The 144,179-nt window shown below is 45.6% G+C and overlaps 2 protein-coding genes across 2 annotated transcripts in view; both read left to right on the top strand.

Annotated features, from left to right (window-relative positions):
• The window catches only part of LOC141258117 (alkaline phosphatase, tissue-nonspecific isozyme-like), a 26,625-nt gene extending 24,564 nt beyond the window's left edge, over positions 1-2,061 (top strand). The window contains exons 9-10 of the mRNA XM_073673123.1: positions 478-594; positions 1,774-2,061. Of these exons, the coding sequence (XP_073529224.1) occupies positions 478-594; positions 1,774-1,985 (329 nt within the window). The 3' untranslated portion in view covers positions 1,986-2,061. The remainder of the gene's footprint in view (positions 1-477; positions 595-1,773) is intronic.
• Positions 2,062-37,727: 35,666 nt separating this feature from the next.
• Positions 37,728-137,682, top strand: LOC141258116 (alkaline phosphatase-like). The gene is made up of 11 exons (XM_073673122.1): positions 37,728-37,903; positions 54,658-54,774; positions 55,133-55,248; positions 83,774-83,948; positions 84,290-84,462; positions 84,679-84,813; positions 105,694-105,763; positions 106,025-106,159; positions 110,250-110,441; positions 137,034-137,150; positions 137,272-137,682. The coding sequence occupies exons 1-11, from the start codon at positions 37,813-37,815 to the stop codon at positions 137,526-137,528; spliced, it is 1,578 nt and encodes a 525-aa protein (XP_073529223.1). The 5' UTR covers positions 37,728-37,812; the 3' UTR covers positions 137,529-137,682.
• The last annotated feature ends 6,497 nt before the right edge of the window (positions 137,683-144,179 follow it).

Raw genomic sequence — 144,179 nt, 5'->3', positions numbered from 1 at the left:
TTCTGTTGACGGATTGGTAGGATTGGACTTGGGGAGGTTCAGTATCCTATGGGCAAATAAAAATTAATCTAGGACAACTTGTTTAAAGCAGTTATCTCAAGTTTGGAAGTTATCCCATCCCATCACAGTGGGTTTGACCACTGGGACTCAAAACAATCCCATAAACCATGGCTCTGAAGAGCCCTGTGTGAATGGAGCAGAGGTCAAAACACTCCATTCACAGGTGGCTGTTCAAACAACTCCTATAAGTGATAGGTGGGGGGCATGACTAAGTAAACCAAAATTCACTGAACCTTGCATTGTACCTTGATGGATGGGGAAAGTGTTATAATATGTGGGCCAGTGTTGAATACAACCCTGTATCATCTAACTTGTCTGAAGGGAAACTAATGAAGCATTTATAAAGAATGTTCATCCACGTTATTTTCAGGCACCACATTGTCAAACAGATTATTCCTTTATTTGTAATTTTTGTAGGTTTGGCACCAAATAAAGCCAGTGACATTAAACCTTTCACTAGCCTTTTGTATGGAAATGGACTTGGATTTAAGCTCACTAATGGAGTACGGGAGGACATCACAAACATTGATACAGGTATTAACCAGCATGCTATATTGCCCCTGACGGGAATATTTCTTCATTTCTCAAGAGATGTAATTAAGCAGGCATAGACAATGAATGGAGATGAAATGCAATGCTTGTGATAGTAGATCTTTATTTTAATACATTTAGAGTTTATTTGTTCTCTATAACAAATTGTGTTTTTTTCTTTCTTTTACCTCTTTCTCTTTCCACAATTTGGGATGTTGTTGTCACCATAAGGTTGTGTGCCCACGATGCGTTTTTTAAGCTTTTCCGCAGCTGCAATTCTGCGGTGGAAACGCTTAAAAACCCTTGGTAGAAGGCCTGCAATGTTCCCCATTGATAATCCGCATGTGCTGTGCACATGCTGCGGAAATTTCCGCTGCGGATTATCATTGCGGAAAAATCCGCAGCACTACCAATTATTTTGCGTAATTGCGACGTTTTCGCCGCCATTGACTTGCATTGAATCGTATAATATCCGCATCACTACATGTGCACATGCGGATATTAAGCGATTCAATGTGCGGATGGTACCCAGGTCTGGAGAAGAAGAGACTCTCCTCCAGACCATAGTACCTGTAAAAAAAAAGAATTTAAAATAAAAAAATATACATTATACTCACCTTCTGTTGGCCCCCCGGTCTCCTCAGTGATGCGTCCTGGCTGCCCGACGGCTCGTGATGGTCTAAAAGGACCTTCCATGACGTAATTTAGTCATGTGACAAGTCACGTAACCGCTGATGTCGCATGACTAAATGACGTCATGGAAGGTCCTTTTAGACCAACCCGAGCCGCCCAACACACCGGACGCACCGGAGAAGGAGACCGGGGGCCATCAGAAAGTGAGTATAATGTTTATTTTTTATTTTTTACCATTCTTTTTAACTATTAACTTGGTCACACTATATAAATCCATGCCGGTTGCATGGATTTATATAGTGTGACCAAGTTGTCAAGCACTTTCCAAGTGATGCTAAAATGGCTTGGAAAAGCGCTTGACAACCCGCATGCGCAAATCCATGTGAAAAACGTGGGACATACGCTTGTCCCTGACAGGAAAAACATGTACAATCAGCATGCGTTTTTTTCTGCCAGGGAGATGCAGAAATGCTCAGGAAAAAATCCGGAGCATTTCTGCATCATGGGCACATAGCCTAACTGAAACTTTGTCTTACTTGTTTTCAACAGAAGCCAATAATTACAGACAGCAGGCTGCTGTGCCACTCGTGTCAGAGACTCATGGAGGAGAGGACGTGGCAATCATGGCTAAAGGCCCATTTGCCCATCTTTTTCATGGCATCCATGAACAGAGTTACATTGCCCACGCCATGGCCTATGCAGGCTGTCTGGAACCGTATACAGACTGTGAACAATTAAAGGCAAAATTGCCCACTGAATAACTTCCGCAGCAACTGATTATATTGCTGTTCTAATAATGGTAGTAGGAATAAATAGGAATAAAGCATTTGTGATCTTTAGATATATATTACCTGTTTGTAATTTTGGTGATCATGATTTTTTTATTCAATTTCTTACTCAATAAAACTATTTCATTGTAAATGTTAGTCGGTGTCAATATGCATTTTATTAACAGTCTAAATAGTAAGGATAGTTATTATGTTTATGATCCTGTGACATTGGTTAAGCCAATTATTATGAAAATTACTTTACTTGGAAATTACATTTTGAAAGTTTCTTTATAATAGTCTTAAAAGTTCATGCATTAAGAATGTAACAGTTTTCAATGTACTCCATGACTTGAAAAACATTATTCCAGCTGTATCCAGTAAGGGGCAGGAGAGTTCTTCTTACCTTCTTCGGGTGCTGAAGTTTTGTAAGACCATTAGAAAATTAAGTGGCACATACATAAAGGAGGATTTACTGGGCAATATTTTTACTCTGTCATTTTTTATAACTTAAAAATTAAATTTTTTATATTATTAGGTGATTATTATTTATTTTCAATATTTTTTTTTTTTTAGAAAAATCCTTTGAATAGAGATGAAAGAACCCGAACTTAAACGTTCGGGGTTCATACCGGACAGTTAGTGTCCAGTGCTAATCGCCGAACACGAACTTCTCCTTGAAGTCCGCGGCAATGTTCGGAGTTACGGGGGAAGTCTATTGCAGAGAGAAAGAGAGATAGAAAAAGGGAGAGAGGGAGAAAGAGAGAGAGACCTGTACAGAAATTCTGGCATTCAATCAAAGAAAAAACGGGTTACACGCCTTCTGAGGTGGTGTAAAGGTACTTTATTACCAGTAAATCATCACTGTTCTTTTCTGCATTATGTTAACAGGTACAAGCGATAAATTGAAAAAATAATCAGAAATTGTCATGATTTGTATATTCAGCATCTCTTTGCCGGTACCAGATACAGTATGTTGGCAAAAGCGTAAATTTAGGCTTGTTTTGCAACTCTTTGTACTGATTATTAAGGAATTTTACACATTTTTGTAGTAAAAATAATTTTGTTTACCTCTTTCTGTTGCATTACATTTATTGTTATTAGCATGCAGGGTAATTACCTTTTAAAGGGCAGGGACACACTGTGGTATAACTCACACTGCATGGACTGGCCAGCACCTCTCCTGACCTGAACATGACAGCATGATGGATTTCTATGCAGTTGTCAAGGTCAGCTCAGGAGAGGTGACGGGCCAGTACCAGGTTTATGATGCGATCCTCACACGAGAAATACGGCAGTGTGTCTCTGCCCAAAGGAAGCGGTCTCCTCCGAAACAGCAGACACAATTTGGTGTGAAACATACAGACTATTAATGTGGACTTCTAATAATCATAAGGAAATCATATTTTCATGTTTCATATGAGTCAGAGTCCTTATTGGAATAACAATATGAAATAAATTAAGATGCATATAAGGACAAAACATTAAAAAACACGTATTAAGAATTTACATTTATGAGGTTAAATTACCAGTAATCATTACATATTCATTATTTTACAAGTTCAGTGCTTTAGAATCCTAGAAATCCGAAACAAAGTTACATAAAACAAAGAAACAAACAAACTATATGACTACCCTATTTTCAGGGGGTTTTAAGCATACATGATATCAAACTAACGCAAAAGGGAATGTGTCATGAAATATTTTTTTTAAATGTTTGTAATCTTTTAAAAAGCTTCTTTAGAAGTGTATAAAATTAACTAGTGTAGAACCTGTTTTTCATTACTTTTTACTAAGCCACTAGGGTTTGCCATTTTAATTTGCTAGTGTTTAAGTGTCCGTTTACAAAACTTTACCCAGATCAACCGGTGGCACTAAACAACCACTGAATCGGTAAACTCTAATTTAATAGCCTGTTTACGATGAAGCGCACTGAGTAATCTGTAACAGACCGTTCCGTGCTTATAGGCTGCCACTGTTCTAGAAAGTGTAAATCCTGTTTACACAGGCCGATGCACTAATGAGAACGATGATCTTTTGCACTTTGCTAGAGATCATGGCAGATCGGCAGCCTGTTTACACTAAAATCTTATTGTGAAAGAAGTGTTCTTAAGAACCCTTGTTCACGATTATATTTCAGTGTAAATGTAGCTTGTCTGATCATGACACTTTCAGCCAGCAAATACAGCAGCCACAGAGGTTAGCAGACTGTGGACGGACACCGACCACATCTCATGTACTGTGGCCTCTTCAGCTGTGAACTAGCTACTGTTACTCACTGTGATCAGACCAGAGCTGTCAAATAATTACCAGCTACACAGCTCAAGTCACAGTAATTACTGGGGAGCGTTCTCCGGGTCCTGGCACCAGGGTTGTGGCGGTGACTTAACCCAGTGGTGAGTAAACATCACGGAATGCAGACACCGCTGCAGTACTGGTGCCCTCACCTGATGAACGCTTAGGCTGTGTGCACACGATGCGTTTTTAATGCGTTTCCGCAGTGTTTTTGCAGCTGCGGAAACGCATTAAAAACGCATTAAAAATGCATGGTAGAAGGGCAGCAATGTTCCCCAATGATAATCCGCATGTGCTGTGCACATGCTGCGGAAATTTCCGCTGCGGATTATCATTGCGGAAAAAAACGCAGCACTACCAATTTTTTGCGGAAGTGCTGCGTCTTCGCCGCCATTGACTTGCATTAGACCGCATGGATTACGCATCACTGTATATGTAGATGCGTAATCCAAGCGTTCTAATGTGCGGATGGTACCCGGCTGTGGAGGAGAGGAGAGTCTCCTCCACACCCAGGTACCATTAAAAAATCTGTAAAAAAAGAATAAAATAAAAAATAAATGTATACTTACCTTCTGTCGGCCTGCGCACCACTCCTGCTTGGTTCCCGGCACTTTACAGTGAGTTGAAGGACCTGCGCTGACGTCAGAGTCATGTGACGGGTCACGTGACGCTGACGTCGGCAGGTCTTTCAATTCACTGTTGCCGGCAAGGGAGAATGGAGTGAGCGGGACACCGGGGGCCATCGGAGGGTAAGTATACATTTATTTTTTTATTTTTACCACTCTCTCGGGTCACACTATATAAATCCATGCTGTTTGGATGGATTTATATAGTGTGACCTAGTTGTCACAAGCACTTTCCAAGTGATGCTAATCGCTTGGAAAGCGCTTGTCAATCCGCATGCGGAAATGTCAGTGGGTAACCGCTCCATTTCCGCATGTCCCTGGCAGGAAAACGCATGTACAATCCGCATGTACAATCCGCATGCGTTTTTTTCTGCCCGGGAGATGCAGAAACGCTCAGGAAAAAATTCTGAGCATTTCTGCATCGTGGGCACATAGCCTAATAGGTAATTACAATGCAGCCCCAATAATATGACTGCTCTGATCTATGTAAAGAACGGTGAGCAGTTAATGTTCAATCTTCGTCTCAGTTAGCAGTAAAGCCAGAATTGGTGCTGCTAGCTGTCCTCGCTGCACTGTCAATATGTCAGTATCACATAGCACTCACAAATAAACAAAATGGCACCAAATTTTATCCTCCCCTTGATGCGCCCCCTGGGCTGTGGGGTACTCGGTGCCGGGCCGGTCGTTGCTAGGGGTGATGTCACAGTGGCGGTGACCCGGTCCGTGACCCAGGGTGGTCAGTAAAAAGGGGGATTTTATAGTTTTTATGTACAAAGTTTGTGACGCCACCTGTGGCATGCGGCTAAAGGGAGCCGCCGCTGCGGAGCAGGTCCTCTGGAGCTGATGTTAGTGCAGCAAAGCTGGTGTGGCTCTCCACAGGTAGAGCTTAGCTCCAGGGCAGTGTAGATGTTATAGGTTGTGCTGGGCGTTGTAGTGCAGGGGTGTTAGCGCAGATAATAATCACAGAGACAGTGGGGTGCAGTCTTCCGAGTTTACTCACAGTTGTTAAGTTCCTCAGGTTACAGGTTCCGGACTACAACCTCGCACGTCGTGCTGCGTTCACCAGGCAAGGGTTCAGCAATCCCTCAGGTAATTCAAGAGGGCCTGACAGGACCCCTCTCTATGTGCCTTCCTCAGTCGTCTTCCTGCGCTGGCTCTTGCCCTCCTGCCCTGCGCCTCACAATCAGTGTCCCAATCCGGTAGCCTCGGGTCTTGTCGGGCGACCTGCAGTCCCCTGGACCCTATGTGGCCACCTTTTCGGCGATATAATTGTGGTTGTGGCCACTGCACCTTGCAAGTACAGCAGCCTCCGGTTACTAGCTGAGCCTTGTAGTTCTCCACTAGTTTAGGGGCCGGTCCCCTCTGCGGCTTGATCCCTCCACCGCCTGGCAGATTCAGGCGTATGGGTGGCTTCCAGCACTTCCCGTACCCCTGGGATCCCTTCTGTTCCTGGAGCCTTTCTCCTGCTCCCTCTCCTCTCTCAGTCCTGGGCCTCTCGGGCTAGGCCCGCCTCCCGAGCAGAGCTCCTGCAGAGCCTCTGCTCCTTTCACTTCTCCTCCTCTGACTGATCTGACTGAGCTCACTTCCCAAGATGGTTCCCCCTTTTATATCACTCCCTCACAAGTGCTCCCCTGATCTACATCCTCCACCCACACCCACTACATGGTTCCCCCTCACTAGGTTCCCCTCCACTCCAGCCAGGGACCAGGGACGGTGCTCTCCCGTAGGAGCAATCTCGCCTTGCCCTACTGAAGTGGATGTGTTGGATGCAGGTGTTAGGGTCCCGGGCTGCACTCTATCCTTACCTGAGAGTGGGATACCACACCTCTGGGTGAGATGCAGTACCTCTGTGGCGACTGAATCCACAGGGGCGCCACATACCCTTATTTTGCAAATACCCAGAAGTAGAGAAGTGACATCAGACACAGGCGAGCAGATCCTGCCCACATTGCCTGCTGATATAAGGTGTGTTAGCATTGGTGTTTAAAAGTTGAAAACTTTAAATGTTTTAAATCATTTTTCATGTTATTCCATTAAACTGGAATTTAAATATTAATACTTTACATTTTTTCAATTGTTGAAATTTTTTTATTATGAGTTTATGACACATTTCCTTTAAAGAGTGAAAAATTGTATTATGCTTATAGTGTTTAAACATAAAGTGATGGATGATGGCCAATAATTTAACTTGATACTAATTTACACATTCTATTGTGTATCATTTGTATATAATATTACTAAAAATAATATTCCCAAAAAGATCAATTTAATGAAAACTATTTAAAAGCAATTTACTGTATTTGAGTAAAAAAAAACATGAAAGAGGCTTTTACAATACTTATAGGCTACAAAATAGTCTCCGCTGTGTGTACTCTATATATCTCCTTGCGTCCTAAGTAGACAGATAGTAAAGAATATCTATTACTGACATTACTCTTTGTTTACCAAAGATGGAGGAATCCTTGAAATGTGTTTTAAATAATTATTTGGTTCCAAAAACAGAAATTTCAAAATGAAGAACGGGGCACAACATAATGTATTATTACTGCTATTTTGGAGGAATTGAAAAATAGATTGGAAGGTGATCACCTGCAAACGTTGTTGTGGGGTAGGCACATCTCTGAACATTTACAAAGAACCAGATGAATTCTGCTTCACCCGCATGAATCCGAAAAGGCAACTCAAAGATAAATAAAGGCTACAGAAAATATGCAGTTGTTTTTAGGGAGCTGTTTTAGTTTTAGAAAAAGTTGGGCCCTGGGCAAAAGTTAAATGGGGCCCAAAATGCTAATATATTGCACCATCACACAGAAACATTTAGGCTGCATTGACAAGAGCTGAAGTCAGGCTGTTAAACAATCGCGATAGACAATATTCAAGTCGTTTGGCGCTCATTTACTGGCCTCTTTACACAGGCTGATGAAGAATGATGGAGAGAGAACATTCACTAATACAGTCATGGCCGAAAGTGTTGGCACCTATGAAATTGTTCCCAAAAATGAAATATTTAGTCCAGAAAATTATTGTAATTACACATGATTTGTTATATACATGTTTATTTCCTTTGTGTGTATTGGAACAACACAAAACAAACAGAGTAAAAACGGAAAATTGGAAATAATTTCACACAAAACCCCAAAAATGGGCCAGACATAATTATTGGGACCTTTCCAAAATTAACAATCTCAAAGTTACAAGTCCATCTCCAGAGATCTTGATGTTCCAATGTCCAGGTTGCACAACATAATCAAGAACTTTATAACCTATGGCACTAAGCAAATGTGTCCGTAGTCACATTGCAAATACAACAACACCCCCAAATGGGTGTGTCAAAATAGACATTCCACATGAACAGTGTAGAGGGTTCTATACATAGAGCAGCATAAATCATAAGAAAAAAGTGCACTGCATGTTGTGCATTATATCACTGCTTTAGGGGAACAGGTCGTCATGCTGAGTGCCCGCATCCCTGGCTGTATCTTTCAGGATCGGCACTCAGGCCATGTGGTCCGATTAGCACTCACGTGATGGCGTGGGCGGTGCTTGTCGGGTCACGTGATTGGACCGCCCTCTCTGATGCAGTCGGCGTGACGGTCGCCACATGTGATCGCTGTTGGGACACACCTCTCGGGGATTCTATTAGCCTGATAAACAGGTAGTATGAATAAATTATAGGGAATGGGAATGCTTTGTGGTGCCATTGGGACACTACCTTGGGAGGCATTAATGATAATGAATATGCTACACATGGTCCACCCACTGCATCAATCTGAGTCGCAATGCATTACACACTTAGTTTTCATGTGTGTGTATAGCATCTGATTGGTGAATCTAGGATATAAATGGTTGCTCTCACTAGTGTGTTGCCACCCCCAGAAGAAGGCAGACGCCGAAACGTATGTTGGGGTTTTTCCTGGGTCTGGCACAACAATCTTACACAGGTATTGTGCTATACTATCTTACTCTGATATATCTACATTTTATCATGTGATTAAATCTATGAATGGCAATTCTGTGTGACGAGAAGTTATAAATCAGGTATTTCAATAGCTAACATGTTTATATTTACTTGTTGAAAAATTCCTGTATATGGGGTTGTGGTGCCACCTAGTGGTTTACAACTATTTTTATATGTTTTTAATCAGTTTTGTGATTTTTTTATTTTTCTATAAAAAATGTATATTATTTTTCACCAATGTGGTTCGCAAGACATAATACACATTACAATACAATGCGATTGGTGTCTTCAGGGGTAGGAACGTGACAGTCCAGTCCACACCCCTTAGAACTGTATGCAAGGCATCATGAAATCTGAAGATTACCAAAGGATTTTGAGTTGCAATGTAGTGATTAGTGTCAGAAAGCTGGGTTTGCGTCCTAGGTTATGGTTCTTCCAGCACGACAATGACCCCAAACATACTTCAAGAAGCACCCAAAAATGGATGGAAACAAAGCGCGGGAAAGTTCTGAAGTGGCCAGCACTGAGTCGGTTCTAAATCCCATTGAATGCCTGTGGAGAGATCTTAAAATTGTTGTTGGGAGAAGACACCTGTAACATACTTGGCGACGTCCTTGCATAGTGGTCCATCTCCCACTGTGCAGGAGCGCGCACTTGATCTCCAGTCCAGACTGCCATTCTGGCTTTTTTCCATACTGTCTGCTTTGCTCTGCTCTGGCTGCTTAGGGCGACGCCCGCTGAACTTCCTGTTTCTTGTAGCTGCTGCAGACACACCCCTAATGCGTCCTCAGCCTATTGCTGTCTGTCATCTGGTGTTTAAATCAGCTCCTCCTTGGAATCCATGCCTGAGCATCTTGTTCTGTCAGTTGGCTTCTGGTCGCTGACATGCCAGGTCCTGTCTATGCTTCCTGCCTATCGGTATCAGTTCCCGTGTGTGAACTGTGTCCTGTCTGTGCACTCTAGCCTGTTGTCTGTCCGCCTTCCTGGAGGCTGTATTTCCAGACCAGTCTGAACACGCTCTTAGCCTGTTCGTCTTGCCCTCTGGGGGCCGCATACCCAGACTCGCTCCTGTATTTGTTGCAGTACAGTTCCTGTCTGAACTGTCTCCTAACCTGCTTCCTGTTTCTTTCTATGTCTGTACCTTCCCTTTCTCCTGCTTTGTCTGCACCTGCACCTACTCCTTCTCGTTGTCGCTGTACTTCCGTTTGTGAGTTGGAGTCCTCTCGCTACTTCTTTGCAAGTATCTAGTGTGTATCTGGTTCTGCCTTTCTTTCTGTTCCGTGTGAACAGAGCCCTATCCCTTTTGCTTTGTCTTTGTTTACCCCTTCGGCGATTTATCTTAGCCCTGTCCACCGCGTCTGCGGTTTCGCTCTGCTCAGACTTGTCCACCGCGTCTGCGGTTTCGCTCTGCACAGCCCTGTCCACCGCGTCTGCGGTTTCGCTCTGCTCAGCCTTGTCCACCGCGTCTGCGGTTTCTCTCTGCTCAGCCTTGTCCACCGCGTCTGCGGTTTCGCTCTGCTCAGCTTTGTCTACCGCGTCTGTGGTTTCGCTTTGCTCAGTCTTGTCTACCCCGTCTGCGGTTTCGCTCTGCTCAGCCTTGTCTACCGCGTCTGCGGTTTCGCTCTGCTCAGCCTTGTCTACCGCGTCTGCAGTTTCGCTCTGCTCAGCCTTGTCTACCGCGTCTGCGGTTTCGCTCTGCTCAGCCTTGTCTACCGCGTCTGCTGTTCTGCTCTGCTCAGGTTTGTCTACCGCGTCTGCGGTTTCGCTCTGCTCAGCCTTGTCTACCGCGTCTGCGGTTCTGCTCTGCTCAGCCTTGTCTACCGCGTCTGCGGTTTCGCTCTGCTCAGCCTTGTCTACCGCGTCTGCGGTTTCGCTCTGCTCAGCCTTGTCTACCGCGTCTGCGGTTTCGCTCTGCTCAGCCTTGTCTACCGCGTCTGCTGTTATGCTCTGCTCAGCCTTGCTACCGCGTCTGCGGTTTCGCTCTGCTCAGCCTTGTCTACCGCGTCTGCGGTTTCGCTCTGCTCAGCCTTGTCTACCGCGTCTGCGGTTTCGCTCTGCTCAGCCTTGTCTACCGCGTCTGCTGTTCTGCTCTGCTCAGCCTTGTCTACCGCGTCTGCGGTTTCGCTCTGCTCAGCCTTGTCTACCGCGTCTGCGGTTTCGCTCTGCTCAGCCTTGTCTACCGCGTCTGCGGTTTCGCTCTGCTCAGCCTTGTCTACCGCGTCTGCTGTTCTGCTCTGCTCAGCCTTGTCTACCGCGTCTGCGGTTTCGCTCTGCTCAGCCTTGTCTACCGCGTCTGCGGTTTCGCTCTGCTCAGCCTTGTCTACCGCGTCTGCGGTTCTCCTCTGCTCAGCCTTGTCTACTGCGTCTGCGGTTTTGCTCTGCTCAGCTTTGTCCACCGCGTCTGCGGTTTTGCTCTGCTTAGTCCTGTCTACCACGTCTGCAGTTTCGCTCTGCTCTGCCTTGTCTACCGCACCTGCGGTTTCACTTTACTCTGTTTGATTACCGCATCTGCGGCTCTGAACTCGTCTCCCAGTCTGTATTGGACCCTACCCAGCCTGTGCTCTAGCCTGTCTGTTCCTATATTCCCCGGTGTGGGTCAACAGCCGTGTCCGGAGTCTGACCTGGAGTAGACCCTGGTCCCTCTGCTCGGTTCCTCCCTGGTGCACTGGCGTCGTATGCAGCCGTGCGACCTTGGTCGGATCGAGCAGATACTTAGTTACGCCCCTCCAGGCACTCTCCGGTTCATGGCACAGTGGAACCACTAAACACGCACACGCCAGTCAGTCCGGGTGTGTGCATTACAACACCCTTCAAATATGAGAGACCTCGAGCAGTTTGCAAAAGAAGAGTGGTCCAAAATTCCAGTTGAGAGTTGTAAGAAGCTTCTTGATGGTTATAGGAAGTGATTGATTTCAATTATTTATTCCAAAGGGTGTGCAACCAAATATTAAGCTGAGACTGACAACAATTTTGTCCAGCCTTTTGGGGTTTTGTGTGAAATTATATCCAAATTGCCTTTTATTCTCTCTTTTTTTGTGTTGTTCTGATACACACAAAGGAAATAAACATGTGTATAACAAAACATGTGCAATTGCAATAACTTACTGAGAGAAATACTTCATTTTTTCGAACATTTTCAAGGGTGCTTACACTTTTGGCCATGACTGTATATAAATCTGTCCACATACAGTATCATGTTATTAACAGCACATCTCCAGCTTTCACTGGGCGAAGTGCTGCTGAGAACAATGAATTTTGCATACAGACACATGTACACAGAGCACATACATACAGATACATGTATACACAGAGCACATACATACAGACACATGTATACACAGAGCACATATATACAAACATATATATTCAAACCAAACAGGAAAATGAGAAGTGATTCCCGGGCACTGCCACAGAGTGAAGACAAGGCTGTATGTTCTCTGGTTCTTTATTTATACAACACAATGTCTTCACTCTGTGGCAGTGCTCTGCTCAGCCTTGTCTACCGCGTCTGCGGTTTCGCTCTGCTCAGCCTTGTCTACAGCGTCTGCGGTTTCGCTCTGCTCAGCCTTGTCTACCGCGTCTGCGGTTCTGCTCTGCTCAGCCTTGTCTACTGCGTCTGCGGTTTCGCTCTGCTCAGCCTTGTCTACCGCGTCTGCGGTTCTGCTCTGCTCAGCCTTGTCTACCGCGTCTGCGGTTTTGCTCTGCTCAGCTTTGTCCACCGCGTCTGTGGTTTCGCTCTGCTTAGCCCTGTCTACCACGTCTGCGGTTTCGCTCTGCTCAGCCTTGTCTACCGCACCTGCGGTTTCGCTTTACTCTGTTTGATTACCGCATCTGCGGCTCTGAACTCGTCTCCCAGTCTGTACTGGACCCAACCCAGCCTGCGCTCTAGCCCGCCTGTTCCTGTATTCCCCGGTGTGGGTCAACAGCCGTGTCTGGAGTCTGACCTGGAGTAGACCCTGGTCCCTCTGCTCGGTTCCTCCCTGGTGCACTGGCGTCGTATGCAGCCGTGCGACCTTGGTCGGATCGAGCAGATACTTAGTTACGCCCCTCCAGGCACTCTCCGGTTCATGGCACAGTGGAACCACTAAGCACGCACACGCCAGTCAGTCCGGGTGTGTGCATTACAACACCCTTCAAATATGAGAGACCTCGAGCAGTTTGCAAAAGAAGAGTGGTCCAAAATTCCAGTTGAGAGTTGTAAGAAGCTTCTTGATGGTTATAGGAAGTGATTGATTGCAGTTATTTATTCCAAAGGGTGTGCAACCAAATATTAAGCTGAGACTGACAACAATTTTGTCCAGCCTTTTGGGGTTTTGTGTGAAATTATGTCCAATTTGCCTTTTATTCTCTCTTGTTTTGTGTTGTTCTGATACACACAAAGGAAATAAACATGTGTATAACAAAACATGTGCAATTGCAATAATTTTCTGAGAGAAATACTTCATTTTTTGGAACATTTTCAAGGGTGCCTACACTTTTGGCCATGACTGTATATAAATCTGTCCACATACAGTATCATGTTATTAACAGCACATCTCCATCTTTCACTGCTGAGAACAATGAATTTTGCATACAGACACATGTACACAGAGCACATACATACAGACACATGTATACACAGAGCACATACATACAGACACATGTATACACAGAGCACATATATACAAACACATATATTCAAACCAAACAGGAAAACGAGAAGTGATTCCCGGGCGCTGCCACAGAGTGAAGACAAGGCTGTATGTTCTCTGGTTCTTTATTTATACAACACAATGTCTTCACTCTGTGGCAGTGCCTGGGATTCACCGCTCTTTTTCCTCTTAGTTTGAATATGTTTCTTCCCACCAGTGTTTGGGTCAGCGGACGGAGCAGCAGCCCTTCATTCCTACAAGTACGGAATCTAAAGGATCTAAAAGAGCCAGCACTTTTTGGTGAGGGGAGCCAGGCGATCCAGATAGCCAAGAAGAGCCAGACTGCCCATCACCAAGTCACTCAGACTATAGAGGATTTACCAGTCTGTCTCCTCTCTTCAGTTCTTCAGGACTTCCGAAGGGTACAAGACCTTTAGTGACATCATGGAGTGGGGGTCTGCGCACTTGCCCAGAGTTCACCCTCTACTTCATAATGCTGGTCCTGAATGTAGGCATGGAAAATGAGAGGTGGGTACAAGGATAATAAATTGGTCATTTTATTGGAGACGTGTTTCGAAATCGATCTGATTTCTTCCTTGGCTACATACAAAAAGAGGCTGGTCACGTGATTTAAATGCCACATAATAATGACATCATCATTACTTGATTGTGATACACAAAGGCACTGGGAGCACTGCACATTTAATTCCAAATAAAAAATATTAACAAAATATAAATTTTAAAACTGAATTTGAAGAAAAAGGAATAATAGGCTGTTCGAAAAAATATCAGTGTCTGCATTTTCATTTACAATCTTGAATATTTACAGTATAAACTGAAATTTGTTTACAGACTTAGCGTTTACTTACGCCCAATATTACATCAATTAGCTCAAGCTCCGCCCATGGCTAGGACTAATGGTGGGCTTCAGTAAAATTGCGCCAGGGGCAATGAGCAATTTACGCATGCACAGCTGCCAGCGCCATTTTCCTGAAGACTTCTAAGAGCTCAATCTGTGCAAGTGCGGCGCTCGTGGCTAGGATGGCGCAGGTGCAAAAGTTTAAATAAGGAAAAAGAAGAGACACCCAGACACAGCAGAGAGGACTGAACAAAGCTGAAGACCCTACCCACAAGCCCATCCCAATGCACGAAGATAAGAATACAAGGAAACTTCAAACACAGATTAAAGAACATCTACAAAATGGATTTCTTCACCTGAGGCATAATTTTAATCAGTATGACAGCGCCAATATAGCCCTGTCTGTACTTTACTTCGTAAAATGCTGCTGACAGGTTCCCTTTAAGCCCTTCAGGAGCTAAAGCATCATGGAACATTATTCAGATCCATATCAGAGTTTGACAGTGCCCTGAAAACAACCACATTTTTTCCCATGGTCTCTATGTAATAACAGAAACTTGGATTGGTGCAAATATAAGTTTCCCTTACAAGAAGGCACAAGAACCACTGTGGCCATTTTAAATGGCATAAGTGGACTGTTCACAGTCTCTTAAAGGGAATCTGTCAGCCGGTTTTTACTATGTAATTTTAGAGCACCATAATGTAGGAGCAGAAACTTTTTCTATATAATCAGTGCTTTATTAGCAGGAGATTATCACTAAAGGACATGCTGCCTTGTGCATCATATTCCAACCATGCCCCCAGTACTGATTAGCAGCTTTTTTTCACTATACAATGTACACAGAAAGATGTGGTAGAAGGCAGGTTTACATACACAGCTCAAAAACTAAGCTCTGCTAACTCTGCAACAGAGAAAACTGTATTTCTATCTTAACTGCTGCATCCAGTAAACTGAGTGATACATCGTCGGATCAGGATCTCTGTCCCTACCTCATGGTTCTGTCAGATTACTCAGCAAAAACCCACTGACAGATTCCTTTTAATAGGACCAAAGCTTAATGGTTATTCTCACATTGGTGGGCACAGTCTCTTGAACAGAGAAGTAACAGTGGGTATAAGGTACAAAGTTTCCCCTTATGGTGAGCGCCAAGTTAGTGTAGGGAGACCTATATGCCATGTAATGCTCCCTTGGGAATTTAAAATATGCAAATAGCCTCTTCAGAGAGGAGGAAGACAGGATCTCTAGTGCCACCTATTCGAACTATCAATCCTAAAAGTCATATGACTCGCCCAGGGGGATATGGGGAACTCGGTACCCGGGCCTGTACCTTCTTGGGATGTCACAGCGGTCGGCTCCCGGGCCCGTACCCTGGGGTCACTCTTAAAAAGGGGTTTGTTACTTGATGGGATGAATAACAGTTTTGTCTCGTGACGCCACCTGTGGTTCCCGGTAATGGGTACCGGCGCTGCTGCAGACCTCTGGGGCAGATGTTAGGGCCGCTGGGTTGGTGCGGCTCTCCACAGGCAGAGCACAGCTCCAGGGCAATGTAGGTGCAGATGGTGATGCTGGGCGTTGTAGTGCAGGAGCGATAGCGTGGTAGAAATAACTGACAGAAACAGTAGGGTGCAGTCATTCGAGTTTACTCACAGTTATTCAGGATTCCTCAGGTAGCACTATACAGCTGACAGTCTCCCACGTCACGCTGCTTTCACCAGGCAGGGGTTCAGCACTCCCTCAAGTATCTCAAGAGCACTTAATGGGACCCCTCTCTGTATGTTCCTTTCTTAGCCGACTTCCCGCGCTGGGTTTCTCCCTCCTGCCCTGCGCCCTGCCACACAAAATCCCGATCGGGTACCTTGAGATCCCTCTGGGCAACTTGGAGTTCTCAGACCTTGCTTGGTGCCATTTTCGGCTGCTTAGGTGCAGAGGTGGCAACTGCACCTTGAAAGTGCAGAAGCCTCCGGTTTTCTAGCTGAGACCTAAAGTAACTCGGCTAGTCCAGGGACCGGTTCCCTTCTTGCGGCCTGATCCCTCTACCGCCTGGCAGATTCGGGCGTACGGGTGCCGTCCTGCACTCACCGTACCCCCTGGGATCCCTTCTGTTACTGGAGCCTTCCTCCCTTGCTCCCACTCCTCTCTCAGTCTTGGGCATGACAGGCCGAGCCTGCCTCCCGAGCAGAGCTCCTGAAGAGCCTCTGCTCCCTTCGTCCTCACACTCTCTCTCCCTCCGTACAACTCCTTAAAAGATGGCTTCCCAATATATATCTTCTTCAAGTGCTCCCCTGTTCTGCGTCCTCCATCCACACCCACTACATGGTTCCCCCTCACTTTGGTTCCCCCCACTCCAGCCAGGGACGGGGCAGCAGAATACCGTGCATAATGCCCTTCCAGCCGGCCTGGAGTAGTGTAGTGTTTAGTGCAGGTGTTAGGGTCCAGGGCAGTACTCCATCCTTACCTGGGAGAAGGAGATGCCACACCTCTGGGTGAGGTGCAGTACCTCTGTGGCGACTGAAACCTCAGGGGCGCCACACATACACCACCCATTAAAGGGATTTTTTTGTCCTAATTCATGTGTCAAGGCCTTTTAAAAGATTGTTATTGACTTTTAGAATTGAAAGTTCCAATAGGTGGCACTAGAGTTCCTGTCTAGTGACAGGATAGCTGGAACAACAATACAGAAGTGCCACACACAATATCAGTAAATGAAACCAGAGAAAATAGGGCATTTGATGTAATCACTAGATAAAACACATAGGCAATAAAGAAACTAATGATCAATTTTATTCTAAAACACATACAGGATCAAACATTTAACCCCCACATTGGTGCTGAACATGTGAAGAGGGCTCAGGTGCTGATCTCTGGCATCTGAATCCAACATGAGTGGCCGGATCTGAGTTATGATTACTGCTGTTAACAATTTACATGCCTCATCAATCTCTAAATACTCACCTGTGGGCATGCATTGGCTACTATTGGTACACTGCAAAGCAATTGTGGGATACTGATAGTTTACCATAGCCGCTGGTCAGTACCCCCATAGCTGCCATCTTGGTACTTCTGCCACACTCTGAACTTAATAGGAGACCAGAATTTACACTATATACTGCAATACTGTGGTACTGCAGCATATAGAACAAGCAATGAAATTATGGCAGGTTCAATTTCCTTAAAAAAATAAAGTAAAAATGTAATTTAAAAAAAAATAAGAAATAAATATACAGTATTTGATATCACCGCATCAGTTTTTCAAAATCTAAAATTAATTAACCCACGAGGTAAACACGGTAAGGAGAAAAAAATGGAAATACCAGAATTAAGATTTTTTGGTTACCACACCTTCCTTAAAAAGTGCAATAAAGCTAACAAAACATCATATGTTCACCAAAATGGCATAAAGGAAAACTCAGTTCATTGTGTGAAAAAAAGCCCTCAGACCGCTCCATCACTGGAAAAACTAAAAACATTACAGGCATCAGAACATGCTGACACAAACCACATTTTTATATATACTGCAGATATTGTTTCTATTTCTGTATTTGGTACACGTTTGTTATTGTTGCTGTTGTTGTACTGTTCTGAAGAATCATGCAAACAAAACCATCAAACAAAACCCAAAAAACAATGGTGGAATTGTATTCTTTCACCGTTTTATCCCACTAGGAATTTTTTTCTTATTTTTAATTACATTGTATGGTAAAATGAATGGAGTCAGTCAAAACTATAACTCACCATGCAAAAAAACAAGCATTTATATGTTTATGTTATTGGAATAGTATAAAAAGGATTGCTCATGGGAAAAGGAGGAAAAAAACACAAAAATCATATCACCTATCACCTAGTCCTTAAGGAGATAAAAACAATTAATAAAAGCGTAAACAGGGCTTGAAAATAATCACAGGTCTGCACCCTGAAAAGTGCTAGACCTCAGAAAGCCTCCCACCACACATACACACAACAATATAAAGCAAACGCTAGAACATGACTTTAACTTTATTTTTCGTCCTCCTTATCGCTAAATCCTCTTGCACTTTGCCTTATCTGCAGGAGAAGAATCTCAACAGACACTGATCATATACCTGTAATTTCCTGGTGTGGTGACCTGTGTCCGCAGTCCCATGATAATGGCCTTGGCGTTGACTGACCTTTTCTATTGCATCCTTGTTGGAGTGTATATAATGCTCCTGACAAGGTGTAGCCCCTGAGACTACCTTTATAGAGTCTCTTAGACTCTCTTGACCTATTCACTAGTGACACCTTAGAATGATTCTATTTCAGGACATGAATTCCTCTCATTTCTACTGTATCTCTCAGGAGTAAGACGGCCTCCACTCCTTTTTAGAATATGTCTCAAAAAAATCTGCTAAGGATCTGCTACAAAATCTGCATTTGTTACATGAAAATACTGTGGCAGATTTTTGTCGGATTTCACCCTATGCCAGGCCTTCACAACACATAGCTCGCGGGCCACTTGCAGCCTGCCAAATGGTTTGCTGTGGCCTGGGGAGCTATCCTGGAGACTCCGCTCCCTCCTTCCTAGATTGAAATTTATTAGCGTCTTGGAGACACGAATACATCTGTACACTTGGGAGTCGGGACTAGGGCAGAGGAATGCCGTCAGCCCCAGCCCTGATGTGCAATATCGTGATGAGGTCAAGTCGGGTCTTGGTAATTGCTCCATGAAGGAGCCTGAGTTGAAATGTCTAATTATTTCAGATGAGGGGGCAAAGGGGAGGGCAGGATTGGGATTAATGCCAAGGCACATTATGGTGGAGAGGACAGGGGAATGGTTAAAGGGGCCATAGCATAGCAAGGGGCAGTGAGGTGGGGGATTTTATGCAAAGGGGCACTGTGGGGGGAGATATTATGGAGAGTTTCAGTGTTGGGGGGTATGTTGTGGAGTGGGGCACTGTAGGTGGGGGGATATTATGGAGAGAGGCACTGTAGAGGTATATGTTCTGAAGAGGTGCACTGTGGGGGAATGGTAATATTATGGAGTGCCTAAGTGTGTGTGGGGGGGTATTTATGTAAAGGGCCACTGTGAGAGATATTATGGAGAGGCTCAGTGTAGGAGGTATATTATGGAGTGAGGAACTGTGTGTGTGGGGGGTGCTGCATTAATGTACTAACAATGGTTCTGTAATAGTAAAAGTGGGAGGCGCTAACAGCTAATCACTAGCAAAGCGGCGAATTAGTGGACAGGGAACCACAAATGTCCAAGTGACGGTTTAGGTAGGAATAAATATGTGAATTCGCGCTGGTGGTAGTGGGTCTGGATAAGGAAAACAAAGGTGGATGAAAATGCTTTAGGCATTTATTACGTCGATATAAAATTCATAGGAATGAGGAGAAGATTGTAAAACGGTGATAAATATCACCAGGTTTAGTACACAAATTATTTAAAATAGATATAGGGAGTATACAAATACACCAAGCTACTTGGATAAAAACATAAAAATTAAATTAGATTAATATTTGGAATTCGTATTCCCTCTCAGAGGCGAAGGATTGGTGTTGGAAGAGGTCACTTGGGCTTGTTGTAGAGCACTTGTAGGATGTGGATAGGGACTCTCGTAGTCCTATGGTAGAAGAATGAGAGAACGTATTAGGTGAATGGGTGGTGTTATCCGTTAATTATCCCACTAAGTCAATCGGTTGAACGATTACCTGCTATTGGTATGACAATCAGCAGGTGGTAGAGGGTATGGAGGGTGTCCTGTATGGTTGATCCCAGAGATGGGTCTAGGAGGGATAGAGCTAAAGAAGATGGCAAATTAGAAAAATGGATGATACTCGGTTACCTGATAAGTGTAGTAGATGTACCTACGGAGGTTAAGTCGAGGTGGGATCGTTGTTGCAGGTGTGGTTGAACCTTCTTGGCTAGCGGTGCTAGTAGGATAGGAATAATTGTTTCCCTAGATGTTCTGGAGAGAGAGTAGGTAATATGTAAGGATTATTAGTACGCAAATGCTTCCTAGATTTAAAGAGAGGAGGTACCTTTAATCTCCAAAAAATATATATATATCCCGGAGAGGCTTCGGGATAGTCTGGATTATAATAGTGCTATCCCCTTAGGTAGTTTCAGTCACTGGCTTCGGCTGCACCAAGAGGCTCCAGATGGGCCGGAATGGTCAGTGTCTAGTAAATTACCATATGACGGGAAGCTCTGGTTCTAAAAATGAGTGGATAATATTAGTACCAGGCTTACTAGTTTTATCAATTTAACAGTTGGTGTTTGATCCCATTATAATTATTTACCTGCTAAGTAACTGGTATAGAGTGTTGAGACTGGTCTGAACGATGTCTCAAATTGGTCGAGATTTCGTAAAATGTCAGCCTTAAGAAGGTATAATACGGGGTTAAGGCTGCATCAGGAGGCTCTGGCTGAGCTTGAGACGGTCGACGTCTAATGGACTAGTTGGGATGAACAGTTTGTGGTTAATAGTGTCAACAGGTAGGTCAGTAGTCACTAGACACTGACCATTCCGGCCCATCTGGAGCCTCTTGGTGCAGCCGAAGCCAGTGACTGAAACTACCTAAGGGGATAACACTATTATAATCCAGACTATCCCGAAGCCTCTCCGGGATATATATATATTTTTTGGAGATTAAAGGTACCTCCTCTCTTTAAATCTAGGAAGCATTTGCGTACTAATAATCCTAACATATTACCTACTCTCTCTCCAGAACATCTGGGGAAGCCATTATTCCTATCCTACTAGCACCGCTAGCCAAGAAGGTTCAACCACACCTGCAACAACGATTCCACCTCGACTTAACCTCCGTAGGTACATCTACTACACTTATCAGGTAACCGAGTATCATCCATTTTTCTAATTTGCCATCTTCTTTAGCTCTATCCCTCCTAGACCCATCTCTGGGATCAACCCTACAGGACACCCTCCATACCCTCTACCACCTGCTGATTGTCATACCAATAGCAGGTAATCGTTCAACCGATTGACTTAGTGGGATAATTAACGGATAACACCACCCATTCACCTAATACGTTCTCTCATTCTTCTACCATAGGACTACGAGAGTCCCTATCCACATCCTACAAGTGCTCTACAACAAGCCCAAGTGACCTCTTCCAACACCAATCCTTCGCCTCTGAGAGGGAATACGAATTCCAAATATTAATCTAATATAATTTTTATGTTTTTATCTAAGTAGCTTGGTGTATTTGTATACTCCCTATATCTATTTTAAATAATTTGTGTACTAAACCTGGTGATATTTATCACCGTTTTACAATCTTCTCCTCATTCCTATGTATTTTATATCGACGTAATAAAAGCCTAAAGCATTTTCATCCACCTTTGTTTTCCTTATCCAGACCCACTACCACCAGCGCGAATTCACATATTTATTCCTACCTAACAATGGTTCTGGCACTGCATTCAGGTACTGACAGTGTTTTTTGTGCTGCATTCAGGTACTAATGGTGTTTCTGGCCCTGCAGTCATGTATTGGCGGTGGTTTTGATGCTGTGTTCATGCACTGACGGCGATTCTGGTCCTGCATTCATGTGCTGACGGTGGTTTCAGCACTGTGTTCATGTACTGACGGTGGTTCTGGCGCTGCATTCATATACTGACAGTGGTTCTGTCACTGTATTCATATACTGATGGTGGTTCTGGCACTGCAATCCTGTACTGATGGTAGTTCTGACACCACACTCATGTTCTGAAGGTGGTTCTGATGTTCTACTCATGTGGCAATCCATAACACCATAAATTAAATTTGTGTGATCAAATAACTAAAAATTGGCATATGCATATGTATTCATATGTATTCATCCCTTTTGCTATGAAGCCCCTAAAAATTTCAGATGCAAGCAATTACCTTCATAAGTCACATGCTTAGTGAAAGGAAGTCCACCTGTGTGCAATCTAAGTGTCACATGGTCTGTCAGTATATACACACCTTTTCTGAAGGGCCACAGAGGCTGCAACATCATTAAGCAAGAGGCACCACTAACCAAACAACACCAAGGAGATCTCCAAACAAGTCAGGGACAAAGTTGTTGAGCAGTACAAGTCAGGGTTGGGTTATAGAAAAAATCCCAATCTCTGATGATCCCCTGGAGCACCATCATTCAATTATTTATCCATAGAGTATTAAGTGCTCTGTGATACATTTTGGTGTTATATAACACTCCCATAAAGCATTGAAACATTTTTCTGAGTTTAATTACTCACCCATAGAGTATTGTGTGCTTTGTGGTAGATTTCAGTGTTATATAACACTCCAAAAAAGCATTGAAATTTTTTTCTGTATTCAATTACTCATCCATATACTATTACGTTCTCTGTGGTACATTTCTGTGTTATATAACAGTCCAAAAAAGTGTTGAAAAATATTTCTGGTTTCAATTAGTCATCCATAGAGTATTACGTGCTTTCTGTTACATTTCGTTGTTATATAACAATCCAAAAAAGCGTTAAAAATATTTCTGGATTGAATTAGTCATTCATAGAGTATTAAGCGCTTTCTGTTACATTTTGGAGTTATATAACACTCCAAAAAAATGTTGCAAAATATTTCTGATTCAATTAGTCATCCGTAGAGTATTACGTGCTTTCTGTTACATTTCGGTGGTATATAACAATCCAAAAAAGCGTTGAAAATGTTTTCTGAATTCAATTACTCACCCATAGAGTATTAAGTGCTTTGTGGTACATTTCGGTGTTAAGTAACACTTCAAAAAAACGTTGAAATTTTTTTCTGGATTCAATTGGTCATCCATAGAGTATTACATGCTTTCTGTTACATTTCGGTGTTATGTAACACTGTGTTACATTACTGTATAACACTGTGTTATATTACGGTGGTATGAAACGCCAAAAAAACAGTTTGACTGCTGCAGGTGACCAATTTTTTATTATTACTAAAAATATACTTGGTTTCAAGAGACCTAGCATTTAGAAAATGATTAAGGTGTGCGGTAAGGGACGGGAAGTGTAAGTGCTGATGATGGTGCATGCAGATGCCGAGGACGTGGGCAGGGGTGACTACACCTGTTGCTGGAGCACAAGAAACATGCCCATCCACGACACATACCTTCCTGTCCCACTTTGTAGGGAGGTACAGTACACCACTTCTGAAGCCAGAGCAGTGCGAACAGGTGGTCGGTTGGATAGTAGATAATGCTTCCAGTATGCTTGCCACCACCTCCTTTCTCCCAGCATATTGAGTCCCATGGGCCCCTTCCTCATGCCCCTTGAGGAAGTAACTATCGTGAAACGTGTGTTGGGGAGTCTGGGCTAGTGTGCTGCCAACACAGGAACAATGGGTAACTACTTTCTTATATGTTGACATTTTTTCATGTCTCCTTTTAATTTCTCTATGCTTGTGTGTCGCTATACAGCACCAATGAAACTGATTCATACTACTTAGGGTGCTGTGCGCGCCACATTCTGACTGCAAGTTGTGGGGAAAGAGATCAATTCTAGGGTTTATCCTACAACCCAGGTCACTTGTACCTTTATTTCATAATCATCTTCCCTTAAATTGAGCATTCAAGCAAAGCTTACTACCAATATGCTCTGCTGTTGTAACCAGTTGATAACAGAATATTTGGTTTACCAAGGAATTTTTTGAGCATAATAGGAGCTTAACTTTTTTATAAGTGGAGCCTATGTTGTTTCTACTTTCCCATTTTTCTCTTATAGTCAGGCAGTACCCCTAACTCTAGCTCTAATACTGGTTAGTATACTGGATTCTTCAGTGTACCTCTATAAATTGCATGATATCTGTTTTTAAAGAATTGTTTAATAAAATTAAAATATAAAATTTTTATTAAGTAGCATGGACTTTGTGTTCTCTGTATTTTTCATATTTGATTGAGTTGCTACATATTTTGTGTGGGCATAACTAATGATATTAGTATATATAAGCTATGATGTTCTGCTGGAGCTTTTTCTATTTATTATAAAGGTGATACTGCAACTACTGTATATACATTATATAGGTGATACTACGGCTATACACATCAGTCGCAGTACCACTTATATATTGCATATATAGCAGTCAAAGTATCACCTATATAATGTATATAGATTGCTATATAAACATTATGTATGTGATACTGTGACTGCTGTATATACATTATATAGGTGATACTAAGACTTGAGTATACAATATATAGATGATACTGTGATTGCTGTGTATAATTGCAGTATCATGTATGTAACATATACACAGCAGTATCATATATAATGTATATACAGCAGTCACAGTATCACTTATATAATGTATATAGATTGCGGGATATACAATACATAGGTGACACTGCAACTTCTGTACATAATCACAGTATCATCTACATAATATATATATGACTCGCCCCCAGGGGCCGGTGGCAGATCACTGGGGTTATCACGGTGGCTGGCCCAGGGCGGTCAGTGCACAAAAAGGGGATACCGATTATTAGGTAATGTTCAAAGAGTTTGTGACGCCACCTGTGGTGTCTGGTGAGGATCACCAGCGCTGCAACAGTCCTCTGAGGCAGATATCAGGGCAGCTAAAGATGGTACGGCTCCCCACAGGTGGAGCGGGCCTCAGGGCAGTGTAAAAATAGATGGAAGGTGCGCTGGGCGCTGTAGTGCGGTGAGGATCAATGGCGCCGGTGAAGAAACAGACAGAGGCTGTTCGATGCAGTCGTCCAAGGTTTTACTTACAGTTCTTAGGCAATTCACAAGTGCACTTTACAGGTGAAAGCCTCACTCCTCGCGCTGCGTTCACCAGGCAGGGGTTCAATCCTTCTTCAAGCAGCTTAGGAATGCCTGGCGGAACCCCACTTTCATATGTACCTACTTTGACCGTCTTCACACTTGGTCCTTCTCACCGCTGCCCTACGCTGCCCACTCTCAATCCCGCTCGGGTATGCTGAAGTCCTTCCTGTACGTCGGATCCGGGACCAACCTGACCCCCTGGAGATTAGAATGAAGCAACCGATCCATCCTGACACCTGGCAGGGGCGGGGTGTACAGGTGCCGTCCTGCACGCGCCGTACCCCCTGGGATCCTCTTGTAGAACGAAGCCTACTCCCTGCTGCCCTCCGGGGCCTCTATCCTGGGCCCTAACTTGTGGAGCCGAGCTCCTAAAGAGCCTCTGCTCCCTGACTGCTCTCCAACTACTGAACTGCACTGGCCTAAAATGGCTTCCCTTTTTATATCTACTGTATAAGTGCTTCCTGTATCTGCTTCCTCCACCCACACCCACTATTGGTTCCCCCTACCTTTGGGTTCCCCCCTACTCCAGCCAGGGACAGGGCTCAGCAGAAAACTACATTGCATCTTGCCCCTCCTGCTGGCCTGGAGCAGTGTGATGTTGGATGCGGGTGTTTTGGGGTTCCGTGCAGCACTCCCTCCTTACCTGAGTGAAGGGAGGCACCACACCTCTGAGTGAGGTGCAATAACTCTGTGGTGACTGAACCCTCAGGGGCGCCACATATACAGCAGTCACAGTATCACCTATATTACATATATATATATATATATATATATATATATATATATATATATATACACTGCTCAAAAAAATAAAGGGAACACTTAAACAACAGAATATAACTCCAAGTAAATCAAACTTCTGTGAAATCAAACTGTCCACTTAGGAAGCAACACTGATTGACAATCAATTTCACATGCTGTTGTGCAAATGGAAAACACAATAGATGGAAATTATTGGCACTTATCAAGACACCCTTAATAAAGGAGTGGTTCTGCAGTTGGGGACCACAGACCACATCTCAGTACCAATGGTTTCTGGCTGATGTTTTGGTCACTTTTGAATGTTGGTTGTGCTTTCACACTCGTGGTAGCATGAGACGGACTCTACAACCCACGGAAGTTGCTCAGGTAGTGCAGCTCATCCAGGATGGCATATCAATGCGAGCTGTGGCAAGAAGGTTTGCTGTGTCTGTCAGTGCAGTGTCCAGAGGCTGGAGGCGCTACCAGGAGACAGGACAGTACACCAGGAGATGTGGAGGGGGCCATAGGAGGGCAACAACCCAGCAGCAGGACCGCTACATGTGCAAGGAGGAACAGGAGGAGCACTGCCAGAGCCCTGCAAAATGACCTCCAGCAGGCCACAAATGTGCATGTGTCTGCACAAACGGTTAGAAACCGACTCAATGAGGGTGGTATGAGGGCCTGACGTCCACAGATGGGGGTTGTGCTCACAGCCCAACACCGTGCAGGACGGTTTGCATTTGACACAGAACACCAGGATGGCAAAGTCGCCACTGGCGCCCTGGGCTCTTCACAGATGAAAGCAGGTTCACACTAAGCACATGTGACAGACGTGACAGAGTCTGGAGACGCCGTGGAGAGCGATCTGCAGCCTGCAACATCCTTCAGCATCACCGGTTTGGCAGTGGGTCAGTAATGGTGTGGGGTGGCATTTCTTTGGAGGTCCGCACAGCCCTCTATGTGCTCGCCAGAGGTAGCCTGACTGCCATTAGGTACCGAGATGAGATCCTCAGACCCCTTGTGAGACCATATGCTGGTGTGGTTGGCCCTGGGTTCCTCCTAATGCAGGACAATGCCAGACCTCATGTGGCTGGAGTGTGTCAGCAGTCCTGCAAGATGAAGGCATTGAAGCTATGGACTGGCCCACCCGTTCCCCAGACCTGAATCCGATTGAGCACATCTGGGACATCATGTCTCGCTCCATTCACCAACGTCACGTTGCACCACAGACTGTCCAGGAGTTGGTGGATGCTTTAGTCCAGGTCTGGGAGGAGATCCCACAGGAGACCATACAGGTATGTGGAGGTCACACACAATACTGAGCCTCATTTTGACTTATTTTAAGGACATTACATCAAAGTTGGATCAGCCTGAAGTGTGTTTTTCCACTTTAATTTTGGGGGTGACTCCAAATCCAGGCCTCTATTGGTTAATAAATTAGATTTCCATTGATGATTTTTGTGTGATTTTGTTGTCAGCACATTCAACTTTGTACAGAACAAAGTATTCAATGACAATATTTCATTCATTCAGATCAAGGATGTGTTATTTGAGTGTTCCCTTTATTTTTTTGAGCAGTGTATATATATATATATATATATATATATATATATATATATATATATATACAGTCGCTAACCAACAAGAGGCCATCAGCTAACGCGCATGTTGCTGGCGTATGATGTCACTGCCATTCACTGGCGCGTCTTTGCCTCAAATAAATGAGGAAGAGGACGCCTCTGGACCGCGACTAGGTAAGGAGAAACTTTTTTTTATATGGGGTCTGGATGGGAGATCATATAGGGTCTGGAGATAGGATGGAAACACATGGGGTATGGATGGGAAATCATATGGGGTCTGGGGGCATGATGGAGACACATGGAGCCTGGTTGGGAGTTCATATGGGGTCCGGGGTCAGGATGGAGACACATGGGCCCAAAATGGGAGATCATATGTTCCCTGGGGGCAGGATGGAGACACATGGGGCCAAGATGGGAGATCATATGGGGCCTGGGGACAAGATGGAGACACATGGGGCCAGGATGTGAGATCATATGGGGTCTGGGGGCAGGATGGAGACACATGGAGCCAGTATAGGAGATCATACTGGGCCTGGGGGCAGGATGGAGACACATGGGGACAGGATGAGAGATCATATAAAGCCTCAGGAGTGGATGGAAACACATGGGGCCAGGTTGTGAGATCATATGGGGCCTGGGGGCAGGATGGAGACACATGGGGACAGGATGTAAGATCATATGGGGCCTGGGGGCAGGATGGAGACACATGGGGCCAAAATGGGAGATCAAATGGGCCCTGGGGGCAGGGTGGAGACACATGGGGCCAAGATGGGAGATCATATGGGGCCTGGGGGAAGGGTGGAGACACATGGGGCAAGGATGTGAGATCATATGGGGCCTGGGGGCAGGATGGAGACACACGGGGCCAGGATTGGAGATCATATTTGGACTGGGGCCAGGATGGAGACATGTGGGGCCAGGATGTGAGATCATATGGTGCCTGGGGGCAGGATGGAGATACGTGGGGTCAAAATGGGAGATCATGTGGGCCCTGGGGGCAAAATAGAGACACATGAGGTCAAGATATGAGATCATATGGGGCCTGGGGGCAGGATGGAGACACATGGGGCCAGGATCTGAGAACATATGGGGACTAGGGGCAGGATGGAGACCAATGGGGCCAGGATAGGAGATCATATTGGGCTTGGGGGCAGGAGGGCGACACATAAGGACAGGATGAGAGATCATATAAAGCCTCAGGACTGGATGGAAACACATGGGGACAGGATGGGAGATCATATGGAGCCTGAGGGCAGGATGGAGACACATGGGGCCAGGATATGAGATCATATGGGGCCTGGGGGCAGGATGGAGACACATGGGGGCAGGATAAGAGATCACATGGGGCCTCAGGGCTGGATAGAAACACATGGGGCCAGGATGGGAGATCAAATGGGCCCTGGGGGTAGGATTGAGACACATGGGGCCAAGATGGGAGATCATATGGGGCTTGGGGGCACGATGGAGACTCATGGGGCCAGGATGTGAGATCATATGAGGCCTGGGGGAAGCATGAAGACATATGGGGCCAGGATAGGAGATCATATTGGGCCTGGGGGCAGGATGGAGACACATGGGAACAGATGAGAAATCATATGGGGCCTCAGGGCTGGATGGAAACACATGGGGCCAGGATGGGAGATCATATGGGACCAAGGGGCAGGATGGAGACACATGGGGCCAGGATTGGAGAACATATGGGGCCTGGGGGCAGGATGGAGACACATGGGGCCAGGATGGGAGTTCATATGGGGCCTTGGGGTAGGATGGAGACACATGGGGCCAGGATGGGAGAACATGTGGGGTAGGATGGAAACACATGGGGTCAGGATAGGAGGACATATGGGGCCAGGATGGGAGGACATATGGGGGCATGATGGAGACACATGGGGGCCAGTAATGAAATACATGGGGGCCAGGAATGATACACATGGGGGTCAGGAATGAGACACATGGGGGCCAGAAATGAGACACATGGGGGCCAGCATGGGAGACGTTATTACAGGAAGGGGCCAGTATGTGGGACATTATTACTGTAGGGGGTAATTAAGAGATATTATTACTGCTGTGATGTATTTTATTTTTGAGGATATTGTTTTCAGTGGGGGGTCATGTTACTGTGCAGGGTCGGCACTATGTCATTTTTTTTTCTTCATCTGGAGTAGTGTGTTATTCTCTGCAGATATGAGTCCTGGCTGCAAGCAGTGATGGCGATCTGCGCTGGATGAAGAAGAATAGCGAAGATGAGTATTTTCAACTAGAGACATCACTGGTGAGTCACTGTGTTACCTGTACACTGACACTATACCCTGTATACTATGTAAAGAACTCCTGTGTATAATGGCACTCATGGTAATATTAGTATTGTGTTTTTTATATTAATGATCAGTATTGTAGTATTCGGTTACTATGTGGTGGTAATATGTGGTCTGGTCATGGTGTGGTGATATTTGTCCCCTGTATGTGGTATTATTCAGTCAATATGTGGTGGTAATATGTGATCTGGTCATGGTGTGGCAGTATTTCTTACTTGTATGTGGTATTATTCAGTCACTATGTGGTGGTAATATGTGGTCTACTCATTGTGTGATGGTATTTGTCCTCTATGTGGTATTATTCGGTCACTATGTGGTGATAATATGTCGTCTGGTCATAGTGTGGTGGTATTTGTTCCCTGTATGTGGTATTATTGGTCATTTTAAATAATGCATTCATTCCCTTAAAGAAAAATAAGTAAAAATATACCTAAAAAGAGTATTGTGTATTTTAAGAAACGTTTAATAGGTTAGAGTAGAGACGGGCCCTGCCAAAAGAGTCTACCTTGTTGTGGTGGCAGGCTTAAAAAATCTTTTGGCCAAAACAAAATCTGCTGGCTATGTATATGATATTTTGTTCGAAGGGAACAGTTAATGTGTGATTAGTGAGGAGGTATTGCAGAGTTTTTACAAGAGAGGGGGGTTGTACTGTGTAAGGTTCGAGGGGTGGAGGTGGAGCTGGGGTGGAGCCTGGGCAGAGTCTCAAGGGGGCTGAAAAATTTTGCCAGTATGGGACCCTGAAATTCCTGGTGGCAGCCCTGACCCACATCATGCAGCACTGCTCACTGATCAGACCTTAGGTGTGCTTTCTACACACACTGGGTCCTATATGACGTTCTGACAGGAAAGTTTCTCTGTCCCTTCATCTTAGCCCCTCCCACTCTGGGCTAGTCCCAAACTTAACTCCAACTCTCCTTACTTTCGGGCAGCACACAATACCAACATCATTAATGCACATCACAATTCACATTACACAATACAACATTACACTTGTTCTTCAAGGAGTCCGAATTTCCATCTCTTTACATATGTTCTACAAAATTTAAACCTATTTAGCCTTTTTTGCCAAGTGAAAATGAAAACTTGTTGCCAATGTTGTTAATAATTTTCATGAAGACTGCTGCTGAGCATAAATTTGGAACCCAGTACTATGCAGATGGATCCTCTTGAATTATTATGGCTTCATATAAAATTGACTGAACTTTGTGATGAACTTGTGTAGGCTGGAAAGAAAATTAATAGTTATGTGGCCTGAGTCGGGAGATAGCTGACTTATAATGATTACACGCACTAAACCATTACATCATTGTTATAAGCATGATTAAAGAACAACAACCTTTAAACCAAGATGCTCTCATACAGCATATCTTAGAAGATAAAGGTACAAACTATCTAAGGCATAGACATTACTATTAAGCTGGCCATACATATATAACTGATAGCTGAGCGCTCATTCGTCCGTCAGCTATCTCTCCCGACTCACCCATATACTTGAGCATTTGGCTTGGCAGATGGGCAATAATGTGGTTTCAAAGGAATGAGAAGAGAAAGCCGCTGCCAAACAACTCTGTTGAAACAGGTACATGCAAAATACAATCTTAACATTCAATCTCACAATTGAATTCAGATGTAAGACGCTTGCTTTCCATTAAATTTTTCTACATTGGAACACTATTTTATAAAGAGCAGAAGTAATGCATACGGTTAAATAATAGGATCTTGACAGACATCTTTAAAAGGAGGAACAAGACAATGATATCTTCTGTCGACCCTGTTGTTCATTCTGGTAATTGAATCCTTGGCAGAAATGATTTGTAAAGATTGAAAAATCAGAGGTTTTTGAATGGTTGTCACTTTGTGAAACATATGTCACACGGAGATGATATTACAGTATATTATTTTTAGGAAAAATAGGTTCCCGTACTAGGACACGGGAGATTTGCTTATGGTTAGATGAATTTTCTGAGATAAAATTTAAACTGTTTTTCCAATATTGTGAGGTATCCCTTATCCATGTGATACAGTATAACTTGCTAATTGCTGGAGGTCCAGCCACTAAGAATGGAGGCATCACGACCTGAAGAACAAGAACACGGCTTTGCAGAGCCCTGTCTTGAGTGGAGTGGTGGTGTGCATGCTTGACCTTCGCTCTATTCATTGTCTCTGGAACTAGTGAGGAAAACAGAGTATAGTGCTTTGCTATTTCCATCAGTCCAAAAAAAAACAATGAATAGAGTCCTGTTTTTGTGGTTTCAGATCCCCATTCTTAGGATAGCTGGGAGTTTCATAGGTTAGATTCCCAGTGATTAGCAAGTTACACTCTACCTCATGAATATGGGGAGATTTGTGATGTCTGTGAAAAAATCTTCAATAGATCAATATTATTGCCCTTTGACTGGTCATCTTGGGGGGTTCAGCCTGCAAGCTAACTGAACATATTCCAGATTTTAATAGCCAAGATGTAAAGATGTCAAATAGTAAAGATGGTCACAGGAACTTAGATCCTTTAAGTACCAGAAAATTAGGTTTTCATGAATACTAGGATGTTTTGCTATAATACATCACTAAATATCTCATTAAGGAACTGCTGGAAAACAGCCAATGCTTTGTATAATTATAAAGGCATAACTAGATATTTATAGTGACCATCACAGCTGTTGAATGCTCTCTTCTATTCCTCCCATTTTTTAATGCGGATTAGTTTATAAACTACATGCGGATTGAATCTATTGAAAATATTAGCACCTTCAATTCTGGCAAATAATTCTGAGATGAGGGTCAATTAATAGAGGTCTTTCAGCTTGATTTTATTTAGACCACTATAAGTTTATAAACAGTCTCAGAGACTTGTCTGTTTTCTTTTTAAAGAAAAAGCCTGCACCAACCAGAGATGAAAATTTTCAGATGAACCAACTTCCATATTCTCTTTAATGTAAGCAGACATTACCTCATGAGGTAGATATACAGGATAAACTCTCCTTATGGGTGGTTCTGTACCTGGAAGAAGGGAAGTGGCGCAGTCAAACAGCCAATGTGGAGGTAGTTTCTTGACTCTCTGCTTAAAGAAAACATCTGCAAAATCCTGGTTGAGGGCTGGAAAATTGGAGGCAATAGAGACAGAGCATAGTTTCAGAGAAGGTGGTTGAGATACAGCTTTGAGGCAATTTTGACAAGATGACGCTTACTGGGTGATCTGGTTGAATGAGCCATTGATGACCAGGGCATGTAGCCTTGGCCATGGATGTCCCAAAAGCACCAGTGAGTTTGAAAAATTAAACATATACACTACCGTTCAAAAGTTTGGGGTCATTTAGAAATGTCATTATTTTTGAAAGAAAAGCACATTTTTTTTCAATGAAGCTAACATTAAATGAATCAGAAATACACTCTATACATTATTAAAATGACTATTCTAGCTGCAAACGTCTTGTTTTTAATGCAATATCTATATAGGTGTATAGAGGCCCATTTCCAAGAACCACCACTCCAGTGTTTTAATGGTACATTGTGTTTGCTAACTGTGTAAGAAGGCTAATAGATGTTTAGAAAACCCTTGCACAAGTATGTTAGCCCAGCTGAAAATGGTTTGGCTGATTTGAGAAGCTATAAAATTGACCTTTCTTTGAGCTAGTTGAGAATCTGGAGCATAACATTTGTTTGTTCTATGAAACTCTTAAAATGGCCAGAAAAAGAGAACTTTCATGTGAAAGTTGACAGTCTATTCTTGTTCTTAGAAATGAAGGCTATTCCATGCGAGAATTTGCCAAGAAACTGAAGATTTCCTACAATAGTGTGTACTACTCCCTTCAGTGGCTCTGACCAGAGTAGAAAGAGAAGTGGGAGGCCCCGCTGCACAACTGAGCAACAAGACAAATACATTAGAGTCTTTAGTTTGAGAAATCAATGCACACACACTCACAGCTCCTCAACTGGCAGATCATTAAATAGTACACGCAAAACCCCAGTGTCAACGTCTACAGTGAAGAGGCGACTCCGGGATGTTGGCCTTCAGGGCAAAGTGGCAAAGAAAAAGCCATATCTGAGACTGGCTAACAAAAGGAAAAGATTAATATGGGCAAAATAACACAGACATTGGACAGAGGAAGATTGGAAAAAAGTTTTATGGACAGACGAATCAAAGTTTGAGGTATTTGGATCACACAGAAGAACATTTGTGAGACGCAGAACAACTGAAAAGATGCTGGAAGAGTGCCTGACGCCATCTGTCAAGCATGTTGGAGGTAATGTGATGGTCTGGGGTTGCTTTGGTGCTGGTAAAGTGGGAGATTTGTACAAGGTAAATGGGATTTTGAATAAGGAAGGCTATCACTCTATTTTGCAACGCCATGCCATACCCTGTGGACAGCCCTTGATTAGAGCAAATTTCATCCTACAACAGGACAATGACCCAAAGCACACCTCCAAATTATGCATGAACTATTTAGGGAAGAAGCAGGCAGCTGGTATTCTATTTCTAATGGAGTGGCCAGCGCAGACACCAGATGTCAACCCCATTGAGCTGTTGTGGGAGGAGCTTGACCGTATGGTACGCAAAAAGTGCCCATCAAGCCAATCCAACTTGTGGGAGGGGCTTCAGAAAGCATGGGGTGAAATTTCTCAAGATTACCTCAGCAAATTAACAGCTAGAATGCCAAAGGTCTGCAATGCTGTAATTGCTGCAAAGGGAGCATTCTTTGACGAAAGCAAAGTTTGAAGGAGAAAATTATTCTTTCTAACAAAAATCATTATTTCTAACCTTATCAATGTCTGGACTATATTTTCTAATCATTTTGCAACTCATTTGATAAATAAAAGTATGAGTATTCACGGAAAACACAAAATTGTCTGGGTGACCCCAAACTTTTGAACGGTAGTGTATGTGACTCGCCCCCTGAGCCGAGGGGCACCCGGAACCGGGCTTCTGGGGGGGGTTGTAGTATCCGTGGCGGTGACCCGGTCCCGTGGCTCAGGGTGGTCAGGCCAATGGCAGTATTTTGTGGAAGTTTTAGATTAGTTGTCCGACTACGCCACCCGTGGATTGCGGTCAGTGCGGACCTCCGCTGCAAGGCAGACCGCTGGGGCTGATGGGGTATGCAGCTGAGGTAGTGTGACTCCCCACGGGAGGAGTGCAGCCCCAGGGCAGAGAATGTGGATGATGGGGGTGATGGTGCGGGCGTCCCAGTACTAATAGTGCTGACGCGATGAGAAAGCACAGAGACAAGGTGTTGCAGTTCAAATGCTTTACTCACAGTTCTCATCCAGGTCAGTTGTGCGCAGGTAGGACCGCCCGAGCCGTGCTGCGTCCACCAGGCAAGGGGCTCGGTCAACCCCCAGGTAATTCCGGAGTGTGGCCCAGGACTCCCTTCTAATCCTTTCTCTGGCCTTGCCCCACCAGTGACACTACTTTTGTCCAGCTGCCTCGGGCCTTCTCTTGGGAGGGCTTCGTGCTCACTGCCCTGGCCCTACGTGGTATGCCTTTCTAGTAGGTGTAGTGAGGGGTCGCACCAAGATATGATCACAACCGCCGGTCCTTGGCTGAGGATTAGTCGCCTCCACCAACTTGGGATCCGGTACCCTGTTCTGCCAACCCGTCACCCGCAATCTCCTGGGCCTTTGGGGTTCCTTCTGCCTTTGTGTCTCTGGGCCTCTCTTGGTGTTCTGTTTCTTTCTTTCTTTCCTTTCTGTTCCCTTCTGTTCCCGTTCCTTGCTGTTACTGTCCTTCTCCTCTGGCTCTGGCCTTCACTCCAGGCCTGCCTCGTGGAGCTGGGCCCTGGCTGAGCCACAGCTCCCTGTCAGCCCTCCTGGCTGAACTGTACTGAACTCACTTCTTCTACTCTACTCTGCACACAGAACTAAGATGGTGCCCACCTTATATACCTCCCTCTCTGTGTATGTGCCCAGGTGACTTGCAACCAATGGGCTCCTACCTATGCCCAGAAACCCTCCCCTTCTGCTCCTACATCACTGGGTGTGCTTCCCCCTCCCCACTCCAGCCAGGGACAGATGCTGTCGTGCCTGCACTTCTGTCTCGTGGGAGCACCGTTGACCTGTCCCCCGGAAATGGGGTGTGTGTGATACATGCAGCTTACCGAGCCCTGTTCCACACTCCCTCCTTACCCGGGAGTGGAATACCACACCTCTGGTTGAGGTGCAATACCCCTGTAGCGGCCGAACCCTCGGGGCGCTACATATGTCCTTAATGTTTAGTTCTCCAACATGAAGAGTCACCCTCTCAGTCCGGAATTGGATACAACCACCAGATATTGTGAAGTCATTTGAGGAGATGAGCTTCAGAAATGCCCGCAAAGAAACAAAAGGAATTTTTAGCCTTTTGGCCAAAGAGAAGTTTATAAAATTATTTACAGCTTCGTAATTGATGAAAGCTTGTCCTGTGAACTTAGAAGAACTGAAGAAAATAGACATAGGCAAGACCAGTTTGCCTTTAGAGACAGATAGATAATGCCTGTAAAGCGATGTGGATTTAATGGCGCTATATACAGTAAGTGAGTAAAATAAATGAATAAATAAATAGAGTTAACCCCTAGGTGATCTTTCCTCCTTTGCGTAGGGTCTGAAGTTTCCCTGTTTGGCCTTGAGTCTGGAACAGTTTATGAATAATCCCATTTTTCACAATATAGACAAAGTCCTTCTCTATCATGATCACATTTTTTGGCATACACCAACTTCTTCCTGATAAATTGATATGGAATGTCAAGCTCTGGAATGTAGGACAAGCTAGTCTTTAGCCTTTTCCACTGACTGCTCTTTTAAGCATGAATCCATTAAGGTGGTAAGAGAAATCAAATTTTCAAGGAAAAATTAAAAATCCCTATCTGTAAATTTGTCTTAGATCTGACTAGATATTCTAGTGTAGAAGATATCCAGAAAGTATTTGGATTTCCATCACAACTGGAATGCGCAGGCAAATGTGGAGATGTTCCTTAAACTGTTCCTAAAACAGATTTAGGCTGTTGCAGGTATTTAGGAACCAGAGGTGTAACCACAGGAGTTTGAGACAGTGAGTCCATGCTCGCTGAGAGGACATGGATAGCCTGGAGAACCTCCCAGTGGCTCACATCAAGTTGCATAACCAATCCAGGTCATGCTAGGCAGGTGTTTCTGAATGGCACTTGGAAAAGTGAGGACCAGGTCACCAAGCATACAAGCGCAGGAGTGAACACCAGAACATACAAAGCCAGAAGTGACACACACAGGAAATGAAAATGCATAGTCAGTCTAGGATTTGCAGAAGCAGCGTTTCTGAAATGAACAAGTCCAAAAAAAAGTTATGCTCACGGCAGATGAAGGGTTAATCAGCAAATGGATAGCCACTAGCAGCTGAGATGAACAAACAAACTTGTCTATAGAGAAGATACAGGCTGATGCAGGAACATTAGACTGTGTGAATAAAGCCAGAGAGCCTATACTTACAGCAGGTGATGGGTAAATTGCAGGTCTGAGCCATGAAGAAAATGCAGATTGTAGAATCAAACAGGAGTTTGACGACATGATACTAGAGTTAAACGGTGGGATAAACTCAAGGTAGAAACTGATTGGACACAAGGTTTACTAAATTCTCAGACACACATTGGTGTCAAAGTCGGCAATAAAATTTGTCCTGAAACTTGTAAATGGGTGACGGCCATAGGGGAAGGGAGCAGATCCTAGCTCTGGAGTCGAGATAGGTATGTAACAGTATTATAAACCTAGTAATAAATTCCCTTTAATACATTGTTCTGTATCGCAATAACAGGTTTTTAGCTATGCTACGCTGCTCCAGTGTCAAGAATTTTTTTAATAACTGATGTTGTCTTCACTACTATTAGGTACACTCCTGAGGTCATCACCTAGAATATACGCAAGTTGACATATGAGTCTATTACATGGTTGTGGGTTTGAGTATAAAAATGTGGACCCTGGCTTGGGAGGAGTTAGAGAGAAAGACATCTCCACACTCATATAAGTATATGTGTATATTACTGTTCAAAGGTTAAAGTGAGTGTCTCTGCAGTAATGGCCTAAGGCATATATAGTGATATAATGTCAGTCTAGAACACAGAGCCATAAGGTAAAGCGATGATGGGAACCCATGCAGTCATCTACACTCTTTGGGTCCTGGGTTATTTTAGTGTCCAGTTCTGCAATGGAGCAGCGGTCGCTTCCATCGGTAAGATAATCTTTTTTTGTTGTTTCAGGGTGCAAACAGACTAAATTACTAGTTTTAACTACCCTTCATCCCTACTCTACTCTAAGTTGAACATATGTAACGTATTAAACATTTCAGATGTTGTTTCTTACCAAATATTGAAATAATTCCTTAAAGTACTGTATAAATAGCTATGACAAAACCACCAGTTCTCATGATAGAATACTCTCATCACTCTCATAAATTTTAATTACTTATTTTTGTTCTGACTATTTATCAATTAGAATTCAGAAATCATATCAAGTAGTAAAATAAATCAATAACATTATTAGTAAGAAGTTCTATTGTACTGTTCACATACATGCTGTTGGCCTATATACTCTACTAGTCTGGCCATACACATCAGATAGCTATCTCTTCTTACTACCTCATACATACGAGCACTCAGAATTGTCGCATGGCGTTCAGGTGTTTTCAGTGGGAAAAGGAAAAAGAGAAAAGAGCAAAACGGAGAGGTAACTGGCAGAAGCAGCTTATCTCCACTCAAACAAAAGGATTGGGCATTGAACTTTCAACTTTCTGTCCTCTGACATCTGTTGAGAGAGAGCGGGGAGCCTCCTTTGCATATCAGATGGTTGGCTGGTACCAATAAAATCAACAGGTTCAGGCATCTTTCATCTAATGTCTACAGGGTGCTTTAACTTATGTGTTCAGGCTAGTGCTATTATAAATGAAAAATTGCTTGCTAGCAAACCTCATGTTGATCTCTTGGCTTAAAAGTTTAACATCACTATATATGGGAACTGTGCCTTTAACCCCTTCACGACTATTGGAATTTTCCATTTTTGCGTTTTCATTTTTTGCTCCGCTTCTTCCCAGAGCCATAACTTTTTTATTTTTCTGTCAATATAGCCGTATGAGGGCTTATGTTTTGTGGGACGAGTTGTACCTTTCAACAGTACCATTGATATTACCATATAGTGTACTGGAAAACTGGAGAAAAATTCCAAGTGCGGTGAAATTGCAAAAAAAAGTGCAATTCCAAAATTTTTAATTTACCAAGTTCACTAAATGCTAAAACTGACCTGCCATTATGATTCCCCAGGTCATTACAAGTTCACAGATACCAAACATTTATAGTTTTTTTTTTTATTTAAGTGGTAAAAAAAAATCCAAAGTTTGTAAAAAAAAAAAATAAAAATGGTGCCATTTTTCAGGACCCGTAGCGTCACCATTTTTCGCGATCTAAAGCTTGGTGAGGGATTATTATTTGTGAGCCGAGCTGACGTTTTTATTGATACTATTTTAGGAAAGATACAATGTTTTAATCACCTGTTACTGCAATGTTGTGGTGACAAAAAAAACAAATTCTGGAGTTTTGATTTTTCTTTCTAGTTACGCACTTTACTGATTGAATTAATTGTCTTTAGATTTTGATAGATCGGGCGTTTATGAACATAGCAAATACCAAATATGTGTAATTTTTTTTATTGTTTTATTTTTAATGGGGCAAAAGGGGGTGATTTGAACTTTTATATTTTTTCATGTTTTTTAAAACATTTTTTTTCTACTTTGTACTTGCTTCAATAGTCTCCATAGGAGACTTGAAGCTGAGATCGTCGTATGATCGCTTGTGCTACACATGGCAGGGCTCCAGCCCTGCTATGTGTAGCAAATATCATCATCTCCTATAAGAGATCTGCAATGACAAGCACAGTGGTTTTCTGAAGACCCCCAGTTGTCATGCCAATCCATCATCACCCCGCGATCATTTAACATGGGAGCCGATGGGCGGAGTTTGTGATGCGCTTCCTGTTAGCGTGAGCTAATTGCCTCTGTCAGAGATTCACAGCAGCATTTAACATGTTAACAGCCACGGGTGGATCAGGATTGCATCTGCGGCTGTTAGGGGCACATGACCGCTGATCAAATCAGCTATCATGTGCTAGAAAATATGCGGGCTCAGCCCCAGAGCCCGTACCAAAATGCCATAGGTTGTGAAGGGGTTAAACAATATTGTAAACTTGGAGTTTTATAAACCATATTAGATTAGATTAATTACCACATACACAAGGCGGATGTTGATGGGGCCAAAATCAAACTTTTCTCAGAATCATAATCAAACATTACCCAAACCTGCGTCTCTAAAGACAATACCAATAAATTGTGCATTCTCTATAAGGTCCATTCTCTCTAGAATTTACCATTTTTAATAGTTTTTATTTTACATTTTTAAAATTAACAAAATAAAAAACATACATACTATAGATAGTCAGTACCTGAAAAGGCTTAAGACATAACACCAGAAATAAATGATCACACTGTCCAAACAGTGCAACAGTGCATAACATAACATTGTACAGCTATTATACAGTAATTCTTTATGTACTGTAGGTCTACCTAAAATTACACTCACATACTCACATAATTAATGCTTTTAGAATTAGATTCCTAAAACCAATAACGAACCAATGGCTGCATGAGCACTAAGCCACAGGTCTCAAATTTGGGGAATCTGTCAGGAGCTACCCTATATGAATAAGGTAGTTTATAGATTGGTAGAGCAACCTAATGATTAAGTTATCTTGGGAAGCTTCCAACTGAATGTACATTTCCTAGTGTAGAACAGTAAAAATGTATAAACGAAAACTCCACCCTATTCTGTATTCCACCCTCTTTATTGAGAACAGATACCCAGTGTCGTAGAGAAAAAAATATAAAATCCATACAGACATCTCTGGAGAGGGGTCATATCACCCTCACATTTAACATATGGGATTAATTATAACTGGGGAAGTGATAAAGAGCTGCCACTTTAACTTCCATTTAAGCAGGGCCTCCTGCAGTGAACAGGTAATTACAGCAGCGATCTTCTCTGAGAGTTAGTCACAAAGTCTAGGATTCATATACACAGGATTCTATTCAAAGGAATCAGCTTCCCATGTTCAAAGGATTGTCTCAGACTATCAGGGGTGTGTCAGAAGTGACATACAGTCGCCCTGCAGTGGGTCGCAGTAGATCTCTACATTTGGCATTGCAGACACCTTCTTAGAGGCTGTCTCTAGGATCCAGCGACTACCTTCCTCTGGCTAATTAACCCTGGCTAACCCTGCCTGGAAACTAATTTTCCCTTGCCTGGGTGTATAAATACTTGCTGTGTTCCAGAGGGAGGTGCCGGCGATATTCATTACTCCTTGTGAAGGCTTTAGCAAGAGCAGTACTTCTTCCTTTCTGGAGCTTGAGGACGTGTGCACATTTGTCTGGAGTCATCTAAAGCTAAGTAATTTCCCCCTGTTTGTCCTCCCTTGTTGTCTTTAGTGTTCAGTGGGGATCGACTAGTGTTCATCTCCTCCCTTTCCTAGCCTTAGCGATATGTCAGGGAAAGGCAGTTCAAGGCACGCGTGCGGCGATTGGTGAAGAGCCAATATAGGGTCATTAGGGGAGACAGGGTGACACTAGACCAGCCTAGGACGTCTCCACTTCCCCCTTTCCCTAGAGTCTGGGCTCCCTTTCCCTCTTCCCTTTGTGTTGCACTAATGACGAGCCCCCTGGGCCATGGGGTCCTTTGTAGCCGGGCCGGTCGTTTCTAGAGGAGATGTCACAGTGGCGGTGACCCGGTCCGTGACCCAGGGCGGTCAATAAAAGGGGATTTTATAGTTTTTATGTTTAATGTTCATGACGTCACCTGTGGTATGCGGCTAAAGGGAGCTGCCGCTGCGGAGCAGGTCCTCTGGAGCTGTTGGTAATGCAGCAGAGTAGGTTCAGCTCTCCACAGGTAGAGCTAAGATCCAGAGCATTGCTGTGGTGATTATAGATGAGGTAGATGTTGTGGTGCAGTGTGGTGCAGGGGATGATGGCACAGCAATAATTCACAGAGACAGTGGGGTTCAGTCCTCAGGGTTTACTCACGATCACGTTGCTCCTGGTCACAACTGCAGATTATAACCACTCATGGCGTCATGCGTTCACCACGGGAGGGGTTCAGCAATCCCTCAGGTAATACAAGAGCACTTAATGGGACCCCTTTCTGTGTGCCTTTCTCAGTCATCTTCCTGCGCTGGCTCTCACCCTCCTGCCCTACGCCTCACAGTGTCCCAAGCCGGTAACCTCAGATCTTGGCGGGCAACCTGGAGTTCCCTGGATCCTATGTGGCCACCTTTTTGGCAATTAATTGTGGCTGTGGCAACTATACCCTAGAAATGTAGAAGCCTCCGGTTTTTAGCTGAATATTGCAATTCCCACTAGTTAGGGGCCGGTCCCCTCTGCGGCTTGATCCCTCCACGTCCTGGTAGATTCGGGCGTATGGGTGGCCTCCAGCACTTTCCGTACCCCTAGGATCCCCTCTTTCCTTCTTGGAGCCTTCTTTCCTGCTCCTCTCCTCTCTTCAGTCAGTCTCACCTCCTGGGCCTCTCTAACTCAGGCCCGCTCCTCCTGAGCAGAGCTCCTACAGAGCTCCTGCTCCCACTACTTCTCCTCTCAGACTGTTCTGTCCTTTCAAGATGGTTCCCTTTTTTATACTACTCCTGAAGTGCTCCCCTAAACTACTTCCTCCACCCACACCCACTACATGGTTCCCCCTCTCTTGGTTCCCCCCATTCCAGCCAGGGACAGGGCTCAGCAGTGAGCATGGTGCGTCTTGCCCTGCCTGCTGGTCTGGAGTGGTGTAGTGTTGGATGCAGGTGTTTGGGACCCGGGCAGTACTCCATCCTTACCTGAGAGTGGGATACCACACCTCTGGGTGAGATGCAGTACCTCTGTGGCAACTGAACCCGCAGGGGCACCACATACCCCCCTGGTAAAACAGCACATCCGCGGGCTGGAACAAAGTAAAAACAAAGTATTTTAAAGACATGCAAATTTTTAGAATGCATTCACATAGAAGAATACCATACAACTTTTTCTTCCCTTTATGGGAGGCACATTTTCTTGAACGTTACAGGTTTCTTATTAGCTTACAAACATTATAAAACCTTCTTCCAATAAAACATTTTCCATATAAAGCATTTTTAATAGACTACAGTGAAATCTATTATCTATCTATTATCTATTATTATTATGGGTGTCCATTTCACTGAATAAGGTGCAATCTGATGAACATGAGGGACCCGTCTGAAAACCCTCAACGTAGGCCCTGGGCGTGGCTGCAGGGCATAGGTGATCCAGCTGTTGGACCATGTCTTCGGCCACGCCAAACAGGTTTTTGTTCAGTGGTCTTTTTTAATATAAATCCAATAAGAGGCACTTTAATAAGTGCAAACTATATACAGTTTAAACGTTTTTGGCTGCTCACAATCCTCAGCCTGTCAGTTCTTATACCCTCACCGGCAGGGGTGGATTAAGAGTAGCAAGGGCCCCGGGCAGTTTAGAAGGCGCGGGATGTCATCCAAGTGCAGTCCGATGAACACTCACAGAGACTATGGAGAAGATGGAGAAATTAAGTTCTCCATCTTCTCCATATCTGTGCTGCGAGAGAATCGGATCACACTCAGTTGAAGCTCTGACAGAGTTTGAGCCGAGTGTCATTAGCATAATTGGCCCTATTCTCTTGCATGAGAGAATATATGGCTTAGTGAGTGGACCCTAAAACTGAATAGTAGTGACGGACAGGCACCTCACAAGCGGGATCCATGTAGCTCTCAGATGTCATGTAGGTAGGGCTTCATTCCATGGGGTAGGGCTTAATTTCAAGGTATATAAAAAAATGGACTTCAAATAAAAATTAAATGAACACAAAAAGCACTAATTGAATTATTTTTTTCGTATTTATGTTTGCAGCCCCTTTAAAAACCCTTTGAGGACCAAGGCACATATATGTCCCATAGTTTTAAACTGGAAAAAAATTTGATTGAATAAAATTTAAGGTCCTCGAAGGTTTAAGAAGGTCATAAATTCATATGAATACTTGCTCATACAATTGCACATTTCAAAAGATGAAGAAGAACAGAATCAAAAATATGACATTAAGTGGAGCACTTACAGGTATTCAAGGTGAAAGAGACCAGCAAAGGCATTGTCTCGAATGACAGTAAATGAGTTAGAATTCAGCAAGCTGAAAATGAGGACAGCAGGTTAGAAGCGAACCAGACTTTATGGTGCTCAGAATTAGTCAAGCAGAATTTATTGACTGCTCTTGCAAAGCACTGAGACTCCCGCTGTGTATAGATGGCGCCGTGCGGCCTCCCGCTGTGTATAGATGGCACCGTATAGATGGCTACATGTGGCCTCCTGCTGAGTATACGTGTATAGATGGCTACGTGCGGCCTCCTGCTGAGTATACGTGTATAGATGGCTATGTGCGGCCTCCTGCTGAGTATACGTGTATAGATGGCTACGTGCGGCCTCCTGCTGAGTATAGATGCCGCACGGCGCTCCCCCCAGAGACAGCAGGAGGCCACACAGCGCCATCTATACTCAGCGGGAGGCCGCACGTAGCCATCTATACACAGCAGGAGGCCGCACGGCGACATCTATACTCAGCGGGGGGCCGCATGTAGCCATCTATACACAGCGGGGGGGCGCACGTAGCCATCTATACACAGCGGGGGGCCGCACATAGCCATCTATACACAGCGGGGGGCCGCACGTAGCCATCTATACACAGCGGGAGGCCGCACGGCGCCCCCCCTCAGAGACATCAGGAGGCCGCATGACGCCAACTATACTCAGCAGGGGGCCGCATGCAGTCATGCACACACACAAACATATACAGACACGCATAAACACATTTGAAACACAAAAATACATACAGACATCACACAATGACATCTGCCCACACACACACACACAAACAGACAGACATCACACACACACACACACCTGCCCACACACACACACCTGCCCACACACACACACCTGCCCACACACACACCTGCCCACACACACACACACACCTGCCCCCACACACACACACCTGCCCACACACACATGCCCACACACACATCTGTGTGTGTGTATGTATAGTGTGTGTGTGTATAATGTGTGTGTATGTATAGTGTGTGTGTATGTATAGTGTGTGTGTGTGTATAATTTGTGTGTGTGTATTTTTTTTTTAAGTTAAAAACAAGTAAAATGCATGTGGCATCAATATCAAGACTCCAGATATAAGGGCCTATTCACACTGAATTTTGCAATGCATTCATCTCCTCTTTCCAGGCTTCTATCTAAATCCCTGAAAAATGGCATTCAGATGTGCCTTGACATAGCCATTGATTTGAACAAAGGCAAACCGAGGCTAAAGTCTGAATCTTTAGGCTCCATTTGCTGTGCTTTCAGATGTCTCATTTCAGACAGCACAATCCTGAATTTCAGGGATTCAGTTGTAAGCCTTGTGTAAAGACTTGAATGCAGCGCTGAATGTAGTGTGAATAGGTCCTTACATCCTACACCACCTCAGGGGATTGTTGTTATGGAGTATTGCCCCTGGGTGGCCGCAGTTATGACCACCACCAGGGCTCGCGGTCACCCACCCTAGCTTTGGTATTCTGGGGAGCTGGTATAATGAATATCTGAGAAGAGCCCTAGAGAAGCAAGAACACTGGACAACCAAGAGGTAGTGGCCTCAAGTCAGGTGCAGTGTTCAACAGGGCAAGACTTTCTAACCTGCCCACACACACACACACACACACACACACACACACACACATACACACATCTGCCCACACACACACACACACCTGCCCCCCCACACACACACCTGCCCACACACACACAAACCAGCCCACACACACACACACCTGCCCACACACACACACACACACACCAGCCCACACACACACACACACCAGCCCCCACACACACACACCAGCCCCCCCCCACACACACACCTGCCCACACACACACACACACACACACCAGCCCACACACACACACACCTGCCCACACACACACACACCTGCCCACACACACACACCTGCCCACACACACACACACCTGCCCACACACACCTGCCCACACACACACACACCTGCCCCCCCCACACACACCTGCCCACACACACACACACCTGCCCACACACACCTGCCCCCACACACACACCTGCCCACACACACACACACACCTGCCCACACACACACACACACACACACCTGTCCACACAGACAGACACACACACACACCTGCCCACACAGACACCTGCCCACACAGACACACACACACACATACACACACACATACATACACACTCACCATCCCCCGGCTCCATTCCTCCTGCCTGCTCTCTCTCTTCTCCGTTGCAACAGTGCAGGCCGGGGCGCACTGCGTGATGTCAGAGCTAGGAGACACGGCCGCGCACAGGGCCGTGTCTCCTAGCAGTGACGCGGCCGGGCCAGCACAGGGAAGTTAACTGCTGCAGTGCTGGCCCGGCCGATGAAGAAGTAGCGGCGGCCGCTACTGGGGGAGCGGTCCGGGCCCCCCCCTCCCGCCACTGCTACCGGTATGTGCCGCGGCGGCCCGCACATATAATGAGGGCAATCCGGCATTAGACACCCCGCCCGGAGCCGCGGGCCCCCTACAGGCTCGGGGCCCCGGGCGGTCGCCCGGATTGCCCTCATTATAATCCGCCTATGCTCACCGGGTAACTAAATGAACACACGCCAAACTTTTGCAGTTCACTTTAAAACACAACATTCCTACTTTTTACCCTTCCAGGTAACTATATACAGTATAGTTCCACATAAATTACTTAGTAGTGGTGTTCCCTCCTGGGAGACACCTGTCTGCTGTAGGCTGGCCCAGCCGGGTCGTAAGCCTCTGACTGCAGGGGCATGCCCTTCTCCACCACCCTGTATACATTCAGGGCATACCAGCCCCACTCTCCTCTGTGGCGGGTATAGGTGACCCGGTCACCGGGGTACAGATCCCGCTCCGGATGTCCCTGTTGGAGATGGGACTCCACGTCCCGCCGGTTGACAAAAAGGTTGGTGCCAAGCTGTGACTCGCGGATGAACTCCCATCCTCCATCTAAGTCGAACTTGACCCCCACTCCTTCGGCACGTGGTTCGGGTGTGGCCGGCTTTGCCTTGCGGGCCCGGGCCTTCTCCTCCATGTTACCGGCCTCCATTCTCTCCCAGCGTTCCCGTCTGATGCGCTGCTCCTTCTCTAGCTGCAGGAGCTCCCGCCAGCAATGCTCTTCTCGGCGTGCAGCATCCTTACGGGTCTCCCGGGGAAAACCCATGAGGCCCCCCCCCCCGGGTTATCCCACAGGAATTGGTCTCCTTCCCCATGGGCGACTGAGGACACAGGAGCGGGCAGCAACAGAAGGCTCTGGTCTTCCACCTCCGCAGACCAGTCCCAGGCCGTGCGTCTGTACACCCATTCAGGTGTAGGGGCAGGTGGCCTTAGCAGGGGGCCTAGGAGTGGGTCTGCATCACCAGCGCCTGGGGTATATGGTTCCGGTCCCAGGAGCAGATCTGGGGCATGAGTGCCCGGGGACGGAGATTCCTGCAGGGGGACCAGGGATGGAGCAGCGCCAGCCGCGTCCGGGACAGGGACTTCACTCCTACCTGCTCCCATGACTGCTTCAGCTCGGCCTGACACCTCCCGGTCCTTATGCAGCTCCGCTGGGGCCGGGGCACTACTGGTCACTTGCAGCGCCGACTGCTGTCGTGTCATCATCTTCTCCACAAGTTCCGCTCTCCAGGCAGCAATTGCAGCTTGCTGGGCCTCCTCCATACTTCTGCCCAGTTCCTGCACCTCATTTTGGAGGAGTCCAGTATCCTCCAGGGACAGTTTCATCAGGATCCCCTCCAGGGTGAGCGGTGATGTGCTCCCTTGCAGGTCACAAGACGGAGCTTCAGGCTGACATCTCTCCATCTTGCCTGACAGGTGCGGTCTGTCTAGACTGCTGGAGACTCCCCCCTGTCTCCCAGGTTTCTTCTCTCCTCTCCCCTTTCTGGGGCGGTCCCATGACTGCTTGCTGTTGGCCACACCCGGAGGTGGCTTCCCCAGACTGATGGACAGATCCAGGTATATGGCCAGAGGCGCATGGGGCGGGTTGCGCTTTTGATGCCATTCTGGGACTCGGCCCACGTTGGGAGGTTCCTTGTTGTCCTTGATAATGCACATAATGGCCCCCGTTCTTCTGGGGCGGGCGCCACATTTAGTATAGAACACAGTCTCTAGGCGCACAATACCTGGTGATAACGGGTGGGTTCATATCCTGTTTGTGACGCCAAGTATGACGCGCCCCCTGGGCCGTGGAGTACTCGGTAGCCGGGCCAGTCGATGCTGGGGGATGTCACAGTGGCCGTGACCCGGTCCGTGACCCAGGGCGGTCAATAAAAAGGGGTTGTTGAGAAAAGGGGAATTAAAGTTTTATATAAATGTTCGTGACGCCACCTGTGGTATGCGGCTATATGGAACCGCCGCGCAGATCCTCTGGAGCTGATGATGACGCAGCAGAGGTGGTTCAGCTCTCCACAGGCAGAGCTTAGCTCCAGGGCAGGAAATGGTAACATTATAGATGTTGCTGAACAGTGTAGGGCAGGGTATGGCGCAGTTAATAATCAGTCCACAGCTTAATGGCTGTTTCCTCTTATCTTTACTTGCGGTGGTTAGGCAGACCGGGGCACGGGTACTAGCTGATAGTAGAGGTCCAGGCGGCCTGGAAGCAAATGGGAATCCACCTCACCAGGTGAAGTTGGAGGCCTTCTTTTTGTGCTAATCTCTTTGGCCCTGCTGATTATAGCTGTGCTGTGGCCCTCGTCCCTGAGTAAAACGTCTTTGTGCTCACCCATATGGCAGGCAGCTCGGGCCTTCCTGGAGCGTCGCTCCCACGTGACGGTGCTGGGCCCTATGTGCTGCTGAGCCTCCAGGAGTCTGATGGAGCCAGGAGACCTGCAGTCTCCTGCCCTCCGGTTTCTGCTGCTGGGCCTTCAGTGCCCCACAATCTCGGACCCCGGTGTCCGGTTCTTCTATGCTCCTCTCTGGGGTGAGCTGCCGTGCAGCTCCACTCCCCAGGTCTTTCCTCTTCGCTGTCCTGTCTTCAACTCCTCTCACTAACTAACCCCACCTCCAGATCCCAGTTGCTAAGGGGAGGAACTCCCCTTGCTGGTCTGGAGCCAGGAAAGTGTTGCATGCTAGTATACCTGACTAGGGGACCCCTGCTTGCTTCCAGGCATGGCATCACCTCTTGTGAGAGAGGCAATGCCACTGAGGCAACCGGACTCCTGGGGTGCCACTCTAAGTCTTACCCACACCTTGCCTGACATTATCGCCGTCCAAGCACATTTTGAAAAGGTAAAAAAAAAACGTTTTTTTTCTGTGTGTTTTTGGGCGTGGACCTTTTTTTTTTCCCTTTCTCCCTTGGTATGGGTTCAGTTGCAGAGCTCGAAGAGCAGCTGCACAGGCTGTCTCTGGAGGTGAATGACCTCCGCTATGAGGTTCAGCAGCAGCATCAGTGGCTACAGGTTGTTAATGTGGGGGTCTCTGCAGGTAGGCCTGTCCAGCCTGAACCCAAGGTTTCCCTCCTGGACAGGTTTTCAGGAGATAGAGACAAGGGGAGGCCTGCAAACTGTATTTTAAACTTCGTCCTTACTCTTCCAGAAATGAGGAGCAACGGGTTGGAATTGTGATCTCTCTACTGCAGGGAGATCCTCAGTCATGGGCGTTTTCTTTACTGCAGGACTTGGTTTGTCTCCAGTCTGTGGAGGGATTTTTCGGGGCACTGATCCTCATCTACAATGACCCTGACCGAGTCTAGGCTATGTCGCCTTCAGCAGGGGAATCAGTCAGTGGAGACATACAGTTCGGAATTCCGTAGATGGGCAACGGATTTCAAATGGAATGACTCAGCTCTTAGAAGTCAATTTTGTGAGGGGCTTACTGAAAGGTTGAAAGATGCCTTGGCAGCATATGAAACCCCTCAGTCCTTGGAGGCTGCCATGTCGCTGGCCATACGTCTTGATAGACGCTTACAGGATATATGGGTGAGCCCACCTTCTCTGGGGCCTTCTTGTCGGGGTTGTGTACCTCTGCTGGGGGAGCAGTTTGACCGTGAACCAGTACTGGGGGAGGTGTAGGATCCCATGCAGTCAGGGGGTGTCTCTGCAACATACATTTCCCAGGAGATTAGCAAGAAAAAAAATTTTTTTTTGTGGGAAAAAGGGACATTTTGTTGGGACCTGGCCTTTAATTCCTAAACAAAAGGAGACTAGATTAACTCTTGGTAGTCTGGAGTTGGATAAACAAGGGGTGCATTTGTTGACAACCTGCAGTTCCCACTTTGTCCTGACAGCAGAGGTAGTGCTAGAGAGCAAAACCGAGAACATTTCTGTGTTTGTTGACAGTGGAGCCGGATTCAGCATGTTGATGCTGAGTTTGTGAAAACTCATGGTCTTGCTTGCTGTACTTTAGATAAACCTATTTCCATTTTCGCCATCGACTCGGCACCACTGCATTTACTCAGATTGTACATAATGTAAAACTAAGGGTGGGGTCAGTTCATTGTGAAATAATGCCTTGCTATGTTCTGGACAATCTTCCCACGCTGATTGTTTTGGGCATTCCTTGGCTTGTTAAACATAATCCGTTGGTGGAATGGCAAGCAGGGTTGATTATTGAATGGGGAGATTACTGCCATGAGAACTGTTTAGATATTTCCCTTGCTACTGTGTCTACGGAAATATTACCTGCTTTTCTGTCTGGTTTTGAGGACATTTTTTCTGAGAGGTGGTGTCAGGATTTGCCTCCCCATCATGCTTATGACTGTCCTATTAACCTGACTCCCAGAGTTAAACTACCCAAGTCCAGACTGTATAATCTTTCTGGCCCTGAAAGACAAGCCATAAAGGATTTCATTGCAGAAAGTCTGGATAAGGGACATATAAGACCCTCATCTTTGCCCGTGGCAGTAGGCTTGTTCTTTGTGAAGAAAAAAGATGGCTGTCTACGTCCCTGTTTAGATTTCCAGGAATTAAATCAAATTACCATCCGTGATCCATACCCTCTTCCTCTGATTCCTGATTTGTTCAGCCAGGTTGTAGGAGCTAAGGTATTCTTCAAGTTGGATTTAAGGGGAGCCTACAATCTGGTTAGAATCTGAGAAGGGGATGAATGGAAAACAGCGTTCAATACCCCAGAAGGACATTTTGAGAGTCTGGTTATGCCTTTTGGTTTGACCAATGCACCTGCGGTATTCCAGCATTTCATAAATGATATTTTCCATAATTTCGTGGGGAGGTTTGTGGTGGTCTATCTGAACGATATTTTCCTTTACTCATCTGATTTTGAGACACATCAGGGGCATGTTAAGCAGGTGCTCCAAATATTAAGGGATAACAAACTTTATGTCAAACTGGAAAAATGTGTTTTTGCAGTTCAGGAGGTGCAGATTTTGGGGTACTTGTTGTCATCTTTGGGTTTTTGGATGGATCCGGAGAAGATCCGTGCAGTCCTTGATTGGGAACTTCCCGAGAACCTGAAGGCTCTACAACGATTTCTGGGCTTTACTCATTTTTACCGGAAATTCATCCAAAATTACTTTGTAATTGTGAGACCCATTACTGACATGACTAAGAAGGGGTCTGATTTTTCCAAATGGTCGGATGCCTTCCTCCAGGCTTTTTCTTCCTTAAAGAATCATTTTGCCACTGCACCTATACTCAGTCAACCCTTTATTGTGGAGATTGATGCGTCGGATGTCGGGGTTGGAGCTGTGTTGTGTCAGGGTCTGCCCCCTGGTAAATGGCGTCCATGCGCCTTCTTTTCTAATAAATTGTTTTCGGCTGAGAGAAATTATGACGTGGGTAATAGGGAACTTTTGGCGATCAAATTGGCGTTCGAAGAATGGCAACATTGGTTGGAGGGGGCTGTCAATCCTATTACTGTTATTACTCACCATAAGAACCTGTCATATCTCCAGTCAGCTAAACGTCTGAACCCTATGTAAGCCAGATGGTCCCTGTTTTTTACTAGATTCAATTTTGTTGTCAATTTTCGTCCAGGGGTCAAAAATGTCAAGGGTGATGCTTTGTCCCGGAGCCTCCCTGGGGGTGGTAACTATGAGAACCCTGCCCCGATATTACAGAAAGGGGTAGTCATTTCAATACTGTACCCTGAACTGGAGGGTGAGGTGTTGGAGGCTCAGGGGGACACCCCGGCCTCTTGCCCTTTAGGAAGATTATTTGTACCATCTGATCTGTGCCGCAAAGTAATTAAGGAACATCATAACTCTGTGCTTACTGGGCATCCAGGTGGTAAAGCAACCGCAGACCTCCTCTCTCGTCATTTTTGGTGGCCGCATTGCCTGCACTTCCAAATGCCAAGACACTTGCTCGGGTGTTTATAAATGAGATTGTGAAGCTTCACGGGTTTCCCTCTGATGTGGTGTCAAATTGGGGGACCCAGTTTGTTTCCAAGTTCTGGAAGGCATTCTGTTCTCGACTAGGGGCCCAGCTGTCCTTTTCCACTGCCTTCCACCCTCAGTCAAATGGACAGACCGGGCATGACAATCAGAATTTGGAGACCTATCTCAGGTGTTTCGTCTCCAAAAATCAGGAGGATTGGGCATCCTACTTACCGCTGGCAGAATTTGCCATTAATAATCATCGTCAAGAATCCACTGACAGGTCACCGTTCTTCGGTGCATATGGTTATCACCCACAGTTTGGTACCTTTAGTGGGGGAGGAGCTTCAGGAGTTTCTGAGGAGGAACGGTTTGCTTCGTTGCTCTCCTCAGTATGGCAGGGTGTTCTGAGTAATTTAAAGATCATGGGAGACAGGTATAAACGTATGTTAATTGCCACAGGGAAGTTTGAACGAGCATCACATGCTTGAAACAAAGTTGTTTATCCACAATTTTGGAAAAGTGGCAACAATTTTGTCTGACCCATTTGTGGAGTTTTGTGTGAAATAGCTTCCAATTTGCCTTTTTTTCTCATGGTTTTTGTGTTTTTCCAATACACACAAAGGAAATAAACATGTGTAATTGCAATAATTTTCGGGGACAAATACTTCATCTTCTGGAACAATTATAAGGGTGCCAACACTTTCGGCCATGACTGTATACCATACGCTCACTATGAGTTTCCCAATAACTGGACTAGTGGTGGAAGAAGACACGGCATAGTCAATCATCTGTCAGTCCATTGCATAATTGGCCTGACGATTGGAGGCAGAAAAGTTGCCTCTCCCTGACAAACTGGTGGCAGCGGTGGGATCTAAGTTATCTCTCCGGTGTTATCCCTGACACCCAAAAGTCTCAATTTTGAATTCAAGAAATGGTGGACATTTTAACATTAGGGTCAAATAATAGGTCAATTCAAAAAGATTTCAAATTGGCTACTCTGCCCTCTGTTACATCTAGTACATGTATTACTAGCGAGCTTTCTCATTTGTACCAGCTCCTCAGGGGTAAGTACACCATGTAAGCATGTCATCTGTATGAGCTCATCGTTAGGACTGATTACAGAGGTCTCCCACACAGTGGCAAATTCTTCCACGTGGTTATCATTCAACTCAAAAAAAGTCCTCCCTCCAGCATTCAAACACTTTTCATTTTGCCAATCGGAGGCTCGCTTGAATAGTTTTGTAAAAGAAGGAACTATTTTTTGAAGTTGCCCAGATCTAGTCACTGGTTCCAGGTAACCACATATCCACATATCAGGGTCCCTCCCCAATTGCTCTATACAGGCATGTTATAATTGGAAATATAGCAATTTTGAAAAAGCAGGTCTAGAATAGCCTAAATTCCAGTGGCAGGGCTGTAAAGGTTTTGCAATGACCTTCTTAGTATAATTGTAAAAGATACTTAATAGCCTTTTAGGGCCAAACCTCAAAGTCAGGGACATGTAGCAATTCCTCAAAATAGGGTTCCTCTACACTATATATGGAGACCATTCCTCATGATTTCCCTTCTCCTTTTATACAACCACAAAGGAGTTCCAAGCTGCTACTTAAAGAAGTGGTCCACAACTTTTTAAGATTCCCCCAATGTATTAACGCTATCCTTTGCCGCTTACAGGCATCACTTGACCCCCCGCTGATGTCACGTCAAGTGACGCGGTCCATGTGGTGGATGCTGGGCTGTGGGTGGGGTCACACCCAGCATCCACCGCGCGCTTTCCCACCCCGCCCACAGCCCAGCATCCACAGTGGAACGCAGAAGAGAGAGACCCCCTGCTGCATCCGGAACATGACGTGACATCAGCGGATGCCAGAGACGGCTGCAGCCAGGGGTCACGTGATGCCTGTCAGCGGCCAAGGATAGCGCCGCTCACAGGCAATAAAGACACAGCAAGGTAATTACAAAAGTCTTATAATCACAGGGTTAATACATTGGGGGAATCTTAAAAAGTACTGGACAACTCCTTTAAGCTGCCATATTAGAAGAATTTACATATTTGCTGACACTTTGAAGGAGAAATTGTTACAAGCTTCAAGTTACGCCAATGAGTAGTGATGACTGTTACTCTAGAGTTTTGAATATCAACTTATTGCACATGCTATTCCTGTGATACTCCTAAATACATTTATCCATTAAGAATCGTTTTCAGCTGTCAAACTGAGAATTTTTTAGGATCTGGAATATGAAAGAGAGCTACACCTTACGTAACTCTTTTCCATTACTGGGATTAAATTAAAACCTGTCTAGAAACAATACAGATACAATTTTTTTCACAAGGGTGAAGACAAAAATCTCCAAACCTCTAAAATTGCTTATGCTGCTCATATGAATGTTTGTTTAGCATGGAGCCCATAATTATTAATAATGACATTGGCATGACTATTGAATTAACACAATTTTGGAACCTTGCATAATTTTATTTTTTTGCATTCAGAGCAAGAAAAGACTCCTAAGTTCTGGAATGATCAGGCTTTCCAGACACTGAAAAGAGCTATGGACTTGAAACCCATCAACCACAGAGCCAAAAATCTAATCATGTTCCTTGGAGATGGTGAGCATCTTTATCGATAATATGTGTAACATAATAAAAACATTGAAATTGTTAGTTCACATAGTGATACTGCAAATGCGTTAGATAATTGTGTTCATACTGTATCATATGGCATATGGTACTCAAACTATGCCACAGGCTTTAATTCTACAATGGACACCTGTGATCCTTGTGACCTCTTGGTGGACCCTGCATTTCCCTGATTACTACTCAGGTGGATGTACATCTCCATTCATCACAACAAATATAAATGTGATTTACTTTATTGATTATACTTCTTTACCATCCATACTACTTCTTTTACTAACTATACTAGTCTTTACCTTTATAATGATCATTTACTGCTGTTTCGTTCCAGGAATGGGAGTAACCACAATATCTGCAGCACGTATATACCAAGGGCAGCTAAAAAATCAAACTGGAGAAGAAAATATATTAGAGATGGAATCATTTCCCTATGTTGCGCTTTCCAAGGTAGTGTAGACCTTTGTTCCCACTCAATAATGATTTGTATGTATCAAGATTAAGACAAATCAATACATCACATTTTTTTCCTGAAAATCTTGGACAAGAAGGGGTTTCCAGTGGATTCTAGCAAATTTACCCACTAGCTATATCCTACGGAGAAATGGCAGGAAAATGGGAAGTAACTTAAAATACCTTTCCATGCTACCACATGTGTAAAAAACGGATTGATAGAAACAGATTGATAGAAACCTGGAGAGAATTTCTTTCTACCAACATTAATATTACTGAATAACCGAATTCTAAAAAATAATAATAGGCACTAGCATGGGCGTACCCACTGTGGGGCAGGGGGGGGGCAGCTGCCCCCCCTAGAAGCAGGGACGCATGCCGCACACCAGGGCTGGCGTCAGCACCTGGCGTACCCTGAGCAGGCGGGGGGGCCCTCACCATCGGACACCCCGCGCGCTATGGGACCCGTGAGCAGAGGAGAGCGGTGTCAGCGCCCTCTCTCCCCCCCGCTTGCTCAGGGCCCCGGCACCCGGCACAATACTTACCCCTCCCCGTGCCTCCGCAGCAGCTCCTGCATCCTCCGTGGCTGCTACATTGTGACGTCTCAGGTCAGAGGGCGCGGTGACGTCTTTACACTGTGCTCTCTCCTGTGCCGTCACAGTGCAGAGCGGGAAGACGCCGGCGACGCTGGAGTCCGGAGCAGTGGCAGCAGGTGAGAAGTGAGGTGAGTATTTGATTTTTTTTTTTTATTCTATGGAGGCCTGTGGCAGTATAAGGGAGGGGGGTGAGGTGGGGGTATGTGACATCCTGCATGGGGCATTATATGGGTGTGTGTGACATCCTGCATGGGGCATTATATGGGGGCCAGTATTCCGTATAGAGCGTTATATGGGGGCTAGTATCCTGTATGGAGTGTTATATGGGGGCCAGTATTCTGTAGGGAGCGTTATATGGGGGGCCAGTATTCTGCATGGAGCATTTTATGGGGGCCAGTATTCTGTATGGAGCATTATGTGGGGGCCAGTATCCTGTATGAAACGTTATATGGGGGCCAGTATTCTGTATGGAGCGTTATATGGGGGCCAGTATTCTGTATGGAGCGTTATATGGGGACCAGTATTCCATATGGAGCGTTATATGGGGGCTAGTATCCTGTTTGGAGTGTTATATGGGGGCCAGTATTCTGTAGGGAGCGTTATATGGGGGGCCAGTATTCTGTATGGAGCATTTTATGGGGGCCAGTATTCTGTATGGAGCATTATATGGGGGCCAGTATCCTGTATGGAACGTTATATGTGGGCCAGTATTCTGTATGGAGCGTTATATGGGGGCCAGTATTCTGTATGGAGCGTTATATGGGAGCCAGTATTCTGTATGGAGCGTTATATGGGGGCTAGTATTCTGTATTGAGCGTTATATGGGGGCCAGTATCCTGTATGGATCGTTATATGGGGACCAGTATCCTGTATGGAGCATTTTATGGGGGCCAGTATCCTGTATGGAGCGTTATATGGGGACCAGTATCCTGTATGGAGCATTTTATGGGGGCCAGTAATGGGGGCCAGTATACTGTGTGGAGCGATTCGCTGGTTTCTGAGCTATTGTGGAATTTACTATAGATATCACTTATGTAATGTAAGAAGTGAAATCTTTGCATTGTACTATATATATATATTTCTCTTTGGTATCTGTGACCATGGCTGCCCCCCCTAGAAGCAGGGATGCATGCCGCACACCAGGGCTGGCGTCAGCACCTGGCGTACCCTGAGCAGGCGGGGGGGCCCCTCACCATCGGGCACCCCGCGCGCTATGGGACCCGTGAGCAGAGGAGAGCGGTGTCAGTGCCCTCTCTCCCCCCCGCTTGCTCAGGGCCCCGGCACCCGGCACAATACTTACCCCTCCCCGTGCCTCCGCAGCAGCTCCTGCATCCTCCGTGGCTGCTACATTGTGACGTCTCAGGTCAGAGGGCGCGGTGACGTCTTTACACTGTGCTCTCTCCTGTGCCGTCACAGTGCAGAGCGGGAAGACGCCGGCGACGCTGGAGTCCGGAGCAGTGGCAGCAGGTGAGAAGTGAGGTGAGTATTTGATTTTTTTTTTTTATTCTATGGAGGCCTGTGGCAGTATAAGGGAGGGGGGTGAGGTGGGGGTATGTGACATCCTGCATGGGGCATTATATGGGTGTGTGTGACATCCTGCATGGGGCATTATATGGGGGCCAGTATTCCGTATAGAGCGTTATATGGGGGCTAGTATCCTGTATGGAGTGTTATATGGGGGCCAGTATTCTGTAGGGAGCGTTATATGGGGGGCCAGTATTCTGCATGGAGCATTTTATGGGGGCCAGTATTCTGTATGGAGCATTATGTGGGGGCCAGTATCCTGTATGAAACGTTATATGGGGGCCAGTATTCTGTATGGAGCGTTATATGGGGGCCAGTATTCTGTATGGAGCGTTATATGGGGACCAGTATTCCATATGGAGCGTTATATGGGGGCTAGTATCCTGTTTGGAGTGTTATATGGGGGCCAGTATTCTGTAGGGAGCGTTATATGGGGGGCCAGTATTCTGTATGGAGCATTTTATGGGGGCCAGTATTCTGTATGGAGCATTATATGGGGGCCAGTATCCTGTATGGAACGTTATATGTGGGCCAGTATTCTGTATGGAGCGTTATATGGGGGCCAGTATTCTGTATGGAGCGTTATATGGGAGCCAGTATTCTGTATGGAGCGTTATATGGGGGCTAGTATTCTGTATTGAGCGTTATATGGGGGCCAGTATCCTGTATGGATCGTTATATGGGGACCAGTATCCTGTATGGAGCATTTTATGGGGGCCAGTATCCTGTATGGAGCGTTATATGGGGACCAGTATCCTGTATGGAGCATTTTATGGGGGCCAGTAATGGGGGCCAGTATACTGTGTGGAGCGATTCGCTGGTTTCTGAGCTATTGTGGAATTTACTATAGATATCACTTATGTAATGTAAGAAGTGAAATCTTTGCATTGTACTATATATATATATTTCTCTTTGGTATCTGTGACCATGGCTGCCCCCCCTAGAAGCAGGGATGCATGCCGCACACCAGGGCTGGCGTCAGCACCTGGCGTACCCTGAGCAGGCGGGGGGGCCCCTCACCATCGGGCACCCCGCGCGCTATGGGACCCGTGAGCAGAGGAGAGCGGTGTCAGTGCCCTCTCTCCCCCCCGCTTGCTCAGGGCCCCGGCACCCGGCACAATACTTACCCCTCCCCGTGCCTCCGCAGCAGCTCCTGCATCCTCCGTGGCTGCTACATTGTGACGTCTCAGGTCAGAGGGCGCGGTGACGTCTTTACACTGTGCTCTCTCCTGTGCCGTCACAGTGCAGAGCGGGAAGACGCCGGCGACGCTGGAGTCCGGAGCAGTGGCAGCAGGTGAGAAGTGAGGTGAGTATTTGATTTTTTTTTTTATTCTATGGAGGCCTGTGGCAGTATAAGGGAGGGGGGTGAGGTGGGGGTGTGTGACATCCTGCATGGGGCATTATATGGGGGTGTGTGACATCCTGCATGGGGCATTATATGGGGGCCAGTATTCCGTATAGAGCGTTATATGGGGGCTAGTATCCTGTATGGAGTGTTATATGGGGGCCAGTATTCTGTAGGGAGCGTTATATGGGGGGCCAGTATTCTGTATGGAGCATTTTATGGGGGCCAGTATTCTGTATGGAGCATTATGTGGGGGCCAGTATCCTGTATGAAACGTTATATGGGGGCCAGTATTCTGTATGGAGCGTTATATGGGGGCCAGTATTCTGTACGGAGCGTTATATGGGGACCAGTATCCTGTATGGAGCGTTATATGGGAGCCAGTATTCTGTATGGAGCGTTATATGGGGGCTAGTATTCTGTATTGAGCGTTATATGGGGGCCAGTATCCTGTATGGATCGTTATATGGGGACCAGTATCCTGTATGGAGCATTTTATGGGGGCCAGTATCCTGTATGGAGCGTTATATGGGGACCAGTATCCTGTATGGAGCATTTTATGGGGGCCAGTAATGGGGGCCAGTATACTGTGTGGAGCGATTCGCTGGTTTCTGAGCTATTGTGGAATTTACTATAGATATCACTTATGTAATGTAAGAAGTGAAATCTTTGCATTGTACTATATATATATATTTCTCTTTGGTATCTGTGACCATGGCTGCCCCCCCTAGAAGCAGGGACGCATGCCGCACACCAGGGCTGGCGTCAGCACCTGGCGTACCCTGAGCAGGCGGGGGGGCCCCTCACCATCGGGCACCCCGCGCGCTATGGGACCCATGAGCAGAGGAGAGCGGTGTCAGCGCCCTCTCTCCCCCCCCGCTTGCTCAGGGCCCCGGCACCCGGCACAATACTTACCCCTCCCCATGCCTCCGCAGCAGCTCCTGCATCCTCCGTGGCTGCTACATTGTGACGTCTCAGGTCAGAGGGCGCGGTGACGTCTTTACACTGTGCTCTCTCCTGTGCCGTCACAGTGCAGAGCGGGAAGACGCCGGCGACGCTGGAGTCCGGAGCAGTGGCAGCAGGTGAGAAGTGAGGTGAGTATTTGATTTTTTTTTTTTATTCTATGGAGGCCTGTGGCAGTATAAGGGAGGGGGGTGAGGTGGGGGTGTGTGACATCCTGCATGGGGCATTATATGGGGGTGTGTGACATCCTGCATGGGGCATTATATGGGGGCCAGTATTCCGTATAGAGCGTTATATGGGGGCTAGTATCCTGTATGGAGTGTTATATGGGGGCCAGTATTCTGTAGGGAGCGTTATATGGGGGGCCAGTATTCTGTATGGAGCATTTTATGGGGGCCAGTATTCTGTATGGAGCATTATGTGGGGGCCAGTATCCTGTATGAAACGTTATATGGGGGCCAGTATTCTGTATGGAGCGTTATATGGGGGCCAGTATTCTGTATGGAGCGTTATATGGGGACCAGTATTCTGTATGGAGCGTTATATGGGGGCTAGTATCCTGTTTGGAGTGTTATATGGGGGCCAGTATTCTGTAGGGAGCGTTATATGGGGGGCCAGTATTCTGTATGGAGCATTTTATGGGGGCCAGTATTCTGTATGGAGCATTATATGGGGGCCAGTATCCTGTATGGAACGTTATATGTGGGCCAGTATTCTGTATGGAGCGTTATATGGGGGCCAGTATTCTGTATGGAGCGTTATATGGGGACCAGTATCCTGTATGGAGCGTTATATGGGAGCCAGTATTCTGTATGGAGCGTTATATGGGGGCCAGTATTCTGTATTGAGCGTTATATGGGGGCCAGTATCCTGTATGGATCGTTATATGGGGACCAGTATCCTGTATGGAGCATTTTATGGGGGCCAGTATCCTGTATGGAGCGTTATATGGGGACCAGTATCCTGTATGGAGCATTTTATGGGGGCCAGTAATGGGGGCCAGTATACTGTGTGGAGCGATTCGCTGGTTTCTGAGCTATTGTGGAATTTACTATAGATATCACTTATGTAATGTAAGAAGTGAAATCTTTGCATTGTACTATATATATATATTTCTCTTTGGTATCTGTGACCATGGCTTGCCCCCCCTAGTTTTGATCCTGGGTACGCCCATGGGCACTAGTTGATTAATAAATTTTGATCATCTTTGTGATCCTAAGGAATAGGTTGTTTCTGTTTTAGAATTATTTGTGCCCAGTGCTTGATGACCCAAGTGAGGGTTAGAGGATATGATGAAGTATTAGATTTGTGGCAGAAAAAAGGTACCGTATTTTTCGGATTATAAGACAAACCGGACCATAAGACGCACCTAGGTTTTAGAGGAGGAAAATACGAAAAAAATATTCAAGCAAAAAATGTGGTCATGATGCCCTGTTATAGGGGAGGGAGTCTGCTTCTTACACTGATATTGGGGTAATGTCCCCCAATTCTGTTAATATCCTCCATCCTCGTATGTATGGCCCCTCCTTCCTGGTATACGTGGCCCTCATCCCCATCCTGGAATGCATGGCACCCCTTGATCCCCCATCCTGGTATTCATGGCACCCCTTTGATCTACCATCCTGGTATGCATGGCACCCCCTGATCCCCATCCTAGTTTTCATGGCACCCCTTGATCATCCATCCTGGTATGCATGGCACCCCTTGATCCCCCATCCTGGTATGCATGGCACCCCTTGATCACCCATCCTGGTATGCATGGCACCCCTTGATCCCCCATTCTGGTATGTATGGCACCCCTTGAGCCCCCATCCTGGTATGCTTGGCACCCCTTGAGCCTCCATCCTGGTATGCTTGGCACCCCTTGATCACTCATCCTGGTATGCATGGCACCCCTTGAGCCCCCATCCAGGTATGCTTGGCACCCCTTGAGCCCCCATCCTGGTATGCATAGCACCCCTTGATCACCCATCCTGGTCTGCATGGCACCCCTTGAGCCCCCATCCTGGTATGCTTGGCACCCCTTGAGCCCCCATCCTGGTATGCTTGGCACCCCTTGAGCCCCCATCCTGGTATGATTGGCATCCCTTGAGCCCCCATCCTGCTGCCCACAAAAAAAATAAACAATCACACTCACCTCCTCTCTCCTCCAGGGCTGTCCCGCTCTGCTGCTGACACTCTCACTGTGTGAGCCACGCATGGCAGGGCGCGCATGGCGTCCCTGCCATGCGCCCTCACACAGTGAGAGCGCGCACAATGTACCGCAGCGAGGCTCCTGCTGCCGCTCTGCGGTCAGTGAGCCTGCTATTAAAGACCATGGATATTCACTACAACCCATGGGAGTGGGTTGTAGTGAATATTCATGAGCTTTAATAGCAGGCACACAGACCGCAGTGCGCAGCAGGAGCCGCGCTGCGGTACAGTGTGCCGGCTATTAAGGAAAATGAAAATTCCCTGCTCCCCACGCCCATGGGTGTGGGGAGCAGGGAATATTCATTTTCTTTAGTAGCAGGCACAGCGCAGGCTGCAGCAGTAGGCTGCTGCCTCCTGTGCCCTGCTGATCCCCCAATGCTGCTCCCCCAGACCTCCTACCACGCAGAGCCACAGTATATACAGGGAGATAGTATTCAGACTATAAGACGCACCCCCTACTTTCATCCAAAATTTTGGAGAAAAAAAGTGCGTCTTTTAGTCCGAAAAATACGGTAATTAGCAAATAACTCACCATGTATTTAAAGTCATTTTTATGGTTGTAGCCTCAGAAATAAAAAAACAGGAAGCAATTATTATTAAGCTAGAAATATTCTTTCCCTTTCAACCTCGAAATGAACTTTAATGTAATTTTCACTATGGTCATGTTTGCTTTGGCCACTTAATAACATAGAGATTCGATATATGTAAAACAGAGATCTGCTTCTCTTTAATTTATTTGCTCTGTGATTTGACTTTTTTGTAAAGCTTGTAATTGTAAAATATTTCTAGACTTTATTCTATGTCTCCAAAATAATATACCCACTATCAAGATGATCAGCAAAGTAAAATGATCATCGTCGCCAATGTCATAGGTTCTTCATCCAACTTTCGAGAAGACCAAATCTTATTACTGTTTTAGCTGTTTATACAGCATTTAATTCTAAAAAGGTTTGTCCATACTTTACTGTGTATATTCAGGTTCATATAGGAGGAGCTGGGCACTAAAGTATTTTTTCCATTTAGTATAGCAAATGGTTATATGTCCTGGAGTTCTGAATATCAGCTTATCTTATAACTTCAAGTTAAAGGGAAGCTATCATTAGAAAATTATCCATTGTTTAAATCAGGTTTTTATATTACATTTATTTTTTTTTAATTGGCAATGCTTTTTTTTTCATATCATGAACTTTACTAAAAAAATAATATCTTGCAGTTTTCACACTGGTCAATGGGGCTTTTTAGACACGAACTTCCTGTCCTGTTAGGAAGAGTTTATAGGTTTTTTTTATCAGTAAAGGCAGAATTACAATGACAGTTAAAGGGAACCTGTTAGCTGATACATGGTTACCAATCCGTGGGCAGCATGCATCAACCACTGGCTGTATGATCACAACCATGTATGTTTGACTCTGAAATGTTGCGGCGTTCCAGAGAAAAGGATATATTTTAGCCAAAACACTCTATTGACTAGTCGTACCGGTGGGTCCCCGCGGCTTCTCCCCACCCTCTGACAGTGACTGACAAGGCTCTGCCTACGTGTGCGTGTCAGTCACTGTCAACGGATGGGGAGAACCCGCTAGGGACCCGACTGTACGACTAGTCAACAGTAAGGCTCGATCCCTGGCGGCTATTAAATGTATGTTTTTCTCTGAAACGCCGCAGTGTTTAAGAGTCAAACATACATGGCTGGAACACTACAGCTAGTGGCTGATACATACTGTCCACGGTTTGGGCAGCATGTATCAGCTGACAGGTTCCCTTTAACACCTCTATACAAAGCTGATAATACAGGAACTGCCAATCACAATAGGCGAGGTGACACCTGGTTTTGCTTCCCCTCCTTTCACAATGACCTTTACACACTTTCATTACACCCTTCAATAAAAAAGATTGAGGGATAAGACAATTGTGGCTATGTACATAAATATATTGTTTCCTGAACAACAAGTTAGAAATTAAAAAGCCGCAGTGTCACAGGTGTGTCAGGTGTTGCTCTGCATCTGGCTGTAGAAGGTCACTGCTTTCGGTATTGCAGACGCCTTCTTGATCATCTCTTCTCTGTAGTATAGTTATACCCTTCTCCCTTTAGTACCCAGCAGCGACCTCCACCTTCTGCTGCTGATTGACACACCTTTGGTAGTTAAAAACTCTCAGTTTCTCCAGAGAGTCGCCGGTGATAGTTCTATGTACCTATGTTCAGGCTTAGAGTACTAGTAGTTGGCTAGTTTCTTCTTTGGTACCCTTGGAGGACAGTTGGCATTATCTCTCTGGTGTCTGCTCAAGCTAAGTGTATCCCCTTTGTTTGTTTACCTTGTTGTCTTTAGTTTGTAGTGGGGCCTGGCTAGTGCTCACCCCGTCCTCTCCCTATCTAGGGCCTAGCTCTAGGGACATTCAGGGATTAGGTTCCTGCTTGGTGATGGGGCGGAATCTATATAGGGACAATAGTTTAGTTGTTGGGCTCCCTTCCCCCTCTTCCCGTCATTGTACATTTATGCCTTCCCTCACCTTGCGTGACACCTAGTGCGCTGAATAAAATTTGCAAGATTTTTTTTATTCAGAATGTGGATGTTTGTATGTAAAAAAAAAGGAAATTAAACTATTCTGCCCCATCTTATCGACTCACTGAGGGGATCTACAATTACATTTATTTTGTCAATTCCGGCCCTAAAAAGCAAAATATCAAGGTATTATAAGTTTCTTAATAAACCAATAGACCATGTCACACAATTAGCATCACCAAATGGTCAAGGGATGTTCCAGAACTTACTATACCAACCTTAATTACAGCGATTGACTACAGTCATAGGTTACTTCCTTCAGTGTGATATATAAAGAAATGCTTCTCAATCTCTGTCATTGAGCCTACGTTACCCCTATAATAGGGCATAGGATGGGTATTTCATATTCAAGTTTAATGCCAGCGAGGCTGACATGTACCACTACATGTGCAATGCCCACAAATACAGTCCTTTTGGACAAAAATCCATGCTTTTGTATCCAATCAGTTGACCAATTTCACCCCCTTTACTCTTATCTGGGCCATTTTCAGAAATTCAGTTGCAGAAATTTATTGATGTAATCCTGGCATAAGAAAACTTTTACACAAAGTAGCAGCAGCAGGGTCCAAAACAATTATTCACACATGATTATGGAAAAACTTGCCTTTTTGATGAAGATGGATTGGGTGGAGGTGTCTATTTAAAAAGAACATAGAGTTCAAGATTTCTTCGACAAATTATTTTTATTGAGATTTTACAACATTCTTAATATTGAGAGGGATACAAGGGAAGAGGGGGGGTTAATGGGGGGTGATAAAACAGGGAGAAAGGTAGGAGAAAATAGGTGGGGAATAAACCAAACAGTGCAAATAAGTCACTAAGAAGTAATACTTGAATAATGAAAAAGTAAACAATGCTTTCAAGTACTATAATCATTACATGAATATTGTTAAAGTATTTCTATAGAAAACAAAACCATACATAGTTTAATCTAAGAACTCTAAAGTTTCTGGCTTTACTGTTTACCATAAAATGACAGCAATGACTTTGAAGGAAACTCTTTGTTCCAGAGATCCCATCTATTGCAGTATTGTTGCAGAGTATTATTTCTTACCTCGTACGCAAGTTCAAATGAGTTATGAGTTGTAACTTTATCAATTATTTCTTCAATAAATGGGATATTGGAAGATTTCCAGTTAGATGCTAGTAGGTTCATTGTTACTAAAAAGAGATGTAGAATAATAGATCTGAATTTAGGTGGAAGATTCTCTATATCCAATGATAGTAATTAGTGTTGAGCGAACATGCTCGACACTGCTCGGTACTCGCCCGAGCATCACGCTACTCGGGATGTTCGGCGAGCACCGAGCATTTCCGGGTTACTCGGGCGGGAGCTCGGGTCTCCGCCCTGCATGTTTGGCGCTCTTTACAGAGCCAATGAACATGCAGGGATTGCCAGCCAGTCACTGTAATGCTGCAGCCATGTTGGTTGTGGGCATTACAGTGATTGGCTGGCCGCACAGCGTCACCTCGAGTATTTAAAACCGGGCGCCGCCATCTTGGACACAGTCGCTCCGGATTAGACAGTGTAGACAGTGTAGGGACAGCGCTGCTGATTTAGGGAGAGATATAAACTGCGAAATAGTTAGTGTAGGGTCTGTAAAGGCTGCCAGAACAAACAAACAGTCCTTTTCAGGACTAATATCCATCCCAGATACCAGGCAGGCAGGCTGTATAGGAGACACAGTGGTTATACCAGCAAACGCTGCATTACAGTCCTGTGTGCTCCTGTTGCTGAAATTGCTGGACTTAGCACCAGGTGTCGGGGGCCAGGAAAAATCCTTTTTTTTTCATCTAAATCCTCCTTTTTTTTCCTCCTTCACACTGCACAAATACCCGTCTTATTAACCTTTTGGTGTGTCCTCCCCCCCCAAAAAAAGCGTGTCTCTGATTTTTCAGACACAAATATAACTGTTGAAAATAGTCTGGTGTAGGCTAGAGAAACAGAAGTGTTGTTTTGCACTTCCACGGTTCAAACCTCTGTATTATCCATTTTGGGACATTTGTATCTAAAAAAAAAACCAGTTTGAGTGTGTCGCTCACTGTTCAGCCGCAAATCTATATATTTAAAAAAGTCTGGTATACCCCAGTAAACAATAACTGTGATTTTGCCATCCCATGGTAAAAAATCTCTATTATTCAGGTTTTGGTATATTTTCCGTAAAGAAAAACAGTAGTGTCTCCTGACTGTTGTGACACAAAAATATATCTGTTGAAAATAGTCTTGTGTAGGCCCGACATCCCAGTGTGGTTTCGCAGTTCCACGGGTCAAATCACTGTACTATCCAGTTTTGGGCCTTTGGTATCTAAAAAAAGCAGTTTGAGTGTGTCGCTCACTGTTCAGCCGCAAATATCTCTATTTAAAAAAATGTGGTATACCCCAGTAAACAATAACTGTGGTTTTGCCATCCCACGGTAAAAAATCTCTATTATTCAGGTTTTGGTATATTTTCCGTAAAGAAAAACAGTAGTGTCTCCTAACTGTTGTGACACAAAAATATATCTGTTGAAAATAGTCTTGTGTAGGCCCGACATCCCAGTGTGGTTTCGCAGTTCCACGGGTCAAATCGCTGTACTATCCAGTTTTGGGCCTTTGGTATCTAAAAAAAAAGCAGTTTGAGTGTGTCGCTCACTGTTCAGCCGCAAATATCTCTATTTAAAAAAGTGTGGTATACCCCAGTAAACAATAACTGTGGTTTTGCCATCCCACGGTAAAAAATCTCTATTATTCAGCTTTTGGTAGTTTTTTCGGTAAAGAAAAACAGTAGTGTCTCCTGACTGTTGTGACACAAAAATATATCTGTTGAAAATAGTCTTGTGTAGGCCCGACATCCCAGTGTGGTTTCGCAGTTCCACGGGTCAAATCGCTGTACTATCCAGTTTTGGGCTTTTGGTATCTAAAAAAAAAGCAGTTTGAGTGTGTCGCTCACTGTTCAGCCGCAAATATCTCTATTTAAAAAAGTGTGGTATACCCCAGTAAACAATAACTGTGGTTTTCCTCTTCCACGGTTCTAATCTACTCTTTATTACCCTTTTTCCATTGATAGTGCAAGTGTAAGCTATTTTACTTCATTTACAATGGGCAAGGCGCGTGGCAAGGGACGTGGAACTGGATGTTCTGGTGATGGTTCGTGCAGAGGACGGGGCCGTGGCCAAGGTGAAAATGTGCCACAACCAACAGCCACATCTTCTCGCTCCCACTTCTTGACTGAATTACTAGGGAAGCACAGAACAACACCAGTATTGAGAACTGATCAGTGTGAACAGGTTATTAATTGGATAGCAGATAATACTTCCAGTTACCTGGGCACCACCACCTCCGGTCTGTCTTCCACACGGTCAACTCTTAGTAGCCGTGAGTCTCGACCGCATACTCCTCCTCACCCTGATGCTCCTTCCTCCCACCATGCCGAGTGTCGTCAGACAGCAAGTGATCCCACACTTGGACACTCTGAAGAGCTGTTCACTGGACCATTTCCATATTTGGGCCCCTCACCTGATACGCTTGAAGTAGTGGAAGAGGAGATCCCATGTTGCGATGCCCAAATATTTGAACAGCCACGGCCACAGGAAGTCGACGTTGGCAATCTGTCACAAGAGGTGGACGATGACGAGACACAATTGCCAGGAAGTGAGGAGGAGGATCGTGGTGCGCAAGTGGAAGAGGAGGAGGTGGTGGATGATCTAGTAACTGACCCAACGTGGAAGGAGGACATGCAGAGTGAGGCCAGCAGCACACAGGGGGAGGGAGGCAGAGTTCCCCAACAGGCAGGAAGAAGCAATGTGGTGGCCGCAGACAGAAGGCAGGCAACCGTTCCCCGTAACACCAACACGAGGGACGTTGCCAGTACAAGCGGTAGGTCTTCCAGAGTCTGGAATTTTTTTAAAGACTCTGCTGATAACCCCAAAAAGGCCATATGTTCCACCTGCAGGGGTGACAAAACTACCAGCCTGACCACCACCAGCATGATCAGGCACATGGCAGCGAAGCACCCAACTTTGTGGGGCGAAACCCAGGGTCCACGACCAGGGTCAGCGGGTGTCACCACTGCTTCTTCCACTGTTGTGCGTGCAATAGAACCCCCTGTTGTGTGTGCAAGGCAATCCCCTGTCCATACTGCATGTAAAGATGCCCCCTCCTCTCAGTCTTCACTTGTTATGGCAGTTTCTCAAGAAACAGCATCAACGTCCACGTCCACGTCCCACCGCAGCGTTCAATTGTCCATATCCCAGACCTTTGAACGAAAGCGGAAATTCGCAGCTAACGCCCCACAGGCCACAGTCCTAAATTCGCACATTTCACGACTGCTTGCATTGGAAATGCTGCCTTTTAGGCTGGTGGAGACGGAATCCTCCCGCAATCTTATGGCGGTGGCCGTCCCTCGGTACTTGGTCCCCAGCCGACACTATTTTGCCCGGTGTGCCATCCCCGCACTACACAAGCACGTGTCCCAAAGCATCTGTCGTGCCCTCAACAACGCAGTTACTGGGAGAGTCCACCTGACAACGGACACGTGGACAAGTGCTTGTGGCCAGGGACGGTACATCTCTCAGACGGCACACTGGGTAAACATAGTGGAAGCCGGGACCCAGTCGGACCTTGGTGACGGAACACATCCTCCCCACACCGAGGATTGCGGGTCCTATGTCAGTCAGAGTTGCCCCCACAGTGTACAGCTCCTGCGCATCCTCCTCCTCCTCCTCATGTTCAGCCTCCATCTCAGATATCACCACATCAGTTACAAGCTGGAAGCATTGCAGTACTGCCTCCGCCAAGCGGCAACAGGCTGTGCTGAAACTCATAAGCTTAGGTGATAAACCTCACACTGCTTGTGAGTTGTGGACAGCTGTGAAAGAGCAGGCAGACCTGTGGCTGAGACCGCTGAACCTACATCCCGGCATGGTCGTGTGTGACAATGGCCATAACCTGGTGGCGGCTCTGAGGCGAGGTGAGATCACACACGTACTATGCCTGGCTCATGTGCTTAACCTCGTGGTTCAGCGGTTTCTTAAATCGTACCCCGAGTTGCCAGATCTGCTCGTGAAAGTGCGCCGCCTGTCAGCTCATTTTCGCAAGTCGGCTACAGCTTCTGCCACCCTTGCTGTGTTGCAGCAGCGTTTGCAGCTTCCGGCACACCGACTGGTGTGTGATGTCCCCACACGTTGGAACTCTACCCTCCACATGTTGCAAAGGATTTGTGAGCAGAAGAGAGCAGTTGTGGAGTACCAGCTGCAACAAGGCCATCGATATTCAGGTCAGACTCCACACATAAGACCTCAGGAGTGGACCTGGATGTCTGACATATGTACCATCCTGACAAACTTTGAGGAGGCCACCAAGATGGTGAGTGGCGATGACGCCATCATTAGTGTCAGCATCCCACTTGTCTGTCTTTTGCAACGCTCTCTGCAGAGAATTAAAGAGGAGGCATTGCAGCCAGAGTATGATGAGATGGATCAAGAAGCCGTAGCGGGCGATTACACACAGCACAGCCTCATCTCATCCCAACATGCATTGGGGGACAATGAGGGAGAGGAGGAGGAGGAGGAGGAGGAGGAAGAACAGGAGCTGCTATCATGCGTTGTAGACGGTAGTACCTGTACAAGTGTCATACCGTCGGTTCAGTGTGGGTGGCCTGAGGACAGGGGGGAGGAGGAAGAGGAGGAGGAGGAGGAGAGCATGGTCAGTCGTCATCTTGGTGAGGACACGGAAATCTTGCCCGTTACCAGTCTGGCACACATGGCTGACTTTATGTTACGCTGCCTAAACCGTGACCCTCGCGTTGTCAAAATGTTGGGTGACAGTCATTACTGGTTGGTGACACTTGTAGACCCCCGCTACAAGGAGAACTTTCACTCTCTTACTCCTGAGGTGGAAAGGTCTACAAAAATGGGGCAGTACCAGAAGGCCCTTGCTGCAGAACTCTTAAAAAAATTCCCATCTGAACACGCTAGCGGCAGAGGTCACAGTTCGTTGCCCAACCAAGGCGTACAGGTGAGAGAGATGCAACTCCAATCCAGCAGAGGCAGGGGAACACTATCAAAGTTCTGGGACAGTTTTCTGACACCCGCCCAGCTTACAGGCCCTGAGGCGCGGGGTACTCTCACAAGGAGTGGAAAGTTCCAAAAGATGGTGAGGGAGTACCTTGCCGACTGTACCAGCGTCCTCCGTGATTCCTCTGTGCCTTTTAATTATTGGGTATCCAAGCTGGACACTTGGAATGAACTCGCTCTGTACGCCTTGGAGGTCCTGGCCTGCCCTGCCGCTAGCGTGTTATCGGAGCGTGTTTTTAGTGCCGCTGGGGGAATTATAACTGATAAGCGCACTCGCCTGTCAACTGACAATGCTGACAAGCTGACCCTTATCAAAATGAACAAGGGCTGGATTGGGCCAGACTTCTCATCACCACCAAATGACAGCAGAGTAACATAAAGTCAAATCCACTGTGTTATTTCGGGAGGTGTATTCACATGCACTGCTTCACACCCACACATGGGTATACGCTTCCTCGTTTCGGCTGTTTTATCTTCTTCTCCTTATCCTCAGCCTCCACCACCACTATACCACCAGGGTGCCAGCATTGCAAGTTCCTCCGTCCTTATTTTTGGCAGCTTTTGCTTGGAAAGCATAAGCAAATACTATGGGAGACCCACTCCCCAATAATGGGACTTATGTTTGTAATATGCTGTACAGCATGGCTCTTGTAAGGGGATTGCAAGTTGCTCCGTCCTAATTTTTGGCAGCTTTTGCTTGCAAGGCATAAGCAAATACTATGGGAGACCCACTCCCCAATAATGGGACTTATGTTTGTAATATGCTGTACTGCATGTGACGCGCCCCCTGGGCCGTGTGTACACGTGTGTGGGATACGCGGTGCCGGGTCTCTGGGGTCTGTAGTCTCCGTGGCGGTGACCCGGTCCCGTGGCTCAGGCAGGTCAAACCAGTGGCAGTCTTTCTTAGGTTTTGAGGTTAATTGTCCGACTGCGCCACCCGTGGATTGCGGTCAGGGAGTACCACCGCTGCGAGGCAGACCGCTGAGGCTGGTGTTGTGTGCGCAGCAGAGAATGGGATAACTCCCCACGGGTGGAGTATAGCCTCAAGGCAGTGAGTGTGGATGATGGGGGTGATGGTGCACGAGCGCAGCAGGAATGACTCAGAGTCTTTGCAGTACAGTTCAGGGTCTTTACTGATGATTATAAGGTAGACCCTCCCGGGAGTACTGGCTAGCATAAGAGGCCTGGTCAGTCTGTGAGCAAGCAGGAGTTCCCCTGGCCAGGTGGAGTTGTAGGCCTCCCCGTCTGTCTGCACTCTTCCTGACTACCTTGCTGTAAGCGGGTAGAAGTAGCCCACGTCCCTGAGTGTACCGTGTAGTGCTCACCAGTATGGCTGATGACTTGGGGCCTTCTGTTAGCCTCCGCTCCACGACGGCGGTGCTGGTCCCTTGCTTGTGACTGAGCCTCCGGGCTTCTATGGCCAGAGGACCTGAAATCCCCTGCCGGCTGGTTTCTGCTTCTGGATATATAAGTCCTCACAGCCTCGGACTCCTGTGTCCGGTTCCTATTGTCTTCTGCCAGGGCGAGCTCTGCTCAGCTTCCAGCCCCTGGTCTTTAGCTCCTAGCTGCTACAGAGCTTCTTGCTTTTACTTTCCCTTGCTCTCACTCTGACTCTGACTGTTCTCTGTTCTCTGACTCACTCAACCCCGCCCCAGATCCAGTTTATAAGGGCAGAATTCTCCCCTCCCAGGACTGGGGCAGGAGGATGTTGCATGTTTAAGGGATCCTGACCAGGAAACCTCCCACTTGCTCTCCGACGTAATATCTCTATTACTGTGGTGACCAGACCCCTGGGGTGCCACACATGGCTCTTGTAAGGGGCATTGCAGTTCCTCATAATTTTTGGAAAGCCTTCCATTCACTGCTTAGGCCAACAGTGCACAGGAGACCCAGTTGCTATAAATGGAAAAAAAGGTTTAGTTAACGCCCTCTGACCTCCATGTCATTTCCAAGGGCATTGGAGTGCCTCAAAATTTTTGGTAGGCATTGCACTCACTGTATGCCCTATAACTGTGTAGCCGAACCGCTCCTTTTGTTACAGAAACATATCCTACAAGACATATCTGGTTGACAGGCCTGATATTGATGTGAATGGTCCCTGTTCCTCCTGCTCTTTCTCCTTTGCCACTACCTCATCCATCATTTATCACCTGAAGCTTTGTTTTAACAGGAGTCATAGAACTTGGATAGCAGCAGGAAAACATCCAGCAATCCTCGAAGGAGGTAGGATATGCGCCAAAATGCTGACCACCTCAGGCCTAGCCGCTACTACATACATGCGCTTGCATTACAACAAAACAAAGGAGATGCTAACTTCTATCATCCTCATCATGCTCCACACCTTGGCACTCTCAACTCCCCTGATGGAGAATCCAGGGCCCACCGGAGGAGTCTGATAGTCTGGTGGGCTCGGCCAATGCTGCCCTAAAGCAGGCCAGGCTAAGAAAAGTGTGGGAAAGGTTACCGGGACAAATAGGGGTGGCTGGGGACCGACTATGGACACCCGGCCACCCCCTGGAGGCTGGGGAGCAAGCGGGGACACCCGGCCACCAGGCGGCTGGGGACTGAGTATGGATACCAGGCCGCCGACACAGCTATGGCGTGGTGGCCAGATTCCGCCTCCACATGCCTAAAAGGCCCAATTTCAAGTGCAAGCAAGCAAGCAGTATGGTATTGTAGCCTGGGGGTGGGTGGGTGGCAGGCTGCATACTTGCGCTTGCATTGCAAGGAATGGGAGAGGTACAATTGAACACTGCCCTGGGACAAGGACTTGAATGGGGATAGTTGCAAGTCTGCAACGACAGGTGCAAGGTGGGAGGCATCTTCGCATGTACCATGAACAGGGGTTTGGCATGCACACACTACAGCGGAATAGGCTCTCCTTCCCACTAAATGCACTGGGGAGGGCACAGGTAATGGTTTGGTATATGCGCTTAATCTTATGTATAAGGCACACCAGGACAAATAGGGGCGGCTGGGGACTGAGTATGGATACCTCGTTGCCGAAGCAGCCATAAGGTAGTGGCCAGCTTCGGCCTCCTCCAAACTAAAAGGCCCCATTTCAAGTGCAAGCTAGCAGTATGGAATTGCAGTCTGGGGGTGGGTGGGTGGCAGGCTGCACACTTACACTTGCATTAAAAGAAAACATAGCAGATGCTAACTTCTGTCATCATCATCATGCTCCTCACCTTGGCACTCTCAACTCCACCGATGGAGAAGTCAGGGCCCACCGGAGGAGTCTGGTTCTCTGGTGGGCTCGTCCAATGCTGCCTAAAGCAGGCCGGGCTAAGAAAAGTGTGTGGGGGGATGTTCCAAGGAGAAATAGGGGCGGCTGGGGACCGTTTATGGACACCCGGCTGCCCCCAGGCGGCTGGGGACCGTGTGTGGACACCCGGCCGTGGGGCGGCTGGGGACCGAGTATGGACACCCAGCCACCGAGCGGCTGGGGACTGAGTATGGATTCCAGGCCGCCAACACAGCCATGACGTGGTGGCCAGATTCCGCCTCCACATGCCTAAAAGTCCCAATTTCAAGTTCAAGCAAGCAAGCAGTATGGTATTGCAGCCTGGGGGTGGGTGGGTGGCAGGCTGCATACTTGCGTTTGTATTGCAAGGAATGGGGGAGGTACAATTGAACACTGCCCTGGGACTAGAGCTTGCATGGGGATAGTTGCAAGTCTGCATCTTCTGATGCGGCAAGGATCACTTATGATGGGCACACTTTTATACAGTGACCTGGGAGTCAGAGATGCTTCCAGGGGTCTTCCCCATGCTGTTCCCATGTCTTTTTAGCACTGTATGCATGTGTCACACAGCACATGGCCAGATAAGGTTGTAAAATGTTAAAATGACATTTCCCGGTGAATGCATTTGTCATAGTTGAAAGCAATACAAAAGTGCAAAAATGCCTAAAAAATGCTACTTGTGAACATAGCCGAAGGTGTGGAGGAGTATTTTTGTTTTTGGTCATTTATTTTAACTTATACACAAGTCTTCAAGTCTTTTCCCTGGAAAGGATGTTCCTTAACATATTTCACAGGAAAAAAGTTTCACTTTCGTTTTTGAACGTTTTATTGTGAGCCCGTAAAAGTGGCTTAATACCTCTGACCACGTTGTTGACAGCAGTGACCTGGGGGTCAGAAATGCTTCCTGGGGCGACCCCCATGCTGTCCCCATGTCATTTGAGCACTGTCACTATCGTTTTGGGCACTTGTTAGGCTTTTAAAAGACTGCCGGGGGTGCCACCGCAAAAATGCTCGAGTCTCCCATAGACTAACATTGGGCTCGTTGCTCGGGTCGAGCACCCGAGTATCACGGCGAGCTCGGCCCGAGCTTCGAGCACCCGAGCATTTTAGTGCTCGCTCAACACTAATAGTAATGCAAGATGAGGTTCCATTGGTATATCCGTGTCTGTTATTTTTTTTAAAAGTGTAAAAACTTCCTCCCAAAGTTTTTTAATTTTGGGGCAGTCCCAAAATATATGATGTATACTTGCTATCATCCCACATTCTCTCCAACACAGCTTGTAATTTGCAAATGCTAAATGTAGTCTAGAAGGTGTGTAGTATCATTTGGTTATAAGTTTGAAGAATGACTCCTGCAATGAGGCATTAATGGTTGAAGAATATGTAAGTTCAATAGCTTTTTGCCATTTTTCATCAGAAAATTGAGCATTTAATTCCCTTTCCCATTTTGGGGCATTAGGAGGTATTGAGAAAAATAGAGTCTAGATTTCTTATTGAATACATTTCTCTGGTTTTCCATAGGTTAGCTTGTATTGGATTTCGTATAAGAAATAGTATGTCTTTTGGAAGCACCAATGGAAATTGAATGTGTTTCCTCATGTATTTCCTTAATTCGAGAGATATGTAAAATTCCTCTACTGGTAATTTGAAGTTCCATTTTAGTGCTTGGAAATTTATGAAAGAATTGGGCTTATTTTCTTTTATTAAGCATGAAAGGTTGTTTATTCTCAATTTCTACCATTTTTTATAAGGAAGCTGGGGATAAAAATTTGAAGAATAGAGATTGCTAAATTTTTAAGAGGTATCTCGGTAAGAGATGCTTTAGATTTGTTGAGAAGACTTCTCCACGTTGTTATTGTGGATGCTATTAGGGGATGTGATGGAAGACTAAGTTTAAGGTTGAGTAGATAGGCTAGTATTAGTGCCGACAATGGTACCTCATAAGTGGAGGATTCTATTTCAAGCCAATTAAGTTTTTTGGTTTGTAAAAACCAGTGTCTACTTTGCATAGCCAAATTGGATATATGGTATGCGATAAGGTTGGGTAGGCCTATTCCACCCCTTTTTCTGTGCTTAGTTTGATTTGTGTTGAAATTCTGGCTGGTTTATGATTCTAGACGAGTCCCATTAATTGCATTTGTAGGCTGTTTAACCAGCTATCTCCAAAAAGTAGGGGGATAGTTCTAAAAGTATACTGTAATTTTGGAACTATGCACATCTTGTATAGAATTATCTTACCCAACCATGAGGATTCATTCTTTTCAATATTTATTATATTATCTTGTATTTCTTTGAATATGTTAGTTAAATTAGCCTCTATTATATTGGATCTTGGGTTAGTTATTTTAATCCCTAAATATGTAATAGAATTATTTCCCCAGGAGTAGGGAAATTCTGTTTAATTGCTTTAATTAACTCTAAATCTAAATTAAAACTCAATTTTTTTTCTTTTTTAAAGTTAATTTTATAGTAGGACACCTGTGGAAAGATATTTGTTATCTTGGTTAGTTCTCTTAAGGAGCTTAAAGGGTCTTCTAAGGTAAAAATTGTGTCATCGGTGAAAATGTTAATTTTATATTGTCTGTTATTGGTAGAGATTCCCTTAATTAAAGAATTAGATCTAACAAATTCTGCTAGGGGTCCCATTGTTAGGGAAAATAATAAAGGTGATAGTGGGCATCCCTGCCTAGTGCCATTAGATATTTCAAAGTTCTTTGAAAGACAGTTGCTCACCAAAATGTTAACTGAAGGAAAGGTATAAAGGGCTTGAATAGCTTTGAAAATATGACCTACAAACCCAAATTTATTTAAAGTGGAAAATGTGAAGCCCCAGTGGATGCAGTCGAACGCCTTTTCGGCATCCATTGAAATGATTACAAATGGTATTTTATTTCTTTCTATGATGGAAATCAAATTGAGTAACTTCCTTGTTCCATCTGACGCTTGTCTCCCCTGGTCAAAGCCTACTTGATCAGAATGCACCAAGTCAGTCGTGGATAACCTGTGATAACCTTTGAGCAATGAGTTTGGCATACAATTTAATATCAGTGTTTAAAAAAGTTATTGGTCTGTAATTGGTTAAAATAGAGGGATCTGTACCTTGTTTGGAATTACAGTGATTGTAGGTTGCAATAATTCTTTGGGGAAAGTAACTTCCTTTGCTGAGTAGTTAAACATATTAAATAAGGGTATACCTAAGAGTTCATTGTATTTTCTATAATATTCATTTATAATTCCATTTGGGCCCAATTTGTTTTCTTTTAGTTTACTAATAACGAAAATGAATTTAACTTCATCAAAAGAAAATGAAGTATTTAAAGTTGCTGTTTGCTCCTCCCATAGCTTATGGAGTTCTATGTTATTGAGAAACTGGTTAATTTTATGTTTGTTGGGTTGGGGTGTATTCTTATAATCTTTAAGATTATATAATTTTGAGTAAAAGGAATCAAATGCATCTGAAATGTCTTGTGGATGCAAAAGGGAAAGTTCGTCCATTTTAATTAATGACACTTGTTTTGTTCCTCTTGGTTTTAATTTTATTGGACATTAATTTGGACATCTTCTTGTATGAAAAGTAATGATCTGCTTTAAGGGATTGGAGCAGTTTATCATAATCATTCATTAATAGTAATTTCAGTTCTGCTCTTAGTTTAAGGATAGCTAGGTGTGTTTGTGTAGAGGGATTGTTTTGTTACTCTAGTTCTTCTGTTTTAATTTTTTGAATAACCAATTTTACATTCTCTTCAGTTTTTCTCCTGTGTTGGCAGTTTAATTGGATTAATACCCCCCTAATGACTGCTTTGTGTGTGCTTCATATTGCAACTGGAGACAAATCTTGTGAAGAATTCTCTTTAAAATAATATTTAATAGCTTTATCTATTTTTTTTATAATAAGGAATTTTAAGGAAAAGAGAATTACATCTCCAGAATCTCAAGTTGTTAATGCAGCCTGAAAGGATACAGGTGCATGATCTGACGATGATTTATTGACAATGGAAAAACTTTTAAATTTATGTAATGAATGAATAGTTGTCAGTATTAGATCAATTCTAGTAAATATTTGGTGTCTGTCCGAGTAATATGTGTACTCTCTAGAGGAGGCGTTAACACATCTAAACATGTCATAGAGATCTTGACTATTTAACCAAGTTTTCAGAGTGAAATTTTTTTGTCTAGATCTTGAAGTAGTGTCCATATTTTGATCAGGAATTATGTTAAAGTCTCCAAACAGAATCAAATCTCCTCTCTGGACTTTTCCAATTTTTCCCATTAATCTATTCAGCAAAGAGATCTGACCTCTATTTGGTGCATAGATATTGACTAATGTGGCTGAAACCTGTGTGGGTCGTTTGTGCAAAACTTAGATTAGTGAAATCCGATTATATCCACCTTAGATGACTTGGCTTTCTTCCGAGTCATATGCCTTTTGAAGGGACTGTTTAGTCCCTTGACATTAAGTATTAAAAATTTGACCGCCATTTGAGAGTAGTGGACATTAGCTCTAAAAAAAACCACAGTGAACACCTCAAAAAATTGGGCTAAAAGTTCGGCAGAGTCTCTGCTATTATATCCTGGGAAAAAAATAAAGTTTGTTTCAGAAGGAATGGCAAAAGGAGCATTTTTATTAACCTGTTGGGTCCTTATATCCTGGATTGTTTCTTTTCCCATTAGCATGTTTAGCACTTCTCCCATTAATTTTCAGGGATGACAGGAAGACTTGGCCATCTTCTGGATCTCGAATGGTTATGGTTTTTCCATTATGGAATATTACTGGTCTTGTTGGGAATCCCCATTTATAGATGATGTTATTAGCCCAAAGAGCAGAGGTAATTGATGCAAAGCTTTTTCTTGCTTTGAGGGTTTCCTTTGAGAAATCTGCATAGACTTTTAGGTTTCCATATGGTGGAGGGAGATTTTTGTTTCTCTTTAAATATTCTATAAGTTGTTCTTTAGTGTGGAAATAATGGAGTCTAAAAATGACATCTCTTGGAGCTTCCTTGGAGATGAAATTTGGCTTCTGGAGCCTATGGACTCTGTCTATGATAGTGTCAGACTCAGTCAGGGATGGTAATGTTGCTCTCAGAATCTGTTTTAAATAGGGAATGAGGTAATTTTGGTGTATGTTCTCCGGTATCCCCGGAATTTTTAAATTACTCCGTCTGTTCCTATCCTTAAGGTTGACGATTTCAGTTTTAAGGATCTTGATTTCTTCTTTAAGGAGATTTTGATTCTCTTCCATAGTATTTTGTCTGGTAATTCCATTTTCCACCTTTTCTTCCATTTCAGAGACTCTTGTTTTGACTTCTTGAAGGGAGATTTGCAGGGTGTCGAACCTTTGGTTAAGAGTGGACTCTAGGGATCTGGCAGATGACGCAATTATATTACAGAGGAATCTTTCTGATGGTAATAGGTTGTTTATGATATTGTCAGGGTTCTGAGCTTCAAAGAAAGGACTTTCTTTAAATCCATATGAAAAGTCTTGTGGGTTTGTGATATCCATCCTTGGGCGCTGTTTCTGAGGGCTGGCTTTAGGAGAGTAGTCATTTGATCTTTCATCTTCAGAATTATCATGTATAAAAGCTGCGGCCCCTTCTAAAGTTGTAGAAGCACCCTCCATCTCCTTCCGTTTATTTCTGGAGACTGACATTTTATTGTTTGAGATATCTATTTTTACTGCTGCTCCTCTCTGTGCCTGAAGTTCTGTACCTTTATTAATATATCCACTACTTCTATGTGAAAGCAACTGGGCAGTATCAGGATGCAGAGACTCCGTCAGAGTCCCTGGTTTGATTAACACCAGAGCCGGTGTCTGCTGCTCCGTTCCATGTCCGGAGCTCAGCGCCTGCGTTATTAAGCGCTGACATCGTGTCAGCTCTGCCCCTATGCAGGGACTCCTCCATCTCATGCTGGGAGTCCCTGCATTTATTAAGATCAGAGCCTGTGGCTGTGGCTCCACTCCATTTCTGCTGGGAGTCCCTTCATTGAGTAACAGCGATTCCTCTGCCTGCGGCTTCGCTCCGTGCTTGGAGCTCTGAGCTTATGTTAATGAGCTCACCGCTCCTATGGATGTGTGGCTGAATTTTAGTAGCTGCTAGGGGGTCTTCTCTACGCAGAGCACTGCGGGTGTCACCTGTCATATGGGCAGAAGGGGTGCTTTCTGTAGTAAAGTGTCAGGCAGTCAAGGATTCCTTACCTCTGTCAGTGCTGGTAATACTGTTCTCGCTGCAGTCTTCATGCTGCAGGCAGGTGTCGGCCATCTTGGATTTCCTTTGTGATGGGGGATCCTGCTTAAATTTGCAATGTCTTTGCCCTCTTTCTTGGAAAAAAATCTATTTTTCCTTGCTGGAGGGTCTTTTCTTCTGGTGTCAGCTTCCGGTCCAAGGTCTATGGAGGTAAAGAGTGTTGTTTTGGCTTGAGTTTTCCTCACAAGTTTGGGAGAGACGGCAGACTTATCGTACCTCAGTACTTTAGTCGGTGATTGTCTGTGAGGGGAAATGGCTTCTTTCTTCCCTTTCTTAGACATTATTTGTAAACCTCAGGCTTAAAGGGTGATCCAGAAGGTCCACTGATTATATCTAAACCAGAAGAGTGCTTTCAATCTTTCTGAAAATGATTTCAAGTTGCTTTGCCAGGATATTAGGAGCAGCATGGTGGCTCAGTGTTTAGCACTGCAGCCTTGCAGCGCTGGGTTCCTGGGTTCAAATCCCACCAAGGAGTTTGTATGTTCTCCCCGTGTTTGCGTGGGTTTTCTCCGGGTTTTCCAGTTTCCTCCCACACTCCAAAGACATACTGATAGGGAATGTAGATTGTGAGTCCCAATGGGCTCAGTGCCATAATTTCTGTAAAGCGCTGTGGAATTAATGGCTCTATATAAGCAAGTAAAATAAATAAATATTAGGAGCAGGAGCTCAGAAGTGCGCTTCCGTCCAGCAGCAGCTTCAGGCCACGCCCCGAGTTCAAGATTTCTTTGACATTTGGGAGACTTTTATAGAACTTTTACTTCACCACTTTTGCAAGTTTTTTCAAGATCGTTTTGGACCAACCACATGGTTTCACTGAAGGCTGTTGATGGGTGGTCTCCTGATAATGTTACCTTAGTTTTCCACTGCAGGTTATGTCTGTGATATGGAAACACAAAGCCAAGCAACACGAGGATGAGGTCCTCTACTATTTCATCTAGAATCACTATAATTTTCCTTCTTGGGAAAGAAGAGGAAACATGGGCAATTGTTGTCATTGGAGCTCTTTTGGCGCCATTGTTAAAGCTTACTTTATTGTTCAGTAACCTATTGCACAACAATTTATATTGCTATATTGACTTATATAAAAAAAAAATATAGAACAGTTCCTGTTTTAATCAAATCAACCATTTATTACTCTTATTTCTTTACCTTGTATACTTTACATGTTTTTGCATTCCCTTAAATTTTTTAATAAAACACTCTTTTAAAGCATTTTCAATAATGTATAACACAAAAACATGATTTAGGCAATAGGTTATTTTCTGATGATAGCTTCCCTTTAAATTGTGAATGGTGGAGGGGAAATGCTGAACTCAGCACCTTGCAGCTGGAGAAGATAAAAGCCTCACCAAGCCCCCAATATGGAGACATCGATCGGGGGGATCAACAGTCAGAGAAGAGGGGCAGTAATCAGCCTAGTTTTCAGTGCTTATTCAAAAGGCTGCTATGTCAGGCCACAGCTATATGGTAAGCAGCATCACATATAGGAACATGTAGGTTGTACAATATGACAACACATTGCAGCATATTCTGCTATACACAGGGACAGCATTAGGGCCGGCTGTCAGTCAGTGCCGGGGGTGCGGTTATAGCCACCGCTCTTTATACACAGACCGCTAACTGAAATTACGCCAACGCCATCCCTATAACTGAAAGAGAGAGCCTGCTTCTGGGAATAAAGTTAATTTCCTCCCGGCAGCGGGGCTCTCAGTGTCAGCGTCGTACGGTTTCAGAATGTTATTAACCTGCAGATTAACCCCATATCTGCAGGTTAATAACATTATTTTAAATGACAGGTTCCCTTTAAGAACAATTACTTCTCCATCGCTCTACTCCTTGAGGCAGGAGAAGTAATACAAAGGAGAAAGGACATTACAAAAGACCTGGGAAAAACAGATCTTAGAGCATATATTATTTGACATTTTTGTTCCTTTGGAAGGCTAACTTCATACAACCATATTTTTTGGTCAGTAAAAAAAACTGAGCTTACACATTCAAATTTTTCCCACAGATCAAACGTCCGCTTGAAAAAATTATAGCATGCACTAGTGTCTTCCATATTTTGGATGAGACCCACCTTAACAAGTCTGTAGGTGCTTCTGAAGAAATGGCAGCAGAGGGACCCTGCAGAATCCCACCGCTGCCATCAATATGAAGAAATGGCAGCAGGGAGACCCCGCAGAATCTCGCTGTTGCCTCCTCTTGTGATGGATCCACACCCCGCCTCCCGCCTGACGTCAGTTACGTCACATGGAGCGCGTTGTACGGACCTGCCCTCTGCACCTACGTGACGTTCCGCACCCCCCTGAGGGACGCGTAAGGTCAGGTTGGTACGTTATGCACAGATACCCCCCATCCACACGGGCACAGGAAGGCACCAGGGAGTGATAGAGATGGCCCACTCAGTCACTGACGTGGCACCACACTCGCCCACAACCTTGACAGGCTGAGAGGCTCCGCTCACTAACTCCTGTGAAGCAGAGCCTAGTCGTCCTGGGAGAGCTGCCACCAGTTCCTATTTAATATAATGGACTATATCGGGCTAGAAATCAGCCCAGTAGCAAGTTTGTTGGACCGAACAACAGGCGTATGGTTTGTGAATCGAGATAAAAGAACATCCCAGGGTTAAATTATATATTTAATTGCCGTAAGGGCACACTAAACAGTACACTATATACATAAGGGCTATACATACACAGGGGTCAGAATTCAAGCACAAAAGCATGGGTACAAAAGGTATAAAGCAGTTATTATGAGTCATTTGCCGGTTTAGATGGATGATCTGACTTTAGGGGGATGGGCTGCCACATGGGGAGGCTGTGGGCCCCCACTTGGTTGACGGACTTATCCCATACGTCCTGATGGCACGACCTCCCCAGGAGCAAAGACTCTGGGCTCAGGGCTGCTGGAACTGTTAAACTCTCTTGATCCTGCCCACTCCTGCCTCCAAGCTGGACTCAATTCTCCTCCCCCTGGCCTCTCTCAGCTACAACTCTGAAAACTTAAACATGCTGTACGTCCTTACTGGACTGTCCTAGGGGGCTGGTTCTAGTGTCATCGGACCCAGCAGGGCCCCTGCTACATGTGGAGAACAATCACAGTGGCCCTAGGGGCTTCTGAAAGGCTGTGCTGCACATCTCTCTATCGTTGCTTGCTGGGTAGTAGAGAAAGGGCTGGTGTGATTCTCCATTCCTTTCAGTTTCCAAAAATCTGGTTGGTTTATCACTTGGGTGTATAGTTTTCCCATAACTACTGTTGAATTATGTTTCTTGAACAAAGAAACACATGCTGTCGGGGGAAGGGACAGCCTGTGTAGCTGGCAACTGCTGTGGATGATCTCACTCCTCGCTTCTCAGCCCCCGCCTTTGCAAGCAGCAGTGTATTCAAGAGAGTTGGATTACACTGTGCATTGAAGATCTCTCTAGAACCTGTTAAACAGGTCACAGTGATTGACATGGGTTTGTGTTGAATATTATTCACAGGTGCGCAAAAAAAATCAAATCCCATGCGATCAACTGCACAACATCTGATTTTTACTGAAACATTGGAATTTTTTAAAATAGGAAACTGTATTTGGTACTGTAAACATTATTCACTTCTGATATATAAAACTGAATGGCATAAGACTGCCATACATATGGCAAATGGGCCACAACATAGATAAAAAATCATTTGTTTTTTTAATGAAAATTGGATCATGTTTTATAAGGTTGTGTGAACTTAGGCTAATAGTGGAAATGGAATACAGAATAAAAATGTATGGAAAATAGGAGTTGCCATATTTTTTCTTGCTTATATTTCAGGTATACAATGTAGATGCACAGGTTCCTGACAGTGCGGGTACAGGCACAGCCTACTTGTGTGGGGTAAAAGGCAACACTGGAACCCTGGGCGTGAGCGCAACTGTAAAGTATGGCCTCTGTGAGACTGCTAAAGGGAATGAGGTCAAATCCATACTCCATCGAGCAAAAATAGCAGGTACAAAGATATCGTGGTTGTTTTTTTTATATTTTTGGGTAGAAACGAGCAGACGTTGTTAGAACATAATATACAGTACGCATAAAGAATCACTTAGTCCCTAATAATTACAGTTTTTTTTTTACAATATTTCAGTAGGTTCTTTATTCTGCAGAACTTTGGCGCAAAATAATTTGTAGAAGTGTTTATAAAGACTTAGTTGATTGTGTACTATTATAGTTAAAGGGTTTGGGGGCAAATTAGCAAGCTAGAGGTTCTTTAGCTTGCTTTTGTTAATTTACCTGTTATTTTAGCCTCTTTTGAGCTTTTTTAGGAATTGTAATTGTATGTCTTTACTGCAGGAAAATCTGTAGGCATTGTAACAACAACCCGTGTCCAACATGCCTCTCCAGCAGCTGCCTATGCACATAGTGCCAGTCGGAACTGGTACTCTGACAATGAGATGACTGATGATATGATCCTAAATGGCTGCAAGGACATTGCATACCAGATGGTTACCAATACTGATATTAATGTAAATATATGAAGTTCATGGGTGTGATTTGCTAATGGTCACTGTAGCATATAATTAGAGCATGTAGTCATCATTACATTTATGAACAGAACCTGCAATGTTTTTTTCTTATTTGTCTATACTTCTATACATATATGTTTCTTTTTTATTCTATTGCTCTATTATAACATTTACAACTGTTCAACTATTTCTTGGTTCATAACTTCTTCTATGCAGGTAATTCTTGGGGGAGGAAGAGCCTATATGTATCCCAGGGGGACACCAGACCCAGAATACCCAACCGATTCATCAAGTAATGGCGTTCGGAAAGATAATCTCAACCTAACAAAAATGTGGCTGGACCAGAGGCAGGTATTGTGCAACTCTTCTATGGAATATTAATCCCTTCCCGACAGGGCGATTTTTCTTTTTTGCAATTTTTCTTATTCCTCCCATTGTTGTAATAGTCAAGATGACTTTCTTATTTTTCTGCCCAAAAATAAGCTCATTTAAAGCTTGTTTTTTGTAGGTTTGAATGACACCATACATTTTAAAGCATCATTTACTGCAAAAAATTCCAATTGCTATAATGAAAAAAAGCAATTCTGCCAATGTTTTTGGGGGTTTTGTTGTTGCGGTATTCAGTGTGCAGTAGAAATGACTTGGCAAAAAGATTTTCCAGTAAAAAAAAATTGCCAATTTCAGACCTGTAACTTTTTCATTTTTCCATTGATTGAATTGTTTGAGGGTTTGATTTTTTCATGGTGATGTGTAGTTTTTACTGGTGTCACTTTGGACTACATAAATGTTTTGGTTGCTTTTTATTGCATTTTTAGGAGTAAAGTCTGTGATCAAAAAATGGCAATTGTGGAATTTCACTTTTTATTGCTTTATCCCCTTTACCATATGGGTTAAAAAATGTAACATTTTGATTGGACTTTGGCAGACGTGGTCATTAGTGTTGAGCGAGCGTGCTCGACACTGGTCGGTACTAGCCCGAGCATCTCACTACTTGGGATGTTCGGCGAGCACCGAGCATTTCTGGGTTTCTGGGTTTCTGGGTTACTTGGGCGGGACCTTGGGTCTCCGCCCTGCTCGTTTGGCACTCTTTACAGAGCCAATGAACATGCAGGGATTGCTAGCCAGTCACTGTAATGCCGCAGCCATGTTGTGTGTGGGCATTACAGTGATTGGCTGGCCGCACAGTGTCACCTCGAGTATTTAAAACCGGCGTCGCCATCTTGGACACAGTCTCTCCGGATCAGCCAGTGTAGGGAGAGTGCTGCTGAGTTAGGGAGAGATATATAGTGCAAAATAGTTAGTGTAGGGTCTCTAAAGGCTGCCAAAGCAAACAAACAGTCCTTCTCAGGACTAATATCCATCCCAGATATCAGGCAGGCAGGCAGGCAGGCTGTATAGAAGACGCAGTGGTTATACTAACAAACGCTGCATTGTCCTGTGTGCTCCTGCTGGTCAAATTGCTAGACTTATTCCCAGGTCTCAAGGGCCAGGAAAAATCCTTTTTTTTTTCATCTAAATCCTGTATTTTTTTTTTCCTCAGTCAGACTGTACATATACGCGTCTTATTAACCTTTTGGTATTTCCCCTTCCCGAAAAAAATTGAATGTGTCTGTGACTGTTCAGACACCAATATATCTGTTTAAAAGAGTCTGGTGTAGGCCAGATAACTAGAACTGTGGTTTTGTAGTTCCACGGTTCAAATCTCTGTATTATCCTGCTTTTGGCATTTTTTTCCGTAAAAAAAACAGTAATAGTGTCTCCCTGACTGTTCAGACACAAATATATCTGTTTAAAAGAGTCTGGTGTAGGCCAGAGAACTAGAACTGTGGTTTTCCTTTTCCACGGTTCAAATCTCTGTATTATCCTGCTTTTGACATTTTTTCCGTTAAAAAAAACAGAAATAGTGTCTCCCTGACTGTTCAGACACAAATATATTTGTTTAAAAGAGTCTGGTGTAGGCCAGAGAAATAGAACTGTGGTTTTGCAGTTCCACAGTTCAAATCTCTGTATTATCCTGCTTTTGCCATTTTTTCCGTAAAAAAAAAACAGGAATAGTGTCTCCCTGACTGTTCAGACACAAATATATCTGTTTAAAAGAGTCTGGTGTAGGCCAGAGAAATAGAACTGTGGTTTTCCTCTTCCACGGTTCAAATCTCTGTATTATCTTGCTTTTGGCATTTTTTCCGTAAAAAGAAACAGTAATAGTGTCTCCCTGACTGTTCAGACACAAATATATCTGTTTAAAAGAGTCTGGTGTAGGCCAGAGAAATAAAACTGTGGTTTTGCTGTTCCACGGTTCAAATCTCTGTATTATCCTGCCTTTGGCATTTTTTCCGTAAAAAAAACAAACAGTAATAGGGTCTCCCTGACTGTTCAGACACAAATATATCTGTTTAAAAGAGTCTGGTGTAGGCCAAAGAAATAGAACTGTGGTTTTGCAGTTCCACGGTTCAAATCTCTGTATTATCCTGCTTTTGGCATTTTTTCCGAAAAAAACCCAGTAATAATGTCTCCCTGACTGTTCAGACACAAATATATCTGTTTAAAAGAGTCTGGTGTAGGCCAGAGAAATAGAACTGTGGTTTTCCTCTTCCACAGTTCAAATTTCTGTATTATTCTGCTTTTGGTATTTTTTCCGTAAAAAAAAACAGTAATAGTGTCTCCCTGACTGTTCAGACACAAATATATCTGTTTAAAAGAGTCTGGTGAAGGCCAGAGAAATAGAACTGTGGTTTTGCATTTCCACGGTTCAAATCTCTGTATTATCCTGCATTTGGCATTTTTTCCGTAAATAAAAAGCAGTAATAGTGTCTACTTGACTGTTTTGACACAAATATATCTGTTTAAAAGAGTCTGGTGTAGGCCAGAGAAATAGAACTGTGGTTTTGCTTTACCATGTTCAAATCTCTGTATTATCCTGCATTTGGCATTTTTTCCGTAAAAAAAAACAGTAATAGTGTCTCCCTTACTGTTCAGACACAAATATATCTGTTTAAAAGAGTCTGGTGTAGGCCAGAGAACTAGAACTGTGGTTTTCCTCTTCCACGGTTCAAATCTCTGTATTATCCTGCTTTTGTCATTTTTTCCATAAAAAAAAACAGTAATAGTGTCTCCCTGACTGTTCAGACACAAATATATCTGTTTAAAAGAGTCTGGTGTAGGCCAGAGAAATAGAACAGTGGTTTTGCAGTTCCACGGTTCATATCTCTGTATTATCATGCTTTTGTCATTTTTTCCATAAAAAAAACAGTAATAGTATCTCCCTGACTGTTCAGACACAAATATATCTGTTTAAAAGATTCTGGTGTAGGCCAGAGAAATAGAACTGTGGTTTTCCTCTTCCACAGTTCTAATCTCCTTTTTATTACCCCTTTTCCATTGATAGTGCGAGTGTAAGCTATTTTACTTCATTTACAATGGGCAAGGCGCGTGGCAAGGGACGTGGAACTGGACGTTCTGGTGATGGTGCGTGTAGAGGACGGGGCCGTGGCCAAGGTGAAAATGTGCCACAACCAACAGCCACATCTTCTTGCTCTCACTTCTTGACCGAATTACTAGGGAAGCACACTACAACACCAGTATTGCGAACTGATCAGTGTGAACAGGTTATTAATTGGATAGCAGATAATACTTCCAGTCACCTGGGCACCACCACCTCTGGTCTGTCTTCCACACGGTCAAGTTTTAGTAGCCGTGAGTCTCGACCGCATACTCCTCCTCACCCTGATGCTCCTTCCTCCCACCATGCCGAGTGTCGTCAGACAGCAACTGATCCCACACTTGGACACTTTGAAGAGCTGTTCACTGGTCCATTTCCATATTTGTACCCCTCGCCTGCTCCGCTTGAAGAGGTGGAAGAGGAAATCCCATATAGCGATGCCCAAATATTTGAACAGCCACGGCTAGAGGAAGTCGACGCTGGCAATTTGTCACAAGAGGTGGACGATGACGAGACACAATTGCCACAAAGTGAGGAGGAGGATCGTGGTGCGCAAGTGGAAGAGGAGGAGGTGGTGGATGATCTAGTAACTGACCCAACGTGGCAGGAGGACACGCAGAGCGAGGCCAGCAGCACACAGGGGGAGTGAGGCAGAGTACCCCAACAGGCAGGAAGAAGCAGTGTGGTGGCCGCACACAGAAGGCGGGCAACAGTTCCCCATAACACCAACACGAGGGACGTTGCCAGTACAAGCGGTAGGTCTTCCAGAGTCTGGAATTTTTTTAAAGACTCTGCTGATAACCCCAAAAAGGCCATTTGTACCATCTGCCATGCCAGCATCAGCAGGGGTGACAAAACTACCAGCCTGACCACCACCAGCATGATCAGGCACATGTCAGCAAAGCACCCGACTTTGTGGAGCGAACCCCAGGGTCCACGACCAGTGTCAGTGGGTGTCACCACTGCTTCTTCCGCTGTTGTGCGTGAAAGAGAACCCCCTGTTGTGCGTGCAAGGCAATCCCCTGTCCATACTGCATGCAAAGATGCCCCCTCCTCTCAGTCTTCACTTGTTATGGCAGTTTCTCAAGAAACAGCATCAACGTCCACGTCCACGTCCCACCGCAGCGTTCAATTATCCATATCCCAGACCTTTGAATGAAAGCGCAAATTCGTAGCCAACACCCCACAGGCCACAGTCCTAAATTCGCACATTTCACGACTGCTTGCATTGGAAATGCTGCCTTTTAGGCTGCGTGCACACGATGCGTTTTTCATGCGTTTATGTTGCGGAATTTCCGCAGCGGAAACGCATAAAAAACGCATGGTAATCCGCACCCCATGGTCCCCAATGGCAGTCCGCAATGTCAATGCATTTTTCCGCAGCGTTTCTGCAGCGCAAATAAATCGGCAGCATGTTCATTAATTTTGCGGAAGCGCAGCGGAAGCGCCGCCATTGACTTGCATTGAGACGCATACAATCCGTGTCTGTACATTTGTACAAGCGGATTTTATGCGTCTCTATGTGCGGATGGTACCCAGTTCTGGAGGAGAGAAGACTCTCATCCAGACCTGGGTACCATTGTACCTGTAAAAAAAAGAATAAAATAATAAATAAAGTTTATATTCACCTGTCCGGCTTCCCCAGCAGCGCTTCTCCTTCCAGCACCTGAGATGACGTCGCGTCATGTGACCGCAGGCTGTCTCGCGAGATGCCGGCAACCCGGAAGAAGCCAGGACGAGCGCGACAGCACACGCGGCCGGGGATCGGGGGTAAGTATAGCTTTATTTTTTTATTTTTACGGTCACACTATATAAATCCATGCCTTTTGCATGGATTTATATAGTGTGACCTAGTTGTCAAGCACTTTCCAAGTGATGCTATCGCTTGGAAAGTGCTTGTCAGTCCGCATGCGGAAACACATGCGTTAATGCATGTGGGTACGCATGTGAATCCGCATGTATTCCGCATGTATTCTGCAGGAAAAACGCATGCACAATCTGCATGCGTTTTTTCTGCCAGGGAGATGCAGAAATGCTGCAGAAATTTTCTGCTTCATTTCTGCATCATGGGCACATAGCCTTAGGCTGGTGGAGACGGAATCCTTCCTCAACCTTATGGCGGTGGCCGTCCCTCGGTACTCGGTCCCCAGCCGACACTATTTTGCCCGCTGTGCCATCCCCGCACTACACAAGCACGTGTCCCAAACATCTTCCATGCCCTCAACAATGCAGTTACTGGGAGAGTCCACCTGACAACGGACACGTGGACAAGTGCTTGTGGCCAGGGACGGTAAATCTCCCTGACGGCACACTGAGTAAACATAGTGGAAGCCAGGAGCCAGTCGGACCTTGGGACGGAACACATCCTCCCCACACCGAGGATTGCGGGCCCTATGTCAGTCAGAGTTGCCACCACAGTGCTGCTCCTGCGCATCATCCTGCTCCTCCTCCTCATGTTCAGCCTCCATCTCAGATATCAGCACATCAGTTACAAGCTGGAAGCACTGCAGTACTGCCTCAGCCAAGCGGCAACAGGCTGTGCTGAAACTCATAAGCTTAGGTTATAAACCTCACACTGCTTGTGAGTTGTGGACAGCTGTGAAAGAGCAGGCAGAACTGTGGCTGAGACCGCTGAACCTACATCCCGGCATGGTCGTGTGTGACAATGGCCGTAACCTGGTGGCGGCTCTGAGGTGAGGCGAGATCACACACGTACCATGCCTGGCTCATGTGCTTAACCTCGTGGTTCAGTGGTTTCTTAAATCGTACCCCGAGTTACCAGATCTGCTCGACAAAGTACGCCGCCTGTCAGCTCATTTTCGGAAGTCGGCTACAGCTTCCGCCACCCTTGCTGTGTTGCAGCAGCATTTGCAGCTTCCGGCACACCGACTGGTGTGTGATGTCCCCACACGTTGGAACTCTACCCTCCACATGTTGCAAAGGATTTGTGAGCAGAAGAGAGCAGTTGTGGAGTACCAGCTGCAACAAGGCCGTCGATATTCAGGTTAGACTCCACACATAAGACCTCAGGAGTGGACCTGGATGTCTGACATATGTACCATCCTGACAAACTTTGAGGAGTCCACCAAGATGGTGAGTGGCGATGATGCCATCATTAGCGTCAGCATCCCACTTGTCTGTCTTTTGCAACGCTCTCTGCAGAGAATTAAAGAGGAGGCATTGCAGCCAGAGTATGATGAGATGGATCAAGAAGCCATAACGGGCGATTACACACAGCCCAGCCTCATCTGATCCCAACGTGCATTGGGGGACAATGAGAGGGAGGAGGAGGAGGAGGAAGAACAGGAGCTGGTATCATGCGCTGTAGACGGTAGTACCAGTACAACTGTCATACCGTCGGTTCAGCGTGGGTGGCCTGAGGACAGGGGGGAGGAGGAAGAGGAGGAAGAGGAGAGCATGGTCAGTCATCATCTTGGTGAAGACACGGAAGTCTTGCCCGTTACCAGTCTGGCACGCATGGCTGACTTTATGTTACGCTGCCTTAACCGTGACCCTCGCGTTGTCAAAATGTTGGGTGACAGTCATTACTGGATGGTGACACTTTTAGACCGTCTTGTTAAGCTACTGTGACCTCCACCACTCTTCCAAGGGGCATTAAAAACGTCTTGTTAAAACACTCTGACCTCCACGTCTCTTCCAAGGGGCATTAAAACTGTCTTGTTAAACCACTCTGACCTCCACGTCTCTTCCAAGGGGCATTAAAACCGTCTTGTTAAGCTACTGTGACCTCTACCACTCTTCCAAGGGGCATTAAAACCGTCTTGTTAAGCTACTGTGACCTCCACCACTCTTCCGAGGGGCATTAAAAGCGTCTTGTTAAGCTACTGTGACCTCCACCACTCTTCCAAGGGGCATTAAAACCGTCTTGTTAAGCTACTGTGACCTCCACCACTCTTCCAAGGGGCATTAAAAGCGTGTTGTTAAACCACTCTGACCTCCACGTCTCTACCAAGGGGCATTAAAACGGGCTTGTTAAGCTACTGTGACCTCCATGTCTCTTCCAAGGGGCATTAAAACCGTCTTGTTAAACCACTCTGACCTCCACGTCTCTACCAAGGGGCATTAAAACCATCTTGTTAAACCACTGTGACCTCCACCACTCTTCCAAGGGGCATTAAAACTGTCTTGTTAAGCTACTGCGACCTCCACCACTCTTCCACGGGGCATTAAAACCGTCTTGTTAAGCTACTGCGACCTCCACCACTCTTCCAAGGGGCATTGATATTGTCTTTTTTTTCCAATCTGACCTCTACGTCTCTGCCAAGGAGCATTAAAACTGTTTTGTTAACTTACTGTGACCTCCACGTCTCTTCCAAGTGGCTTTAAAACCGTCTTGTTAAGCTACTGTGACCTCCACCACTCTTCCAAGGGGCATTAAAAGCGTCTTGTTAAACCACTCTGAACTCCACAGCTCTTCCAAGGGGCATTGAAATGTTGTTTTTAATTAACTCTAACCTCCACGACTCTTTCAACGGGCATTGCATTTCCTCCTAATTTTAGTCAGCTTTTGCTTTTCAATGCATAGGTGAACACTAAAGGAGACCCACTCCCCAATAATGGGTAGAAGGCTTTTAGTACGCTGTAATCCACATCTGTTTCAAGGGGCATTGCAGTTCCTCATAATTTTTGGAAAGCCTTCCATTCACTGCTTAGGCCAACAGTGTACAGGAGACCCAGTTGCTATAAATGGAAAAAAAACGGTTTTGTTAAGGCCCTCTGACCTCCATGTCACTTCCAAGGGGCATTGGAGTGCCTCGAAATTTTTGGTAGGCATTGCACTCACTGTATGCCCTATAAATGTGTAGCCGAACCGCTCCTTTTGGTACAGAAACATATCCTTCAAGACATGTGTGGTTGACTGGCCTGATATTGATGTGAATGGTCCCTGTTCCTCCTGCTCTTTCTCCTTTGCCACCACCTCATCCATCATTCATCACCTGAAGCTTTGTTTTAATGGGAGTCATAGAACTGGGATAGTAGCAGGAAAAAACATCAAGCTATCCTCGGAGGAGGTAGGATATGTGCCAAAATGCTGACCACCCCAGGCCTAGCCGCTACTACATACATGCGCTTGCATTCCAAGGAATAGAAAGCTAAGGAGATGGATGGCCTCATGATCATGAATAATTTACTCGTTGTGTAGGAGGCTGACCACTGCTGCTGTCTACCTTCTGAACTTTGTGTTGAAGCCCGATTGACCCAGGACCCCCAATCCTCTATGTCTGGAGGACGTGTTGCATCCCAGTGTCCAACTGTGTCCCGGCTTCCACAATATTAACCCAGTGTGACGGCGTAAGTCAGATGGACCATCCCCGGCCACATTCACTTGTCCAAGTGTTTGTGGTTAGGCTGTCCTTTAAATAGGGGTGGCTGGGGACCATTTATGGACAGCCGGCCGCCCCCAGGCGGCTGGGGACCATGTGTGGGCACCCGGCCGCAGGGTGGCTGGGGACCGAGTATGGACACCTGGCCGCCCCCTGGCGGCTGGGGACCGAGCGTGGACACCTGGCCGCCGGGCGGCTGGGGACTAAGTATGGATACCAGGCCGCCGATGCAGCCATGACATGGTGGCCGGAGTCTGCCTCCACATGCCTAAATGGCCCAATTTCAAGTGCAAGCAAGCTAGCAGTATGGAATTGCAGCCTGGGGGTGGGTGGGTGGCAGGTTGCACACTAACGCTTGCATTCCAAGAAAACAAAGCAGATGCTAATTTCTATCATCATCATCATGCTCCTCACCTTGGCACTCTCAACTCCCCTGATGGAGAAGGCAGGGCCCACCAGAGGAGTCTGGTTCTCTGGTGGGCTCGTCCAATGCTGCCCTAAAGCAGGCCGGCTAAGAAAAGTGTGGGGGAAGTTCCCAGGAGAAATAGGGGCGGCTGGAGACCGTTTATGGACACCCGGCCGTGTGTGGGCACCCGGCCGCGGGGCGGCTGGGGAGCGAGCATGGACACCTGGCCGCCCCCTGGCGGCTGGGGACTGAGCGTGGACACCCGGCCGCCGGGCGGCTGGGGACTGAGTATGGATACCAGGCCGCCGAAGCAGCCATGACATGGTGGCCGGCGTCTGCCTCCACATGCCTAAAAGGCCCAATTTCAAGTGCAAGCAAGCTAGCAGTGTGATATTGCAGCCTGGGGGTGGGTGGGTGGCAGGCTGCACACTTGCGCTTGCTTTACAAGGAATCGGGGAGGTACAATTGAACACTGCCCTGGGACAAGGACTTGCACGGGGATAGTTGCAAGTCTGCATCTTCTGATGCGGCAAGGATCACTTCTGATGGGCACACTTTTAGGCCGTGACCTGGGTTTCAGAGATGCTTCCAGGGGTCTTCCCCATGCTGTTCCCATCTCTTTTCAGCACTGTATGCATGTGTCGCACAGCACATGGCCAGATAATATTGTAAAATGTTAAAATGACATTTCCTGGTGAATGCATTTGTCACGGTTGAAAGCAATACAAAAGTGCAAAAACGCATAAAAAATGCTACTTGTGAACATAGCCCAAGGTGTGGAGGAGTATTTTTGTTTTTGGTTATTTATTTTACCTTATACACAAGTCTTTACCCTGGAAAAGAAGTTCCTTAACATTTTTCACAGGAAAACCATTTCAGTTTCATTTTTGAACGTTTTATTGTGAGCCCGTAAAAGTGGCTTAATACCTCTGACCACGTTGTTGACAGCAGTGACCTGGGGGTCAGAAATGCTTCCTGGGGCGATGCCCATACTGTCCCCATGTCTTTTGAGCACTGTCACTATCGTTTTGGGCACTTTTTAGGCTTTCTACAGACTGCCGGGGGTGCCGCCGCAAAAAAGCTCGGGTCTCCCATAGACTAACATTGGGCTCGCTGCTCAGGTCGAGCACCCGAGTATCACGGTGAGCTCGGCCCGAGCTTCGAGCACCCGAGCATTTTAGTGCTCGCTCAACACTAGTGGTGATAACTAGTGTTGAGCGAGCACTAAAATGCTCGGGTGCTCGAAGCTCGGGCCGAGCTCGCCGTGATACTCGGGTGCTCGACCCGAGCAACGAGCCCAATGTTAGTCTATGGGAGACTCGAGCATTTTTGCGGCGGCTCCCCCGGCAGTCTTTTAAAAGCCTAACAAGTGCCCAAAACGATAGTGACAGTGCTCAAATGACATGGGGACAGCATGGGGAGCGCCCCAGGAAGCATTTCTGACCCCCAGGTCACTGCTGTCAACAACGTGGTCAGAGGTATTAATACACTTTTACAGGCTCAAAATAAAACGTTCAAAAATGAAAGTGAAAGTGCTTTCCTGTGAAATATGTTAAGGATAGTGTTGAGCGATACCTTCCGATATCAGGAAATATCGTATCGGATTGGATCGGACCGATACCCAAAAAGTATCGGATATCGCCGATTCCGATACAGGAAACCAATGCAAGTCAATGGGACACAAATATCGGAATGAAAATAAACCCTTTCTTTCCTTGTAGGTTAATTCTACATGAAGTAAAACAACTAAGAATAATGTAGAATGTATTACGCGAAAAGCCGGCAATTCATCAGCGGCATACACCGGTACCCGACAATTTACAACAGAAAGAATAGAGCTTCACACATAGATTAGATAGATAGAAACATGTCAGTCACATATATATGAAGTACAGTGACAGTGTTGCTTACTGTACTTGTCATTTAGTGTAAAGGATTTATTTAAAAAAATAATTGTGTTTTCATGCACCGTCTCTTTAAAAAAGCCGGCCGGCAATTCAGCTACGGTACCCGACAATTTATAATAGACAGAATAGAGCTTCACACATAGATTAGATAGATAGAAACATGTCAGTCACATATATATGAAGTACAGTGACAGTGTTGCTTACTGTACTTGTCATTTAGTGTAAAGGATTTATTTAAAAATATAATAGTGTTTTCATGCACCGTCTCTTTAAAAAAGCCGGCCGGCAATTCAGCATCTGTACCCGACAATTTAGAATAGAAGGAATAGAGAATCACACATAGATTATATAGATAGAAACATGTCAGTCACATATATATGAAGTACAGTGACAGTGTTGATTACTGTACTTGTCATTTAGTGTAAAGAATTTATTTAAAAATATAATAGTGTTTTCATGCACCGTCTCTTTAAAAAAGCCGGCCGGCAATTCAGCATCTGTACCCGACAATTTAGAATAGAAGGAATAGAGAATCACACATAGATTATATAGATAGAAGCATGTCAGTCACATATATATGAAGTACAGTGACAGTGTTGATTACTGTACTTGTCATTTAGTGTTAAAATAAAGGATTTATTTAAAAAAAAATTGGCGTGGGGTTCCCCTTAATTTTAGTCTCTAGCGGAGGTTAAGCAGACGGCTGGGGCAGATGTTTGAAGCCTGGGAAGGGGGTAATACCCACGGAGCTTCCCAGGCTACTAATATCAGCCCCCAGCTGAATACCTAGCCTTTACCAGCTATTAAAATGGGGGACCCCCTCAAAAAAATGACGTGGGGTCCCCCCTAATTTAATAGCTAGCAAAGGCTAGGCAGACAGCTGGGGGCTGATATTAATAGCCCAGGAAGGGTGCCATGAATATTGGCCCCCTCCCAGGCTAGAAACACCAGCCGTCAGCCGCCCCAGAAATGGCGCATCCATAGGATGCGCCAATTCTGGCACTTAGCCTCGCTCTTCCCACTGCCCTGTAGCGGTGGCAGTGGGGTAATAGGGTTGGGGTTGATGTCAGCTTATAATGCCAGCTGACATCAAGCCCAGGTTAGTAATGGAGAGGCATCTATAAGACACCCCCATTACTAACCCCATAGTCAAAGTTAAAAAAAAAAACACAAACACCCAGAATAAAGTCCTTTAATTGAAATAAACACACAATTCTTTATTGTTCTAAATTAAACTATACTTACCATCACGCCCATTCCAGCTGAAGCCAACGATCTCCTGCAATAAAAGAAAAATAATAAAGCAACCTCATCCTTACCTTTCCATGGTTCCCAGGACAGCTCCAGCTCTGCTACATCGAGATGACAGGCTGGACCGCAGCAGAACGCTGCCATCCAGCCTGTCATCCCGCAGACACTGAGAAGCGCAGGCTTGCTTGCGCTCCTCAGTGTCTCTCTGTGACGGCATCCAGATGAGCCGAGTTCATGTCCAATGAACTCGGCTCACCTCATGTACGTCACTGACAGCGTGGGAAAATTCTCCTGCACTCAGCGCTTCAGCGTGAGAATTTTCCCACGCTGTCAGTGACGTGCATGAGGTGAGCTGAGTTCATTGGACATGACCTCACCTCATTCACGTCACTGACAGCGTGGGAAAATTCTCACGCTGAAGCGCTGAGTGCAGGAGAATTTTCCCACGCTGTCAGTGACATGCATGAGGTGAGCCGAGTTCATTGGACATGACCTCGGCTCATCTTTATGCCGTCACAGAGAGACACTGAGGAGCGCAAGCAAGCCTGCGCTTCTCAGTGTCTGCGGGATGACAGGCTGGATGGCAGCGTTCTGCTGCGGTCCAGCCTGTCATCTCGATGTAGCAGAGCTGAAGCTGTCGTGGGAACCATGGAAAGGTAAGGATGAGGTTGCTTTATTATTTTTCTTTTATTGCAGGAGATCGTTGGCTTCAGCTGGAATGGGCGTGATGGTAAGTATGATTTAATTTAGAACAATAAAGAATTGTGTGTTTATTTCAATTAAAGGACTTTTTTCTGGGTGTTGTGTTTTTTTTAAATACTTTACTAGAAATTCATGGTGGTCATGTCTAATATTGGCGTGACCCCATGAATTTCGGGCTTAGGGCCAGCTGATAATGCCAAGCTGGCCTTAACCCCTTTATTACCCAGTGAGCCACCGCACCAGGGCCCTGGATGAGTTGGGTACAGCGCCAGAAGATGGCGCTTCTATGAACGCGCCATTTTCCGGGGTGGCTGCGGACTGCAATTTGCAGCGGGTGGGGCCCAGAAAGCTTGGGCCTCCCTGCGCTGCGGATTCCAGCCCCCAGCTGCCTAGTTGTACCTGGCTGGACATAAAAATAGGGCGAAGCCCCGCGTATTTTTTTTTTAAATTATTTCATGAAATTCATGAAATAATTAAGAAAAAAAGGCCTTCCCTATATTGTTGTGTCCGGCCAGGTACAAATAGGCAGCTGGTGGTTGGGGGCAGCCCGTTGCTGCCTGCTGTACCTGGCTGGACACAAATATAGTGCGAAGCCCCACGTCAATTTTTTTAAAATTATTTCATGAAATAATTTTTTAAAAAAAGGGCTTCCCTATATTGTTGCGTCCGGCCAGGTACAAATAGGCAGCTGGTAGTTGGGCGCAGCCCGTTCCTGCCTGCTGTACCTGGCTGGACACAAATATAGGGCGAAGCCCCACATCAATTTTTTTTTAATTATTTCATGAATTTCCTGAAATAATTTAAAAAAAATTGACTTGGGGCTTCGCACTATATTTGTGTCCAGCCAGGTACAGCAGGCAGGAACGGGCTGCGCCCAACCACCAGCTGCCTATTTGTACCTGGCCAGACACAACAATATAGGGAAGCCCTTTTTTTCTTTATTATTTCATGAATTTCATGAAATAATTAAAAAAAAAAATACGTGGGGCTTCTCCCTATTTTTGTGTCCAGCCAGGTACAACTAGGCAGCTGGGGGATGGAATCTGCAGCGCAGGGAGGCCCAAGCTTTCTGCCCCCCCCCCCGGTGCAAATTGCAGTCCGCAGCCACCCCAGAAAATGGCGCGTTCATAGAAGCTGGATGCTGTACCTGGCAGGCATACAAAAATATGGCAAAGCCCACGTCAAAATTTTTGGGAAAAATTAATTAAAAAATAAATAATAATTTAGGGACTGCATCTTTATTAACTCCTCAAATGTCATTTAGTGTTAAAATAAAGGATTTATTTAAAAAAAATTGGCATGGGGATCCCCCATAATTTTAGTCTCTAGCGGAGGTTAAGCAGACGGCTGGGGCAGATGTTTGAAGCCTGGGAAGGGGGTAATACCCACGGAGCTTCCCAGACTACTAATATCAGCCCCCAGCTGAATACCTAGCCTTTACTAGCTATTAAAATGGGGGACCCCCCCAAAAAAATGACGTGGGGTACCCCCTATTTAATAGCTAGCAAAGGCTAGGCAGACAGCTGGGGGCTGATATTAATAGCCCAGGAAGGGTGCCATGAATATTGGCCCCCTCCCAGGCTAGAAACACCAGCCGTCAGCCGCCCCAGAAATGGCGCATCCATAGGATGCACCAACTCTGGCACTTAGCCTCGCTCTTCCACGCTGCCCTGGTGCGGTGGCAGGGGGTAATAGGGTTGGGGTTCATGTCAGCGCCAGCTGCTATGAAGCCCAGGTTAGTAATGATGGGCGTCTATAAGACACCCCCATTACTAACCTACAAAGTGTTAAAAAGAAAAAACACACACTACACCCAGAAAAAAATAATTTATTTGAAATAAAACACACAATTTTATTTAATTCTTAGCTTACTAAAAAAAATAGTTACCTGTCCACGTTCCTGCGCTGATCTCCCATGCACAGCTGTCACATCTGGAGATGGTGACAGCTGTGCATGGCTGCTGTAAGCTCACGCTGCCGGGAACACGTCCGCTCCCGGCAGCGGGAGCCACTGACTGAGGTCACCGGAGTGCATTCAGGCAGCGCAGCTCCGGAGACCTCCTTTACGGCACTGCTGTACCGTGGGAATTTCTCACGATACAGCAGGGCCGTAAAGGAGCTAACCGGAGCAGCGCTGCCTGAACTCCGGCGAACCCTTACGGCCCCATCATTCTAGCGGCGGCAGCGGTTCAGAGCGGTCACATTCTATGTGGCTGCTCTAAACTGGAGATCATCGTGGGACACTCGTGGACTACTACGGAGGGGTAAGGATAAGGTTGTGGTTTATTATTTTATATTTTATTACAGGAGATCGATGGCTTCGGGGAATTAGGTGTCTAGGTGAGTATAGGTGTAGTTTTTTATTTTTTACTTTATTTTAGGTGGCGATCGGCGGGGACAGGTAATGTATGAACTAATTTATTGTAGGTAACCACTGGCCACCAATGAAATGTATTTAAAATTTATTGGGGACACAGTAGGGCAATTTATATAGCAGGATCAGGCTGATGGGAACTACTGCTCCCATCGAGCTGATCCTGCTGGCACGAGTGGACCGGGGACAGACATAGGCCGATGGGAGTAGTAGTGTCACATCGGCCTATGTCTGCCTGCACGCACACACCCGCAGACATCGCACAGACACCGCACACACTCGCAGACATCGCACAGACACCGCACACACTCTTCCAGACATCGCACAGACACCGCACACACCCGCAGACATCGCACAGACACCGCACACACTCGCAGACATCGCACAGACACCGCGCATACCCGCACACACCCGCAGACATCGCACACACTCGCAGACACACGCACAGACACCCACACACACCAATCATGACGGGCTGATCGTCTGGGAGGTGACGCTGTGCGGCCAGCCAATCACTGTAATGCCCACAAACAACATGGCTGCGGCATTACAGTGACTGGCTGGCAATCCCTGCATGTTCATTGGCTCTGTAAAGAGCACCAAACATGCAGGGCGGAGACCCGAGCTCCCGCCCGAGTAACCCGGAAATGCTCGGTGCTCGCCGAACATCCCGAGTAGCGTGATGCTCGGGCGAGTACCGAGCAGTGTCGAGCATGTTCGCTCAACACTAGTGATAACAAATCTATTTATTTTTTTACTTTATTTTTACTTTGCGAAAAGGTTAAGATTCAATCTTTTATGTTTTTTTTTCATATTGCTTTAAACATTATTTAATTATATCTAGGGGCTTGAGCTTATGACTGTTTGGTTGCTTGTACTATATACAGTCAATATAAGTATTGCAGTTCATAGCAAGTGGACTTCATAGGTATTCAAAGATGACTGGGACTTCAGCGTGTTGATCTGAAAAGACTGGTGCCAAAATAACAGATCAATTGTACACACGTGGTCAAAATTGTTGGTACCCCTCGTTTAATGAAAGAAAAACCCACAATGGCCACAGAAATAACTTGAATCTGACAAAAGTAATAATAAATTAAAAATCTATGAAAATGAACAAATGAAAGTCAAACATTGCTTTTCAACCCTGCTTCCACAGAATTAAAAAAAAAATTAAACTCATGAAATAGGCCTGGATAGAAATGTTGGTACCCCTGAAAATAATGTGACAAAAGGGACATGTTAAATCAATTAAATCAAGTTGTGTCCACTAATTAGCATTACTGTTGTCTACAATCTTGTAATCAGTCAGTGGGCCTGTATATAGGGCTACAAATACTCACTGTGCTGTTTGGTGACATGGTGTGTACCACACTCAACATGGACCAGAGGAAGTAAAGGAAAGAGTTGTCTCATGAGATTAGAAAGAAAATTATAGACAAGCATGTTAAAGGTAAAGGTTATAAGACCATCTCCAAGCAGCTTGATGTTCCTGTGAATACAATTGCACATATTATTCAGAAATTTAAGATCCATGGGACTGTAGCCAACCTCCCTCGATGTGGCCGCAGGAGGAAACTTGATGACAAATCAAAGAGACGGATAATACGAATCGCAACAAAAGAGCCCAGGATAACTTCTAAAGAGATTAAAGGTGAACTTCAAGTTCAAGGAACATCAGTGTCAGATCGCACCATCCATCGTTGTTTGATCCAAAGTGGACTTCATGGGAGACGACCAAGGAGAACACCATTGTTGAAAAAAAATCATAAAAAAGACAGACTGGAATTTGCCAAACTACATGTTGAAAAGCCACAAAGCTTCTGGGAGAATGTCCTATGGACAGATGAGACAAAGATGGAAGTTTTTGGCAAAGCACATCAGCTCTATGTTCACAGACGGAAAAATGAAGCATATCAAGAAAAGAACACTGTCCCTACTGTGAAACATGGAGGAGGCTCTGTTATGTTCTGGGGCTGCTTTGCTGCATCTGTCACAGGGTATCTTGAATCTGTGCAGGGTACAATGAAATCTCAAGACTATCAAGGGATTCTAGAGAGAAATGTTCTGCCCAGTGTCAGAAAGCTTGGTCTCAGTTGCAGGTCATGGGTCTTGTAGGATAATGACTAGTGTTGAGCGAGTATGTTCTATTAACTCTTTCGCCGAGTATGCTCGGGCCGAGCTCCGAGTATTTATAGCTGCTCATTGATATGGTTGAATCGCTCCCGTGTGCATGATTTGCAACTGTTTGACAGTTTTATTACATGACAGGAATGTCTATTTCTTACACATACACTCTTTACACTCGTAAAACAATAAAAATGATATCTGACTTGCAATGGTGTAACTTGAACCTTTTAAGCCCCATTGCAAAATTTTCAACAGGGCCACCAACTATCATGGGACATTAATAATATTTGTCCTCTATTAAATAAACCAAAGGGACCTTTTTAGGTTGCCCAGGGTCCAGGGCATGGGAGCGACTGCAACTCCTTCACTTACTAAAGTTGCACCCCTGCTTACTTGTAGTAATCCGATGTGCCAACACAGTGAAATCAATGCAAATTAATCTGCAAGAGCATTGGGGTGGGGGTGTCAGCGCGCTCAAATAGTTCTGATAGGTTTCTTGTAAAGTCTTCTTACTTTTAGGCAAATTATAAAGGGGTTGCAGATGATGTTATTTTCAGTCCGATTGCGATGTGACAAAACATTGCATCTCACTCGGCCAATGTTAGTCTATGGGGCTGTGCACATGTTCAATGCACCTGCCCTTACATGATTTCCTTTATGATCCACCACCCAATTATTAGTGTAGCCTTCCTCACAGACTGTGCAGCTCTCCTGTTATCAAGATGGCAGCTGAAGGAGCAGCATGTGACCAGACATGTCCATTAGATAGCTTTCCAACAAACAGTGTTTTTCCATTGGAAGAGACTGATGGATGGGTCTGATCACATGCTCCTCCATCAAATGCAAGTTTGAGAATGGGAGAACCCATTTGATAAAGATACAGCCGGCATCCCCTTTAATTAAAAGAGTACTCGTCGTGTAATGCATTAGCCTTCCCTGTACAGTTACTTCATTAAAGCATGCTGTTCACCCTGATCTTCAGCTGCATGATGTGTAAATCTTCACAAAGCATCCTCTCTACCTTCTTGGCTACTGTACTTATTGTTGCTTCATCTAAGCAATTAAACTGCTGAGATTGAAGCTATCTCCGGTCACATCAGTTGCTATTTAATATGAGAGCTGCATAACATAGGGCCAGAGAGCCTGATTCCAGGGATGTGTCACTTACTCAGCATATAGTGTTTCATCAACAGGAAGTTATCACTGCAGGACTAGATGTGGTATGCCAGGCAGCCCAGCTAATCTGCTGTTAGAGGCAAGTGATGGCTGAGTAATTCAGCCATCATCTGCCGAAGAAGATGCGGTCTCGGCGTGTGAGCCTGCATCAAAGTCAGGGACCCAACATATGATGTAACGGTACGTCATATGTCAGGAAGGGGTTAAAGGAAACATACAACCAGAAAATGAACGACTGTGTAAAATCAAGCTTTTATGCTTATTTTAGTTTTTAATATTCCTTGTGATATTTCTTTCTAATTGTTCCATGTGATAATCTTTATGTAACCCCTTCCTGCTCTACACCGTATATATCTTGTATTAGAACTGCCATATATAAACAGCACTCCCATGGCCGGTACTTAGGAGTTGAGTTAGCACCATCAGCAAAGGGCTTCAACTGTATCACCAATCAGACACCCTGCTGCAACCCCTATCTCCGACCTCAGCACAAACCCCTTAGATGCTGGTCTTAGTAACACAAAATTGCCTATATGACAATACAAAATGATTTACAAAAAAGACTGCACTGTACAACATTGATTTTGCCACCTTTTTTAACAACCTGTACTATAAAATTATGATGTACTTTATAAAGCAAAAAAAGGAAATTAGAATAGCTGTTTTTGCTTAACCTTCCTCTTAAAAGTAGAATAAAAAGTTTTAGATAAAAAAAACCCCCTTATACAGTTACATATAATAAAATAAATATGTTATAGGTCATAAAATATGATGACAAAAATATATTAGGCAGGCTGTATTACAAAGTCCACTGAATTTGTGGTTTTAGCCAGAAGACATCTGTGATTTTTTTCATAGGTAAAATACTGACCGAGTTTCATCAGTGTTTTGGGTCAGATTTCCATCAGTGATTGGTCAGTTTGTCAGATTTTTACCATTAATGTTTCATCAGGGATTTTTCATGTATGAAAAAAAAACAAAAAGCTGCAAAGCTTCTCGTACCCATTGCAATGTTAAAATGGACACCACACAGATTGCACACTTGTATGGATAATTTTGATCTGTGATTCAGATCAAAAATGGACTTGTTTCCATGATGTTTTGTGGACACATGGTCCTCAAAAAAACATGGACATGTGAACAGCTCCATAGATTATAATGGTTATGTATTATATCCATGAAATCCCAGATAGAACATGTGTGTGATTCACGGGCGTCTGAATGAGGCACAATTCATACATTAATTATTTATTATTCCAACATATCATTTTGTAACACAGCCTACTTAATTGCTGCTCTACTGCACAGTCTTCAGATTTCAATAAATTGTGAGCATCTTCGGTGCACTAAAAATCAGAACCTACTGTAGATTCATGTCTGACATTGGTAATAGGAACCGCAATATTTCATCAGCTATGCAACATTTTACAGTTATCCACAGTGAGGACATTTTTATTCTCCATTTCCAAGGCTTTGAAAGGGTGCATGCCCCTTTCAGGGATTGGGATCACCACTGTAAACTGAGCTACGACTAAGAACACAAAATGTGCTTGAAACTCGATCGCAGTAACACGCTACACACTTATTATGGATCTTAAAATTTGTCCTAAATAAAGCCTAGAAGTTTTATCTTACATCAGTGCTGGACTTTTTCAGGAATTATATAGGGTTATTCATTCACTACTTTACCTGGAAAAATTGCTGGAACTTCTAAAAGAGAACATCTATTGTACTGAAAATTGGACTGTACATACTTTGGTTCATGAGAAACTGATGGTTTAAAGCAGGTGTTGAAAATGTCCACCGTTCGCATCCAAGCACGCCTGCACGTGCCGTTCCATATAGTTGAATGTATTCCGCAGGATGTCTGGGGTCATAGCCTGAATTCCTCACTGTATGTTCTCTTGCAGTGCCTGTAATGTTCATGGCTTGTTATTGTACACCCGACCTTTCAAATGGCCCCAAAGGAAACGTCCTCCATTATGCCTATCCAGTAATGTTCCTGTACGTTCCAGTTTATTCACCAATGGCTGAATACAAGGTTTGGATGGCAGTTTTCAACCTCCAAACTTCTTTAGAAACTCACTTTGGCTCCTCTTTAAGGACTTAGTTTTCCAATAAATTTTCACAAAGAAACTCGCTGCTCTAAACTGTATCTGTTCATTATTAACAAATAAAGAAGGAATTCGGCAGGAGTGAAATGCAAGCACCACACAAACCACCGACGTGCAGAAATGTGTGCAGCAAGTCTATCTCATAGTGGTGACGACAGGCGGGGTGACAGGTCGGCGAGACCACTCAGCGTGAGGATGTTTCTCGTCGCTGAGGTTTATTGCACTCTGACTTAATCAAAGTATGTACAATCCAAATTTCAGTGCGGTCTCTTTTAGAAGTTACAGCAATTTTTCAGGGTAAAGTAGAGAGTGAATCACCCCGTACTTAATACATTTTCCAATCATTTTGAAATGCATTTATTTCTTGATTTTTTTTTTTTTTTTCAGGGTTCCAAATATGTCTGGAACAAAGAGCAGTTTGAAGCTGTTATTGAAAGTAACACTGATTATCTTATGGGTAGGGCTCTTTTTTAACAACTATAATATTTAAGTGTGCCTTTCTAATATCTATATATTAAAGGGTATATAACAGCTTTCCTGGCGTCTTTGCCAATGTGAATTTACAACTTTCTTTGTACCACAACTACATTTTTAGTTTGTCTTTTTCTCATTCAGATGACAAAAAAATTATAACATTCCCTCATTACTTGAGATTGAGATACCAACTTATCATTATAAACTTATTTATTATCGTGTTTATTTTAATTGTTCTGTATAGGTCTTTTTGAACCAAAAGACATGAAGTACGAGTTAAACCGAGACCAATCCATGGACCCAACCCTTGCGGAAATGACAGAGAAGGCCATTAAGATTCTAAGCAAGAATCCAAAAGGGTTTTTCCTATTTGTAGAAGATAAGTATAATATTGGATGACATGAATAACCAATTTTAGGGGTTTCAGGACATTTTTAGCACTTTTCAAGTAAGTACAAAATAGTAAAAAAATTAAAAAAATTATACCCCAAACCTATTTATTTTGTAAAAGTAACATCAAAAAAATGAGCCTGTACATACAGGTGCATCTCACTAAATTAGAATATCATCAAAAAGTTAATTTATTTCAGTTCTTCAATACAACAAATGAAACAAGTGTATATAATATAGAGTCATTACAAACAGTGATCTATTCAAGTATTTATTTCTGTTAATGTTGATGATTATGGCTTACAGCCAATGAAAACACAAAAGTCATTATCTCAATAAATTAAAATAATTAACAAAAAACACCTGCAAAGGCTTCCTAAGCATTTAAAAGGTCCCTTAGTCGGTTTCAGTAGGCTCCACAATCATGGGGAAGACTGTTGACTTGACACATGTCCAGAAGGCAGTCATTGACACCCTAAGTAATGCAAAGTAAATTTTGCATTTCATTTAGAAATCAAGGTCCCAGAGTCTAGAGGAAAAGTGGAGAGGTACACAATCCAAGCTGCTTGAGGTCTAGTGTGAAGTTTCCACAATCAGTGATGGTTTGGGGCGCCATGTCATCTGCTGGTGTAGGTCCACTGTGTTTTATCAAGACCAAAGTCAGCGCAGCCGTCTACCAGGAAATTTTAGAGCACTTCATACTTCCCTCTGCCGACAAGCTTTTTGGAGATGGAGATTTCATTCTCCAGCAGGACTTGACACCTGTCCACACTGCTAAAAGTACCAATACCTGGTTTAAAAACAACAGTATCATTATGCTTGATTGGCCAGCAAACTCGCCTGACCTTAACGCCATAGAGAATCTATGGGGTATTGTCAAGAGGAAGATGAGAGACTCCAGACCCAACAATGCAGACAAACTGAAGGCTGCTATCAATGCAACCTGAGCTTCCATAACACCTCAGCAGTGCCACAGGCTGATCGCCTCCATGCCACGCCGCATTGATGCAGTAATTGATGCAAAAGGGGCCTCGACCAAGTATTGAGTGCATTTACTGAACATACATTTCAGTAGGTCAACATTTCGGATTTTAAAATTATTTTTCAAGCTGTTGTTCTAAAGTATTATAATTTACTGAGATACTGACTTTTGTGTTTTCATTGGCTGTAAGCCATAATCATCAACATTAACAGAAACAAACACTTGAAATAGATCACTCTGTTTGTAATGACTCTATATAATATATGAGTTTCACATTTTGCATTGAAGAACTGAAATAAATTAACGTTTTGATGATATTCTAATTTTGTGAGATGCACCTGTACTGTATAAACACTAACTGGTAAAGTGGGTGATATAAAATAATTCTACCTGTATCCTACCTCCCTGTAACTGGAGGGTGGAGAGATTTGACAGATAATGATAATGTCTGTAAAGCGCTGTGAAATATGATGAGGTATATAAGTCAAATAAATAAATAACAGACAAGCGATGACCTCAGTTTCTGATAAATTTGAATCTTCCCCACTCCCACCCATCAATTACAGAGACAAAGAACAGAAAGCAAATCCTTTCGTGCTACTTCCTGATTTTAAACAAGAATTGTACCAAGTAGTGTAACTTGAATTTTGTGGTCCCTAATGCAAAATCTCCAACAATCATTGGTCTTTAATAGTAGTGACCTTTCCATTTGAGCCATAACTGCCGTTTGTGCCCCCCAAGGTTCCAATGCCTGGGTGCGACTGGAAAACCTGTACCCACTACAGTTACATCTCTGATAGCACCCCGTATATTGCACCTAAAGCTTTGATGGGATCAGTTAAAATTTAAAGTAATCAAAGTAAATGCATATTTATTGTTGATATACAGACTAAACCCAATATAAAGATTCTATCTTGCACCTTTTTCTCTTTTTACTTCCATCTGCCCTTCTATGCATCCAGATTCACATAGCTGAATGGATGGTCCTCTTTATATATTACTAAAACTTCAGCAGACTGCTTCTCCTCAGTGCTGCAGATGCCTCTCCATGCACTGTTGCGTCCTCCTTTGTAGTCCCACCTCTCTTAGTTGATGGCTCAAAGCTGTGCTACAAGCCAGCTGACAAATGAATGTTTAACACAGCACTAGCTTCCAGAACAGCACTGCTTTGCTGTGCTTTGCTGTTTCTCTACCTACCAAGTATATTTGGCACATCATCAAGCTAATCTACAATGTATGTTTAAATTGTCCTCTGCTTTAATATACTGTATGGTCCTGTACTTTGTCATAACGATTTTATCTTTTGCTCTATACATCAATAAATCTACATGTGTGTTTTTCTATCATTGATCTGTTAGTTGGCATCAGCATAACATTTCTGCACTTGCTCTTCTGTACCTTCACAACAGAACTTGAAATAACCATTGTTGAAGCACAGGAGAGCTAAGTGTAACACAATTGAGCTGTGCTTGATGTTTGCTGTTAAAGGGAACCTTTCATCAGGTTTTTCCCATATAAAGTATGACCGACACCTATAAGCCCTCTGTTACAGCATTCTAGAATGCTGTATATATGTTCCTAATACACTCTGCATAGCACAAAATAGGTTTTATTATACTCACCTACAGTGTGGTCCACTCCGATGGACAATCTCTGGTCTTCATCTGGCACCTCTTCTCTTCTTGCGATGCTGTCCTCCTTCCCTGCTTCGTGTGGATGACGCGTCCGACTCCTACGTCATCCACACTATGTTCTCCATCACGCTTCTCCCCAGGTGTACTTCTGTCTGCCCTGCCGAGGGCAGAGAAAAGTATTGTAGTACACATGCGCCGACGCTCTTTGGTCTTTCCGATGCAAGTGCATTACAGAACTCTGCTCTGCAGGCAGGGCATAGAGAAGTACTCCTGTTCAAGATCGCGATGGAGGACACCATGTGGATGACGTAGGATGAGTCATCCGCATGAAGCAGGGAGGGAGAATGACGATCGTAAGAAGAAAGGAAGCGCTGAATCAGGACCAGAGATGCCCATCAGACCGGACCACTTCATAGGTGAGTATAATAAAAGCTATTTTTTTGTGTTATGCAAAGCACATTGGGCACATATAAAGAATGCTGTATATATGAGGGCGAACAGGTGCTGGCCCTACTTTATATGGGAAAAACCTGGTAACAATATATCAATGTTGTAAAACTGCAAATGCAGCTCGATTGTAGCATATGGCAGAGGTTCTAATGGTGATTTTATTTTCTGCCATTTACATTAATAGAGCGCCATTTGCAGATTTACATCTTTGATTAATTAGTCTGCTTTCAGTACAGCGATGCTGTGCCATGGTCAGCTCTGCTTTACATTCACAATGGTTACGTCAAGTTCCATTCTGAAAGTAGAGCAGAGTCAACTGCTACAGAGAAGAAGAGTGCAGCATAGTGGAGCTGAAAGCCAGCTGACAAATCATTAATGTCTTTGTTGGCCACACAATGTCCACACAATGTACAGGAGCATAGAGTACTTTCTAAACATAGATTAACTTGATGATGTGCCAAATATCCCTGGTGGAGGAACAGCAGAGCTGTTCTGGAGGCCATCTGACTGTCAAGTTTGTAAAATCATGGAAAGACTGCACTGCACATGCTCGACCAAGCGCAGTGGAACTACATGGGGATGGATCCAGTGGCCTGGAGGGAAATAGAGCCTAGATGTGTATCATTATTGAGGTGGTATGTGAAAAATGAAGCAGATTTAAAAAAAAAAATTAGTTATATTGACACAAGTTAATAAATATATACAGTATGTACATAGTTAGAAGACCACTTTGTGATTTTGGAAATAACCCTTTAACATTTTACGGGTTGAATATAATACTAAAATCTAAGCTTTATGTAAAATGATCCTTGGGATTAATAAGCGGAGTACAGACAGAATACAGACAGAGAGAGAAAACAAAATGAATTCTCATATTTGAGATTCGAGATTTTACTTAATCTCAGAAGAAGCATTTGTTGTTAGAAGTCCCATGTAATAATCTTTATTCCCGAAACAAAAGATATGTTAACAAACCAGACATTTTTTTGGTAACTTTTTATCTATTTGTTTACGTGGCAGAATTGACCATGGCCACCATGATTCTAATGCACGAAATTCATTGACCGAGGCTGTTGAGTTTGACAAGGCTATCCAGATTGCTGGGAAGATAACATCAGAATCTGAAACCCTGACTGTTGTGACTGCTGATCACTCTCATGTCTTTACTTTTGGAGGATACACAAATCGTGGTGACAGTATTTTGGGTGAGAGATTTCTTACACTGAAATTACTATTTTTCTTTATTAATGGTATTAAGCCATGCCCATAAACTTTTCAGTCCAGATTGCAGGTGATTACGCAATCGGGCATATAGTTACATCTCAGGGATAACATGAGCACAGGAGCTATGTACATGCCATCTGTAACAGGAACTGGCTGTTATACAAAGCTGAGCCCCTGCTGTGTGGGCTGGGACTGGAGCTATCTCTGATCCCAGCACATTGGTCCCTCACATGCCACTGTCAACAAGATATGAGGAGTTTGACAATGGGAAATCGCTCCCATCAGCCCATAGGTATCCCTGCAGAGCGATTGCTGGGTGCAATGGATTGCTATGACAAGTAGAGACCTAAAAATGGCCTCCATATCTGCCATATGCCTCAGTCTATTAGATTCCACTGGAGTCTCAGCCTGATAGTTTGTCAGTGAAACATTAAAAGCTAGATAATTCTCTGTACAGCACAGGTTGTATAGTGTATTATCAATATTACCAAAGTCCTTTGTGGAACTTGCACTGTAAAAAAAAAATTGTCTTTAAGTGATAAAAAATTGTAACAATAATAGAACACAAAATCATAGTTTTAATAAAAAAAAATCTTTAAACGCCCCTCCATAAAAACCTCAACACGTTTGTTATTACCTCGCTCATAATAAACAATTCTATAAAACAACATTTTTCATTCTGTAAGAGAATACCGTTAACAAATAATATGGCAAACTATGCCATAATTGTAGTTTTGGTTAATCTTCGCTGAAATTTTTTTTTAAGAAAAAGTGATAAAAACTTCAAAATGGTATCAATAAAACTACAGCTCCCTGAACAAAGAACAAGCCCTCATACAATTTTGCAGACAGAAAAAGAAAAAGTTAGGGCTCTTACAATATGATGACCAAAAAAGCGATTTGTTTGAAAAAAAGTGATTTTTCTTGTGAAAAAAAAATGGGTATCATCGTAACAATATTAACTCGAAAAACAAAGTTAACATGTCAATTATACTGCACAGTGAGCTCTATAAAAATGAAACTGAAAAGCAATTTCAGATTTAATGTTTTTTCTTCATACATACTACCAAAAATAGGAAGTAAACAGTGATCAAAAAATTGTATATAGCCAAAAATGGTACAAAAAGAGGTACAGCTTGTCCTGCAAAAAGCAAGCCCTAACAAAGCTCCATGTACTGAAAAATAGTTAAGGGTATTAGAATATGGTGATACAGGTTTTTTTTTTAATAGAATTTCTTGTGTAAAGATAGCAAAACATAAAAAAAACCTTAATGTGTAAAACTTAAAATGCAAAAAAAAGGGTCAGAATTGCTGCTTCGTTTATTTTCCTTCCCACACAGAATTAATAAAAGTTTCTTAGTAAGTTACAGTGGCTTGCAACAGTATTCAACCCCTTAGCATTTTTTGTGTTTTGCTACCTCACAACCTTGAATTTCACTGTTTTTTTTGAGGATTTGCATCAGTTAATGCAAAGATCATGCCTATATTAATGTGAACATTTTGTTTTCTTTTTATTTTGATGCAAACAACAAATAAGACAAAATAACTGAAAATTTCAGTGTGCATAACTATTCACCCCCCTAAAGTCTAAACTTTGTAGAGCCTCCTTTTGCCGCAATTACAGACGAAAGTCGCTTTAGATAAGTCTATGAGCTTTTCACATCTAGCCATTGGGATTTTTGCCCATTCCTCAAGGCAAAACTGCTCCATCTCCTTCAAGTTAGGTGATTTCCGCTGGTGAACAGCAATCTTCAAGTCTTACCACAGATTCTCAATTGGATTAAGGTCTGGGCTTTGACTAGGCCACTCCAAAACATTTATACATTTCCCCTTAAACCACTCGAGTGTTGCTTTAGCAGTATACTATGGGTCATTATCTTTTTGCAAAGTCAACCTCCATCCCAGTCTAAAATCACTGACAAACTGAAACAGGTTTTGCTCAAGAATATCCCTGTATTTTAAGCCATCTATCTTCCCCTCAACTTGGACTATTTTCCTTGCCCTTGCTGCCGAAAAAAGATCCCTACAGCATGATGTTGCCATTACCATGTTTCACTGTGTGGATAGTGTTCTTGGGGTGATGAGCTGTGTTGGTTTGGCGCCAGACATAGAGTTTACCTTGGTGGCCGAAAAGTACAATTTTGGTCTCATCTGACCACAGCACCTTCCTCTATATATTTGGGGAGTCTCCCATATGTCTTTTGGCAAACTCAAAACAAGACTTGTGTGCGTGTTTTTGTGTTTAAGAAAAGGTTTTTTCCTACCCACTCTTCCGTAAATGCCACCTATATGGAGTGAATGGCTTATTATTGTTGTCAAATGGACAGATACTCCAGTCTCTGCTTGGGAACTCTGCAGCTCATTCAGGGTTACCTTTGGTCTCTGTGCTGCCTCTCTGATCAATGCCCTCCTTGCCCAGGCTGAGAGTTTTAGTGGGCAGCCCTTTCTTGGCAGGTTTGTTGTGGTACCATGCTCATTCCATTTGATGGTAATGGATTTGATGGTGCTCCGGGAGATCATCAGAGATTTTGATATTGCTTTTATAACCCAACCCTGACTTGTATTTGACGCGCCCCTGGGCCTGTGTCGCGCTGCGTTGCGCACGCGGGAGCTTACCCGGAGCCGGATCTCTTGAGGGTTGTAGTCTCGTGGCGGTGACCCGGTCCGTGCCCAGGGAGTCAAACTGAGCGGCGATGTAACAGCGTTAGATGTAGGACGACTACGCCACCAGTTGAATGCAGCTATGGAGCTGCCGCTGCAGGATAGTCCGCTGAGGCCGGTGGATGGATGGTGCAGCGTAGATGGTATAACCCCCAACGGGAGGGGTTTGGCCTCAGGGCAGCAGATGTGGATGATGGGGGTAGCAGGAACCACTCAGAGACGGTGCGGTGTAATTCAGGGTCTTTACTGGTAACAACGTTAGACCCTCCCGGAGTACTTGCTAGTGAACGGGGCCTGGTCAGTCCTTGAGCAGATGGGATCTCCCCTGGCCAGGCGGAGTTGTAGGCCTTCCCAACTAACTGTACTCTTCTGGCTACCTTGCTAGAGGCGGGAATAAGTAGCCCACGTCCCTGAGTGTACCGTGTGGTGCTCACCCGTATGGCCGGTGACTCGGGGCCTTCTAATGGCTTCCGCTCCACGATGGCGGTGCTGGTCCCACGCGTGTGACCGTGCCTTCGGGCTTCTGGGCCAGAGGACCTGAAATCCTCTGCCGGACGGTTTCTGCTGCTGGGTAGGAGTTAGTCCCCACAGCCTCGGACTCCGGGTCCGGTAAGAAATCTTCTCAGTCAGGGCGAGCTCTGCAGCTGCCAGCCCCTGACTCGTTGTAACACTGCTCCCCACAGAGCTCCTGATGTTTCTTGCTATGCTGCTTCTCTTCTCTACTCTTGTTCTGTCTTCTTTCTCACTAACCCTGCCTCAGCCCCAGGTTTATATAGGGGAAGTCCTTCCCCTCCCAAGACTGGGCAGGAGGTGTGGCATGCACAGGATCCCTGACCAAAGGACCTCCCACCTGCTCTCAGACGTAATATCTCTATCACTGTGGCAACCAGACCCCTGGGGTGTCACATTCCCCCCTAGTGAAATTTAGTACTCCGGGACTAAACATACAGTTATATGAAAAAGTTTGGGCACCCCTATTAATCTTAAGCTTAATGTTTTATAAAAATTGGTGTTTTTGAAACAGCTATTTCAGTTTGATATATGTAATAACTGTTGGACACAGTAATGTTTCTACCTTGAAATGAGATTTATTATACTAACAGAAAATGTGCAATCTGCATTCAAACAAAATTTGACAGGTGCATAAGTATGGGCACCCTTATCATTTTCTTGGTTTAAATACTCCTACCTACTTTTTACTGACTTACTAAAGCACTTTTATTGGTTTTGTAACCTTATTGAGCTTTGAACTTCATAGCCAGGTGTTTGCAATCATGAGAAAAGCTACTTAAAGTGGCCACTTGCAAGTTGTTCTCCTGTTTGAATCTCCTCTGAAGAGTGGCATCATGGGCTCCTCAAAACAACTGTCAAATGATCTGAAAACAAAGATTATTCAACATAGTTGTTCAGGGGAAGGATACAAAAAGCTGTCTCAGAGATTTAACCTGTCAGTTTCCACTGTGAGGAACATAGTAAGGAAATGGAAGAACACAGGGACAGTTCTTGTTAAGGCCAGAAGTGGCAGGCCAAGAAAAACATCAGAAAGGCAGAGAAGAAGAATGGTGAGATCAGTCAAGGACAATCCTCAGACCACCTCCAGAGAGCTACAGCATCAACTTGCTGCAGATGGTGTCACTGTGCATCGGTCAACTATACAACGCACTTTGCACAAGGAGAAGCTGTATGGGAGAGTGATGCGAAAGAAGCCATTTCTGCAAGCACACCACAAACAGTCGGCTGAGGTATGCAAAAGCACATTTGGAGAAGCCAATTTCTTTTTGGAAGAAGGTCCTTTGGACTGATGAAACCAAGATTGAGTTGTTTGGTCATACAAAAAGGCGTTATGCATGGCGGCAAAAAAACATAGCATTCCAAGAAAAACACTTGCTACCCACAGTAAAATTTGGTGGAGGTTCCATCATGCTTTGGGGCTGTGTGGCCAATGCCGGCAACGGCAATCTTGTTAAAGTTGAGGGACGCATGAATTTCACTCAGTATCAGCAGATTCTTTACAATAATGTTCAAGAATCAGTGATAAAGTTGAAGTTACGCAGGGGATGGATCTTTCAGCAAGACAATGATCCAAAACACCGCTCCAAATCTACTCAGGCATTCATGCAGAGGAACAATTACAATGTTCTGGAATGGTCATCCCAGTCCCCAGACCTGAATATCATTGAACATCTGTGGGGTCATTTGAAGAGGGCTGTCCATGCTTGGCGACCATCAAACTTAACTGAACTGGAATTGTTTTGTAAAGAGGAATGGTCAAAAATACCTTCATCCAGGATCCAGGAACTCATTAAAAGCTACAGGAAGCGACTAGAGGCTGTTATTTTTGCAAAAGGAGGATCTACTAAATATTAATGTCACTTTTCTGGTGAGGTGCCCATACTTATGCATCGGTCAAATTTTGTTTGAATGCAGATTGCACATTTTCTGTTAGTACAATAAACCTCATTTCAAGGCAGAAACATTACGGTGTCCAACAGTTATTACATATATCAAACTGAAATAGCTGTTGCAAAAACACCAATTTTTATAAAACATTAAGCTTAAGATTAATAGGGGTGCCCAAACTTTTTCATATAACTGTATTTCTTTTTAGAAAAACATAACAAGGTATAACAATAACAATACAATAAGAAAAACACATAAGATGGTTACGGCGTGTCCGCAACCGGGTGCAGTTTTGAAAAGCAAGGTGTCCATTTCACCAAAACAGGGAGACGTAACCAGGTAGGGGCCTGTCCTGCCCCGAGTCCTTAACAGTCTTTAGTCCATCCTGGGTTACGCTCCAACTATGTACAAGGATTCCCGGTAAATCCACCAAGGACTCCTAAAAAGAACTAGAAACACAAAATTATACACAAGCAACTATAAACAAGTAAACATTATAAGATAGCTTAAACATTTAGATCCTCCAACGTGCGGGTAGCTGGCCTCTAGTGGCCCTAGTGGACCTACGGAGCTGACTGTCTGGCCCTGAACTACAGGGTGTAGGAGCTGTCAAGGGTAAACTGGGCAGCTGTCTATGGGCCCTCTGGCTCACTAGGGGTATGGCAGGCTCACTATAAGCAGAGGGTTGATTTTCCGGGTCTGCTTGTGTAGAGTCTTCTGCCTCCTGGACCGGCTGTTCTTCCAGCTCTACCGGTTGCTCCGTAGGTTCTTGGGATGATGGTTGGAGGAAGGTGAGTACGGGTACCACAACTGCACCATTGACTTGAGTCCAAGACCGAGGGAAGTCCCCGAGCACGGTACTAACCATATCTTCCCTTTCCTCTACGGGTCGATGGTCTTCTTGTTCCTCTTCAGGGTTCCTCAGTTGTTCGGGACACTTCTTCAGGTGGTCCCGGGATACAATGGCTGTGGTTTCCCCTCCGTCTTTACTGATGGTACAGACCTTCGGGTTTTCGTGGCTTGAGGGCAGTACGGTGTACGGGTCCTTCTCCCACTGGTCGTCCAACTTATGGAGCCGTCTCTTCCTCTTCAAGACCTGCTCTCCGGGTACCAGGGGAACAGCGGGAGCATACTGGTTGTAAGTTTTCTCTTGTCTTTCCCTAGCCTGACAGAGACTTCTTTCCACGCTCTCCTGTACCCTCCGGTACTGCTGCTGCCTCTCTGTGTCCCAGTCTGTTTCTGGTGAAGTGTCCTCGGGTGTCAGGACTCCCATTTCCAGGTCAACAGGTAACTTACCAGGTCTTGCCCTCATTAGGTAAGCCGGGGTACAGTTGGTGGAACCTACCGGGATGTGGTTGTATAGGTCCACCAGATCGGGCAACTTTTCAGGCCACAGACTGCGTTCTTCCAGGGGCAACGTTTTTAGAAGATCCATTACCACCTGGTTCATTTTTTCACAAAGTCCATTAGTCTGCGGATGGTAGGGTGTCGTCCTTATCTTCCGGCAGCCATACAGATTGCAGAATTCCTGGAAGACCTCCGCTTCAAAGGCAGGTCCCTGGTCCGTCAGCACTTGGTCCGGGTACCCGTGTGGACGGCAAAAGTGCTGCTGGAAGGCTCTAGCTGCTGTTTGAGCCGTTAAGTCCTTGACGGGGACGACAACCAGAAACCGGGAGTAATGATCCACGATGGTTAACGCGTAGACGTAGCCACTTCTGCTTGGGGTCAGTTTTACATGATCCAAGGCTACCAGTTCCAACGGTTGCCGGGTGACGATGGACTGCAGGGGAGTCTTCTGGCTGGCGCGGTCCTTCCTTCTCAGGTTGCACGGGCCACAGTCTCTGCACCACTTCTCAATGGTTCCCCTCATGCCTACCCAGTGGAATCGCTCGCGCAGCAGGAACTCCAGCTTCTTCCACCCGAAGTGTCCAGCTCCGTCGTGGTATGCCTCCATCACCATGGCTGCGTCTCTTCGTGGCACCACTACTTGCCAGAGTAATTCATGCGTCCGGGAGTTAACCATTCTGCGGCACAACTTCCCTTTGTAAAGGAACAGTCGACTCTTCTCTGCCCATAGTTGTTTGGCTTCCTCCGGAGCGTCTGGTTCAAGGCGAGCCTCCGGCCGAGTCAGCATCTCCTTCACCAGTCGGACGGCAGGGTCGCTGTCTTGCGTTTCTGCCCAGTTGTAGTGAGGTAAGGGGTTCAACGTAGCAGCCTGCTTACTCCTTACCCGGTGGGAATACTGGATAGTCCCATGACGGTGGAACGCAGGGAGTTCAATCTCTTCCAGTCCCTCCGGATCTTCTCCTTCGTCCGGCAGGTTGGGCATCCTGGACAGGGCGTCCGCGTTAGTATTGGAGCGCCCTGCCCGGTATTTGATTATGAACTCGTAGTTGGACAGACGGGCCATCCACCTCTGCTCCAGGGCACCGAGTCTTGCCGTGTCCAGGTGTGTCAACGGGTTGTTATCCGTGTACACGGTGAACCGGGAAGAAGCAAGGTAATGCTTAAAGCGCTCAGTGACTGCCCATACCACGGCCAGGAACTCTAGCTTAAATGAGCTATAATTCTCGGGGTTCCTTTCAGTGGGTCGCAGTTTTCGGCTGGCGTAGGCGATTACTCGTTCTTTCCCCTGCTGGATCTGGGACAGTACGGCTCCTAGCCCAATGTTACTGGCGTCGGTGTAGAGGATGAAGGGCTGGCTATAATCCGGGTACGCCAAGATTTCATCCCCCGTGAGGGCCATCTTCAGCTGGCGGAAGGACTCTTCTTCTAGCTCTTCCCATTTGAAGGGCGGCTTCTGGTTCTTGGCCTTCCGGGACTGACCTATCAGGAGGTCCTGCATAGGCGCTGCCTTTTTGGTGAAACCGGGAATAAACCTTCGGTAGTAGCCTACCAACCCGAGGAACTGCCGCACTTCTTTTACGCTGGAGGGGCTTGGCCATCCCTTAATTGCGGTGATCTTATCGGGGTCGGGAGCCACTCCGTCAGCGCTCACCACGTGTCCCAGGTACTGCACCTTTGGTTTCAGGAGGTGACACTTGGAGGGTTTCACCTTTAGGCCGTAACTCGCCAGAGCTTCGAACACCTCCGCCAGGTGTTTCAGGTGGTCCTCATAAGTTTTGGAGTATACGATGACATCGTCCAGGTACAACAGGACCGTCTCGAAGTTTCTGTGGCCCAGACAGCACTCCATTAATCGTTGGAAGGTTCCTGGGGCGTTGCAGAGTCCGAACGGCATGCAGGTGAACTCGCTAAGTCCCATCGGGGTGGTGAATGCGGTCTTCTCCCGGTCCGCCTCTGCTACAGGAACCTGCCAGTACCCGCTAGTGAGATCCAAGGTAGAGAAGAAGTTAGCAGACCTTAAAGCAGCCAATGACTCCTCTATCCTTGGTAAGGTGTACGCATCCTTGTGTGTGATACGGTTGATTTTCCGGTAATCTACACACATCCTCATGGTGTTGTCTTTCTTTTTGACTAAAACTAGCGGGGCTGCCCAGGGGCTACAGCTATCCCGGATTACCCCAGCCTCCTTCATGTCTCTAAGCATCCCCTTGGCGTGTTGGTAATGTGCAGGGGGTACGGGTCGATACCTCTCTTTTATGGGAGGATGATCTCCCGTGGGGATGCGGTGTTCTACCCCCTTGACTCGCCCAAAGTCTAACGGGTGTTTACTAAACACTCTCTCATACTCTTGAACCACCCGGTAGACTCCCTGTTTCTGGTGGGAGGGAGTGGAGTCAGTTCCCAAGTGTAGTTGCTGACACCAATCCTCCATTACTTTCTTAGAGCCGTTACCTTCCTCCGGGTGAGATGGAGGCAAGGGTTCCACAGACTGTATAGAGTTTTGGTTGATGGTATATAATTTTGCTAGCGTGGCATACCGAGGCAGGTACACTTCCCTCTCCCCGATATTGATTATGCGAACGGGCACCCTCCCATGGCGTACATTGACCACCCCCCGTGCTGTCAAAATGGTGGGCCTACTGTCTGAGTAAACTGGTTCTACCATTGCCTGGTAATCTCTACCTCTCAGACCAATAGCTGCCCGGCACCAAATCATCATTTCACTTTTTGGGGGCATGGCAATAGGGAAAGGGTCACACATTCTTACGCTACCAATCTCACCGCCGGAGAGTTCCACCTGTTGCCGTCGCATCAGTGCCCGGATCTCTTTCTGGAGCACTCGCTGCTCGCCGGAGCTGGCGTTCTTGGCAACCTGCTGTAAAAGGAAAATCACCTCTGCAAGACAATATTCAATTACATTAGTTCCTAGAGTTATTTTTGGGTGGCTCTCATGTTTGTCAATGTCTACAATGATCAGTCCCTGTGCTGCCAGTTCGACTATACCGATTTTGATGGTCACCTCTTTAAATCCGATCTGTGGCACGGGCTGGCCATTGCTGGCGATGATACTCAAGTCGTCGTCAGGGTAGCGGGTAATATCCGAGTCATTCCAGTACTGCTTAAAGAGCACGTACGGGATGGTGGTGACCTGTGACCCGGTGTCCAGTAGGGCACTCATGGGAATGCCATCCAGTACCACAGGCAAGACTGGACGTCCTCCCACATATCTGTCGCGCCAGTTCGATGGGCCTGGTGATCTTTTTCCTGGGGGTTGGCCCTCTACCCCAGGTTGTGCCCGTTTAAAGAACAGTACCTTTCCATATGTCCGGGTTGATTGCAGCGGCGGCAGATGGGTCGTCCGTCCTCGCTGTATCGGTCACTGGGTCTTCCTCTGGCCGGTGGGGTCCTCCTTGGTCGACGCCACGGGATGTCCTCCGGTCCGGATGCCAGCTGGATCTTCCCTGGGGTGGAAACCTGTAAAGACTGCACAGTTCGGGTTAGCGCAGCAACGCTCTTAGCTAGCTCTTGGACCTGATGGCGTAGGTCTGGAGCCGGGTCATTGTCCAAAGCCTGCGCATCAGCTCCCACAGGCCCTGCCGACAAGGGCGCCGCCTCCTGGTGGTAAGTGATAGCTGGGCGCCTGTGGGTCACAACGCCACCCGGTGCCGGTTCTCGGAGCACCCGGATGGCTCTGTCCTTGAACTGTGCAAAGTCCAGATGGGGATCCTGTAAGGCCATTGCCCGCAACTGGGTTCGGTGGGCATTGCAATATAAACCCTCTATAAATTGTTCAGTCAACAGCCTGTCCTCGTTTCCCACCCCATCAGGGTCGGTCTGCTTTATGGCCCTCAGGGCCTCTTGTAGGTTTAGTGCATAGTCCCTTATACTCTCATGCGCTCGCTGCTTGCACCCGTAGAATCTAAGCTTAATCTCGGCTGAGGTGCGGGTATCAAAGGTGTCCTTCAGCCGGGTTAGTATCCCTGCGACAGTCTTCCTCCCAGGTGGCCAGGATTTTACTTCCCTTTTGGCTGCCCCAGTTAGTTGGGCCACCAGGATGCTCACTTTTTGCTCTTCTGTGAGGGGGTACACCTGGAAGAGGCTATCCAGCTTTTCTCTAAAGTCATGCAGGGTATGTGACTCCCCTGAGTACTGGGGTAGCCAAGCTGCTCCCGGGATATAGGGCATGGTGAAGGGCATAACTGCAGCAGCGGTGGCGCTGGCGGGGGTTGAGGCAGTGAAGCTCTCCTCCGTATCCGACATCTTCCTCCCCCCTAGTGGACCGTGGCCTACCTTGCGATGATCCTGTTCCGTAGGCCGCGGCTCCGCAGTGGATCGTCAGGGTTGAGGACCTTCCGTCGCGCTCCGGTGACGTCGGCGTCTGCTGGGCTCCTTCCAGGACCTTACGCAACGTCCGGACGTGAGGCGGGGCTTCAGTTCTCGCGCGCTTTCGGAGTCCACGCCCCTCTTCTTCCCGCGCGGCGTCCTCAAGATGGCGTCCAATGGCGGGAAAACTCCACGGATGGCGGGAAGAAGGTCGAAGATGGCGCCGGATGGCGGGAAAACTTTGCGGATGGCGGTAAGAAGGTAGAAGATGGCGCCGGATGGCGGGAAACCTCCACGGATAGCGGGAATCTTCACCACTGGTAAGTTTGAACAGTCTTTGCTTTTCAGGCACGCAGTACCCGGTGGTTGCGGGCACGAAATCCTGCCGACTACGCCAAAGTTGACGCGCCCCTGGGCCTGTGTCGCGCTGTGTTGCGCACGCGGGAGCTTACCCGGAGCCGGATCTCTTGAGGGTTGTAGTCTCGTGGCGGTGACCCGGTCCGTGCCCAGGGAGTCAAACTGAGCGGCGATGTAACAGCGTTAGATGTAGGACGACTACGCCACCCGTTGAATGCAGCTATGGAGCTGCCGCTGCAGGATAGTCCGCTGAGGCCGGTGGATGGATGGTGCAGCGTAGATGGTATAACCCCCAACGGGAGGGGTATGGCCTCAGGGCAGCAGATGTGGATGATGGGGGTAGCAGGAACCACTCAGAGACGGTGCGGTGTAATTCAGGGTCTTTACTGGTAACAACGTTAGACCCTCCCGGAGTACTTGCTAGTGAACGGGGCCTGGTCAGTCCTTGAGCAGATGGGATCTCCCCTGGCCAGGCGGAGTTGTAGGCCTTCCCAACTAACTGTACTCTTCTGGCTACCTTGCTAGAGGCGGGAATAAGTAGCCCACGTCCCTGAGTGTACCGTGTGGTGCTCACCCGTATGGCCGGTGACTCGGGGCCTTCTAATGGCTTCCGCTCCACGATGGCGGTGCTGGTCCCACGCGTGTGACCGTGCCTTCGGGCTTCTGGGCCAGAGGACCTGAAATCCTCTGCCGGACGGTTTCTGCTGCTGGGTAGGAGTTAGTCCCCACAGCCTCGGACTCCGGGTCCGGTAAGAAATCTTCTCAGTCAGGGCGAGCTCTGCAGCTGCCAGCCCCTGACTCGTTGTAACACTGCTCCCCACAGAGCTCCTGATGTTTCTTGCTATGCTGCTTCTCTTCTCTACTCTTGTTCTGTCTTCTTTCTCACTAACCCTGCCTCAGCCCCGGGTTTATATAGGGGAAGTCCTTCCCCTCCCAAGACTGGGCAGGAGGTGTGGCATGCACAGGATCCCTGACCAAAGGACCTCCCACCTGCTCTCAGACGTAATATCTCTATCACTGTGGCAACCAGACCCCTGGGGTGTCACATATTTCTCAACAACTTTGTTCCTAACTTGTTTGGAGATCTCCTTGGTCTTAATGGTGTTCTTTGGTTAGTGGTGCCTCTTGCTTAATGGTGTTGCAGACTCTGTGGCCTTTCAGAAAAGGTGTGTATATACTGACAGGCCATGTGGCACTTAGATTGCATACAGGTTGACTTCTTTTCACTAAGCATGTGACTTATGAAGGTAATAGCTTGCACCAGAAATGTTTAGGGTCTTCATAGCAATAGGGGTGAAAACACATATTTGACCCTGTCCACGACCCTTGGACTATTTTCTTACCTATTTTTTGTCAGCAATGCAGTTCCTCTATAGAAGGGAGTTTTGCTTTGGTACTCTCCACACAGTGAGAAAGAGGATGGGCCTATCTAGGGCTAGGCTCCACTCTCTAAGGACGCAAGGGAGTTGCATGGGTTGGCTTATTGGTACAAAATCTTTGTTTATATTACATTATATAGTAATGTTCCTTTACAAAATTAAATTTGAACATAACTATTTTAATATGTATTTTGGCCAACTCCAAACTCCTTTATGAACTAAATTTTGGCATATTTTGCTGTGATACAGATGATAATATTTGATATGGATTAAGTTAAACTTAGTTAAATTATACAATTCTTAGTAATATTTTTATACTATTACTAACTTTTAGTACATAAAGTAAAACTAGACCAAAGTACAATAAATGCAGTATATGTTGAGAGCAACATAGTGCAGATAGAAGATAGCACAGTACATGACGTACTGGTAGGGAGAAATGCATTACAGTCAAGGACAAAAGTTTTGAAACTTACACAATCTTTGGTTTTCACAAAATTTGCTGCTTCAGTTTTTACAGTAGCAATTTACATTACTATAGATTATTATGAAACGTTCTGCTTACATTATTTCATGACTTTCTTGTTAGCCCAGCAGAAAGTGTTAATGAGGACAAGTCAGCTGACATTACTCTGTTATGATGAATTAATTATAGGAGCAGACTGGTTGCTATAAAGGGGAATTAGTGTTTGCAATCATTGTCTTCTTCTGTTAACCATGGTTATCTCCAAGGAACCATGTGCAGTCATCACTGCTTTGCATCAATAGGGATTTTCAGGCAAGAACATTGCTGCTTGTATGATTGCTCTTAAATCAGCCATTTATCAGATAGTAACATAGCAACGTAGGTTGAATAAAGACCTAGGTCCATCAAGTTCAACCTTTCCACCCCAATTGTACTCTCTACACTAACACTACACTAACTTACTAACTTACTGGGACTAGGCCTCAAAAAGTATTATTACTATTGATGAGCGAGCATACTCGCAAATACTCAATACTCGAGATGCTCGGAGCTCGCCAAGTACTTGCGAGATGCTCGGGCGGATGCTCGGGTCCCCTCCCTGCATGTTTGGTGCTCTTTAGAGCGCCAATCAACATGCAGGGATTGCCTGCCACTCATTGTAATGCCACAGCCATGGTGGTTGTGGCATTACAGTGATTGGCTGGCCGCACAGTGTCATCAGGTCTATATCAGATCTGGTGCCGCTGTGCTCGTCACAGTCACTCCGGAATCAGGCAGTGTAGGGAGAGGTGCTGCTGAGCTAGGGAGAGATTTGCTTGTGTATTAGGTAGTGTAGGGAGAAAAACCGTACATTACACATATCCATCTCAACAAACAGTCCTTCTGAGGACTAATCCATCTGTAGAGATATCAGGCAGGTAGTGTATATAGGCAGGCAGGCAGTGTATATAGCAGACTGCAGTGCATATAGCACAAGAGGCTTCATTCACGTTCTGCCTTCTGCTGCTGTTAGATATTTCTAGAAATTTGCCCAGGTCTCAGGGACCAGGACTAATTTTTTTTGGATCTTAATCCTCATTATTTGCTTCAAAAGCAATCCAGAGAACACCGTTTTTCTGCGCCATTTGCCTGTTGGCACTGCAGAATACAGCCAGGTCCTTTCCATATTACAGCGCTAAAAATCCAGCTATTTAAAACTGTGTTTTCTCCATCACACGGATCACATATACGTTTTCAGAAAATACTGCCATTTTTGGCCTCCATTCAAATTTTTTTTCACTGTGTCAGCGAAGCTTTTGACACCGGTTTGCTGTTCAAAATAGTTACCTACAGGCCAGGTATTTAAAACTGTGTTTTCTCCGTCACACGGATCACATATACATTTTCAGAAAATGCTGCCATTTCTAACCTCCATTAAAAATTTGTTTCAGTGTGTCAGTGAAGCAATTGACACCAGATTGCTGTTCAAAATAGTTACCTACAAGCCAGGTATTTAAAACTGTGTTTTCTCTGTCACACGGATCACATATACGTTTTCAGAAAATACTGCCATTTCTAACCTCCATTAAAAATTAGTTTCAGTGTGTCAGTGAAGCAATTGACACCAGATTGCTGTTCAAAATAGTTACCTACAAGTCAGGTATTTAAAACTGTGTTTTCTCCATCACACGGATCACATATACGTTTTCAGAAAATACTGTCATTTCTGACCTCCATTAAAAATTTGTTTCAGTGTGTCAGTGAAGCAATTGACCCCAGATTGCTGTTCAAAATAGTTACCTACAGGCCAAGTACATAAAACTATGTTTTCTCCGTCACACGGATCACATATACGTTTTCAGAAAATACTGCCATTTCTGACCTCCATTAAAAATTTGTTTCAGTGTGTCAGTGAAGCAATTAACACCAGATTGCTGTTCAAAATAGTTACCTACAGGCCAGGTACATAAAACTGTGTTTTCTCCGTCACACGGATCACATATACGTTTTCAGAAAATACTGCCATTTCTGACCTCCATTAAAAATTTGCTTCAGTGTGTCAGTGAAGCAATTGACACTAGATTGCTGTTCAAAATAGTTACCTACAGGCCAGATATTTAAAACGGTGGTTTCTCCGTCACACAGATCACATATAAGTTCACTCCAAATTCAGTCATTTGTAGTGAGCATGGAAGATATTGTCCTCTATTTAAAATGGGCAAGGCACATGGCAAGGGACGGGGAACTGGATGTGATGGTGATGGTGCATGCAGAGGCCGAGGCCAAGGCCGTGGGAAAGCTGAAATTGTGCCACAACAAACACCCACATCTTCTCTCCCGACGTTCCGGTCTCAATTCCTAGGGGACCGCAGCACACCACTATTGAACCCAGAGCAGTGTCAAAAGGTTGTTGGTTGGATAGCGGATAATGCTTCCAGTCACTTAACCACCACCACCACCCTGTCTTCCACACGGTCAAGTCTCAGTAGCCATGAGTCTGGACCGCATATTCCTCACCCTGATCCTCTTTCCTCCCACCATGCCGAGTGCCCGGAGACAAATGATCCCAAACTTGGACGCTCTGAAGAGCTGTTCACTTTTCCATTTATAGATTCGGGCCTCTCGCCCGGTCCACTTGAGTCGAGGCAAGAGGAGATTGCATGTAGCGATGCCCAAACATTTGAGCAGCCACGGTCACACAAAGGTGATGGTGGGAAAGTGTCACAAAAGGTGGACGATGATGAGACACAATTGCCAGAAAGTCAGGAGGAGGACCAGGGTGCGGAAGTGGAAAACGAGGTGGTGGATGATATAGTGACTGACCCATCGTGACAGGAGGACATGCAGAGCGAGGAGAGCAGCACAAAGGGGAAGGGAGGCAGAGCACCCCAACAGGCAGGAAGAAGCAGTGTGGTGTCCGCAGACAGAAGGCAGGCAACCATTCCCCGTAACACCAACATGAAGGAAGTTGCCAGTACAACTGTTAGGTCTTCCCGAGTCTAGTTGCTTTTTAAAGACTCTGCCGATAACCCCAAAAAGGTCATTTGCACCACCTGCCAGGCCAGCATCAGCAGGGGTGGCAAAACGACCAGCCTGACCACCACCAGCATAATAAGGCACATGGCAGCAAAGCACCCGACTTTGTGGGCCGAACCCCAGGGTCCAGGAACAGTGTCTGCGGGTGGCACCATTGCTTCTTCCGCTGTTGTGCATGCAAGCCAATCCCCTGTCCATGGTGCATGCGAAAATGCCTCCTGCCCTGCACCTGTTCTTGCACACTTTCAAGTAGCAGCATCAGGAAGCATGTCCACGTCCTTGTCCCAGCGCAGCGTTCAGTTGTCCATACGCCCCACTGGCCACACAACTAAATTCTCACATTTCACGACTGCTTGTGCTTGAAATGTTGCCTTTTAGGCTCATGGAGACGGAAGCATTCCACAACCTGATGGCGGCGGCCGTCCTTCGGTACTCGGTCCCCAGCCACCACTATTTCTTCCATTGTGCTGTCCCCGCATTACACAAGCACGTGTCCTAAAACATTAGCCATTCCCTCAACAACTCAGTTATCGGGAAAGTCCACCTAATCACAGACATATGGACAAATGCTTGTGGACAGGGACTGTACATCTCGCTGACGGCACACTGGGTTAACATAGTGGAAGCTGGGACCCAGTCGGACCTTGGAACGGAACACGTCTTCCCGACACCAAGGATTGCGGGCCCTAGGTCAATCAGGGTTGCCCCCATGGTCTACAGCTCCTGCACCTCATCCTCCGCAGCCTCCTCCTCCTCTTCAGCCTCCATCTCCGAAATAACCACATTAGTCACAAGCTGGAAGCACTGCAGCACTGCCTCGGCCAAGCGGCAACAGGCTGTGCTGAAGCTAATATGCTTAGGTGACAAACCACACAATGCTGAAGAGTTGTGGACAGGTCTGAAAGAGCAGGCAGATCTGTGGCTCACACCGCTGAACCTACAGCCAGGCATGGTCGTGTGTGACAATGGCCGGAACCTAGTGGCGGCTCTGAGGCGAGGCGAGCTCAGACACGTACCATGCCTGACCCATGAGCTTAACCTCGTGGTTCAGTGGTTTCTCAAATCCTACCCAGAGATGCCAGATCTGTTTGTTAAAGTACGCCGCCTGTGTGCCCATTTTAGAAAGTCACCTACAGCGTCCGCTGCCCTTGCCGTGTTTCAGCAGCGTTTGCAGCTTCTGGCTCACAGACTGGTGCGTGATGTCCCCACGCATTGGAACTCTACACTGCAGATGTTGGGAAGGATTTGTGAGCAGAAGAGGGCAGTTGTTGAGTACCAGCATCAACAAGGCCGTCGGTATTCAGTTCATATGTAAGGTGCCCCAGCGAGGTAGTCGTGGGCGAGCTGTAGACCCCACTCGCTATGGCACCCTACAGACAATACTTGTCCTCCCTCTGAAGTGTGGCTGTGTATGTGTTGCTCTTCACTTACTTCAAGCCATCCGATCGCGGCTGTCTCCAGGCATTTCTCTTCTGGGACCAGGGCAGCAAGAATTTCAGAGGACACGAGGTTCTTAACCAGAACTTGAACTGTACTTGGGGAAGAGGGATATATACAGTATTTACAGGCAGATATAATGGATAAGGCCCGACAGGCTATCATCTCTCTCACAGGCACTGACAACATCTTCAGCCCTGGTTCCCTCTTCAAGTGAAGCATCTCTGTGACTCTATCTCTAGTCCAAGAGACTCTTCTGTAACATTAACAGTGACCTGGATCAAATATCTCCCCCACGTCCTAGCCTGGAGTCCTATTTATCTTCTTCTGCTTCCTGCAGACTAGAAGTGCCTCGGGTCCTCACTACCTCTGATGAGTTTCTCCGACCAGCTAACAGGACTCTTGCTCTTGCGTGAGGAGACTTGCACACTAGTGATCCCACTGTCTGAGGGTGTAGAGCTCCCGTCTACCCTAGCAGCCACTATAGTCAGGCTGCCCACACGATTCACCGTACTGTCTCTTACTGAAGAATCACTTCCTGATTCTGGAAACTAAACAGAGATTTTCCTAATGTGCCCACCCTCAGTGAGCTGTCATCACACAGCATTAACTCATCACTGCCTGTAACCCTGCTAGCAGACTCAACCTGACATCTGCACCCAGAACAGTGGCATCTTGTGGCTGTTTACAGGTACTGCAGCCCACAATGAATTATGCCAGTGTAGCACCCTGAGGATTCGGCTGCTACAGGGGTATTGCACCTCAACCCAGAGGTGTGATATTCCACTCCCGGGTAAGGATGGAGTGTGGAACTGAGCTCAGTCAGCTGCATGCACTACACACATCCCATTTCCGAGGAGCAGACCAACGGTACTCCCACTTAGAAATGTGCAGGTACGACCGAGTCTGTTCCTGGCTGGAGTGGGAGGGGGGTGGTACATCGCAGTAGTGTAGGGGCAGATAGGGGGAGCAGCCTGGGTAAAGATAGGAGCTCATTGGGTGCTGGTCACCTGAGCTCACACATAGAGGGAGTATTTAAGGTGGGCACCATCTAAGATCAGGGTCAGTCTGTGAGAAGTCAGTCAGTCAGTCTGTCAGTCTTTTGTCAGAGCAGAGCAGAGGAAGAGAGCGGAGGAGAAGAGCAGCTCCAAGGCCAAGAGAGAGAGAGGAGAAAGAAAGACCCAGAGGGGGAGAACGAAGGAACTCCAAGAGCCCAAATTAGACCAGAGGGTGAAGAGTTGGCAACAGGGTACCGGATCCCAAGCTGGCAGAGGCTACAGCACACCTTAGCCAGGAACCGGAGGTCGTGGGCAGGATCTGCCACGATCACCCACTAAATCCACCCGGAAGGCAGACCACGAATAGGGTCAGGGAACCCAGAGACAAGGGTTTACCACCAAGAGGCCCGAGGGAGCCGGACATAGGTGGATCCCTGGTGGGGAAGGCCAGAGAAGAGGACAGGACAGAAAGGGAGCTCAGGACCACGTTCCAGAATCACCTGGGGGTTGGCCGAGTCCAGAACCTGGTGGACGCAGCACGGCTCGGGTGGTCACTTAAGGCCGGAGTGACCAGAACAACTGCAGTAAGTAAACAAACCCTGAACTGCACAGCCCGACTCTGAGTCTCATTTCCATCCCCGCTGCACCACCACAACCCCCATCCTCTGCAACTGACCCCCTGAGGCTATACCCCTCCCGTTGGGGGTTATACTACCTGAGCTGCACATACATCACCAGCCTCAGCGGACCCTGCTGCAGCGGCGGCCGTATTGACCGCAATTCAACGGGTGGCGTAGTCGACACAAAAGAACATCTAGTAACATCATAAGGACTGCCACACACTGAGCTTGACACCCTGGGCACGGACCGGGTCACAGCCACTCGGAGACTACAACCCCCATCTGATCCGGCTCCGGGTATCCCTAACAGCACTGGCCCAGGGGGCGCGTCAACTTTGGCGTAGTCGGCAGGATCACGTGCCCGCAACACCCGGGTACTGCGTGCCTGAAGAAAAGAACAAGTTTACCTCAAAAAGAAGTCTCCTGCCGGTTCCGGAGGGTCCCCGCCATCGGACTCCATCACAGATCGATTCCCGCCGGTTGTCCGCCATTAACAGCTTGTTCCCGCCATCTGCAGAGTTTCCCGCCACTGGGAGACGATTCCCGCCATTTCCAAAGGTTTCCCGCCTTGGAAGAGCGGACGCCATTATGGGCGTGCCAGAGGGTGGTAAGAGGCCACCTCCCATCGTGGGCCAGGACCGAAAATGGCGCCAAAAGTGGAAACCGCCCCCACCAACAGAGACTGTGATGCTAGAGGTGTCTGTCAGCGTGAAAGAACTGCCCCTGGAGCTGACAATCACCAAGTGGCCCCGGGACCGCCCTCGAAGTGGGAGGACTGAGAAGAAGAGAGCAAAGATGGGTGTCGCCTGGAGCAGTCTGGAGAGAGCGCACCCGGAGACAAGAAGCCTAGAGCTGAGTCCAGAAGAAGCTTACCCGGAGATGGGAGAAGAGCAGAGCAGCACCGGCCCGCTGGCCAGGAGCCTGCTGGAGACAATGGAAGGAGAGCAGAGCAGCACCGACCCGTTGGTCAGGAGCCTGCTAGAAGCAACGACCCCACTAGGCCTAGTGGAGGTCTTGGCACAGCTCCCCCGAGATCGGGAGTGTGCGCAGACTGCGCTGGAGGGCCTCGCACGGAGGATGGCCCGGGTGCAACGAGAGATGTTGGCGGAGTGGAGCCGAGAGATGGCCCAGCAGACAAGAACTCGTCAGCGGAGCACGCCACCCGAGACGAGGAGACAGACCGCCTCTGAAGATGGCGCAGGAGGACTGAAGGCCGGAGACGGCGCCGAGAAGGGAGCCGAACGAAAGGAGGCAGGTAAAGGGGACGTCTCTACCCCAAACCGGGAAACCGCGTACCTGCCCCAGCTCCCCGTCGCAGAGCCCGAAGTACCCCCTGCCGTGCCCGTAACCGCAACGTCACCGCCACAGACTAGGCCTCAACCGGAAGCCGCAGCCGCGACCCCTGTGACGTCATACGCCTCGACCCCGAGCGTGACCAAGCAGGAAGTACCACCAGCCTGGTCGCAAGGCCTAGTACCCCCGGGCGCCGCAATACCAACAGCGCCCCCTACCTCCGCGGAGCCACCGGCCTGGTCGCAGGGCCAAGTAGCCCAGGGCGCCGCCGTCCTTACAGTGCCCTTCACTTTCCAGGTGCCCCAGGCCTGGCCGCAAGGCCTGGGCAACCCGGGCGCTACCACCACCGCGCCCATAAAACCAAGAGTGCCGCATCTGGGAGAAGATCTGTTCGCCCAACATACGTGCCCGGATGGGCAGCCCTTTATTTGGCCACCGGAGTTTCACCATCCCCGACTCCGGAAAGAGAGACCCCTAGATGAACCCCTGATCCCGGCTCCAAAGCCCGTAAAGAGGATCTCGCCCCCGCTAGAAGAAGCGCAGTTTGAGTGGGACCCCACCGGAGAAGATCTCATGGGGTTCACTCAGGAGACCCGGGCAGCTGCAGCGGAGCGTGCAGAGTGCTGCCGGCAGCAGCTCGAGGTCTTTGAGAGGGAGCGGAGAGAGAGGCGGGTCCGGGAACAACAAGCGCAGATAAGGAGCGCGGAGCAGAAGAGCCGGGCCAGGAGGAATCCCCGTGCAGCTCATGGTCCCCCTTCCACCGGGACTGTGATCAAGTTCAATATGCAGCACGGGTGGGGCTTCATCCGAGATCACCGCACCCCAGGCGACGTCTTCGTGACAAGAAGAGACGTTGAGTCCCACCTACCGGAGGGACACAGAGGACGTGACCTGTATATAGGGGACGAGGTCACCTTCACCCGGCACAAGTGTGCCAAAGGACCCTACGCCCTCCATGTGCATCGCCTGACGGAGGAGGAGCTGCGGTGTGAGGAGGAGCAAGAGGACCCGGACGGGTCTGAAGTTAAAGGTAACCACAAAGAAAGAGCAGGAGGACGTCGTCGTTGAGTACAGCGGAGTAGAAGCTGTATATAGTTGCCCGTCGGGGCACAGTGAACTGTTACTGCTGCTATTATAGTCCCCGTTGGGACCAGCAAATTGAACTGTTACCCGTATTTCCCTTAATCCCACTGACCGAGGACTGAGAGCGGTCATCCCCTTCCTAAATACCTGGCCGAGGACTGAGAGCGGCCATATCTCCTTGTAAATAGTTGCGCTTCCTAAAGCGCCCCCTACCGGTTTTATAGGAAGACCAATTTTCTAGAGAAACTGTTGCACTTTTCCCGGGCACACGTTGCACAGTGTCCGGAGGAGGAGTAAGAAGCAAGAAACGACTACGAGAATGTTTTATATGAAAAGTTTTATGATGCTGCTAATATATATGTTTTATATGTTTTATTATGTTTATATGAAAAAAAATTGTATGTTTGGTGTTTTATATCTTACAGCCCGAGGACGTGCTGTGATTTACCAGGGGGGAATGTAGCACCCTGAGGATTCGGCTGCTACAGGGGTATTGCACCTCAACCCAGAGGTGTGATATTCCACTCCCGGGTAAGGATGGAGTGTGGAACTGAGCTCAGTCAGCTGCATGCACTACACACATCCCATTTCCGAGGAGCAGACCAACGGTACTCCCACTTAGAAATGTGCAGGTACGACCGAGTCTGTTCCTGGCTGGAGTGGGAGGGGGGTGGTACATCCCAGTAGTGTAGGGGCAGATAGGGGGAGCAGCCTGGGTAAAGATAGGAGCTCATTGGGTGCTGGTCACCTGAGCTCACACATAGAGGGAGTATTTAAGGTGGGCACCATCTAAGATCAGGGTCAGTCTGTGAGAAGTCAGTCAGTCAGTCTGTCAGTCTTTTGTCAGAGCAGAGCAGAGGAAGAGAGCGGAGGAGAAGAGCAGCTCCAAGGCCAAGAGAGAGAGAGGAGAAAGAAAGACCCAGAGGGGGAGAACGAAGGAACTCCAAGAGCCCAAATTAGACCAGAGGGTGAAGAGTTGGCAACAGGGTACCGGATCCCAAGCTGGCAGAGGCTACAGCACACCTTAGCCAGGAACCGGAGGTCGTGGGCAGGATCTGCCACGATCACCCACTAAATCCACCCGGAAGGCAGACCACGAATAGGGTCAGGGAACCCAGAGACAAGGGTTTACCACCAAGAGGCCCGAGGGAGCCGGACATAGGTGGATCCCTGGTGGGGAAGGCCAGAGAAGAGGACAGGACAGAAAGGGAGCTCAGGACCACGCTCCAGAATCACCTGGGGGTTGGCCGAGTCCAGGACCTGGTGGACGCAGCACGGCTCGGGTGGTCACTTAAGGCCGGAGTGACCAGAACAACTGCAGTAAGTAAACAAACCCTGAACTGCACAGCCCGACTCTGAGTCTCATTTCCATCCCCGCTGCACCACCACAACCCCCATCCTCTGCAACTGACCCCCTGAGGCTATACCCCTCCCGTTGGGGGTTATACTACCTGAGCTGCACATACATCACCAGCCTCAGCGGACCCTGCTGCAGCGGCGGCCGTATTGACCGCAATTCAACGGGTGGCGTAGTCGACACAAAAGAACATCTAGTAACATCATAAGGACTGCCACACACTGAGCTTGACACCCTGGGCACGGACCGGGTCACAGCCACTCGGAGACTACAACCCCCATCTGATCCGGCTCCGGGTATCCCTAACAGCACTGGCCCAGGGGGCGCGTCACCAGGAACAAGCTCTATATCACTCAAGGCTTGATCCGGGCACTAAGTCCCCCCTTTACTCTACTGACTGGACCACTAAAGCTAACCCCTTAGCTCGGCCTACCAACAGTTCAGAGAGGTCTGACTTTAGGAACACTTCCTTTAACTATCTCAGTACTAAGGGAAGGCTACGCCCTTCCCCACTATTACACATACTCCACACATAAGACCTCAGGAGTGGACATGGATGTCAGACATATGTACCATCCTCCAAAACTTTGAGGACTCCACCAAGATGGTGAGCGGCGATGACGCCATAATTAGCAACACCATCCCACTTCTCTGTCTTCTCAAATGCTCTCTGCTCATAATCAAAGAGGATGCATTGCAGGTGGAGCACGATGAGATGGAGCAAGGAACCATACAGGGTGATTACACACAGCCCAGCCACATCTCATCCCAATGTGGATTGGGGGACAATGAGGAAGAGGAGGAGGAGGAAGAACAGGAGCTAGTTTCATGCGCTATAGACGGTACTACCTGCACAGCTGTCATACTGTCTGTTCAGCGTGGATGGCCAGCGGACAGAGAAGAGGAGGAGGAGAGCATGGTCAGTCATCCTCTTGGTGAGGACACGGAAGTCTTGCCTGTTAGTAGCCTTGCACTCATGGCTGAGTTTATGTTACGCTGCCTTTCCCATGACCCTCGCGTTCTCAAAATTTTGGGTGACAGTCATTACTGGTTGGTGACACTTCTAGACCCACGCTAAAAGGAGAACTTTATATCTCTTATTCCTGGGGTGGACAGGTCTACAAAAATGGGGCTGTACCAGTAGGCCCTTGTTGTGGAACTATTAAAAAAAATCCCATCTGAAACGCTGGCTGCAGAGGTCACACTTCGTTGAACACCCAAGGAGTACAGGCGTGAGAGATACAACTTCAATCCAGCAGAGGCAGTGGAACACTGTCAAAGTTCTGGGAGAATTTTCTCAGCCCCTCCCATCGCACAAGCCCTGAGGCGCGAGGTACTCTCACAAGGAGTGCAAAGTTTGGCAAGATACAGAAGGAGTACCTTGCCGACTATACCAACGTCCTCCGTGATTCCTCTGTGCCTTATAATTATTGGGTATCCAAGCTTGATACGTGGAATGAACTGGCTCTCTATGCCTTGGAGGTCGTGGCCTGTCCTGCCGCCAGCGTTTTATCAGAGCGGGTTTTAGTGCCGCTGGTGGAATTATAACTGATAAGCGCATCCACCTGTCAACTGAAAATGCTGACAGGCTGACTCTTATAAAAATGAACAAGGGCTGGATTGGGCCAGACTTCTCAACACCACCGAATGATAGCAGCGTAACATAAACTCAAATCCTGTGTCTTTTCTTGGGAGGTATATTCCCTTGCACCTTTTCACACCCAGACATGGGTATACGCTTCCTGATTTTGGCTATTTGCCCTTGTCCTCCTCCTTCTCCTCATCCTCCACCACCATATCACCAGGGTGACCTTGGTCCATGATGCAACACTCACATAATTTTTTTAAAGGGTGTTTATGATGCTCGTAAAAAAAAAAAATGTATACAGTATGTTCATGTATACCCCCCAGGGGTAAATATTTGTCAGCCTATACACTTAGTGCATGGGCATTACAAGTATAGGAGGCCCGCTCCTTTCTAATGGGAACATTTTTTTATGAGGCCCTCCTCCACGTCTCTTCCAAGGGGCATTGGAGTGCTTCACAATTTTTGGCAACCCTTGCATTCACTGCATAGGCAATCACAATGGGAGACCCACTTCCTAATAAAGGGAACATAGTTTTCAGGAGGCCCTCTGACCTCCACGACTCTTCCAAGGGGCATTGGAGTGCCTCCAAATTTTGGGCAACCCTTGCATTCACTGCATAAGCAAACACAATGGGAGACCCACTTCCTAATAACGGGAACTTGCTTTCAGGAGGCCTGCCTCTAAGTCTCTTCAAAGAGGTATTGGGGTGCATCCACATTTTCAAAGTGGTATTGGGGTGCGTCCTAATTTTGGGCAGCCCTGGCACTCACTGCATACGCAATAACAGTATAGGAGACCCACTCTTTAGTAATGGGAACAATAAAACATAGCCAGCTGATGGCTCTCTAAGAATAGTGACGGCCGACTGCTGGCCCTTTAAGAATAGTAAAGGCCGCCTGATGGCTCTATAAAAATAGACTTTGTGACTTTCCGAGTCCCTACTTCATAAATGAAACACGATGAGTCTGATGATATCTCACACACCACATGGCCAGATAAGGTTGTAAAATGTTAAAATGACATTTCCTGGTGAATGCATTTGTCACTGTTGAAAGCAATGCAAAAGTGAAAAACGCATCAAAAACGCTACGTGTGAACATAGCCCAAGATGTGGATGAGAATTTTTGTTTTTGATTATTTATTTTGTTTTATATACAAATAATTACCCTGGAAAGGATGTTCCTTAACATATTTCCCAGGAAAATCCATTTTGGTTTCGTTTTCGTATGTTTTATTGTGAGTCCGTAAAAGTGGCGTAATACCTCTGACAACGTTGTTGACAGAAGTGACCTGGGAGTCAGAAATGCTTACAGTGGTCTTCCCCATGCTGTCCCCATGTCATTTGAGCACAGTTCCTATTGATTTGGGCAATTTTTAGGCCCTCTGCAGACCGCCGGGGGAGCCGCCTGAAAAATGCTCGAATTTCCCATAGACTTACATTGGGCTCATTGCTCTGGTCAAGCACCCGAGTATTCCAATGTGCTCGACCCGAGCATCGAGCACCCGAGCATTTTAGTGCTCGCTCATCACTAATTATTACCATTTTTAGTATTGCTACACTATTACAGTTAAAATTGAACCCGTTTATAATTTTTTTAATAAGGCTATGTACCCACGATGCAGAAATTCTCCGGATTTTTCCTGAGCGTTTCTGCATCTCCCTGGCAGAAAAAACGCATACGGATTTTACATGCGTTTTTCCTGCCAGGGACAAGCGAAAGTGAAGCGTTTTTCACATGCATTTCTGCATGAGGATTGTCAAGCGCTTTCCAAGCGATTTTAGCATCACTTGGAAAGTGCTTGACAACTTGGTCATACTATATAAATCCATGCAAACGGCATGGGTTTATATAGTGTGACCGTAAAAGAATGGTAAAAAATAAAAAATAAATATTATACTTACCTTCTGATGGCCCCCGGTGTCCTTATCCGATCCATCCTGGCTTGCCAGCAGCTCGCGGTGGTCTAAAAGGACCTGCCATGACTTCATTTAGTCATGTGATGGGCACGCGACCGCCGACGTCTGCGGAAACGCTTAAAAAACTCATAGTGGGCACACAGCCTTAGTTTTATATCTTGTATTACTCTTGTGATTCTAATCCCTATGCCTAAATCTGTGTACTATTACTTTTACTTACTGTAACAACTATGTTGTATGAGAGGGAATTAATAAGTTATTGATGCATAAATATATTTTTTTATTACCTGTATCTACAAAGCCTTATTCCAAACTTATTTTATTTTCTAGGGCCAGCACCAGATTTAGCTTCGGATGGTATGCCCTTTACCAGTCTTCTGTATGGCAATGGTCCTGGTTACAAAGTTGTTAATGGCTTAAGAGAGAATATTACCACTGTTAACATTGGTAAGGGCACAAATATGATAGACATATCAATAAATCATTTAGTGATTTAGCGTTACAATGTTTTTAGTAACAATGGATAATATTTGCATACTCTCATCATATTTTCTATTGTTTCTTACAGAAGGAAATTACAGGCAGCAGTCTGCTGTTTGGCTTTCATCAGAGACACATGGAGGAGAGGATGTTGCCATCATGGCTAAAGGACCCCTCGCTCATCTCTTCCATGGGATTCATGAGCAGAGTTACATTGCCCATGTTATGGCGTACGCAGCCTGCTTAGCACCCTATACAGACTGTCCTCCATTAAATTCAGGTTTATTCATCTCCTCATCGGTCATGCTGGTATTGACTTCTGTATGGGCTGCTCTAATTTGGTGAGAAGATGCATCCCTAAATATTGCTATATACTAATTATTCTTAAAGGGTTGTCTGCTTTTAAAGAGATCAGCATATTTTTTTTTACTTTGTAATATTTTGGCTCTTCTTTATTTTGTCTTACCCTATTAAATAGGTAAGATTTATTTTTATAAGCTGCTGGAGATTCACTAAGTAACAATGTTAATGATTGTAGTAGTAATAAAAGTGAGCAACTCAGCTTGGTCTCCTGTCATTGCTCTTGCAATCTGTATGCTCTTGTAGCTATTTACTTTATAATTGCACCTTGTGTAAGATTTTTTATTTATAAACCAATTTGTCTCAAGCTCATGGCTTTTCTATTTATATGATTTCTTGTTATGATATGTGCTTTTATAGATATGATATAGTATGATTAGAGTTGGTGTGAATCAGTTTGTAGGACTCGTTCCAGCAGCTATGTCAGTAATCTGTGGCCACTGGATGGAAGGCCTGAAAACCACCTCTCATCTGACGTCATCTATGCTCTTCTTTTGATCTGCCAGTCTGGAGTGACTTTACATGTGCATCACGCTGCTTTGTAATCAATGAGAGGAGATAAGAAGCCGGGCTGATCCTCCGCGCTGGTCCAGAGACACACAAGGAGTAATGATGAACCAAAACTTTCTTTATTCCTTGGCCTACGCGTTTCTGGGCTACACTGCCACTTCCTCAGGGCTACTAAGTCAATCACAATCCACATATATATAACATATAATTACACGTGTCACACATGACGTAATTTCCTGTGAAAACGCCCACATTGTACACAGAAAACTCTAAAAACTAAAAGCACTCATAAAAGCTCACACATTGAACATAATTGTGATTGACTTGGTAGCCCTGAGGAAGTGGCAGTGTAGCCACGAAACGCGTAGGCCAAGGAATAAAGAAAGTTTTGCTTCATCATTAATCCTTGTGTGTCTCTGGACCAGCGCGGAGGATCAGCACGGCATCTTATCTCCTCTCATTGTTTACTGATCAGCGGGGTCTCCTGCAGCGGCCATCTGACAGGTGCTTCACAGTTGGTTGTGACTCACACAACCTCAGAAGGTGAGTCAGACTGATTGTGGGACCTGGTATTTACTTTTATACGGATAAAGCCCTATGTGCGCTGCCTTTCCTATCTTTTGTTGCTTTGTAATGTCACGCCAGGCTGGTTACTCAAAAAAGGAGCCGGGATGGGGATTGGGTATAAGGTGGTTCTTAGATAACTGACATGGCTACTGGACTGGGTCCTGTGAATCGATCCGTACCAACTCTAAGTGGGATATAATACATGAATGGTTAGCAGAGTGTTTATTTGATGCCTTTGCTAGAGATGACTGCCAGTGGCTTTCTTCTCTCTCTCAAGATGTTTATATAGGTTGTCTCGTCTAAGAAGAATAGTCTACAGACTGTCGAATCATGACAGTCAACACTCCCCTATGTTACCCATGTGATTGGGCAGTCACATGACCATATGTGTGGGATTTGCATACTTGTGCCCCATGCTGACTAGGCTCTCCTGTGCTAGAACATTGCGAAGTGAAGAAGAGTCTAGTCGGTATGTAACCACATATATGTAAATTGCAGGTAATATGCCCTTTTCAGTCCCACCACATCCTGTCTGCTGCTTCCTGTTTTCTCACTGGACCCTGTACTTCCTGCTACAGCGATGTCCAGATAACAGCATGTGACTGCAGCATTTTTCTTGTTTTGGTAAAATATTTAGATTTGAGAGTCCTCAGTGGTTGATACCTTTTAATGGCTAACTGAAAAGATGGTAACAAGTTGCAAGCTTTCGAGGCTACCTTGTTTTGGTAAAACCTTTAAATCTTGTAAGTTTTGGATCTTCCATAGATGGACAGCACATTCTATAGATGAGCAGCAAGATTAAAATTATAGGAATTTTGGGGTCAGTTTATCAACGTGAACTGTGTTATGTTTGTCTAATGATTTCTGAATAAATTATGCATTGTGGCATGGCACATTACTCTGCTGAAAAAGGCCACAGACTTAAACTGGAACACTGGGCCTGCAGCAATGTTCAACTTGGTGCTGTTTTTTTCACAGCAAGTACATGACACTGCCTCTGCCATCTTGCTTTCTTCCTATTTCTTTCTATTGGATCTTGGTGCCATCTTTTTCCAGATATGCAATGCACATGTACCCAACAGTCCATATGATGTGAAAGAAAATAGTATACATTTGACCAGACACCTTCTTCAACAGCTCCATTGTCCAATTGTGATACTCATGTTCCCATTGTAGGCACTTATGGTGGTGGGCTATCTGACCAGTCTGCAGCTACACATCCCCTTTCACAAGCAGTGTGTGCTCTGGCACCATTTTTTCATACTTTAGCACATACATTCACAATCTTTGGTCTTTTAAAAAATGTTTGTATTAAATATTTGAACTTTGCACATGCCTACAAACATATGACGATTCACCATCTTTCACCATCTTCACGTGAAGTGTTCCCATGCCTAGAAAGTGACTAGACTGTATCCAAACATGGAGGAACAGTTCCCTCACTGTGTTAAGGTGCTGTATGGAGGATTTATCACACCTGTGATGCTACATTTTAGGGGAACTTCCCCTTCTTGAAGCATGTTCAGTGTATCCTAAACATTAGTTCTGTGTACATGACTACATGACACCTCCACGTGTAACAGGCTGCAACAATAAAAATGTGACCCCGTTTCTATCTCAAAAAGCATACAAAAGAACATGGTAAAACATAACTGTAAAAATTCTGAATATAAATGCAGTTCAATTTACCAGCCCCAAACGCCTAAAGTCAAATGGTAAATGCAGCTAATGCTTTGGGGCACCACATACACACAACTAAAACCTACAAAAGACAAAAATGTATCTCATACCCTACCATCATTATATATAAATGTAAAGCAAAGTTGCATAATAAATATAGGGTACTTAGTGAACTATTTTTGATCAAAAAAAGTATACAAGCCGTCCCACCAGCGGCAAGGTGACCCTAAATTGGGACGGTACCTATACTGCCTATATTAAAAACCTTACTGTATATCAAAGTTGAAGTAATGCATATAAAAGGGTAGACAAATAGGACCGGGTCCCAACTCCAGACCACCTAGGCCCGTGGTAAGCTACATATATACTAATCAGCTCAACAAAGGGGATGCCACACCCTTAAATTGCACAGAATGCAAACAAGACAAAAAACCAAGCAATGTGAACTGAGGTCTAAGATGGTAGACATGCAAGAAATAGGAGCATTTTCACACTAGCAAAAAGAAGCAAAACCTACAAAAGACAAAAATATATCTCATACCCTACCATCATTATATATAAATGTAAAGCAAAGTTGCATAATAAATATAGGGTACTTAGTGAACTATTTTTGATCAAAAAAAGTATACAAGCCGTCCCACCAGCGGCAAGGTGACCCTAAATTGGGACGGTACCTATACTGCCTATATTAAAAACCTTACTGTATATCAAAGTTGAAGTAATGCATATAAAAGGGTAGACAAATAGGACCGGGTCCCAACTCCAGACCACCTAGGCCCGGGGTAAGCTACATATATACTAATCAGCTCAACAAAGGGGATGCCACACCCTTAAATTGCACAGAATGCAAACAAGACAAAAAACCAAGCAATGTGAACTGAGGTCTAAGATGGTAGACATGCAAGAAATAGGAGCATGTTCACACTAGCAAAAAGAAGCAAAACCTACAAAAGACAAAAATATATCTCATACCCTACCATCATTATATATAAATGTAAAGCAAAGTTGCATAATAAATATAGGGTACTTAGTGAACTATTTTTGATCAAAAAAAGTATACAAGCCGTCCCACCAGCGGCAAGGTGACCCTAAATGGGGACGGTACCTATACTGCCTATATTAAAAACCTTACTGTATATCAAAGTTGAAGTAATGCATATAAAAGGGTAGACAAATAGGACCGGGTCCCAACTCCAGACCACCTAGGCCCGTGGTAAGCTACATATATACTAATCAGCTCAACAAAGGGGATGCCACACCCTTAAATTGCACAGAATGCAAACAAGACAAAAAACCAAGCAATGTGAACTGAGGTCTAAGATGGTAGACATGCAAGAAATAGGAGCATGTTCACACTAGCAAAAAGAAGCAAAACCTACAAAAGACAAAAATATATCTCATACCCTACCATCATTATATATAAATGTAAAGCAAAGTTGCATAATAAATATAGGGTACTTAGTGAACTATTTTTGATCAAAAAAAGTATACAAGCCGTCCCACCAGCGGCAAGGTGACCCTAAATTGGGACGGTACCTATACTGCCTATATTAAAAACCTTACTGTATATCAAAGTTGAAGTAATGCATATAAAAGGGTAGACAAATAGGACCGGGTCCCAACTCCAGACCACCTAGGCCCGTGGTAAGCTACATATATACTAATCAGCTCAACAAAGGGGATGCCACACCCTTAAATTGCACAGAATGCAAACAAGACAAAAAACCAAGCAATGTGAACTGAGGTCTAAGATGGTAGACATGCAAGAAATAGGAGCATGTTCACACTAGCAAAAAGAAGCAAAACCTACAAAAGACAAAAATATATCTCATACCCTACCATCATTATATATAAATGTAAAGCAAAGTTGCATAATAAATATAGGGTACTTAGTGAACTATTTTGAAATGGAATACTACAATAATGCACTAAAACTGCTGCTTTCAATGCATTTAATTTGTTTGCTATATAAACCCATACTGTGGCTTGCACTTCAAATCTGTGTGATAATATCATGCCCAGATCAAAAAGAGTTCTTTAAAGAGGTGTTACATTTTCAATATGGCGAAGATCAAAATTAATGGTTTGGTGTGCTACATCTTTGATTTAATAAGCCAAATGTTGGCAGCTCTATTTTGTTTGGGTAGAGCATGTTATTTCTGTGAAAAGCACGCTTTGCTGGCTATGCTATCAACATAAAGTACAATGTCTGTCAAGTTGCCACATGTTACATCAGTACAGATAGAGAAAATTTCAAGCGAGTGTCAACTTGTCCAGACTAGGCCAGGCTAGAGGTAAAGCTACTGACGCGCCCCCTGGGCCTCTGTTGTGTAGCGTTGCGCACGCTGGGACTACCCGGAGCCGGATCTGATAGGGGTAGTAGTCCTCGTGGCGACGATCCGGTCCGTGCCCAGGGTGTCAAACCAAGTGGCAGAATTTAGTAGAAGATGTTATAGTGTTCGACTACGCCACCCGTTGAATGCGGTTATGAAGCCGCTGCTGCAGGGCAGACCGCTGAGGCCGGTGGTACAGTTGTGCAGCGTGGATAGTATAACCCCCAACGGGAGGGGTATGGCCTCAGGGCAGCGGACGTGGATGATGGGGATAGCAGAATTGCACGCAGGCACCAGGAACCACTCAGAGATGGTGCGGTGTTGTTCAGGGTCTTTACTGGTGGCAAAGGTAGACCCTCCCGGGAGTACTGGCTAGCGATCGGGGCCTGGTCAGTCCGTGAGCAGATAGGATCTCCCCCGGCCAGGCGGAGTTGTAGGCCTCCCCAACTTATTGTACTCTCCCTGGCTACCTTGCTAGAAGCGGGTAAAAGTAGCCCACGTCCCTGAGTGTACCGTGTGGTGCTCACCCGTATGGCCGGTGACTCGGGGCCTTCTGGTAGCCTCCGCTCCACAACGGCGGTGCTGGTCCCTTGCGTGTGACCGTGCCTTCGGGTTTCTTGGCCAGAGGACCTGAAATCCCCTGCCGGTCGGTTTCTGCTGCTGGGTATGGATCAATCCCCACTGCCTCGGACTCCGTGTCCGGTGAGATCTCTTCAGTCAGGACGAGCTCTATAGCTTCCAGTCTCTGACCCCTTTTATCACTGCTCCCACATAGCTCCTGATCTTGCTCTCCCTGTATCTGCTCCACTCCAGACCAGACTGTGTCTCTGTCTGGGACTCCTCTTCTTCTCCTCTAACCCCGCCTCAGCCCCAGTTTATATAGGGGAAGTTCTTCCCCTCCCAGGACTGGGCAGGAAGTGTTGCATGCTTAGGGTTCCTGACCAGGAGACCTCCCACCTGCTCTCAGACGTAATATTGCTATTACTGTGGTAACCAGACCCCTGGGGTGCCACATTCCCCCCTAGTAAAATTTAGTACTCCGGGACTAAACATATTTTTGAAAACATAACAGGGTATAAACAGGAACAATACAATAAGGGAAAACACGTTAGGGCGGTCACAGCGTGTCCGCAACCGGGTGCAGTTTTTGAAGCAATAAGGGTGTCCATTTCACCAAAGAACAGGGAGCCGTAACCAGGTGGGGGTCTGTCCTACCCCGAGTCTTTAGCAGTCTTAGTCCATTCCTGGGTTACGCTCCAAACATATATACAAAGAATTCCGGTTAATCCACAAAAGACACCTATAAAATAACTGGAAAAACATAATTATTTACAAGCAACAGTAAACAGGTAAATACCAATAAAACAGTCTGAACACTTTAGATCCTCCAACGTACTGGCAACTGGCCTCTAGTGGCCCTAGTAGACCTACGGAGCTTACTGACCGGTCCTAAGCTACAGGGTGTAGGAGCTGTCAAAGGTAAGCTGGGCAGCTGTCTACGGGTTCTTTGGCTCACTAGGGGCACGGCAGGCTCACTATAAGCAGA

The sequence above is a fragment of the Phyllobates terribilis genome, unplaced genomic scaffold (genome assembly GCF_046119375.1).
Source record: "Phyllobates terribilis strain yellow unplaced genomic scaffold, ASM4611937v1 Scaffold_3__8_contigs__length_932513732, whole genome shotgun sequence".
In the NCBI taxonomy this organism is placed as follows: domain Eukaryota; kingdom Metazoa; phylum Chordata; class Amphibia; order Anura; family Dendrobatidae; genus Phyllobates; species Phyllobates terribilis.
This window is presented reverse-complemented; position numbering and strand designations above follow the sequence as displayed.

Bases quoted from the DNA above. Each gene is read 5' to 3' on its own strand.
- LOC141258116 (XM_073673122.1), top strand. From the start codon at position 37,813: ATGATGGGAACCCATGCAGTCATCTACACTCTTTGGGTCCTGGGTTAT. The intron at 84,814-105,693 runs GTATTGTGCAAC...TTTTTTTTTCAG, and splicing joins TGTGGCTGGACCAGAGGCAG to GGTTCCAAATATGTCTGGAA. The intron at 110,442-137,033 runs GTGAGAGATTTC...TTTATTTTCTAG, and splicing joins TCGTGGTGACAGTATTTTGG to GGCCAGCACCAGATTTAGCT.